This window comes from Mycosarcoma maydis, chromosome 20 (assembly GCF_000328475.2).
Source record: "Mycosarcoma maydis chromosome 20, whole genome shotgun sequence".
NCBI classification, from domain to species: domain Eukaryota; kingdom Fungi; phylum Basidiomycota; class Ustilaginomycetes; order Ustilaginales; genus Mycosarcoma; species Mycosarcoma maydis.
This window is the reverse complement of record NC_026497.1, coordinates 208374-340592: the sequence shown is the minus strand read 5'-3', so window position 1 is coordinate 340592 and position 132219 is coordinate 208374. Positions and strand designations below refer to the sequence as shown.

Sequence of the window (132219 nt, the reverse complement as noted above, 5' to 3'; positions counted from 1 at the left end):
GGGGTGAATTGACGGATGGTAGAGAGCACCTCTTCGAGTTGGCGGTGGTAAGTGGTGAGAAGGGTGGAGCGATCAATGACGCAAGTTGGCTTGTGAGTGGTAACGTTCAGGTATATTTAGATGAAAGTACCAAGAGGACCGAGGGTAAGGTGATCAGGGTGGATAGAGGGGCGGAGTATGTGAATGGATACACAAAGGGCAGGTTGAAAGGTGATCCCCTGACCAATGGTTCTTTGGCGTACGAGGTCGGGTTGAGGGGAACAAGGAGTTTCAGTGTGGCAGGAAGTATCAAGACGGGTTCAGGGTTGGAGTACGTGGCTGGATGGTCTCAGTCAGCAGAGTATGCGAACAAAGGGTTTGTAAATGTTACGGCTCAGACAAACGACCAAAAAAGCTACGGGTGGACAAGATCTCTGGTCCTTGACGCGAACAGAGTCGATAAGGTGATGGGTGGAGGGTTGTCATTGGACGATGTGCAGACGCTGGCCGATGCACAAGGTGTTGAAGCGGTGCAGTTGGATTTCAACTATCCGCTCTACGCAGCGTCGTACCTGAGGAAGACAAACTTTGATGTCCAAGTGACGCAGCAGTATGATCGCACCGTTCGAAGCGCTTCGTCTAACGCCAAGGGGAGCGATCTCAGTAAGATGCTGGGGGACGAAACGACGTTTGTTCATGCAAAGCCGGTTGCGGCGCTGCAGCATGCGACGCTGTCTAGTAGGAAGGAGCAGGCAGACTCGGTTCTGGTCGACGGCGCGATTGCGCACGGTACGGGAACATCGTATCAGTCTTTCATGTATCGGGACATGGCGGGTGGAACGATCGATAGGAGAACGAGGACGAACACGACTAGCGTGGTCGAGGATAGCTTGGCTGGCAGTATCAAGGGTAGAGCTCAGCCCAAGCAGTTGGCTGTCGTGTAATCAATCGCAAGCGTCGCCCTTGATAGGTCGAGTGAGTGGAATGGTATCATTTGTGATTGCACAAGACAAGTGAGCGAGTCACTTTTTGCCTTTCTTTTTGACATTTTTCTTGTCGTCCTCGGCTTTGCGTTTCGGCGGGGCGGAGCCAGGCTTGACGGTGAAGAAGCCGTCGAGCCTGCCCTGCTGCTTCTGGCTCAAAGATTTTTGCAACTTCTCACAGCCTTTTCTGACTCTGTCCTCTGAAAAGCCCTTGTCTTGACACAGAAACTTGACCATAGCTTCGACGTCTGGTGCCTCCCACTTGAGATCCAAATCAACGCCCTTTTGCACGTCTGGGCTTTCGAAGATCTTTCTCGCTTCTTGGAAGGGCCAGTGATCGGGGATTTGGACCGACTTTTTGCCATCTTCTTTGAGGTGATGGACGACGTTTTCGAGCGTCTTGTGTTCGCGGATGAGCTTGAGCGCTGTTTTGGGACCGATGCCTTTGATGGGATCGAGATAGTCGCAACCGAGCAGGATGCACAGATCGATGAATTGCGCCATGGTCATCTGAAGGCCTTCTAGCGCTTTGGCGAGGTCGACCTGGTGGACGGGCAATTTCTTCTGTTCCGAGGCAGTGAGGTGCTTGAGCAGGATGGGGGTGCCGAAGGTGAGTGTGTCCATGTCTTCGGAACCGGCCGCGTAGACTTTTCCAGCACGCGCGAGCTCGGCACACTGGGCCTCAGCCTCGGAAGGCGCAATGACGCAGGGTATGCCCATGAGCTTGAGCAGATGCCTCACTTCTTCGTTATGCTGCCTCGTCGGACGAACCTGTCGACGCGCCAGCTGGTCCATCTTCTCGGCATCCGCCACGTCCTTTTGCTCCTCTTCCTGCTCGCGCGCTTCTTCACGACGACCAAATCGTTTCTGTAGCAGCTCCTTCTTTAAGTCGGGCGGTGTACCGTCAAATACGTACATGGGCTTGATCCCGTAGTCGATCATTCGCAGCGTTCGGTAAAAAAAGCCCAGAAGATGCGACGTTGTTTCGCCCGATTCAGTCATGAGTTGCTGACCGTCATTCTGACGCACAGCGATTAGAAATTGGTAGAGCGACATAGACGCATCAATGGCTACTTTGCGACCAAAGTAGGTCTTGATCTCCATCTCCTTGATAGCACCAGGCGCTTCGTCAGATATGAGAGCAGTAAGGCCTTTAATACCCATGTTGATGAATGCTCGTCACCGATGTGGTTGTTCGTTCAAGGCTTGCTCGGAGCTTGTGAGTGAAAACGCTACGCTTTGGTTGCTTTGCCTACATAGACAGGTGCAGTCGGCCAATGTTTGCGAGCAAGGATGTTGAGGAAGCGAATGACAGGTCGACGCGGAATTCAAGACGAGGTCAGATTCGCCCACTTTGTCTGCTCAGGGTCTGTGATTCAAGTCTCCCAATACCTAACCACTCCACATTTTTGGTCCTTTTCCGCTCTTCTTCTCCCACGCCCATTGCTTCTTCGAGCTGCTTTACGCGTCTCTAGTTGCAACACACGCGCCGCGTTGCTTTTTGCAAAATCACGCATCACTGCTGAGTAACTCACGACTAACTCACAAGTCTACGTGTACGTGACTGAAAAGAACAAAAAAAAAAGCCAACTACGGAAATCGTGAGTGGTTGGTTGCATTCGTGATTATGTTCTCGTGCCCTCGAGCGGTGGTTGATTGATTGTTTGTTCAGCTCAGCCCAGCTTGGGCTCGGCTCGAAGCCGACGCTGGATCACCAACATCAGCGATAGTGTTCGGCTTCCTGGCCGATCATCTGTCGAGCAGCTCAGCTATAGCTCTCGCACAGTCTGGTTGTGATTTGTTGAAACGTGTTGGTCTGTCCGAGTGGAATTTGTTCGCAGCTGTGCCTGATTTTTAGCTTTTTCCGGAAGAGCCGCTCTCGTCGAACTCAGCTTTGCGCTTGCTTCCAACACATCACTTGCAGAACGTCACATCGGCAGTGACATGTACACGATACCTTACCACGCCACGCCACGCCACGCCACGCCACACTCAGCGCCATACCACCACACCTGATCGAGTCGCATCCAATGGACACGCACCAAGTAGCGCGAGCAGAGTCAGCACCCAGCTCGCAGCTGTGCTGAGCATGCTTTTCCTCCTCTCCGCTCCAAGGCGATCCGACACCACAAAACGGCTGGCTCTGCGTAGCCGCGATAGGCTGTGGCAACAATGTCGACCTCGGACGACGATGAGTTTGACTCTGTCTTCGACAATCAAAACTTTCTCGACCCGGATTTCGAAGAGAGCCTTGCACAAGCGGAAGCAACATATACCGCCTCTCAAGCTGTTCACCAGCCTGCCCCATCTTCAGCCGCCCGCGCCGCTCCACTTACCACACCCAGCTCTTCTTTCAGTCTTCGATCTCATCCATCTGATCCCGCACGACGCACAGGCTCCCTCGCCCACCCACCAGCCAAGAAGCAACGTCTCGATCCTGCTCCCTCTAATCTTAGCCGCGTAGCCGCTCTGCATGTCGATCCAGAGCCTGATCAGGTCATCGTGCGCGATCTTCGTGAAGAAGAGTTTGGCGACAAAGAGGACGAAACTTGGTGGGCTGGAAACAATGCGCTCGATCAAGTCGAGCAGGCAGCTATCCGCATGTCGCAGCAGTTATCCACATCGCAGCCGCGCACTTCTACTTCCAAACCAGCCCGAACTGCATTACGCTCAGCACAAGATCGAAGCTGGTCCCCGCTTGTCTCCACTCGACCACCAGACCCTGCGCTAGCCGCCGATCACTCCGCTGAAGATCACGAGCGCGTGACCAATGACGAGTTGGAGAAGCTCAGAGCCGAGGTAGAGCAGCTGCGAGCTGCTCATAAAGCCCACAAAGAGACGGTTGACAGGCTCAAGCAGGAGACGTACCGCAAATCAGGAGAGGTAGCCGTCGTTCGGCAAAATCTGACCAAGCTCAACTTGGAAAACTCCAAACTCAGGGAGCGCGAGGTTGTCCGCGAACAGGAGCATCGAACCACTCTCGAGCGTCTGCAGAAGGACCAGGAGCGTCGACTGCAGCGACTCGAGACAGAAACCGCCTTCCGCAGAGTCGAGCAAGACACAAGCCGACGAATCTGGCCCTCGAGCGTTGCACGTCTTCCACCCTTAGGCCTGCGTGATGTTGTTGACCGTAGACAAGAAAGTCAAGCCCGGGCTGGCCTCACCACCCCGACCAAAGCCGACCGATACGGTGTCCGAGTTGGCAGCAGTAGCTCTGGCCATCGCCATAGGTATGCTGAGATGGCTGCCGACCGCAAAGAGCCGGGAACACCCACAAGGTCGGATGTCAGGGCGGCCCCGCCCTTCCCACAGCCTCCCCCCGTTGCCAATTCCGCCACCAAAGCCAAGGCATTTCGTGGCTTGCAAAACTCGTTTGCCGACTTTGGACCAGTGCAAGAAAAGATTCGGCAGCAGAGACAGTCTCCAGCAAAGATCAGCAAGACAGACGCATTGCCGCCGGCTGACTGGGACATGGATGCTTCCGGAGCGATGGAATCAGCTCGATCGCCACCAGCGCACGATGACACCTTGATGAACCTGGACGACGATTTCCTTCCGGCTCCTCCCATACACAGGAATAATACCGAACAGCAAGATACCACCCTGGATCACCAGGATCAACAAAAGGAGCGCAAATACCTCGTGGCGGTGTCTGAAATTCTGTCCCGTCGCAACACTATTGTCTCGCTCTTGCTCAGCCACTCTTCCGTTCGGGCAGCATCTCCGGCTTGTTATCCATCGAATCGCTTCAATCCGTCCTCCTCTCGTCCATCCGAGCCGACATCGCACCAGGCCGAGGAATCCCCTTTCAGCTCGAGCACGCTCAGACGTATTATCTCGGCCCAACTCGTTTCCGACTGTCCGCAGCTTTTGCTCTGTCGCTATAGAAAGGCTGTTGAGACGCTTCTTACCAGCCTCAGTCGAGCTAGGATCTTAGAAGCGGAAGAACGCGAGATTGCTTTCCATGTCTTGTCGGCCGACAACAGCGATGGCGGTATCGAAGATCTCGTCATTTCCTCAGCGGCGACGCATCTCTCCATTGCAATCGCCTCTTCACTCATGGCTATGGCTGGTGTACTGCTGCGTCTGTGTCAGACGGACCTCCTGACGGATGTGTTACGATTGGTTTCGTGCCTCATATCGACGCTGCCGAGATTCTATTCGGATCTTGAATGCCTCCAAACCGATCCTAACGCCAAAAGCGATGAACTCGCCTTCCTCGGCCTTGGTGAAGTGGACGCGGAGGCGCTGTGGTCAAAGTATACAACTCCAACTCATGTGCGCGAGATTTTGGCTCAGTGCATCGACGAATGCCAACATCCTGATGCACGCAAAAGTGACGGCTCAAACTTGAGCAAGGATCAGCCCGCAGTCGATTATGAAGACGATCAACGGACCCAAGGTAGTGCGGCCGCATCGAAACAATCATATGATGATCTGGGGCTTGGCAATTGGACCTTGTCGTCAGAAGCACGCGAGGATCTGTTTCATGCTGTGGTTCAAGTCCTCGAAGCCATGTCGCAAAGTCCTGAAGCGAGTCTTACATCGAGCCATCATCCTCTACGTCTTCTATCGCGGCCAGGCGTGTTTCACAAGCTCTTGCATCCTGATCGATCGAGCTCCATTATCTTCAGCGTGACTCGGATGCTGAGCTCGGCTGTTTCTAATGCCCCGTTGATTCACAAGTGTCTAGCATCGAAATCCGACAGTCAGGGGCATGGTCGAGCCAGCAGTCGGTCGACCACGGCGCCAAGGGTCAATGCACGCTTTCCCGTGCTGGAACTCCTCGTCAAGCATCTGGTCGACCGACGCTTCGACATGGCAGAGAGCGAATGGCATATGTTGCATTGCGCCATCTTGACCTTTCTCACGCAGGCTGCGCTTCGTTCCGCAGACACGCTCATCGTGCTCGCCGACAGTGCAGCCCTCCTGGCAGCGCTGATCCGATGTCTCTCGCTCGATTCGGACTTTGTGTGGCTTGAGAGTCGCCCGACGTTCATGCTGCCACCATGCATGTCGAAGATGCGAAGAGCACCATTCAAACTTCCTTCTACAGCGGCTGGTAAAAGCGAAGCAATGCCGGGTCTATCAGGAGCAGACTTCCTAGTTCAGGCAGTAGAACGCATCGTCATGGACACGAGGCTTTTGAACCTGCTTTATAATTCCCCGCTACCCATCTCTGCAGACCACACTCACCGATTCGATACTTCCAGTGCAGTGATGCAGGAGCGAACGGGATCCATCTCGCTTGCGGCCAAGCTTGACCAACCTGAGACGTACAGCATGCTCAACGGTATTCGGCAGAGCTTCATCGTGGCCCTTTCGCGGATCGCTTTCTGCTCCGAGCCGGACTGGATCGCTTCGGAGCGCAAGCTTCTTGCTTCGCTGTTGCGCGATCTGCGCAAACGCGCTGACCAAGTCCGTCGAGCCAACGCTGAAGACGCTCCGTCAAAGCGCGCTTGGACTTTGGTAGATGAAGAAATGGTGGTGGAAGAGGTGCAACAAAACATTCGTGGGTTGGACAGGATATCGATGCTACTGGAAGCTATAGCCGATGTAGCTGGGGATTTGGCAGACATTGTGTTGAGCCCAGAGGAGATCGATGGTGTTTACGAGCTGTTGGTTTCGGAAGAGGATGAAGATGATGAGGACACGATGAATGTGGATCGGGAAGATTCGGATAGGCGAGGAGGGGATGTTTTGATGGATTCGGTCAAGGGCGCAACCGAGGTAGAGGCAGGAAGCGAAACTGAGTCAGAGCCAGAGCTGGTTATGGAACAGGCGGGGATGCAATCCAAAAGGGCCATGTCAAGGACAAGCTCGAGAGCGAGCAAGTCGGTGTCGCCTACAAAGCACAGGAATGGCGACAGCGATAGAGGGGAGAGGGACAGCTTTGATGTTATCGAGATCGACGATTCTGATTGACGCTTGCGCGTTTTGTAAGATCAAGAAGATAGGCTCGAGGTCTACTCAGTCGAAATGTCACCGAACAAAGCAAGCACTCAACGTTGGGATGGGTTTTGGCACGTGAGCGTCGAAGCGCTGTTACTAGGATTGAGAGTCAAGACTTGATTGAGCTGAATGGAAAGAGGATGATTTTCGGTAAGATTCGTCAACTGGCTTTAGAGCCATTGATCCTTGCTCCAACCCGAATCCTGTAGGAAAGCCGCCATGACCTTGCTTCCCGTTTGGAGCAGGGGATGACCCGCCACGACTTGGAGGAATCTCTCGAGACCCTCCCGCCTCGCCTCGATGACCTCATCGGTAAACCTGTTGGTGAACACCTTTCCGGGTAAGGGCGGGATGTTGACTCTGGTACTTTCGCGTTCGAGGATGTCTCTGAAATACTCAAAGTCGCTGTACCTCCTCCTAACGGACGAGTACCTCAACTTGAAGGCTGGGATGTTGGTACGCGTGACAATCTCATAGTCGGTGTACATCTTGCGACCAACACCGTGAGTGAGGGGACTACGAACTTCGACCTCGAGGAAGTTTTCTGGGACGCCGTACATGTCTTCCACGGTTTCGCGGCGTGGGGTGGAGAGCGAATCGACGCGAGCAAAGGGCGAGTAGGCAGGAACGGTGTAGTTGGATGCAGGCAGAGGATAACCTGGCGCGAGTTGGCGCGGAGCAGTGGCGGAGTAGTCAGAGGAGGTATGCGAGGTGAAGCCGGCCGGCTCGCTGGGGAGCAACGTGGACGGCGTGTGAGATTGAAATCTCGATGCACCTTGTGCACCTTGTGAGGTGGGTTGGTATTGCGAGGTGCTGACGCCAGATGGGAAGGCTCCGGCGCGAGCCGCTTGCGCTTGAGCTGCCGAGCTCGGCAAAGCATGAGACTGCGGTTGCTGCGATTGCGTGGAGGGTTGAGAATGTGTCGAGCTGATCGCTGAGCCGTATGTGCTCGAGGAAGAGTGTGCGTTGTGAGGCGATTGCGGATTCACCGTCGCTGCAGCCCCTCCGAGCCGATTTTGACCTGCACCAGAGCCTACACCAAAGCTCGTTTCCATCAAGCCGTCCTGGTACGCATCAGCTTCCTGCGCCAGACTGGCACCAGCCGCGGGTGCGCCACCAAAGTATCCAGCCTGTTGTCTCTGCTGTTGCTGCTGCTGTTGTTGTTGTTGTTGGGTGGAGAAGGAAGCGAAACCGCCAGGAGGCGATGGCGCAAATCCGGAAGATGTGGTCGGAGGAGCCGCAGAAGATGAGCTGCCAGGGGCGGCCCATGGATCCTCTTCTGCGTTATCGTTGCCTCCCCACGCCGAGGTGGAGTTGTAGCCCGGCGAAAGTGGACCTGCGCTGTAGAACGCCATCCTAGTGAGTGCAGGAGCGCTGGGTGCAATTCAGCGATGCGATGGGTCGTAATGAGAGCAGTAGGCTGATCGCGCAAGAGGACGGTGAGAAGAAACAAGGTTGACTCAGCTGACAAGACACATCTTCGTTAGTCGCTTGGCGATTGTCAATCACGAATCACAAAATGATATCAGCGCAAGGAGCTGGGCCGAGGTGCACAGTCTTGAGTCGTTCACAGTTGCGTCGCTGCTCCTGTGTTGCACTCGTGATTTTCGGATAAGTCACGAGTATATTTTCTATGGCAATCACGAATTGAGATGCATTCATTGATTCATGATTCGTGATTGCGCCAGGCAGCAAGTCACGTGGGTCCCGATCCAGTCAAAGAATTGGAGTAAAAAAAATATCCAGCCTGTGACTGTTGCCGTTGTTGAACACGGATCGTGGCTCACCAAAACACCCAAACGAGTACAAATCGGGGCTAGCAGAGAATTGTCGGATCTCGCGTCTTGTCAGCGCATCACGTCTGAAGTTCGACATGTTACTCGGGCCTCTCTCGACTCGCTTCTCATCCACTTGACCATCGCCTTCCGCTTAATTTCTCGCAGAGCATCACCGTCGGAAGCGGATCCGACGAGGTATAGAGTCATCATGGGAACCATCGGCATCCCAGTCAAGCTCATTCACGAGGCTGTTGGCCATGTCATCACTGTCGAGCTCAAGGGCGGAGCTGCATATCGAGGCACCCTCTATGATGGTAAGTGATGGTCCTCCTGGCTTTGGCGTCGCCCACTGTTTCATGATTTGCTGATGCCCTTTTGTTTGCTGTGTCTGCGCTGACCACTCTGCTTTCTACAGCCGAGGACAACTTCAACATTGCCATGAAGGATATTACAGTGACAGCACCGGATGGCAAGCAATCACATCTCGAAAACGTCTACATCCGAGGCAACATGCTGCGCTTCATCATTGTACCGGACATGCTCCAACAGGCGCCTATGTTCAAACGCATCGGTCCAAATGCGATGAAAGGCCGTGGTATCGGCAGTGCACGCGGTCGCGCAACAGTGCTTAGAGGTGAGTTTTGCGTCCACCTCGGCTTTCCCTGTCTTTGTAAACCAACCGACGTGCTCACTGTTCCCGCTTTCTCTTTTTCACAACTTCAGCACAAGCACGACGCGGACGAGGCGGATCATCGAATACAAGCAGCGGTGGCGCTTCTGGCTCTCGACCACCCATTCGCAGATAAACGCAGTCTAGGCTCTTCCACCATAACAGACAACCTTGCATCCCTTTTTAGGCAGACGCACTGCCGTGTACTTTTAGCAACAACCAAGAATCTTTGTACATGCAGATTCCACGATACTGCCGATTTAGAGCCGGATCGTGTGCCGTGACCGCAGACGAAGCACGTACGAGCACCGAGCTGTGTGATTCGGATGCGATCCGAAAAGCGCTTCCCACGCCGCAGCTGAGTCAGCTCCTGTGTTGGATTGATGATATTCAAGCCAGACTGTGGCATCCGAAAGAGATGCAGCTATTTAGCATACACCTGCCGAGCTCGGTTGAAGACGAACGCAGACATGCAACGTTCCGATGCTTGCTGGCAAACAAGCTCAAGCTGGACGAGACAAGCTTGTACTGGTGCATCGCGGCATCGCCCTTATATCCGAGCTGGGCTCTCGTCTGGCGCGCGTGTGTCAGTACTTCCGTGAGCTTGCTTTGGTTCCGACATCAAGCAGCAATCACGAAGGCTAGAAGGAGTCGAGACTGTCGACTCGCGACTAGAGGCAAGGAAGAGTCTGTCAACGCGATCACTATGAGAACAATCGTGAATGTTGACAGTCGTGAGTTCAGCTAACTTAATAGTTGCCCAGCTAACATTCATGTACGCACAATCGTGAATTTGTAGTCCTGGAACATCCGCTTTGAATTGAAAGTTAGGTTTGCGTTAGCGTCTGGCAGAGAGACAAATACAAAAATGGTAAATCTGCTGTATGAATAACTTTAGGCAGTTTGCGGCGTAGGCTTTTTGGTCGGTCACCTCTTGACAAAGGCTACGGAAAGACGTTGGAGCGCGCGGAAAGGAGAATTTGACTCGTGACTGGTTCCTTGCCTGCTTCCTTCCAACGCAGTCGTGAGTCGTGAGTCGTGAGTCTGCTCTTGTCACGTCTGTCGCTTTTTTTTCTGCACTTTGTACACACGAGTTAACTTACTCGCAGCTCTTCCAGCCAAGCATCAAGCAAGGCTGGACTTTCGCTGCTTTTTTGGGCGTTGGCTTGCTTGCTAGCTGCAACTCCACCTCACCATCCTCCTCGTCACCATCACCACTTCACCATCTTCCTCCTCTCTCCCCCACATTTCCTCCTATCCCTCCTCCTTCAACTTACACGCAACACCGGCATCGGCATTCAGTCCTCTTATTGAATTTGACATCCATCCGCGACGTGCTCTTCCAACTCGACACAGCCATCTGAACAGACGAGGGCATCAGCGTCACCGAATCGTTCGCTGAAAACAGTCGTTCACCTCTCTTCGCTCGGTCAAGGTATCCTTTCATCTATATCTTCAATCAGCGCGCCTTGGTTCTTCGACAACAATCGCATCTGCATCAGAGCGCCGCTTCATCGTCACCTACGATCCTCCGTTACAACGGCAACCAATCTAAGGTAAGTTGCTGATGGTTCACATTGTCCACTTTCTTCTCACCTTTATCCCAAGCGCCTCGCAACCTTTCGAACCGACAAAGGCAATGACACAGATGTTGGAGCTGCAAGAGTTGGCCTGCCCTCACCAACTAAAGGAAAGCTGCCGCATTTTGTCACTCTTTGTGAGGAGCACACCTCCAACACATTGCAGCTTATTTGTCGATACGAGAAACTCATCCCACACCCTCCATCGCATCGACATCTACTCCAAAACCCTCATTCCATCCCTTTTCTTCTCTGCATCCCTACGCTCACATTGCTCTCTTTCGCTCTCGCAGACGCTGAAACAGACCATCTCCCATTTCCCCTGGCTGCGCCTGCTCTTGCATCTCGCAATCACCTGTGTCGCTGCTCATCTCTACAGTCGTACGCAATCATACTCTCCGCCCCACACCACCATCATCTCCTTTCCCTCCTGGATTCCGACTGAATTCGCTCAAAGCCGCCGCCCACTTCCTTCCTCAAATCCTTTCGTTTAGTGCCTCACGCAGGCTGGACTGTGATTACTGATTAACTCAAGTCCCCTTTCTTTGGCTCTACCGCCTTTGCCTCCCTCGGTCAAACCATGTCAGAAGTCGCAAAGCGTCAACGAGACACATCCAGTACTCCCGAACCCGAAGCGAAACGTCCTTACGTAGACGCCGAAAAGAACGCCGACCACCGCACCTCTTTCTCTTCCGCCACAACTGCCGACAAATCTCCCAGCACCACAAGAACCATGGCTTCCGACACCCTACCGAAGCCGGTCTCTGAGGAGAAGGATGCCGTCGATCTGGGCTCTGTGACCGCAGACGCCACCTCTAGCAACGACATCAAGGTCGACAACGGCTCTGTTTCCAATGGCCATGACGGCGATCAGGTGGCTGGCAGTGCAGGAAGCGTAGGCGACTCTTCCGAAACCCAGGCTACCCAGATCTCGATGCGAACCTTGATCGTCACCAGCGACGCCAGCATCATCATCGGAAAGTCCGGCAAGCACATCAACGAGATCCGTGACAAGAGCAATGCCCGCCTAAACATTGTAAGTGTGCCGTCGAGTAAGCTTTTGCGCCAAGACGCGATGGAGACTGACCCACCGTGCCGTTCTGTACCATGCAGAGCGAAATCATCCCTGGCAACCCTGAACGTATTTTGACCGTCTCTGGTCCCCTGGATGCTGTCAGCAAGGTGAGTACACATGGCTGCCGAGGCGTGCATACAGGCACGACGAATACATGCTGATCACACGTATTGCCAATGTCACTGTGGTTGATGCTACTATATAGGCTTTCGGTCTGATCGTGCGCAGAATCAACGACGAGCCTTTTGACCTTGCGTCGGTGCCCGGTTCCAAGTCGGTCACGATTCGCTTCATCGTGCCCAACTCGCGCATGGGCTCCGTGATTGGCAAGCAAGGCTCCAAGATCAAGGAGATTCAGGAGGCTTCGGGTGCTCGACTCACTGCTGGCGAGGCTATGCTTCCCGGCTCGACGGAGCGTGTACTCTCAATTTCTGGTGTCGCCGATGCGGTGCACATTGCGGTGTACTACGTCGGGAGCATTTTGCTCGAGCACCCGGACCGCAACGCCAACAATCTCCCGTACCGACCTACTGCCGGTGGACCATCGACGCGAGCCGGCGCGGCTGGAGCCAACCCGTACGCGGCGCCTCAGCAGCCGTTCGGGTATGGAGCACCAGCGGCTGGGTTTGGAGGTGCTCCCGCGGGTGCTGGTGGAGCACCGCAGCTTCCACCCGGCTCGCAGACGCAGCAGATCTTCATCCCGAACGATTTGGTGGGTTGCATTATCGGCAAGGGCGGATCCAAGATTAACGAGATCAGGAGCATGAGTGCGAGCCACATTAAGATCATGGAGCCTGGTGCGGGCATCGCAGCAGGTGGTAGTGGAAACGAGAGGCTCGTTACCATCACTGGTCCGCCACCCAACATTCAGATGGCCGTCTCGCTGCTGTATCAGAGACTCGAGCAGGAAAAGATGCGTCTGGCACAGGGGGGTGCGCCCTGAGAAGCTTGCGAGACGACTTGCAATGTGACTTGGCAAAATACGTTACCGCGAACTACGCTTAGCAGCGCGATGCAGCTTTGTAAAATAAGAACAGGCTTTCAAAGAAAAAAAAAAACCCCCCAGACACACACAATCAGCGTGACGTGGTTGGTCATGGAAAATCGTGAATCACGAATGGCGAATGTTGCAAGTGCACAGACACGACCGCGCACGTGGTCGTGGTGTTGGGCGTGGGTGCAAAAGTTGGAGGAATGAGATTGACGAGTGACGAATGCTAGGAGGGGGGAGGGGCGCGGCGCATGAGGGTTTTGATTCTGGTGAGTTCGTCGGTGAGGTACTGGAGTTTATCTGTAATGTGATGAGATTCACGTTGTTCGAATGCATCGAGTTGCGAGCGGAGCGGTTGCAGTTGTGCGTCTAAGTAAGCGCACATTTGGGAGTTGAGGTCTGTGATCTGGGCTACGAGGTTGCAGGGGGCGAGTGATTCGGCTGGATCAGCAGTGGACGTGGTGACGAGTAGACGTTGTTTGAAAGTGCGTAGGTCGTCGACCTCGTTCTTCAGGCGTTGCATCGCCAAACTGTGTTCCTCCCTCAACGCCCTAACTTGGTCCACCATGCTCGTTCTCACCGTCTTCCATTCGGTGCCCAACGCATCATACTGCTGCTCTGCCCTACTCCTCCTCATCCTCTCCTTGCCCAGTTCCTCCTCCACCTCCCTGATGCGTGTACCCCACTCGCGCGACGCACGACCGAGCTCCTTGGCCTCGGCTTCTGCCTTCCTAGCGCGCTCGAGCGCCTCCGAGATCTGCCTGTCTTTTCGTGCCAGGATCGTGACCGAGCTATCGTTCTCCAGACGAGCGCGCGACAGCGTCGACCGCATCTCGTCCGCCGCTGCCTGGTACGACGCACACTGCGTCTTGACCGTGGTTAGCGCCTGTCGCGTCGCGTCGAGTAGCAGCTTTGTCTCTGCAAGTTCAGCTGTGAGCGCGCTGATCACCTTACCGGAGGAGCGCGCAGAGTTCGGCGACATGGACCCCAGCTCAGCCGACGCGAGCGGACGAGACGGCCCGGGTTTGCCCGGCGTGATGCGTGCAGCCGGTGCAAGCATGCCCGTCGCGGCATTCGTCGGGCTGTCACTCGGCGAAGCGGCGGCTGCTGCAAGCTGCTCCGATGTGCTTGGCATCGGTAGCAATGCTGACGCTGCAGAGTCCGCAGCAGGGCTGGCACGTGCCGGCACAGCAGCTTGATCCGTGTCGCTACTCGGCTTGAGTTCAGACTGCATCTGTGCAGCAGGCGTCACAGCCTCGCTCGAGACCACGACAGGCAAACGTGAGGGCGTCTTAGGTTCCACTGCCGCGCTAGTATGAGCGCCAACCAACCTTTCCACCTCTTCCAAACCAGCCCTCTGCTGCTGCTGTTGGACCTGCTCCTCGGCTTGTTTTGTAAGCTCTCCGATTCTCGCATCTCGCCTCTCCAATTCGCTCCTGAGCTGCTCCATCTGCGTCTTGAGCGCCTCGACCTCAGCAACTTTGCTCAGCCCATCACCAGACAAGCCCGTGGGAATATTCGACATGCTCACGTCAAAGCTCTTGTCTACGCTCGTGTCGCTATCGACACGGGCATCGCCGTCCGTCGCCGCAGCGGCCCGTGATGCTAGATCCGCGTCGTCTTCCTCGTGCAGATCGTGCAAGATCTCAAGCCCGAGCAGTGTTTCGTCAATGCTTGCGGTCCACAGTGATGCCCATCGAATGGGAAGCAGCAGCGAGATGGACCGTGTGCGTGCCAGGTTGTGCAGCGCAGAAGCATCGGATGGCGTCAGTTGGCGTGCTGCGGCTGGTTCGAACAAGATGAGCTTGAGAGAGGTGCTGCTGGGAGATAGGAGAGACTCTACATACGGCCTCAACGCTTCGTTTCCGGATGTAGACCGCGCCGATCCAACGTATACTGCATCTGGTTTTGTGGAGGAGATCAAGTGCGACAGACCAGCTACGTCGAGCCGTGTTGAGTGAAGCGTCTCGGTTGGATCTGTCGATCCCGGTGTCGTAGTCAGCAGAAGCGAAGGCGACGCTCTGCCGACCAGTCCGCCAGCCCTCGAAGGAGCTGCCTGAGTGGCTAGTGTGGTGAATGCTAGGTGAACTATGCGCGATGAGTTGGTTGCACTTGACTGCTCTTTCATTGGCGTTGGCGGATCGACCATTGACCAGCTTCCCGATGTCGACAGAGCAGTTGCAGAACTTGGAGGGTGGAAAGCATGTGCGCCAGATACACTACCACCAGCTGCTCTCAAACGAGACATGAAGCCTCTTTTGCCGATGCTTGCGGTGTTGCCACCTTGATTCTGTAACGACATTCTCCTGTCCTTGTCCCTTGCGTTCTCCTCGGCTGCAGCAGCAGATGAAGCCAGCCCATTCTCGTACTTGCTCGCCTGCGAGCGCACATTTGAGCTCGCCGAGACTATCCTTGACGAGGCAATGTTGGTGGATTCTCTGAGTTTTTCCGAGCTTGTAGGTGTAGGAGACGATGATCCGGTTGGTAGCTGATTCGGGTCTGACGGTGTGGTATAGAGTGTGCGTAGAAAGGGGAGCGCACGTTCATCTGCATCGAGGACGAGCCAGGTTGGGATCGAAGAGGCGGCGATGGTGGGAGTTGGCGGGGTTGAAGAAGACGACGAGATAAGCTTTCGTGACTTGGCCACGGAAGAGTCACGTAAGGTGAGCGAGGATGGACCCGAGTCTTGAGATGAAGAGCCTGATCGCGATCGCAGCGGAACAGCCGAGCTGGTAAGGATGGTCATGAGGGTGATGGTGATTGTGATTGTGATGGGGTTGGTGGGAGAAGGCGCATCGGTTGAGGATTCGCGTTGTTGCTGTCACGTCGCTTGTCGGATGCTCCGAGGCGTGAGATGGTTGGACGTGAGAATCAAGAGTCGTAGTGTCAGCCTCACTGCTCGCTCTTTCCGAACCAGAGCAAGTCAGAAAAGACGCGATCGTGGCTCGGCTGAGACACGCAAGGCCAATGCTGTGGGCTCCAGAGGATCCAGTCGGAGATGCAGCTGTGTAGATCAAAATGCTTTCGAGTCACGAGACGAAGGGCAGAAATGGTCAGAGGTAGTCGCTCGTCAACAAGCGCTCAGCCACGGAACGGGAAAGAAAGCTTCACGGTTGTGCCAGTACTTTGGAAAGCTTCATCACAAAGCTTGTCTCTGTGCTCATGTCTGCTGGCTGTGAGTCAGTCACGAGTGCTGAGTTAGGTTGCTGCGTGTCGGTGCGTGCGCCTGCGTGTGTTGCATCTCTAGAGAAAAGCAAGGCATGACAACAACACGCTCTGCACAGCTCCGTCCATGCTCTCGTCCGCGCTTTCTTGACTTTCTATTGGGAACGATTCGTGATTCGTGATTTGTGATTCACATTCACGATTTGTTTTTCTGATCAAAGCGTGAAGGCAACACCAACACCAACACGCAAGATTCACGATTCACGATGCACGATTCACGATTCGTGATTTTTGCACATGCGTGATTTCTTTTGAGAACATTACGTGAACGGTGTAACACTCTTTTTGCATAAAACCCCCACCTCGTGCCTCGTGCATATGGGCTTCACCTTTCTTGCCGGCAAACGTCGTCGAGTTTTCATGATTCTCGATTCCTGGTCTTGGTTGCAAACTCGGTCTGATTGGCTGACAACACAATCGCAAGAGAAGCAGCTTGGATGAACGCATGCATGTATTTCTCATAAGCGCACAATCGTGAATGTGTCGATGGGCCACAACGTGCGAATTTACAAGAGCGTCGAGACCAGGCTCTTGCTAAACAGCCTAACATTACCGTTCGACTCGACCAGCTTTTCCAGGAAGAGCTCGTCGTTCACCGCGCTCCAGTATCTCCTTTCGTCCCTGAGCTGCGCAAAGATCGCGGCCGCCTCCTCCTTGGTAAGCGGCTTGGAGGTGTCTACCACATCGGCGTGCTTGACCACTTTGCGAGCGTGTTCGAGGTGATGTGCGTTGAGTTTGGTGTAAGCGTTGATGGCCTGCGTCAACAACTTTGACGTGCCATCGGACGACGATTTCTCGGAAAGCGCGTTTTGCAGTTCGGGTGGGGAAGGAAATTCGGTGTGCGTCGTGGACAGTGCTGCAATGAAGACTCCTCGGCTGATGGCGGATGAGGGCGAGATGAGCAGAGATAGCAATGCGCGCGGTATACCAAGCTCGAACGATTCCAGGTTGATAAAGTCAGGGTCCTTGTAGAGCGACGTACGGAAGAGCGCTTGCGCATCGTCAACTGCTACCAAGACTGGACGTTCGCTCTGACTGGACAGCGTCTTGAAAACGGCTTCGAGCAATGTCTGCTTGGCCGCTGCAGAAGACGAGTCATCCATCCCCCGCTTCAGAAGCGTCTCGAGTGGGGTTCCTGCGTCGATCTTGCTTCCGTCAACTTCGACTGCCTCTGCAGATTTAATCTGCTTCGCAGCTGCACCATTGACCTTGAGAATAGCTTCCAACAGCTGTGTGGTAGCTTCCGGTTGCAGGTATGCCTGGTGCTGAGCGTTGTAAGTGTAGAGAGTGGACGAGTTGATCAAGTTGATGGCCCTGGGTACCGAGACGACCACCCAACCATCGTCCAGAGCGTAGGCGATCGACTGTGCTAGCAACATTGATTTTCCGCTCCCTCCTCTTCCATCCAACACGATGCTTTCACCCTTCATTGCCTTGGACGCCGCATCGAGCTTGTCCAGCAATTCCAGCGTCTGCTTGCGCACCAACGAGCGCGGCTTCGGTTGGTTTGCAAGCTCCCTTTCGAGCCCCTGTGGCAGTCCGAATGCTTTGAAAGCCGAGAGTGTCTGGTCGTTGAATGCATACGTTTGCGCAGCCGATGTAGCAGTAAGGCTTTCGGCGTGAAGCAGCGGCAGGTGCGACATATCCGGAGCATCGACATGGAACTCGGATGTCTTGGAAAGACCAGCAGACGAGTCGGCACCACCTTTACGACGACCACCGGTAGATCTTGGACCCGAATGGGTGGCCTTTTTCTTGACAACGGCCTTCTTCTTGACCTGTGCTGGCTTCTTGGCTGCTGCACATGCGACAGCCGAGGTCACGAACGTGCGAGGAGCATTACTCGGGCCAACCAGAGCAGTGGCCTGCTGGGAAAGCAGCCCGAATGCGCTACCGAGCCGCGGGATGAACGCCATGCTGTATGCTTGCGTGCGGATGCCGAGAGGTTGGTGTTGTACGGAACGATTGCGAGGACCATGGCGAGAAACACGACGCTCAGGCTCGACAAGGTCAGGATTGGAAGAAAGTTGCAAAGCGGAAAATCGGTTTGCAGCGAGCTACATCGGAACCGATTCTTTTTTAAAAATTTCCCGATTTGGTGCCAAAAAGGTCGCGTGCATCGGGAGTGAATCGATCTGGTTCAGTTGGAGCAAAGATGCACGCGGATGGGCCACTTGGATCGATGAAATCCCATTCGAGTCGAGTTGGAGGTGCACAGATAGGCTGTGATCGTCACCGTGGTTTGTCACTTGGCACACGATCCTCTTTCCTCCTTCTTCCCACCCCCCCTGTACCCTAGCTCTGGGAGTCGACTGCTAGTCCTTCCAGTATTACAAGCACCGTCCCATCATGGCTACCCAAGTGCACCAGCTCTCGCTGGGCCCGCTCACTGCGCACTCTTTCAATGCTGACCGCACCAAGGTCGCCGTGTCGCCCAATTCAAACGTCGTTCACATCTACGCGCAATCTTCCACCGGATGGACGCTCGAGCATACGCTTGCTGAGCATGACAAGCTGGTTACCGGAATCGACTGGGCACCTTCGTCGAACCGCATCGTGACGTGCTCGCAAGACCGCAACGCGTACGTGTGGCAGCTTCAGCCCGACTCGCAGACCGGTGCGCAGGTGTGGAAGCCTACGCTGGTGCTGTTGCGTCTGAATCGTGCTGCTACGTATGTGCGATGGAGCCCCAAGGAGGACAAGTTCGCGGTAGCTTCCGGGGCACGCATCATCAGTGTCTGCTCGTTTGAGGAGGACAACGACTGGTGGGTTGCTAAGCACATCAAGCGTCCGCTCAGGTCGACGGTGCTCTCGCTCGACTGGCACGAGAACAACGTGCTTCTCGCTGCGGGTTGTGCCGATATGAAGGCGAGGGTGTTTAGTGCTTACATCAAGGGTGTGGATGCTAAACCGCCCGCGAGCGTCTGGGGTGAGAGGCTGCCGTTTGGCACAGTTTGCGGCGAGTTTTCGACGCCTAGCGGTGGATGGGTGCATGGTGTCAGCTTCAGCCCTAGCGGTGATGTGCTTGGCTTTGTCGGTCACGATTCGAGCTTGACCGTGGTCTACCCGAGTGGACCTGAACAGCCGCCCGCTGCGGTGCACGTGATTCGCTCGCCAACACTTCCGTACGTGACACTCACGTTTATCAACGAGAACCAGCTGATTGCGGCGGGACACGATTGCCAGCCCGTGCTGTTCCAGGGCGATGCTGAAACTGGTTGGTCGATTGTCAAGTCGCTCGATGCCGCGGGCGCTGCTGCGTCCAAGGGCGCTCCGCCCCCTCCGCCTCCCAAAGCTGCTGGTCTCGCCGGTCCGGGTAGGCTGAACAACGAGGCGTTCAACCGGTTCAAGTCGGCCGACAGTCGCGGTGGTGCTTCCTCGCCTGCAGTGGCTGCCGGTGCTGGTGCAAGCATCGCAGGCGCGCTCGGCGCCGTAGCCGGTGCCAGCGTTGGCGCCGACGGCGAACTCCACACCACCCACCAGAACACCATCACCAGCGTCCGACCCTTCTCTGGTGCCAAAAACGCCATCGACCATATCTCATCCTCCGGCGTAGACGGTAGACTGTGCATCTTTGCTGTCGCTCACGGAACCCCGGTCGCCGGTATCCAGAAAGGCTTGTCTAGTTTGCAGCTGTAATGCTCATCGTCCCGCTCGCAACGTGCTTCCGCTCTCCTGCATTTGTAGTTCCAGAGCGCGTCTGAAGATTCCAATTCAACCCTTGAACGCTCGCCGCGAGACTTGTCGCGCCAGCACACGTGCTTGCCGTCTCGAGAATCGAGGCATTAGCCTACCCAGCATCGCACAGCACACACCGCTTGACGAGAGAAAACACTAGATAAAGAGCGACTAGAATACAGCAGAAAGTGGCAAGTAACGACAGTCATGAGTAAGATATAAAAAGAGGAGGATACGGATCATGCTAGGGAAAGGGGGAAAATGCTAGGGTTGTAGACGACAAAGGATGCAGAATGAATGCAAACACGAATGAGAATCAGAAATGCAAAGACGAACGGAGAATTGGGAGAAGCGAATTTAAAGTGAAGCTTGGTTGGGCTCTTGCAGTTTCGCAGCGCGTTCCTTCCAGGCTCTGTGGACCCATGGGTGATCTCTGATCTGAGAGATGGTGGCACGACGTTCAGGGTCGACGTCGAGACACATGAGAAGAAGGTTTAGTGCGTCGGCGGACCAAGCACCCTTGGGCTTGCTGATTTGACCTTTGATCGCAGCGGCTGGGTCGGCGAAGGGACACTGACCACTCAGTAGGATCGAGAGCAGAACGCCAAGCGACCAGATCTCGGCATGCGGCGCACGGTACGGTCGACCTTGCAAGATCTCAGGACTGGCAAAAGTCATGGTTCCGAAGAACCGATTAAAGTACGGCTGCGGCTTGCGAACGTCAGTGATCACTGCCGAGCCAAAGTCGATGAGCTTGACGTTAAAGTCGGCATCGACGACGCAGTTTTCGTCCTTGATGTCGCGATGACAGATGCCGATCCGATCCAGATGCCAGACGGTCTCGACGACCTGTGCAAAGACCCATTGAGCCTGCTCCTCGGTCAACTTGGAGTGCTGTTCGATGCACTCGAACAGATCGCGGCTCGATCGGCGCATCATGGGCGCCGGACGAAGCGCGTTTATGGGCGCGACAGGCTCGGAAGCTGGTGGTTGCCAGGGCGTACCGTGCAGCTCCATGACCAGGTAGAAAAATTGGTGGTCGTCAAATAGATCGATAAACTTGACCACACCAGGATGGTCCACCACCTTGAGCACAAACGCCTCCATGGGAATCACGCCGAGCTTGGGGTCGCGCACCCAGCCGTGGGCAGGCACTTTCTTTTTGAAGATAAACTTGACCGCCACGGGCAAGCCATCGGTGTTGCGCCTGGCGGCGACAACAAATCCGAACCCACCGCTGCCAAGCTCGTCTCCGATTGTGTACAAAGAAGCAAAGCGAGGATGCAATTCGTGGTCGGCCAAGTGGCGTGCCGAGACCGTCTGTGCGGGCGGCGGGAGCGGAGCGCTAAACGACTTTTCCATGGCAGGCGCTTTGAGTGCGTCGCACGGCGATAGCAGCGAAGCATCGGGTTTTGGCGAGGCGACGCCCAGTTGAGAATCGGACGCCTCGGGCAGCATCGGCTCGGGGCTCAGACGCTGGTCGATTTCGACCTCGGTGTCGTCGTCAGCAAACGAAATCTTCATGGCAGGCGCCGAAAGCGGCTGCGGGCTGGTCGGGTTGGCATGGAGACTTTGCGAATCGGTGGGGAAAGCCTTGTCGAGGTTGAATGGCTTTGGAATCGCCTTTGGGCGTGTGTTTGACTTGAAGCGATTGGCGCTGAAGGAACGCGAGAGATCGGCCCCACCACCGAGAAGACTCTCTTTGGCTCGTAGCTTTTTGCTGCTAGACGACGAAACGCTGCTGCTGGGACTGCTCGATCTGCGTTGTGTGATGATCGAAGCTTCTTCTGGCAAGCTCTTGGCCAAGATGAGCGGCGAGTAGGGAGGAGTGAGGAGTGTCGACGGCGAGCCAGGATTGTGAGCAGGCGACAGCTCTTGTGCTCGACGTGGAAGGGGAGAACCAGTGGACGAGGTGTTTTCGTTGCTCTTGGACTTTCCGCGCATGCTGACGCTGGCAAACTCACGCGACAGTGGCGACATGCCAAGCGAGCCATGTCGCTGAAGGGGAGCGCGGACAGGCTTGGCCTGGCGGGGTGTGGAGAGGATGGGGAAAGGCAAGGATGTACGACAAGATTGAGGCGAGGTGGATGGGTCGCGCTGCTCGCCTCGGGCGATGCGCTTGCTTTGTTCGGCCTCCATCATCGAGGCTACAAGGGGTGTAGGAGGTAAGAAGGGACTGACTGGTGCACCCGTGGCGGCGCCATCGCGAGCGCCAAAGAAGAGGCTTCCGCCGGGTGTTTGAGGAAAGTTGGGACGTGCGAACGCCGAGGGGGCCAGGGCGGGAAGAGTCAGTTTGGGCTTGTTGGGACGATTGAGCGGGGACGAAGGCGAGGCAATGGACAAGGCATGTACGCCCGTCGGAGCGAGACTCTTCGGAGAGACTTGCTGCGAGGATGGCGGCGCGCCGGCGTGGGCTGATGACGGATATGAGGCATCTTCGACAATGGCCATATCGGAAGGGTTGGAGGCTGGGCGAGCTTTTCGTGCGGCGAGCGCTTCGGCGAGCAAGTTCTTGTTAAGATGGGATGCGAGGTGTGCGGGCTGCTTGTGGAGGCCAAGACTGTTGAAGGATCCGTTGGGATCGTAGAGGTGGTTTGCAGCGAGGCTAGGCTTGAGCGGGGTGCGGAGGTCAAAGCTCGAGACCGAGCCGAGCGACTGGCTGAGCTCTGGCTCAAAATCTCCGGAGCTGCTTGATGAGGAGATGGAGTGATTAGAGAGGGACGAGACCATGTTGGTCATGACACGGTTTGGTTTGAGTGGAGCGGCAATGCGGATCTCATCTGCATCACACTCCATATCCTCGGCAGGATTCCATGCATCTTTGGCAGCATCCATGTGGTGTTGAAGCGCATGTGGTTGCGGAGTCAAGCTGGACGCCATCATCTGCACATGCCAAGAACAGCAGAAAGGAGTGAAAAAGAGCAGAGGTAAGGACATGGCACAAGGATCATCATGAACGCGGGTCGAGGATCGTTGAGCGGGACATACCATGATTGACGGGGCGGTGACGGAGGATAGATGGTGGTCACGCGGCAGTCGAGTGCATGTGCAAGCAAGATGTCAAGAGGGCTGAAACAGAGAGAATGTGAAGGCGGACGCGGGCAGCGAAGGATGGGTTGGCTAGCAGTGCGAGCTATGCAAGCGGTGCGACGTTAGCGGTGGCTCCAACCTTGGCGATGCTAGTGGGCAGATGTTACGACTGGTCGCGGTGGTGGAGGTCAGAGGGGCTATGTGAGAAGAACGGGATGAATAAATGCGAGCGCAACGCGAGGTGACGCAGGCGGTTTGTATTGATGGGGCTACGAGGTGTCGCAGGATGAGAAGAAGCCGAGTTGTGCTGTATGGAATTGAAGCGATGGCTCTGACGAGAAGAGCAGGTGGGTGCTATGGAGAGCAAAGAGGTTGGTAGTTGGTGGTCGCGATGGTGGTGGTGGAAGAAGGAAAGAAAGATGGTGATGCCAGCAGCGAGGTTCCAAGATGAGGAAGGAGGAGCCAATGTCAGGACTGTCACTGTCGAAGACTTGTCAGGAGGATCGAGCGAGCTTTAGCATGTACAGACTTGGATTCGCGGACTGGCAGCGAACTTGCATGTCAGGCGAGGCAGGCACCAACAGACGACAAGAGAATAGCTGGGTGTGCTTGGGTATGAAGGTATGCACACTGGTGCCTCTTAGCACGAGCTGACTGTATTGCGACTAAGTTGATGACAGATCAGTGCACTGATGGAGCGGAGTGAGTGACTGGCCAAAGAATCAAGCAAGAATCACGAATGCAAGAGATCGAGAATGCCAGGTCCGAAGCGCGGGGGTCTAGCCATGCTACTACCTAACGGAGGCGGACGGCGATTTGTGTGCAGAGAGCTACAAGATTCACGAATCACCGAAAGTGACCAATGCTAGCTCGACAAGACCAAGGTTGTCACTGCGTTGTTGATCAACGAGACACGATCGACTAGGCACAAGCGGACAGCAGTAGCAGCACCAGCAAGAGGCAGAGAGAGAGAGAGAGAGAGAGAGGGGAGAGGAGAGGAGAGAGGCAAAGCGCATCGCGAGGCGAGGGCGCATAAGTTGTCACTGTCGAACGAATCGAGGAATCGAGGCAAAACAGGGGTTTCAATGCGATTATTCAGTGGGAATCGTGAGCCGTGAATTTTAAAGAGCATGCGAAACAGCATCAAGTTATCAATAAAGCTGCTGCGCTGCTCAGCGGGAAAATCGTGAATGCCCAGAAATTCACAAATAATAATAACATACGTGATTGTCAGAAATCGTAAATGCAAACCGGGGGCTGTGGAATGGAATGTCTGGGTGCGTGCGGATCAGAGACAGAGGAAAGTGCAATTAAGATATTATTTAAAATTGATCATATTAAAAAATAACATTCTTTAAGACATTTATTCATCGTACCGTAACAGGGGAGCCAGACGCAAGCGAGAAAAGCAGGATCCGGGGTCTGAGACTGAAATGTAACGCGAAGATCGGAGGCACAACAGCTTTTCAGCCGCTGACGCTGTCCGAATTCGCTGACGCAACCCCTCTCCACTCACACCCAAGAGTGCGTCCGAAAGCCACTCGTGACTGTCGCGTGTGTATTCCGTCTACAGTTCATCTTCACAGTCCGCTGTCCCAGATCGGTTCAATAGGCTTGCTCGTAGCCGCCTCGTCGTTTAAAGCTGCAAAGGTAAGGGAAATAAACTTGTGCGTTCGCTCATAAGTTAATGGTGAATTTCAACTAATTTTTACTTGAACCATCGCGAGCGAATCGTGAAATTGCCGCACTTCTACTCACACTCACTCGAAAACGCGAGCCAGGTGCAATTATCATCGACACGCTCACAAACACACACCAACACTCGCTTGTGCTTCCCAATACAAGATTGGCATGCTTCGATCAACGCCGTGGCATGATCGTCATCACTCTCCCCTGTCGATCCTCGCGACAGGCATCTATCTCTTCAACACCTTGCGAAGCGTAGAACAAGAGTGCTCATTAAGACCGAAATGCCAGAGAGGGGCATTCTCACCTCGATCGGCCTCGTTTGATCGTCCAGTTTGGGATGGGCGACGAGCTGTGCTGCAGCGGCCATCCGTGTCATGTCGCCTGCCACAGTTCGTTTTCTGCAACCCTCCTCCTCCTAGAAACCTGCTGCTGCACCTGCTTGAGCTACTTTGTCTCTGCACAAGACGTGTGCCCTTGCTTCGCTTGCAAGTTTACCCCGCGATTGGCTCGACATTCGCCTGGCTGAACTGGATGCCCACTTCACTCTCACCATCCAAAGCACAAATGGCATATTATCCAAGAGCGAATCGCTGCTGTCTCGTTTTGTCCGCTCCCCCAATCGGTTTCGGTTGTCGGTGCATTTGCTTGCAAGGCGTAGTGACATGACCATCGCCTCGTCGTCCATCAACTGCTCTCGTGCTTTTTGTCAAGCTCAACCTTTATCTTCTACCATCGATACGCTGTACCAGCAGACACCCTCTTGCTCCAAGCATTGAGCATGCAGCGGTTCGTACCAACACATGCGTTAGCCTCGGTCTCGGATATTGGCGAAATTGCATCGGCTGTAACACGAAAAATCATAAGCCGTACTCCTGAGAAATTTGCACGTCCACGCTGTGCAGAAAACAGCTGTGCAGAAGACAGTTTGCAGCAGACGACAGCCGAGACGTACTACCTCGCTTGCTTCAGCTTGGTGTCAAAACCTGTCACGGAGTCGTGAGTTTCGGTACCAACCCGACCGACTTAACTTACAGTAGCTGTCACCGTTTTTCCAGCGCTGTACGATCGCATCTCGCTAGCTTTGCAGTCTCGAAACATGCGAGTGCAGCTGCATCATCACTGCCTCGCAAGTCTAGGCCGCTCGTCGCTATCAACCCTGAATTCCATCTGCAAGTGGCAGAGCTTCCACTTCTGCGCGTGCTAAAATCACACTTTCGTTTTCGTGATTTACAACCAGGCTGCTTGTTGGCCCACGATCTTAAGCATCGGCATTGTTTTAACTGCTCCCGCCAACGTCGGTGGTTCGATTCACAATTTAAGCGCCAAACGCACCATCCGGGCTATTCGTGTATCTTTCGTGATCGTAATCGGCAAGAGCTACTGCTTGACATCGATCACCCATTGGAGTTCGCCAAGTGTTTGTCGTCTGCATCTGCAGCCTCACACTTGTTCTCGCCAAGTAAAGGCCCTGCCATCGCCTCGTTGGAGCAATGTTGCACTTTGTCAGCTGTCTCGCATCCGAGATTCCTCGCATTCAAGACTTCTGGCCCTGGTTTCGATCCTCCAGCTCCATCAACCATTTTGCACCCCCTTTCGATCTTCGACGTCGGAAAATGAACTGAGCGCGCGTGTGTGGCGGAATGCGGATCGTTCGCGATCGAGCTGTGCAATAATATAAGGCTTGCTCTGCGGGCCTTTAAGTCGGTGCCTTTCCTAGCTTGGAAATTCACGGTCTTCTTTATTCTTCTTCTTTTTCTTTTTCTTCGAACCATCGGCAGGTCGTCGGAGTTGATACAGACCGCGATCTTGACCAGATTTGATGCGACAAGCGCTTTCCCTGTGGTAGCTTGCTCGACAGCATACCACCTAGCCAGTCACGTCCCAAGAATCACCTGCGAGAACCGAGTCGGAGGCTCAAACCAAGCTTGATGCCCTTACACCCGGTAGACAAGAGACTCGGAAAGGCGACAGGCTCGTGTTGAAACAAGTCAGTCTCGGCGACGTCGTCGTCATCCGGCAGTCACCAATTCAGACCGCAACCTCTCCTCCTTTCCCCCTTCGCGCTGTTGTCAGCAGAGTCTGGCTGTCTGGCACGGCCGCAAATCCGTAGAGCATTCTCGTTGTCGTGCAGTCTCACCCGACCGAGCTATATCGGGCCACCCGCCAAAGCTTTTTTCAGTCTCCAGCATCACGAATGTGCCAATGATTCAACAGTGTCACGTGTCCATGTTTTGCTCATCGCTTTAGCTCGCGTGGATGTCGGCGCCAGCAGCATGCAACGTCCATTCCAGTGGCAGATCGATCGATTCCTAGGTCGTGCCTGATCAGCGGTGTAATATGGAATGCATTTCAGCGAAAATCGGGCCCAGCCGGAAACCTCCATTTACGCGAGACGCAGTCCCATCCAAAAACGCGTCGTTTGACGTGACGTGACATGATGCCAAAGTGCCCAATTCTACTCTCGACCATGGTGCATCGTTTCCCTTTCCCTTTCCCTTTCCCTTTCCCTTTCCCTTTCCCTTTCCCTTTCCCTTTCCCTTTCCCGCTCCCCGATCCCGTTCCCAGGGTCTGTTTCACTATCCACAGATTTTGCTCTGAATATTGATATATATTTTCTGTGCTGTATATATTCGCTGATTAAGTTATATGTTCCTGAGGAGTCTGATACTCAGCTGGATCACGTAAACGTGCCAACATCGTCAAGTCCATTCCCGAAGAAAGGAGTGGACAACATTGCAGGGCTGCACCTCTCTACAGTAACGCTCAAAGACCGAAACGCGCCTCGGGTTTGTTCAAGCACAGGATGCCTCACCAGAACAAGGGGAAAAAGCGACATGATTTCCTCGGCGAGAAGTGCTGGGGTTTTGATTGTTACTTGAATGATCAACAGACGCGAAACTTCGTAGCGGGAGAAAGGGCACTCTAAAAATCCCATCAGCGCGCCCTGGTTTATTTCCCACAACTAAGGTTTGGTTTGCCGCTGGACAATCTTGAATCGCCATTCCAAATTCGATCATTCATGCTTCGTTCCGCCCATTCCCCTCTAGAGGCCCATCAACCTTGAACAGCACTGCAAGAATGATTACGAGAATGCTGGACAATGGCAGTTGATCACTTGACCAGAGGCAAGTGACTTTCCGGTCAAACTCGTCGCGCTAAGACGGAAACTCCGAGACCCTAGATCATTAATTACGATTCAGGATCAAGAATGTGACCACCCATAGTCGCATGGCAGGACAGCGATATGGTAAACGGCCGCAGCGAAAAGCCTCAAACCCAAAAGAGCAGTCCTGGACTACGGCGGAGCGTCCAAGCTAAAAGGCAGAGCAGCGCACAAGGCGACGCGGAAATATCATTCTGTGCTTAGCTAAGTCGGATTCACTCCATGTTCCCACACGGTGCCAATTTCTTTCTGCTGTCACCCCGATGACCCTGATTTCGCTCAGGATGCAATCGCACACGACTCTTACTCACAGTCAAGCTCAAGGCGTGCGAGCCGACTAGAAACAAAGAGGTCTCTATCAACACAGCCAAAAAAAGGGGTCTCGATAGGAGTTGTGGCGAGTCATAGTATACTCCGATGCAGGAGCTCCCCGTTTCTGGCGCGTTGGTTGTACATCTCACACATAATGACGGGAGGGTATTGTGTTGATGCATATCCAGCCTTCCGCCCATCACAAAAATCAATTTGGCGCCGGCGCCATCGACTGGGAGGGACAGATGAAGGCATCAGGTTCAACTCAGATTTGGATGCCTCAAGATGCACGTATCAGAATCACGAGATAGGCGCAAGTCAAGGGTCTTATTTGCAGTACGGAATTGCGACCAGGAGCCTATTTGGCCATACTTACGACTGTAAGTTAGCGCCTGGCAGATTGCAATATTAATAAATGCACCAGGCATGCATAGAATGCGCTTAGGCGAGGATTCACCTTGAATTAAGCATGGCTTATGGTACAGTTCCCCCGCAATTTTCACACGGCTCATTCCTGTCTCAGCTTGGCCCAGCTGCCGATCATTGGGCGACGAGCGCTGAGCCGAGGTGTTCACACCAAGCTTCACCTTTTTGGAAGCGAGAGCGAGTGGATAATTCTGAAATGCGTAACGAGGTCAGGTCCGAGTCAACAGGTTAAGCGTCAACTTGGAGCAGTCGCAGCAGCTGACGAGTGCCCCAAGTCAGGATACCAGCTGGCTCCTCACTGTCCGCTGTAATCAACCAGAAGTTGCGCGCCAAACACGAGAAAACATCGTGGTGCTGTGGGCCAACCGCGATATTCACGATTACAGGCGGAAACTGAAAGTTCGAATCTAGCCACATTCGCTGGGGACATCGAGTTTGGCGGAAACGCCCGACGTAGCTGCTGGCATCCGTTGCTCTCAGCACTCGCCGTTCCCCCCCGCCGCGCAACGCCCAGCCACACTCGCGTATGAAGGACGCCTCATAAGTTACTTAGACGCCGTTCGGCATATGGCTTGAATTGGAGTTTCACCATCACGTAGTTATTGACAATCACGTATTGCATTTTCAATTAAAGTATGGAATCCCCAGCAACTATCGTACTGTATGTGGTAATAATTGAAGTCAAGTTAGTGCTGAAAGAGAGCGGGTTCCATTTTCTAATTGTGTAAACATCGTGCATGGATTTGTCGGTTGAGTTTCAACTTCGCCGAGCTGGTGTGACCCCGACGACGGTCCTACCCAAGCTTCCGTCAGTGCCCGTGAGATACACATCTACAGCAGTATACGGTGCGACCACAGCGACGCTAGTAGTGGACACCATAGATAAGCTTAATTGACCAAGAATGCAGGTACAATACGACTCGACAATCACGATCCAGAGACGCAAAAAGGAAGATTTGGACACTGCTAGTGTCACCACCTCACTTGTTCCTTCATCACTGTACTTTTCCTATCGGAAGCACTGGCGCTGTGGAGCCGCGTTCGAACCAAGCGACACCGAGCAGACCTCGAGATACGACGCTGATAGCGCATCAACGCAGGTTAAAGGGGTGGCTAGCGTCTCGAGCTCACGAGGCGGCTTTGCTGCTGGCAGTCAGAGGGTCCGCGTCCTTTCACTCCTACCTGCATACTTTGTGCTGTATGCCATCCAGGCATGGTGGTTGTCGCGGTAGTCGTTCGCTTGACCTGGATTCCTCAGGTCAAAGTTTGTACTGCTGCCTTGACTCAAGTAATATCACTTGCGGGTTTAACTCGGTATTTACTGCTACGACCATATTCTCGCTTAGCACCAAGCTGTCTCCTCCTTGCGTACCTCCTTGTCCTGTCACCACAACCGCGTGATCATGTAAGTCTCATTCATGCCTCGCCCAAATACCTAGCTACGTTGAGGCTTCCAATTCTCGGGACAAGGATTCCGTCGAAGAAGCTTTGTTCGGCAACCCTCGCGACTGTACTCACGTGTGCTTTGGCGAGGCACGAGGATGCGGTCGAGCCCATTGAGAATGGTTGAGCGTCCAGAACCCGGATCTTGATCCTCGCATATCATACCACATGAGCCGCGGCCCTGTACCATTTGTGGTGATACCTCCTTTGGCCCACATCGAAGCTAGTCACAATCTCTCACGCCAATTATGCTACCAGTAATTCGGCTCAACTAGGAGCAGTTTCTGCTAGCAGAGGGTCGTTCTGAGCGTTGTCGGTCCAGGCCGCCTCGTTTGGCTGTCACTAGTTATAGTAGACTCGGGCAGAAGATACGGTCGTACATGGGAAAGTCAGCAAGGGATAAGCTCGTCCCATCATCAGGCTCGAGCAGTTGAACGCTATTATGGCTGTCCGACATATGCAAGGAGATGCTGAGCTAGGCAGCCCGGTGCAGTGCGGTGACCAGAGAAGCGTTGCGAGGGTAGATTTTTTTTACATTTTTTTTTCCACAAAGCGACTCGGAAGCTGACGGTGCCTTTGCTTGTCCACCTTTCGAAGCTTGTAAGCACCCAACCCAGTCAGACCGGCGAGACTCTTGACTGATATCATCAAATTGACCATATCGCTACTTGAGTGGACCCAACTTCGAAAGCGAACATGGCTTCTTGGTGATGGTTGGCGGCTGTCAATGTTTTGGGGAACACGCCCAGAATGAGTGGACGTCAAAGCTTCTGAGCTCGCCAATTGACATGTTCGCTTTACCCATGCCTCATTGAAGAGATGGATCGTTCATCGTCAACGTCGATATGTAAACATGAATACGTGATTCCGCCAGGATGAGCCTTGTCACAAGTCAGTCAACAATTAGTGATTGTGAATCGCGAATCGTGAATCGTGAAAGTGCGGCTCGCCTACTCAGACAAGATATTCAATTTATGCACGCTCAGCTGAAACTGGTAAGTTAAGCCGAACAAACGAACGCCAAACAAAGGCACGGACGGGCTCGGGCTGCAGCCTGCGCCCGTTGCTTACACCATCACGCTTCTGGTCATACGGCGTTTAGTCGGGTGGTTGCATTTCATTCCACTCAAGCGCAACAAATACATGCAGGGAGCAGTCGCTCGGGACGACCTCGATAAAGAACAGCTGGCTGACTCATTTGGGTTGTTGTGGGCGTCATCACCCCGGCAACTCGTGGCGATTTCAGTAGAGCGCGGTGGTGTTGAACAGCCAAGCCTCGCAACGCTCCTTTAATCACGATTGCACGACGGTGTTACGAGAAATCGTGAATCGTGAATCACGAATCACGAATTGTGAATTTAGACTTTGTTAGACCTCGAGTATTCACAAACCAACATTTGCACCCACCACCCGATTCAGATTATCGAACGGCCCGCGTTTGCCAAAACCGCTTTAACAATGTTACATCGGCGTCACCCTCTTGAATGTGGCAAATTGACTTGTCGCACGAATTTAGATTTTGCACGCTAATACGGATCCGAAATTGACGAGTTGATTGGTAATGAGACGGTCGAGAAATAGCGCTCTGCCTGCTGTTGGGTTAGCAGCTGCAGCCACAAACCACATGCGCACCAGAAGCCTCTCAAAATTCCAGTCATGACCTCGTCATCGCCACCACCATCTCGTTGCCAGTTGATTGTACACCAATCAAGCATCAAGTTTGTTGCGAAGATGGCTTCTCTTCGCTCACTATCTCGAGTCGGTACGTATGCGAAAGTGGACTGCTGCACGATAGAGCACGTTTCTGCACGCTATCCGAGCGCCATGGTGATATTGACTGCTTCTGCTCCTTGTTCTTCTCTTCAACGCTGCCTCGGATCCTAACTCTTTGTCTCGACATCCTGAACGGATCACTCATTTTCAACACCTTGATATTCCGGTTTGGACAACAAACGTTCAATCTGTCCTCTTTGACAACTTTATTTGGAACTATGTTACATTGGAGAACAACAGGCCTCTCCTCCAAGCCAACCATGGCTCTGACTCGCTCGTTCCAGACATCGACCATCAAATCGGTGCCCAAGATCGCCGCAGCTATGGCTGGGCCGTCGAAGCAGCAGCAGAAACCTTGCACTTATCGTAGCATCTCGTCGTCGGCGCCCGCCAAGGATGCCGGGCCCGACGGACCCTTGCCGCTCATGTCGGTGGCCAACCGCGGCTCGAACCAGCTCTCGCTCGAGACGCCCAAGAACGGCGTCGAGTACGTGCTTTCTTCGATGGACAAGATGGCCAACTGGGCACGTCAATCGAGTTTCTGGCCCATGACGTTTGGTCTCGCGTGCTGCGCCGTAGAGATGATGCACGTTGCCACCGCACGATACGATCAGGATCGCTTGGGTGTGGTTTTCCGTGCGTCGCCGCGTCAGTCGGACTGCATGATCGTCGCAGGTACCCTGACCAACAAGATGGCACCGGCGTTGAGAAAGGTGTACGACCAGATGCCCGAACCGCGATGGGTCATCTCGATGGGCTCGTGCGCTAACGGAGGTGGATACTACCACTACTCGTACTCGGTCGTCCGGGGTTGTGACAGGATCGTTCCCGTTGACTTGTACGTGCCTGGATGCCCTCCTACAGCCGAGGCGCTGCTCTATGGCTTCTTGCAGTTGCACAGAAAGATCAGGAGGAACAGGAAGACCACGCTTTGGTACCGAAAGTAACAGCACAAACAGTATTCCTTCCTCCTTGGACGCGTTTCGGTTGTTTGATCCCCTGCTCTAGGGGAGCCGGTGCGGTGGATTTATCTCTTTTGCAATACAGCTTTCATGGTTTCCTCAATGGTCCAAGTTGGATCTCTGCCAGACGAACGGATGATAGGGCTCCGTGTGTTGCTGTTCAACAGAGCAATAGCACGGGTGGGTCGCTCTCGTCTTGACTACCAAGCGAGAACAGCAGTCCGTGGTCTGGAGGGTGTGATGACTTTGAAAAAATCAAGTAAATATTCGTGATTGCAATGAGGGCGCTTCAACCGAACCACTTGTAGATGTACCAGAAGCAAACCAAAGTGAAGAGGGCGCCTAGTGCAAAGATGATGTTGTCTTGAGTACTTCTCCTTTCGATGTAACCAATGACGCTTCTGCTGAGGCCCAAGGTATTTGCGGCGTCTCTGAGTCTTCGTTGAGTGGCTTTTAGGATGCCCCTTTGTTCGACGAGGTTTCCGAAGACTTCTCGGCCCTGGGCGATGAAGACGTCTAGCTGCGCTTCGGTTTGCTGGATGAACGAGTGTTCTCTTAACGCATGTGATTCTCGTGCTGAAAACGATGTGTCGGTGCCAAACATGGCGGCGGCGGACGGATTCATTTTGTACGCTGCTAACGGGTCGGAGGGAGCGGAAGAGACGGGATTTCGCGCATGCAAGCTGAACGGTGATTCGGCGATGGCTGAAACGCGTCGATTGGCGTTCTGAGCAAACGTGCCAATACTGGTGGGCGATCGAAGCGTTGATGACGATGCTCCGTTAGACACGTTGGAGCCGTTGCAGAGCGAACCTTTGGTTTTCAGCCGCGCAAGTTGCGATGAAAGCTCGGCATAGTCGGTACGAAATTTCGCCACTCGATTCAGCGCCTTGTCCTGCTTGGATTGGATGAGTTCCTTTTTGGCCAGATTTTCGTACTCGTCAATCGTCCGTTCCAGTGAAGAGAGCGAGACAGTGACCGGTCCGAACGCGGTCGACGAGCCAACATCGCCTTCCGAATCGATGCGCGAAATGTCAGACTGGATCGACGAAAACTGCCGCAATGCTTGATTGTAGAGCGAGTTCATTGTCAGGCACGAAAGAAAAAAAAACCAACAGCAGCGTGCAGCGGCGTAGAGCAGCGATGAGGAAGAAGGTGAGCAGGCGTTTGTTACTCGAGAGATGTGTGCAGACGTCTTCTCAAGGTCGGGTTGGACCAAGGCAAAAACCGGACCGTACGAGCGTATTGGGGTGATTGGTAGGTGCGAGTCGAATTCGCGTTGGTGGTGATAGCAGCGTACGAAGCTTTGATGCGGGAGCGGCGATTCGATGCGCAGTGGGCCTATGGAATTCGTGATTGGCAACTCGGACGTGGAATGGTGATGAGAAGCCAAAAGCTACGACCTGTGTGCACGCATGTGTATTCGTGAATGATTCACGATTGATTGGTGTTGTTCTTAACGTTGTTCGTGATTGCTTGCAGCTGAAACGTGGATCGCCCTCGCAAGTGGTGATTCGTAATTCCACGTCTGTGTTGCACATTCACGATTCGTGATTCTTTTTGGTTTCTGTGAGATCAACGTTTGAACAACAACGTTAGTGGGCAGTGTGGAGCTTGGTGCGCCTCCACTGAGCAGACCAGAGAGAGTCGTGAGTGAGTGAGAGACACGAGACATGCGGTGCCTTGTGCGAAGCCTGAAAAATTCGTGATTCGTGATTTTTTTCGCCGCAAAATTTCGATATTATTGAACTTTATTTGTCGCTGTGATATCGAGCCAGCAGGCCCAAATTTTAGGTTGATTCGTGATTGTAGCTTTTTTTTCTTCGATTTTTTTTTTGTTTGGTTTTATTTTGAGAAATCTTTGCAGAACCATCAAGCACGAAGGTTGACTTGGCGGCTGCAATTACGAATCACGATTTTCTTCTTGCCGCTCCAGTATTGGTGATTGGTGATTGGCGATTCTGTGATTCCGGTTGAAAGACAAGGTTGAGTACATTCGTTCCTATACTCTCTTCCAGCCACCATCTCTGATCGCTTTGCCTCTTCACTTGGACAGCAAGATGGCTTCCACATCTACCAACGGCGCTGCAGCCGAAGCCTCCACCTCGACCGCCGACATGACGTCGCGCGATTACTACGCTGACTCGTACGCCCACTTTGGTATCCACGAAGAGATGCTCAAGGATGAGGTCCGAACGCGCTCGTATCGCAACTCGATCATCAACAACCCGCATCTGTTTAAGGACAAGATCGTCCTCGATGTCGGTTGCGGTACGGGTATCCTCTGCATGTTTGCTGCCAAAGCCGGAGCTAAAAAGGTGATCGGCGTCGACATGTCCAACATCATCGACCAGGCCAGGATCATCACCGAGGTGAACGGGTTCAAGGACACCATCACGCTCGTCAAGGGAAAGCTCGAGGAGGTGGATCTGGGGCTCGGACCCAACGGAAAGGTGGACATCATCATCAGCGAATGGATGGGCTACTTTTTGTTGTACGAGAGCATGCTCGACACGGTTTTGTTGGCAAGGGACAAGTACCTGGCACCAGGAGGAATGATGTTTCCCGACAAGGCGACCATGTACCTCTCGGCGATCGAAGATCAGGAGTACAAAGACGAAAAGATCGGTTTTTGGGACGATGTCTACGGCTTCAACTACTCGTGCATCAAGGACATTGCACTGCGCGAACCTTTGGTCGACACGGTCGACATCAAGAGTGTTGTTTGCGATCCTTTCGCCATCAAGCAGCTCGATCTACTCACCATCACCAAGGAAGAGCTGAGCTTCGAGAGCGATTTCACACTCAACGCTACACGCGACGACTACGTACACGCCTTCCTCGGCTGGTTTGATATCAGCTTTGATGCTTGCCACAAGCCCGTCCAGTTCTCAACCGGCCCTCACTCGCGTTACACTCACTGGAAGCAGACCGTCTTCTACACCAAGGACGTGCTGGCAGTCAACCAGGGTGATGCCATCACCGGCAGATTGGTCTGCCGCCCCAACGAGAGGAACAACCGCGATCTGGACATCACCATCGACTACCAGGTTCAGGGCGCTACCGCTTCTTCTGGTCGCATGGAGTACAAGATGTCCTAAATTTTTATTCGTGATTGATACACTTCCACCAAGCCAACGGACAAAGATCACTGAAATAGATTTCTTTCGCCCTCTCTGCCCTGTCAACTGAGGCAACAGAAGCCTTTTTTTTCAGCCTTGTATAGATTGTTCTCTCACTTGCGGCTCTCTGTTGTGTGCAACTGTGTCTCATTGGTTTCCAAGCAGTCACCCGCGTTGCCACATAAACGCATACAGTCACAGAGTGAGCAAGAAAGTAGACTGACGACTTGGGCATCCTGGTTTTGAATTTTGGAGAGACCCTCAGCGACCATTCAGAAAGAGACCACCTTGACGTCCTTCTTTAGCTTCTTGGCCTCTCTCTTGTCCGCTTTGGCCTCGCTATCCACTTGGGCCCTCTTCCTGGCAAAGCTATGGAACTCGTCCTCGTCTCCGCCATTCGTTGCATTCTTTGTGCTGCCGACGATGACCTGGTTGACCAATGATTTCGCCTCCTTGTCCGCCTTGTGACTCTTTCCTTCGTTTCGTATGGCCAACGGGCAGTCTTTGGCGAGGTGCTCTACACTTGAACAGAGCTTACACGATCCACCTTCCGGGTAGACACCGCGTCCAGCATTGTTCGGGCATTTGGACGAAAGATGGCCTTTTGAGTGGCAGATGAAGCAGGTGGCGTACGGGAGCGCGTCGTTCTTGAGCGCCGGTTTGCGACATTTCGAGAGAGTATGTTCGGTGGATCCGCAGCGGAAGCAGATGCCCACAGCGTCACGTCCAATCATGGGCGAATCACTAGGTGCAGTATCGGCCTTGAGAGAGATCGATTGTGCATCCAGGGCATTAGGGCAGTCTTTGGCAGAATGACCCATGCCGCGACAGGCGAAACACTTTAGTTTCGATTGTCGCTGCTCGGCGCGCTCCTCGCGTCTTGCATCTCGTCGATCCATCCTTTTCTCTTCATCTGTCTTGCCCCAGTGAGAGCCATTGCTGCTGCTCTTGTAGTTGTCGTTCTGAGAATATCCTCCAGCACCGTTGGAATGTCCACCAGCACGCGCTCCCCATCCACCATCACCACCGTGCGAAGAAGCAGTCGCCGACCAATCTTGGCCTTTGTGTCGTGATTGCCACATGGTATCCGTTTGCGGTGCTCCCAGACGAATCAATTGGCCTTTGGGTCCGTATTCGAATGAGCCGAACATCTCTTCCACTTGACGCTCCACATCGCGCGTCATGCGTTGGAATCGTTTCTTGCTTTCCTCGTTCTTGGCTTTCTTCGCCTTGAGTTTGAGCAGCTTGGCGCGCTTGAGTAGCTTTTCTACCGTTGGTGGCTCGGTATCTGCAGTAACTGTTGCTGCTGTCGCGGTTTGCGCAGCTGGTGCAGGATCGACGGAGGCGGATGCAGACGTCGATGCGACCGGTTCTGTGGGCTGTGCTTCCTGCTTGACATCGGCGGGGTCGGCAGCTTCGTCGCCAGCGTCGTTATCACTCTTGTCCTTCTTGCCCTTCTTGTCCTTCTTGTCCTTCTTGTCCTTCTTGTCCTTCTTGTCCTTCTTGTCCTTCATTTGCTTGTTCTTTTGGTCGGCGGAAGGCGTTTCGAGTGTAGACTCCAGCACAGATGGCTGCACCTCGAGCTCAACAGGAGGAACATCGGGCTCGCTGTCCGAGTCCACGGTCTTTTTGGCAAGCGATCGCCTCCCGTCTAACTTGGTGTATCTCGTCATGGTGCTGCGGTGCTGCTGCGGTGCTGCTGATTGGATGAAGATCGTTAGACAAAGATGGCAAGAGTAAGAAGTGAGCTTCAACAACCAGCAGAGGCAAAGTGACACCGGACAAAGTTTCTCTGTGTCTGAAAAGTCTCCACAAATTTTTTGCTGGAGTGAAAACGACATCGAAATGAATTTCGTTCAGGGTCCTTCGTGCTTTTTGCTTGTTGCTTTTTGCTTTTTGCTTTTGCTTGTCGCTTCTTTTACTTCATGCTGACTCGAAGTTTTGGCGACGTAACATGCTGTAATTTTTTGCGTGCGGCTGTCGGAGTTCGGGCCACGTCGACCACATCAGCGCCTGCTGAGCTCTCCACCTGGCCGTACATGGCTCACTCACGTTGTGACCTGTTCGCGATCTTTTCGCTCTTCTCCGCTCACCGTCAACGTCAGCACAAGGAGCAATCATGTCAGCGATGGATGAGATACGCAAGATCCCGCCAGTGACGCGGTACATGCTGGGTGCAACGGCTGCCATCACGTTGCCCTGCTTGCTCGTGATTACGTCGCCTTACCGCTTTGCACTCTTCTGGCCGCTCGTCATACGCAAGTTCCACATTCATCGCATCTTTACCTCGTTCTTCTACGGAGGTGGTGGGCTGAAACTTCTGTTTGATGTCTTCTTGCTCTATCGCAATAGCTCGGATCTCGAACTGAACCATTTTGGTCGTCGTACTGCCGACTACACTTGGTCTTTGCTCGTCATGGGTGTCGTCATCCTTGCAACCAACTACCCGTTGGGATCGCCCATCTACTTCGGACCTCTGCTGAATGCACTCATCTACGTCTGGGCTAGAGCCAATCCGACGAGCAGCGTGAGTTTCTTCGGTATGGTCAACTGTCCAAGTCGATGGTTGCCGTATGTATATTTGGGATTGGATCTCCTGCAAGGCGGGCCTGGCTCGGCGATCACAAATGCCACAGGGCTGTTGGCGGGGTACGCATATTGGATGTTGGATCAGGTGCTTCCTGCTCAGCGTGGTGGCGGAGGCAGAGGTGGCGGAAGGGGTGGAAGCTACATCCCAACGCCTGCCTTCCTGGAGACAATATTACCGGATTCGCTCGATCCCAGTCTGCAAGGTCAGAACATGGGCATTAGAAACGCTAGGCGTGTTGCTGGGGGAATAGTATGGAATGCTGCGCGCGATCGTGGTCATAGACTTTCCGAACGCTCTTCAAGCGCGACGCCTAGGCCGACGAGCATCGCCTCGGCTCTCGGTGCAGGTGCGCGTTCGACGCTCAACTCGCTCAACCCGTTCCGCGGCAGTGCAGGTACAGCATCTCGCACCAACACAGGTCCAAGCAGGCAAGACCTGCTGGCAGCGGCAGAGCGTCGTCTACGCGCCTCGCAGGCGTCGTCCATTGTCGGCCGCAACGCGTCGGAACGCGCATCTAAACCGGCAGGCTCAAACACTCCCGGCACCACAAGCGTCAACCCTCGGCCCGCCGCCGAACGCACAAGCAACTTGAGGAAAACCGCTGCAGCATCAAGCCAGAGCAACACATTTTCGTTTGGTCAGCTCAAAGCGAAGAGTAACGATGTACACGCGGAGGACGAACAAGATCACAGTTCCAGCGGCGGTGCTGTTGCCGAGCAGCGATGGGGAACGGCTAAGGGCAAGGGCAAGGAAAAGGCGAAAGATGAAAGTCAAGATGAGGAACCGTCGAGAGATGCTGGGTACAGCTGGGGATCTGGCGGTCAACGGCTCGGCGAATGAGGCTGGCTAGGGAAAAGAAATTGTATTCATGATTGGTACGGAACGGTTGCCGTTGGTCCGATCTAACTTATCCGCTTCTCTAGAAATCTGTCTGCGACCCAACCGCCTGGATGAGCAGACTGTAAAACTCGACCGCTTTGAGCAAGCCGTAGATTGTAGCGCGTTCGTCGACGGTGTGGATGTTCTCGTGACCGCCTTTGATCGGGAAGGGTTTGTCGGAACCTGGACTGAATCTGAAAATGTGTTTGGTCAAGGCCCAATAGGATTTGGTATCAGTGTTGCCGCCCATCACGTCGGGAGCGACGAGCAAATCTTTCCACACGCGACGCATCACGCTCTGGAGCAGCTGCCAGGGAGGCGCCTGCGCGTCGATTGGTGTAAACGGCGCCGGTTCGAGTGCCGAGTCGAATGCGTCCGAGAGAACGATCTTGCCTGTGTGCTGAGCGCTATGCGAAGCAGAGATAAAGTTCCACGCTTCACCATCGGCTTGAATGGAAAGCTTGAGCTTTCGCGCCACGGGCAGCAAAGTACGGTAGATGTGGCGGCGGACTTGCGCAGTGGATGAGGTGACGTCAATACGATGGTTGATCACCGCGGTCGCCTGTTCAGGCAGAGCGTTGATCTTTACACCGCCCGAAATCAGGTCCACAGCTTGCGTGGTCTGGAAACCGAATCGTTGCCATCGATCCATCAGCGACAGTACTTTGGCGGCTTGGCTGTCGAGCTTCTTGTCCATCCACGTCCGCCCCCACCGCACAGATTCGAGCTTACGCTGCATCTTTTCAAGCTTCTTGAGTGCTTTCGACAGCTTGCGATCAGCTCGAGGTGCATCTCGTGTGCATTGAAGGTACTGCAATGCAGGATTCACTTGTTTTCCTGTGATCTGCAGTGTGGCAGTATAAGGATTCGCCTCGATCGCGCTGATGAGCTGCGCGAGCATGCCGATCGATGTGTGATCGCTAGGAGCCGAAGAGTGACCGCCTGGAGTGTAGACGCTCACTCTAGCGTCCAGATAGCCTTTCTCAGCCACGGCAGGGGCGGCAACCGGAATGCCCAGATCCAAATCGATCTCACCGCCCTCGTCGACGATCATAGCAACCCCATCGTCGCCGTATCGCTCGTGCAGGAAATTCGCCAATTCCACACCGCCTTGCGTACCAGCACTTTCTTCGTCGAACCCAAAAGAGCATACAATCGTTCGTTGAGGCCTGAAGCGCGACTTGAGCAAACTTTCGATCGTCGCAAGAATCGAAACGATGGTGGCTTTGCAATCTCCTGCTCCTCGGCCCCAGACGAGTCCGTGTTCGTTATCGATAAAGCCAGAAAAGGGCGCATGCGTCCAGGAAGGGATCGTCTCGGGTTCTACAGGTACCACGTCCTGATGCGCCATCAGCAACAACGGTGCCAAAGTCTCGTTCGATCCGGGAAATGTATACACGAGGCCCCACTCGTTGACCTTCTCGAGCTTGATGGGCGAGTCGGCAGCATAGATCGACGGGAACGCGGTGCGGAGATAATCGTGGAACGGCGCAAACACTGCTCTCCATCGTTCAGGATCCTCTTTCACAGTCGGCCAGTCGTCTCCAACAGTAGTGTCGACCTGAACTGCACCCGACAGTAGTTTGGCCAGTTCATCACTCGAAGGCAACTTGATGTCGTTGGTGGTGTTGGCATGGTCTAGCGTTGCACCAAAGCTTGGAAGCTCGAACGGCGCAGCCTGTGGGCAAGCTGTGTTACCCAGATGAGCAGACAGATCGCGATGCCGAGTGTGCGACGCAAGCTTCAACAGGTCCGTGTCGGTGTAGAACAATGTCACCAACGAGAGAGCGAGAGCGAGAGCCAAAGCGCAGGTCCTAATCAGCCTGGCCACCCGAGGCTGTTTGCGCGCATGCTCGGGGTGGTGGCTGGTGGGCAGGTCAGCTTTGCTCTCTTCGATTCGACCCATGGCAGTGAAGGACAGCTTGAAAAAGACCCGAAAGTGTGTCCAGATAGAGGTGAGGGGGGAACAGGAAAGGTAAGATAGGGGGCGTCGAATTGGCTCAGTCGTGAGTATCACTGAGGCGTGCACGGTCGCAAAGCGGCACGATTTAACTTGACCATCGACACCGATACGCCACTGCGATTTGCACCGTCAGGGTCCAACGTCGGGGTTTTCAGACGTCGTGCGTTCACGTGCGTGGATGGTGTGCACAGGCACAGCACAAGTTTGCGCCTGCGCTGGACTTTGCCAAGCTCTGTCTTTGCTTCCCATCACCACGGGAGGTCGTCTTGACGTTGAAGTCTCGATATTTCAGCCTGCGTCTGTTGCCTGGTTTCATCCTACAGGGAAAGGCTCGTTCCGCGATGAAGGCGGACAGCCAGACGCCAGCCCTGCCTGCAGAGCTGCTTTCCAGGATCATCACCTGGCTGGTGCCAACAGTAGATCGATACGCATCCACCTTGCCCCACCCGGATGGAGTCGATCTGGAGGACACACCTGTACTCCCTGCTTCGCCGAATGTCGACCTTCTTTCGGCTGCGTTGTCATGCAAACTGCTGCACAATCTCTCTAGCCAAGTTCTGTACCGCACGCCGCTACTTGGCAGTTTGAAATCGCTCAATCTCCTAGCCGGTACTATTGCCGCCCAAGTCAAGAATCGGAACGACGACTCGTTACGCTGTGCGACAAAGATTCGCTGCATTCACTTGCCACCAGGCGATGGTTTGCTTCAGCCAGGCGATACACTGGCAGATCAGAACTGCTACACAGACAGCCTGCGCATACTATTTGATCATGCGACCCGACTCGACTTTGTGTCGCTTGAACATCGTCAAAGTGGAGAAGCCCTGATCGAGTTCCTTCGAGCTTCGACTGTCTGTCGCCCACGTAGGATCACACTGTCAAATCTGTCGTTCTCAGCGCCGCCGTTCTCCACCATGCAGTCGCTTGCACCACTGTCCGAGGTCACGCACCTGCATCTAATCAAGCTCGTCCCGCCCCCGGCTCTACTTTCGTTTCTGGTTGGCGAACAGATCGTCTCGTACGAGCAAGCAGATGTATCCAGTGGCATCAAAGCACGTCTTTCACCGCGCAAGACACTGGAATGCCTTCGACTGTCGCTGCTGCCACCAGATGCATTGGTCAATTTTGAGGCGTACGTTGCTTGGAGAAAGGCATGGAAGCTGTATGAACAACTCTCGGCTCACCAACAAGCACATGAGCCAGCACCGCGCGCACCTCATGGCCCTGCCAGAAGATTTGCTGTGCAAGAAGCACTCTACGACCTTGCAGTCCACTCGTCCTGTCTACCCCGGCTCAGGCTACTGTTGCTGGAGCTGAGTCCGCTGGGCGCTCTGCCATCGCCAAGGGAAAAAGAACAAGAAAGCTTCCGTTCCGTTGCTTCAACGCGGTCTCACGACATTAGGCGTTCGCCGATTGGTGGTGTGGCACCACCTTTACGCAGTCGGGCTGATCCAGGTGCCAACGCTTGCAAAGCGCAAGCTGGTGACTCAAGAGCAACACGCTTCGACGCGAGTCATTTCCAAGATGCAATGCGAACACTTCCGAGAGCAGCGACACTGCGACAAAGTGCATCTGGGGAAGCGCTTCTTGAACAACTTGCCGATGGCTTACGGCTGGAGAACCAAGGTGGTCTCGACAACGACGATGCAGCATCTACCATAAGCGCGGAAGAGTTGCGCATCGGCGAACGCGACCAGTACTGGCGTCACGTTGAAAGCGGTAAGATGGCACTCGTCAAACTTTGGTCGTCTTGCCAACGCGATTCCAAGCTCGACGTCCCAAATGACTCGCCTCTAGAAGTACGCATTGTAGCAGCACGCTCCAACGGACACGATCGTCACGAGGAGTTTCAAGACTTTTACTGCCAAGCACAGCATGAGCCTTTCCAGACGTCGCTTGCGTCAACGAATCGTTCGCATCATCACATCTCTTCACCTGCTGGTTCGACGCGCGACACACACAGAGAAGCAGCGCGCCAGGTAGGTTGCTGGGCAGATCCTGACGTGTTTTCGCTTGTCGAAACTGCGCCATATCTCTCCTTCAAAGCAACCGGCGCATCTGACCATGGCTGGTATTGGACAGGCGATCTGCCTCGCGAAACCCGCCAAGCGTCTTGGCTTGTTATTCCTTCACGGATCAGCAAATCGTCAGCAAGTGTGACAGAGAGATAGAGATGCTGGCCTCATAGGTCTCCGAATCAAGGCTAATTTACACAGTGTGTGGAAAATCAAACAAGCTGATACAGCCGGATCAAATCGAGCAGCCTTTGGACTGACCTCGGGCTGCCAAATGCTGAGTGCTGCCTCTCACAGCACGAGACGATCGCATGCGCGCTACAGTCAAAAGCGTATACCCGTGAAGATCTGCCACGTCCAAACAATACGTATCCGGTTCCGAGATCGCAAGATCACCCCATTACCTCTATGGCGGACGAGTCACAATTGGTCACATCCAATAGCGAGACGTTTGGCGGGAAGCGAGACAATCACGAATGCAGATGAGCGAGCAAGTACACCTGAGCGACCTTTCAAGAGTGCACCTAGTCTCAGCAACTCCTCGGTTTCAAGCCTCGGAGACGTCTCTGCGCTCAATAGAGATGACAATGGCGATGTCAATCGCAGTGCTAAGCGTCGCCTTCGAATTGCCAGCCGTGCCGGGCTTCAAGGTCTCTGGGAGCTTCTCAAGCTATTTCAGGGAGCACCTGTTGCAGACAGTTAGGGTCATGGTGCTGGTTGGGCGCGCTTCCTCGGGACAACCATCCCTATTCGATCGTCTCGAAGACGAATGGTGAAGCTTGACGCAATGTTGTTGCGCCTCTGATCACACTTGATCCTGAAGTGCAAGACGACAGGGGAGCCAAGTCTCCAGGTGTCGCAAACGCTCAGGATGCTGAACGGAATGCGATCCTCAAACTGATTCATTGCTCTGTGCCGTGGTGTGGAATGAGCGAGGTTGGGACGCCAATGGTGGGTGCAGATGCGCAAGGGGGTTGGGCTTGCGCTTGCGCTTGAGCTGTATGGCCTCGAAGGTCGAACTGTGACAAGGCGACTGGAGTTCTCAACCAGGCGGTGAAAACGCTCGCGTCCTGTGCAGGCGCGTTTAGCTTGTCAGATTCACCTGGTTCTCGTGTCGCGATCGTGTTTTGCACCTCATTTGTCGGCATCGTAGCCTTGATTGCCGTGGCATGCCTGGCGCCAGCCAAGAACTGCTGCACACGCTTTTGCGCGTCCTCTGTCCCACCCAACAACTCGGCCTTTCTCGTCGTGTATGCCTTGGATCCTTCACCAAAGGCCCCTTGCTTTGCATCACGATATAGCAGCGATTTCCGCTCTGGTGGCGGTGCAATGCCAGTGATGGAATCGTAGGCAGCAACGAAAGACTGAAAAAAGTTGAGTCGACACAGCCAAGACCTAGCTGGTGGCTTCAATGGTTCGCTCAGCTGTCCATCGATTTGGGACTTCGTCCTTCGCGTGGGCGCGCCCATCTTGGTGCCGCTTGCGAGGTTCTCCACTCTGCCCTTTTTAGACTGTAAAGCTGAATCGCGGATGTAGAGGATCGAGTTAGGGCAGCTGACTGGTTCGCATGACTTGAGCTGCGACATGTTTGGCACTTTGCCATCAGCAATATGGCTATCTGAAACCGGGGAGGAGGACAAGGTCGACCAGGCGAATTCGAGACGAGACTCTCTGCTGTCGACGAATGCGACCGTTGACCAACCTACGATGATTGGATGAGGGTCGTCGATGGGCCGTGCCCTCTGCAAAGCGCGACGGCAGTCTTGTGCCAGCACGTGTTTCAGCGCTTGCCTTGCCTGTTCTTGGAATTCTATCTCTTGGTCCGGCGGAGTCCAAGGAAACGCGGGAAAGATGTGTCGAGTGGGGTGGTCACACATCGTGAGCGAGTGAATATAAATTGGTTCCATAAGCGAGGAGAGTAGGCTCCCCTGCATACCTATACCGGGTGCGTTGCAGAGTGCGATCTTGTCGGAGCACGACATGCTGATCGAGGGTGGCGAGTCAGGTCGTCCTGGTTTTGTGCGAAGCGAGGCGGCTGGGAGCAAATGGTGCGTTGAAGAGGCGCGGCCTCGTACAATGCTACTGGATGTGCAGCTTGAGCTTGAAGACGTTTGAGTATCTGATGCGAGCAGCTCGGTCGGCGTGGGTGCATTTGGTGTAGCTGCGAGTACATCCTGTGCAGCCCTTTGAAAGTCGAGCAACTTGCTGCTAGCATCGCCGCATGGCAACGTAGACACATAAAGATGCAATCTCACCCCTTGACTTAGCCTCCACCTCTTCCCAGCCTTAGCTTCAGCCTCCTGAAAGAGCTTGAGTTCACCAGAATCGACTTCCTGCTCCAGTCGATGTAGAAGCCACGATCGAGCGCCTCTGCGAGCGAGTACTTCGGCATGCTGATCGTGCAGTACGTCTCCGTGAGCGGGTAGCAAGGTGAATGGTAAACATTTGAGTCCCGTAGCTAGGCTTATAAGCGTGTATTGACGCGATTCCGTGGCAGGGTAGGAGAGGATAAAGGCAGCTAGTACGGTCCATTCAATTCGGTTGTTGGATTTGATGCCCGGTTTGCCGCCTCGAGGTGGCAGCTGGTGGTAAGCTGAAAGGGCTAGATGAGCTATGAGTTCGTGATCGACCTGCAGAGAACTTTGATGCGTAGCCATGCCGCCACCGTCGACGCAAACGACAATGTTGGTTGTCAGAGGGTGTCGCTGAGCAAGCTTTGTATGTTCTGGAGGAAATCAGGGTGCACTTCCAAGACATACAAGGAGCGAAGAAGCACGAAGAGGAACACGGAACATGGAACATGGAACATGGAAGAAAGTACAAGTGTTAGATCGACTGAGACGAGGCAGAAATCACGAATGAGGGAATATCACGTAAGTCACGAGTCACGTATCCGTCACGCATGATCGTGTTGAGCCACTAAAGACTCGTGACTGCGCGATGACGCCCATATTGCAGCGTTGGACAGGCTGTTGATATGCTTGGTCGATCCATCTCAGATTCACATGCGACATTCCACACAACCCTGCTAAACCACGAAGCTGTCTGGCATCCTCTGAGTCACTTTTGCAGATTCTTGATTGTCTTGGCGTTTTGGTTTTGGCAGGCGTGAAAGTCCAAGTCACAGAGTTAAGTTAGTTAGGGTCAGCAATCCGCGCCCCCTCTTGATGGGAATTCCTGTGCCCACCGTTCGACGAGCTAGCATCTTGCTGTCCCACCACATCCGGGGAGGCCCTCCACTTAGACCTGTGCTCTATCTACATCGGTTTCTGGCTCAACGATAGCCGGTTTGCTGGATAAAGATCCACGTTGGAAACCACCAAACACTATAGTGTGGAACGCAAGATGTCAGCTGCAGAGCAACAACATAAACGACACCATAGAACGATAGATGAGATGGTTCACGGCCAGGATCAACCGAATGACGCCGAGTCGGTTTCCTCGTCTCGTTCATCCTCCTCATCCGACGAGCCCGCCGCGCAGACAACGACGGACGACACATGCTATGCTCACAATGAATCCACCAAGGCGAACTCGAACCGTTGCACGCCGTATCGAATCGTGCTCAACTGTCGATCTTCCGATCCGATCGCAGACTTGCATACTCTGGATCCGGATGAACTGCCCTCACACTGGGTGCCTACAGTAGTATCCCAGGTCACACGCGCTACATCTACCGCCGTTGGACAGCTCAGCTCGCCGCGTCAAAGCGCGTCTTCTCGCCACGACCACCAATCAGGAGAGGAGCAGCAATCACTCAACAAGCAGCAGAGTCACATGTTGGATCACCTCACATTCCGCAATCCTTGGGAACAGAGCTTTCGCAAAACTGGTATCAAAGGGATCCTGAACGGTGGGCTCAAGTGGGGTCTACCTGATAGTTACGAGGAAGGTTCCGGGAGGGGAAGTAAGAGGTCGAGTGGATTCAAGTCCAACAAGAAGATTCAGAGGCAGCGGCTAACGGCTAGAAAGGAGGATCAGGACTTAGGCGAGGAGTGGGATCACGTCGAGGTGGTCAAGCCAGAGTGGGGATGGCCATCGAGGCACTTGGAGAATCAAGTGGATCAGCTGCGAGAGCAAGAGAAGGCGGAACATCCTGCAGCGCAACAACAGACTAAGCACAAGATGGAAAAGAGAGCTGGAACGGAAGCGGACTACGCAGCGCAGGAAAAACCTTGGAGGGATTGGCAAGATCCAACGAATCCGGATCGCACAGCAGCCAGAGTCACTTGGCTAGGTCATGCAACCACACTTGTTCAGCTTCCACCACTCTCAACATCCGCCGCCGACGGCGAGAGGCAAGACGTCTCTTCTCGATCCATCAACATCCTCTTCGACCCGATCTTCTCGGAACGCTGTTCTCCCTCGCAATCCGCCGGCCCACAACGCTTCACTCCGGCACCCTGCTCGGTGAAAGACCTCCCACCGATTGATTTCGTCGTCATCTCTCACTCGCACTACGACCACCTGGACTACCACACTTTTCAACAACTTCTCCACACGCGTGGAGACGCCGTCCATGCGTTCGTGCCGCTAGGAGTCAAGGAAAAGTTGACGGGAAGTGGTGGGTTTGGTTGGAAATCGGAGCAGGTGAGCGAATTGGATTGGTGGGATTCGGCCACCTTGTCTCTCGGAGGATCACAAGAGGGGCAAGTCAAGATCTGGTGTACGCCAGCACAGCACGGAAGTGGGAGAGGCTCAGGTGACAAGGATGCAAGTCTGTGGGCGAGTTGGGTTGTTGAATGGATTTCCCAACACCAAAGGTTCTGCGCCTTTTTCGCTGGTGATACTGGGCTCAAGTATCATCATGATAATCCGCACAAGCGATCCAAATACCCAGCCTGCCCGGCGTTCGCCGAGATCGCTCGCAAATTCCAGCCTTTCGACCTTCTCCTCTTGCCCATCTCAGTAGGCTCGAGTCTAAGCTACTTCCGATCATGGGATCCCTTCCCGAGAGCGTTCTCACCTTTTCCAAGGGTGAGCAGCACCTTGACGTCGAGCATCCACATGGACCCGCATGATGCGGTCGAATGCCACGCCATTTTCCAGAAAGAGGGAAACCCAAGAGCCATGGTTAGCCTAGCAGTACACTATGGGACGTTTGTCAGAAACGACGAGCAGACACGTGGCGATGTGAGGGAGTTGAGAAAGGCGTGTAGGATGCATGGGTTGAAGTTCCAGAGGGTCAGGGACGAGACGTGTCTGCTAACAGGTGCACAGCGGGAGCAGAATGAGGACGAGCAAGACGTGTTTCTGGTCGCGGATCAAGGAAAGACTGTTTGGCTGCCTATTCGGGCTTGCTCATGAACCTTATCGTTCCCTTGTTGGCTTAAATTATACTGCTGAACCCAAGCGTCACACTTTTCTTCTCGATTTGGGCAAACACTCACGTTCGGACGGACAATGTGTTGAGGATGTATGATGAACGCGCGTGGCGCAGCGCGCCTGGCGAAGAATGTGAATTTGATTTTATCACTTGAGAAGCCAAGAGCATCTAACCAAAGCACAGGAATCGTGAATCACGAATTCGTCGTGAGCATCGTCTTCAGATGTTCTTGTTTTTATGAGCGTTCTGACCGATCCTGTGAATCTGGAAGATTCTACCCAAGATCCAATCCTTTACTCTCACAGGTAGATAATACGAGATCCAGACAACCGAACTCTTCTTGCCCGTAAAGAGGTATGCGCCCGGTCGAGTTGCTGCTACCCATTGTCTGACGTTCTTTGCAAACGTTTCGCTTGGCGTTGGTTCGCCCTGCTGGCTGAACTCGGCCCTAAACTTGACGAGATCTTCGACGTGTTTGTATAGCGATTCCGCCGGAAGGTAGCCGAGGTCTCCGTCGTCGCCAGAGGGTTTGGACGAGTTGGAACGGTTCTTCAATGTGTTTTCCGCAATAGACGATTTGATGGCTCCAGGGGCGACGACGACAACGTTGACGCCAAACGGAGAGAGTTCGAGCCGAAGTGTGTCAGAGATAGCGTGTACGGCGGATTTCGAGGCGGAGTAGGGGCCGCCAAAGGGCATGCAGGCAATGGCGGCCACAGATCCAATGTTTACAATGGTGCCGGATCGACGACGAATCATGTAAGGAGCGGCGACTTGTGTCACTGCGACCAATCCGAAGAGCTGTTGGGTTGGGCCGGTACAAGAAAAGGCAAAAGTGGCATGGTCAGCGTTTATCTATCGCCTCTCTCAGCTAAGCCAAGCCAAACGTGAGGGTGGCGGCGATGCTTACATTAGCTTCAAAGGTCTTTCGGATATCGTCAATTGGCGTTTCGATCAGTGGACCGACGGCGAGGTTTACACCGGCATTGTTAATCAGCACATCGATCCGATTGTGAGTAGAGCTAGTGATCGCCTTGAAGGCGTCGTTGATGGAAGTGGTGTTGGTGACGTCTAGTTGAACACGTTCGATGCCTGCCGGCAGATCGCGAAGGGCTTCGACGTTGCGTGCGGTTGCAAACACGCGGTACTCCTTCTGAGCGTCAAACTCGATGGCCATTGAGCGGCCAAGTCCGGACGAGCAACCGGTAATGACGACGACTTTGCGCGGATCGTTAGCGGTGACGAGGTTAGCCATTGTTGTGTGTGTATGGATCGTGAGTGAAGACGAGCGGGTCCAACGTTGATTGAGGAAAAAAGGAAAGGATGTAGGAGGCGATAGTGATGGTGAGGTAAAGAGGAAGCAACCAGTGGGGGTTGCAGTTGTAAATGGAATTAGAAATGCGCCGACTGCCTTAATCACTCACCACCATGTGCAGTCCGAGATTCGGTGGAGCCCAGCTTTGTCGGTATGCGCTACACTCACGACTGATAAGTACCACTCTGTGACCATCAGTTCCGCGTTTCATCAAAGCCCGAAGGGGCTGGACGTTATTTCACAACATCATTCACAACGGTAATAAAGCTCTATCTACCATAGGGGAGAGAAAAAGCAAGCGACGAGCGGTGTAAATCCGGGGCATTCGTGATTCGTGATTGTTGATCAGCATCATCGATGACGCCTTTCCGTGTTCTTCTGAATTGCAGTCGTGAGTTACGAGTGTGCGTCGCACCGTGTGCCTTTGAGCACTACCAGCGTTTGTTTTGCCATTCGTGAATGATTCTAACCGAACTTACCTTTGGTTGAGTCGTTCCATGAGCGCCGCAAGAAATCACGCGAACCACGAACGCCAAGTTTATCAATCAAAATGGAATCACGAATTTTCGTGTATGCGCCTGAAAACGCCAAATCGTGATAAACTCGTTGGATGAAAAGCGAAAGCAGAAATTAGGGTCACAAAAAAATCTACGATTCACGATTCACGATTCACGATTCACGATTCACGATTCACGATCCGTGATTCGCGTTGTAGTCGTATGTTAACGCACGGACGATGGTGCCTCCACACGACAGCAACGCATGATGGCTGCAGCAGCCTCTTGTTTGTTCTGACAGCCAAGTATACTAGACACTCAATCAGAACACCCAAACGTGAAAGCCTTAACCTTTGCGCCATCATCGTATTCTGGGATTGGATGCCATCGTCATCGTCGTTGCAGCAGAATGCCAGAGACAAAGAGCTCCATCCCTTCCGACTCGAGTAGCACCTCCAGCTCCAGTTCAACAGCTGGTGACAACCGCTTCTTCCCTTCCTCACATGGTCCGACGCTCAGCGGAGTAGCCTCGCTCCTCGCATCACCCACTACACGCAATGTCATTGTGCTCGCCGGCGCCGGTATCTCTACATCAGCTTCCCCACCCATCCCCGATTTCCGCTCTCCCGGTACCGGTCTGTACGCCAACCTCGCGGCTTACAACCTACCTTACGCTGAGGCCATCTTCGACATTGGCTACTTTCAACGTCATCCACAACCGTTTTTCACATTGGCGAAACATTTGTATCCGGGCAACTTCAAGCCTGCACTTGCGCACTACTTTTTGACTCTACTGCAGCGCAAGCAAAAGTTGAAGCGAGTTTTCACGCAGAATGTCGACACTCTGGAGAGGATCGCCGGTGTCGAAGCGGACAAGGTTGTTGAAGCACATGGAAGTTTTGCCACCTCGACATGCATTGTTTGTAAGCACAGCGTAGATGACGATTGGATCAGGAACAAGGTCGAGAGTGGACAAGTGGCTAGGTGTCCTAGGCCAAAGTGTCCCGGTAGGAAAACAGGTAGCAAGGGCGAGCAGCGCGGAGGACTGGTCAAACCGGATATCGTCTTCTTCGGCGAGTCTTTACCACCAAGGTTTTTCAGGTGCATTCCGGATCTGAAAACAGCCGACCTACTCATTGTCATGGGGACGAGCTTGCAGGTGCAACCGTTTGCTTCGTTGATCGATGCTGTTCCAGCCACTTGCCCCAGGTTGCTGATCAACTTGGAGCGCGTAGGAGAGCTCGCTTCGTCCAACGGCTATCTGGGTGGCGGCATGGGCGCTGGCATGTACAACGAATCAGGCTTCGACTTTGATGGCCTCACCCATGGCGGCAAGCACAAAACCCGCGATGTGTTCTACGAGGGGAAAGCGGACGATGGCGTAGCAGAGCTCGTCAAGCTCATCGGGAAAGAGTGGCAGACAGAATTGGAAAAACTCAAAGAAGAGGGATACAAACAACTCGACCGAGATAAGAAGTCCACGCAAATGGCTACAGAGTCGAAAAATGGATCAGGACACACGGACAGCAGCAGGAAACAGGAAGACTCCAAGACAAAGGTAGAAGGACTTGCGAATTCTTCGACGATCAAGGGCGACAGCACCAAGCTGGATGAGTTGACACGCGATTTGGAAACCAAGGTCAAGCTCGATGATCAGTCGAAAGAGGTCGCGAGAGATAGTCAAGGTGTGGTTTCGAACAAACCGTCATCATGAGGAGACGCCGACATGCAGCAAAATGCCCTTTGGTCGTGGTGGTTGTGCTGTTGATACACGGGCAAGCTTTGCGGCGTAAAGCAGGGTATATGTGCCAGACTGTGGCTGATTATCTAATATTGTGGCGGCTGGAGGTAAGGCTCGGGCTGCAAAGCGGCTGCATCAGAAGATGGCCGCTGCATCTGCGCATCCGTGATCGTGTCTATGCGAGGCGCTGCCACGTGGTCCTGCATCGCGTTTGGTGATTGCCTCGGCAACAAAGCTTGATACTGATGCTGATGCTGATGCTGAGGAGCATAAACAGCGGAGGCGCCTCTCGCTCCCCTACCTTTTCCTCCTGCTCCACCTCTTGCTCTCCCTGCACCACCCACTCTCAACGGCAATCTATCCGGCAGCACTCCGTCAGCTCTTGTTTCGCTCTCCAACCGATCAAACAGAATCTCCTTGACCTCGTCCGCACTTGGGTCGCTCGACATCTTTGCCGCCGGGTAGGATAGAGCATAGTGAAAGCCTTCCTCAACAGTCGCCTTCTGATACGTCCGCAAGAAATGTGGCAAGATTCTCAACGCTTCTTGTGCCGTCTTGATGGTTTCATGGTCCACCCTGACTTGCAGGCGCTCTTGCGCAACGACGGTCGAGATGGTCAAGGTCAATGAGATTGTGATGATCTTTCTTGGCAATGTGCTGCTTGCTTCGGGCGCTTCGTCTGACGATGGTGGAGCGCAAAGTTCCTGTGCGAGCTCGAGCCACGTTCTTCTCTGTTTAGCGTCGATGTTGGTCCTGTCGATCACCACATTGTGTCCAGCGAGAAGCGCTGTGCGCGCAGCATAGACCACGGCGTGTCGATCTCCTAATTCATCTTGGTTGCACCGACGCCAGTCCGGATAGTGTTGGCATAGAGCGCGTGCGAAAGTGGACTTGCCACTTCCTATCAGTCCAGATAGCACTACGAGGTACTGCTCTTGGACGTTATCGCTGTTCAAGTCTATTGATCGCTGCCAAGTGGTTGTTGTTGTTGTTGTTGTTGTCGTTGCTGCTGCTGCTGTTGGGTTTGCGGATAAGGAGGAAAGCAGATCAGAAGAGCCTGTCTCTGTCTCGTATGCGCCGACCACAGCGGTTGGCTGCATGATGGCCGAGTACCGCACCGATGATTATGCGAATGCTTGGTGTACAGAGGTAAAGGATGCGCAGGTATTGATTCGAAAGTTACTTTTTTGACAGTCACGAGTTACTTTCTTCTCCAAGTTTTCAGCTTCCGCGGTTTTTAGCGTGCGCCACGGGGCGCCGCCAAGCTCGATTGTTAGATCGGAATTTTCACGTGACTCACGACGGGAAGAAATGAGCTTTCTTGCCTGGAATCGTGAATCGTGAATATTTCTTCTTGAATTGCTGCCACCCTTTGCACTCTTTCAGCATCGCCTCCGATCAAGTCTGCCATCGACGACCATCATCGTCACCTCGTCATCCGGAGACCAAGTCCTCAACTGAATCACGACATCACGTTTATACAACTCGAAACAGCGCATCACGAGCTACCTTAGATTTCACCATGTCGTTGGTCACAAATCTCGGATCGTCGTTACGGACAGCGACTAGCAGCATCAGCATTGCGTCTGGTCCTTCTTGCTCGTCGACAGCTGCTAGAGCCTTTTCCATCTCCGTACGGGTCAACGCCAAGCCCAGGAAGCAGCGCAATGCAGATGACCCCATGTCACTGCGCAGGATGCCCAAGTTCAACTATGACGATGTGCCCTCGCTCGGTCACCAGATCTTGCAGCGCAAACGCGAGTTGCTCAAGGTGATGCGAACGGTCGAGTTTGAAATCCCGAAACTTGCCAAGTTCCGTCAAGCCTACACTCCGCCAAAGCCGGAACAGTGCTTGCAATTCCGATTCCAGCACTACCAGGGAGAAAACCACCCAGCTTCGCGAAAAGTGGTGCTTACCGTCAACGTCGATGAACTCGTCAAGGTGGGTGCGGTGAAAGACACACCGTCAAAGCACAAGCTGCTACTACTAGCGGGTAGCAGATTTCATCCGAAATCCAACGCCGCAGCGAAGCAGGGCGAGGGGGTGATCAAGATCTCATGCGAACTGTTCCCCAACGAAAGGCAGAACATGAAGTGGTGCTCGGATACGCTTGATGCGCTCGTGAAGGAGGCGAATGTGAGGACAAAGGAGGTGGATGATTTGCCTCTGGATCTGAGGCCTTTCTTGGTCAGACAGGATAAGAAGCGACACTACCTGAGGGCGGATCGACCTTCGTTGAAGGACTTCCCTAAGGAGTGGTTGTGACCCCATTGTTCCTTGTGCTTTGCATACAAACAAGTGATGATCTGATCCGGAATCTGTGTCCAAGGCGGACTGCATATGGTAGAAGGCGGCAAACTAGCGTCCGAACCTGTCTCTGAGCCATTATTCATATTACCAAGCAAAGAACGCGATTCGCGATTGATGGCATAGGTTGGTGGAGATCGACAGAAATCCTTTCCGATCCAAAAATCACGAAGAATCGTGAATCGCGCGTGATTGACAGCCCGATTGATTTTGGATTATAACGTGTTAGAGCGATGTGTAACACACTGATGTTTGCAATCACGAATCGTGAATCGTGAATACACGTGACACGCAATATCGACCTAGCCTTGGTGGAAAGCACGCGTTCTGATTGGTCCAAGATAAAAACATGGTTCAAAGCTCGGCATCTTCCTCTTCAATGTTCCCATGTAGCTGAGACCTTCAGGCGCTCGATCCTCTTCGCTTTCAACAAGCTTACGCATCTTTAGGCCCACCTTCGACTCCCCAGACTAAAAAATTGCGACGCGTCTCGTGTCTTGGTTGATCGCTGTCATAGCTGGATTATGTCGGTGAGTGCATTCATCACATTCAAGATTGCAAAGCGGTTGCGAGCGGCGGGCTGAACTACTATATCTATATGCTTGCAGGTTTAGATGCGAATCGCGACTGCGTCACAGAGGGAGAGAGCAAGAGCGGAGAGCGAATTTGAGTGGATTTGCTTATCTGGCTCAAGCTACGACCCGCCGGACGAGTTGTAGAGAGCGCAATCCAGCTTGGCGCGCATCACGCATTCGTGCATCGTCCTTATCTCTGTTTGACTGAAACGTCGATAGTTGAGCGAGGATCTGACTTCCACGCGTCATGTGCGTGGCTGCAAGCGAGACTCTTTTTTGGTTCTTTATTTTGGGTTTTCAAGTTTCTTTTTGGCTGCTTATCGCGCTGCCTGATGGATTTCAGGAACAGCGAATCCTTTCTCGGCTCAAGAGCGGTACGGTACACCAATAGCAGAACATGCAGATTAACCCCCGCCAATCTTACTGATAAGGTGGTCGCTCGTCAGGTCTCGCCTCCCATTGCCAAGAGGCTTGTACCTCTCTCGCCCTGTATTGAATGCATGATGGACAATGATACCAACATACTGTACCTACCGCTTCGTTACATACAGGTGGATCAGAGTCTTCGGATGCACGATGCCAAGATCCACCAAGCGCGGACAACGAATCGCAAAATCTTGCTTGTCTGGGTTGTCTGGGTGACAAGAGAGTGATAATGTGACTCGATTCGAACAGCCTAGTGGCGTTCAATCGAGGGCTCGCCGACCCTCGCCATTGGATGCCAGGTGTCAAGCGGTCTCGTTTCCAACCGTGAAGTGGGTACGATGCCGGTTGGAAAGCGATGATGGTAATCTAATAATACTCAATGCTGTGAACGTCGTGCCGCCGAAATTGGTCTGAAGTTCATAAGACCCCACAGCCGCTCAACGTGGTCACGTAAGAGCACTCACAAAGAGGAAAGAGGATTTAGAGTAGCGAGCGAAGGCAAGGCAAGACAAGGCACGACAAGGCAAGACAAGACGAGAAGATTCAGGAACAGAACGAAACAGAGTCAAAGATAACGAATTGCATGGCCACAGATTTTTGGCTTGCCGAGGCTATCACGCTCCCTCAAAAACTCCGTTCGTCAAACAGAGAAACACTTTGCCGATCCTTCGCCCCTTTCTTGCGCTGCTGTGAGGCCATACATCGATCAGGCTCCGAGGTGGGACCCACGCAGAACCAGCCAACCTTCTTGGCAACCCTCGCGTAGCACCTCGTTAAAACCCCCCACCGTGTCTTGGCTTGGTGAGCCACCGCTCTGCAACCTCATCATATTGCGTGTTTGAACCGTCTTGGCAAAGATTGGGCGGACGAAAGAAAGCCCTGAGCACCAAGGTTGAGGAGGGTGTCAACAAGCTACTACAAGTGGAATTGGAACAGTCATAGAATCTCAAAGTGGGGCAAAGCAACGGAACAAGCGGGATGCCGTTTCCACCCAATCCGTTTTGCTCCTATCACCAATCCACAGCGAACCCATGCAGGGCCCTTCGTCGCGCCGGTGTTGTGACAGTTTGAAAGACCAAATAAAGATGTTCAATCCGCCGTGCGCGTGCGCCGTACACTCTCATCTGTTGAATCTGTCGGACCTTTCCTCTGGTACGGCGCTCTCCCCTCACTCGAGCGGCGATAATCGTGCCTTTGTCGGTATTGGTCTTTCTTCGCACTTTGAATCCACGATTGTTGTGGCTGCTGCATGGGTGTCATTAGTTCCTGAACCGGACTCGTTGTCTTGTACCATCTTGATCAAGCTTGATTTCTCAGTCTCTCGTTCTCTGTCCACGGCCGTAGCGGTGTCTTGGCGATGGTTGAACAATCACGCTCACCGCCCTCCCCCACTTCATTGTCTTGAAGTAGAGCGACTATATAACCCAAGCCAATCTCGTTCATGCTCCTTGCTTCCTATTTGTTCTGTACCACTGTCTGTCTTCTCCACCATCGCCGCCAACATCCCGAGTTGCATCAAGCAGCCTCGACTAGGCTTGTAGCCGCTCAGCTCCCCTGTTTCTGAGCAAGCTTGTACAACAGCTTCGCCATTCCCACTTTTCCCTTTCCAGAGCGGCATCGCTGATCTCTCCCAAAAATGGTTAACGCCAGCTACACGCCCAGCGGCGATCTGATCACCTACTACGATGACCAAGGCACGCCCACCGAACTCATCTATAACCTCGGCAACATGTCGTGGATCATTGTTTCGACCGCCTTGGTCTTTATCATGATTCCCGGTCTTGGTTTCTTCTACGCCGGTCTGCTCAGAAAGAAGTCGGCGCTCTCGATGATCTGGATGTCCATGGTGATTTTGTCGGTCGCATCCTTCGAGTGGTTCTTCTGGGGCTTTTCTCTCGCTTTCTCCACCAGCTCTAGCAACAAGTTCATTGGTGTAAGTGCGGCCATCTTTGTCTGGTATTGCAAGAGGATGTTGGAGGATCCATCACTAACGTGTTTGTGGTGCCAAATGTCTTGCTCTTTTTTAAATAGAACCTTGACAACTTTGGTCTGATCAACGTCGACATTGGGCCTTCTACAGGAGGGACCGGGCTTCCACAGCTGCTCTTCTGCATCTACCAGATGATGTTCGCCGCCATCACCCCTGTGATTGCCTGCGGTGCGTTTGCCGACCGTGCTCGATTGGGTCCCGTTCTCATTTTCGCCTTCTGCTGGTGCACTATTGTCTACAATCCCATCGCCTATTGGACATGGAACGTCGGCAAGGGTTGGGCCAACGTCATGGGTGGTCTCGACTTCGCCGGTGGTACACCTGTTCACATCTCTTCGGGTACCGCTGCGCTCGCCATCTCGATCTTCCTCGGCAAGCGTAAGGGGTACGGCACGGAGCAGTTGGCCTACCGACCCCACAACGTTGCCTACGTCATCTTGGGAACCGTGCTGCTGTGGTTTGGCTGGTTCGGCTTCAACGGTGGTTCGGCTCTTGGTGCCAACCTTCGTGCTGTTCAGGCCATGATGGTCACTCAGGTGGCTACCTCGGTCGGTGGTCTCACCTGGATGTTCTGGGACTGGAGGCTGGAGCGCAAGTGGTCGGCTGTCGGTTTCTGCTCTGGTGCCATCTCGGGTCTGGTCGCTATCACGCCAGCTTCTGGTTACGTCGGAACGCCCGCAGCTGTTGCCTTTGGCGTGCTCGGTGGTACGGCTTGCAACTTTGCCACTGGTCTCAAGAACCTTTTCGGTTACGATGATGCTCTCGACATCTTTGCTGCTCACGGTATTGGTGGTATTGTGGGCAACTTGCTTACTGGTATCTTTGCCGACAACCGCGTTGCGTCGTTTGACGGTACCGCTCCGATCCCTGGTGGTTGGATCAACAAGAACTGGATTCAGCTTGGTTATCAGCTTGCCGACTCGGCTGCCGGTTTCGGTTGGTCGTTTGTGGTTACGCTCATCCTGCTGTTCGCCATCGACCGCATCCCTGGCTGCCACTTCCGATCTAGCGAGGAGGACGAGTCTCTGGGTATCGATCTCACTCAGATCGGAGAAGAGGTCATGGTGATGCCTCTGCTTCACGACTTTGTTCGCCCAGAGGACGGCGCAGAGATTCATCACGCTACTGCATCCACCGATCTCAAGTTCTCGCCTGCTCACAGCGAGAAGGACCTCGAGGCTGCTCGTCCACAGCCTACTGCTGTCTAAGCTTGACTCCTGCCCCCCTCCCCGCTATTCTTGGCCCCTATCTTTGGGCTTTCTTTGAGTGACCCTCCAGGTCGGTTGTACTTTTTCTTATTCGTTCCTCCCTATTGGCCTTCCGTCCCTGTTTGAGTTTCGACGATACCATATCATTCTCTCTGTAAACCGGAACTGCGTCTGTGGTTGGCAGTGTGCATTTAGGCGAAATCGTGGCGCGCGCGATATGGGTCGTGCTTACTTAGTGAGCCGGCTATGTTGAAAGAGGACAGAAGCGTTTATCAAGTAGGTCTTTCATGCTGCAGCGTCTTGCTTCACATAAGATCACTCAGCCGTATGTACAGCTGCAAAACAAACTTTTACGACCGAGGGCATCAAGATGACTGTGATTGATATACTAATACAAAAGATCTCCTCTTGAAGGTGGACAAATTTTCGATGAGTAACAGAGCGACTGAGTCTGGTGACTATTGAGGTGCGGTCAAGTGCCGATCAACAGAACTTCCACTTGTGGTTGCAGTTGGTACACGTCACAAATGTAGTCATCGGTTCGTCGGCGGATCGCGTCTGCATCTGGTAGTACCTTGTCTTCCTCTGCTTGCACCTGCCGCACTGGAATGCGTCGGTCTCGGCCTCCTGCGCGGCAGCACCTTTAGCCTTGAAGAGATTTTGCATCTGCAACTCTTCGATTTCTCGTTTTCTCTTGTCGCTCGCCAACTCTTCGTTGGTCATGGTTACCAGCTTGTCTGCTGCAATATCTCCTTCTACGACGCGAACGCGAAGGTCTGGGTTGTTCTTGTCCTTAATGTTGAGCGAAAGGCTACGCACTTTGTTGCGGTAATCGGCGGTGACCGAGCCTTTGCCCTGATTCGAGAGGATCGCAGCTTCCACAGCCACAGCCGCGTCAAAGATCTGAGAGTCGTTCCAGACGTGTGATTCCTTACCGATTTCCAGCGACTGGTAGAGGAGTTTGAGACACGCATTGCGCACCTTGTCGTTCAGGATCTCAAAGTCGATCTTGGTGGAGGACGTGGATTTGGCTGCTGCTGATGGTGTCGAAGCTGGAGATGCCGATGCTGTGCCGTTGCCGTTGATTGTGCCATCTGGTTTCGATGTTGTCGGTGCAGGCGAAGCGGTGGAAGAGGGAGCTTTGCTGCTATTCGCAGACGACTGTGCCCTTTGCTTGTCTACGATGGCCTTCCAATCCTTAACCAAAGACTTTGCCTGGTCCGCCACCTTTTTGTCCGAGTGCGAACGCATTTTTCCGACCGCCACACCGATCTTGCTTTGACGAATAACATCCTCTGTTGGTGCCGATAGCCCAGACTTGAGCTTGGAAAAAATGGAGAGGATGGCCTCCGAATCTGACGAGGTGGCGAGCTTGGATAACTGCTTTTGCAGATCCTTGAGCTCGTCGAGCGACATATCTTTCGAGGACATGCTGGCCAGCCAAGATGGTACTAGACGTAGTATGAAGCCTTGATAGAAAGTGCTAGCTGCTTTTGTGAAAGGTGGAAAGCTCGCGGATGGGTGGCGTGCGTTTCTTGAGAGACGTGTCCGAACAAGCTGCAATAGTCGCGTGATGCCTCTCGCTTGCTCGTTTGTTGTACTGCGGCGACACCAGCGTAGATTGAACCGTATAGTTCTTTCAGTGGATGTATATGTACTTGAGGCGTCTATGAAGGCGTTGTCGACGGAAGAGGGGTTGTCAGCACCTGTAGCGGATGGACGTCTATGGGATAGTTGCTGGAAACGACAGAGCCATGATGCGATACGTGTCGGGCGCCATACAAAGTCTCATTCAAAAGCTATACCACCCATCCATAGTGGGAATTTTGCGAATTGAATGCGACTCGTGATCAGTACTGGAAGACGGCTCTTTTTGCTCAAAAGTGCTTGAAAGTTCGCCAACGGCGCCGCTTGGCTATTCAGCGATTGAATTCCGAGAGCCGAGTTCAATCACGTCCAAGACTTTTCTACAACGCGGTCATCTGGTCATTTGATCTTCGATATCTCCAACATCCTTTGCACAGCTGACTTCGAAGGGATCACATCGACCTCAAAAGCTGCTACGTAGCAATTATGGCATCTGCCTCAACATCAGCAAGCCTAGCAGCTGGCCCGGGTCCGTCACATGCAAGCGCCCAAGAGCACAGCTTGCCTCCACTCTCAGACTTGCTTGCGCGATCCTCAAAGCGGGCAAGGCTTCTGTTCCACATTGATGACGATTACGACTTTGACAACTTCGGCGACACCTCGGCTTTTGAGCCTGCCAGAGCTCACTTGAGTTGCAAGATCAACTCAGAATATGTGGACGCCAAAGTGCTGCCATCGGCGATTCTGGCTCAACAACAAGCTGCTGCTGGTCCGATGCGACCTGGAGCGGCGGCCGCAACAGTAGCAAGCCGGTCTAGCAAGCGAAGAGGAGACGAATCGCACCTATCGAGGCTCATAGATCAGATAGATGGAGGCGCCGCGTCATCTTCAACATCAGTAGGGCCGGCGGCGCCTTTTCCGTCCAGTCAAGCTCTCACTGTTCGAAGCAACAGTAATTTGGCTTCGGCTGCGCAAGCATCATCCTCAGCAGGCTCATCCGCACTTGCGCTTCACCGAGGAGGGTCGTCTGGCTTGCTATCGCAGGCCCTCATTCAGAAGAAGGAAATGGCAAATCGCAAAGCTAAACCAGCGTTTCATCCCAATTGGAAGCTCGCGCGCGTTATCTCGGGTCATTTGGGATGGGTGCGCTGCGTTGCTGTGGAACCGGACAACAAATGGTTCGCAACAGGTGCAGGTGATCGCATGATCAAAATCTGGGACCTGGCATCGGGCGAGCTGAAGCTCTCGCTGACGGGACACATCTCGCCTGTTCGTGGTCTCGCTATATCCGCGAGACATCCATACCTGTTTTCGGCGGGCGAAGACAGAATCATCAAATGCTGGGACTTGGAGACCAACCGTGTGATTCGACAATTCCGTGGGCATCTCTCTGGCATCTACTCGCTAGCGCTGCACCCGACGCTGGATGTTGTAGTAACCGGAGGAAGAGACGCAACGGTGCGTGTATGGGACATGCGCACACGCGAGGCTATCTTTACAATGACAGGTCACCGTGGCACGGTCGCCTCGGTTGTTTGTCAAGACTCGGAGCCGCAGATCATCTCGGGCTCGATGGATGCTACTGTCAAACTGTGGGATTTGGCGGCCGGCAAATCGATCACCACGCTCACCCACCACAAGAAGAGTGTCCGTACCCTCGCCATCCATCCGACACAGTATACGTTTGCATCCGGAAGTGCAGGGGGTCACAATGTCAAGACGTGGAGATGTCCCGAGGGCACGTTGGTCAACAACATGGCGCATGATACCATCGTTAATACGCTCAGCGTCAATGCTGATGGCGTACTGTTCAGTGGCGGTGACGATGGAAGTCTCAAGTTTTTCGATTATGCGACCGGCACACCGTTCCAAGTGGCCGAGGACGTGCCACAACCAGGCTCTTTGGATGCTGAGGCTGGTGTATTCTGCTCGGCGTTTGATCAGACCGGAACACGCCTTATTACCGGTGGTGCGGACAAGACGATCAAGATTTACAAAGAGGTCTGAAGAAGACCTGTATTGTGCACAACTGAGCCATACCAATCCTACAAAGCATACCCATCGTAGCTCTTGTCCTAAAGTATGCGTGTATCGCATCAGCAAAGTTGTAGTGTGAGAGCAACCGTGAACAAGCTACCTTGTTGTTGAAAGTGAGGCGATTCATTCGTGATTGAGATCCAAAACGGCTTTTCGTACGAAAGAAGTTGGTGCGCAAAAGAGACATCCGAGGCTCAGCCAAACCCAAGCCGAAAAATCGTGAATTGGCCAACAGGCACACTTCATCTCGGTGCTCAGTGCTCGACGCTCTTCCGAATTTTCGATATTCGTCTCGCCCAGATCGCACCTCAAGCACACAAGCCAAAGCACTTGAAACAGCAAAGCGAGGCAATCGTGAATCACGAATCTCGATATTGGAAGAATCGCAGCTTGGGCGCTTGCGTCGCAAGAAGATTCGATATCCAGATCGAACAGAGTGTCGCATTAGCTGCCGTCCAAACTTGGTCGTCAGAGAAGCTTCATCGGCCGACGATTAGCGCTGCGCTTACCCGGCTCGAGATTTTCAACGAGGTATGGTGCAGCAAAGTAGAGATGCCAGCTCGCATCCCGATGAACCACCAGCCAAACGGCGCACGCTCCAGATCAAGCTAGGTCGTCCACGTCCATCATCTGACTTTTCACACCCCGAACAGCCGTCTCCATCGCTCAATCGCAGTCGGCCTGGCCATTCGCACGCCATTCGCATATCTCTCAAGCGCAAATCGACCGTCTCAGAATCGCAAGCTGCCCCATCTCGATTGGCTGCTTACCCCGCAGAAGATCAGGATGAGGACGACGACAGGGACGAGGATGAGAATGAGGATGACGATCAGGATGTTGGTACATTAAACGCTTCCGAGCAAGACGACGATGACAGGGAACCAGACAATGCCGAAGATGACCAGCAGGATGACGATGGAGAAGAAGAGCAAGACGAAGAGGAAGAGGATCAACAAGACGACCTTGATGAGAATCAAGATGGCGAAGGTGACAACGTCGATAGCGTAGCGCGCGGCAATGCTGCATCCAATCCACGTACTCGCGGATTGAATGGCGCTTTCAGGAGCATTTCTGCTGGTACCGCCAACCCTTCTCGCCGACCTATCAAACGCCTCCGATCAAAGGGTCTCTACGAAGCGCTGCCCAAGCTGATCGAGAATCTGCAGCGCCGCGATAGCTACAAGTTCTTCTGCGAGCCTGTCAATCCGGACGAGGTCCCTGGTTACTCGGACGTTATCAAATCGCCCATGGACTTTGGTACCATGCAACGCAAAGTCCAAGACCGACTGTACAGCCACATGGACCAGGTCAAGGCTGACTTTCAGCTCGTCATTTCCAACGCAATGACATTCAATCCTGAAGGCACACTCTACTACAACGAAGCAAAACGCATCGCTGCATGGGGTAATCGGGCGATTGAGCGAGAAGGCATGGCTGTCAATGACAATGGACGTGCAGGTCTCAAGGGCGAAGAGATGAGGCGGCAAAGAAGACTGGAAAGAGAAGCAGCTACTGTTACTTCTGTCGGCGTTTTGGAAGGTCCGTCGTCTGTGGACGATGGCCACAGTCGTAGGCCCCTTCGCGGCTCGACAGCCAATCAGCAGCCGGCGCTGGACGATGCGAGTCAGCAGCGAGTAGGCGACCAAAACGCATCCGAAGAGCTGACAACACGTTCAGCTGCAAGGGGATCACGCTTTGCCTTCAGCGCGGGTGTAGAGGCGTTGATGGAAGCTGCGCGAGTCACTTCACAGGCAAGGCAACGTGCAGCCATCGCACTGGGCTTGACAGGGGGTACTTTGACACGCGAAGACTCGGTACAGCCAGGCGCAGGTGTAAAGGCCGAGGGCAATGCTGATATGGACATCGACGATGACGAGGACGAGAATGTGTCGGACGAGGAAGGCGGCATACGCGCCAATGTCACCAGAGAGCGTTCGGTAACCGTGGATTGTGCAGCAGGCGTCAATGGCCGACAATGTGGCTCATCGCAGCCATGCGGCACACCCTCGACACCTCTGGGACAACGGCAGGCCAGCCCGGGCGCGTTGAGGCGTCGGCTGGCAGCAGTGACAGGTACACCTGCTCAGGCTTTGGCTAGTCCTATGGGAGCGTTGTCAGCTGTAGCAGGTGGAACGAGTAGGGCTTCTAAGCATTCCAAGCACAGGAAACGTCTTAGTGCACCAGGAACCCCCAAGCGTTTGCTTGCACGAACGGGACTGACGGGCTCGGGCACACCTCTTGCCAGTGTAGCTTCTTCTTCTGGTGCGGCAACGGATAGCGCCGGACTCACACTCGACCCAGCTGCGACTGCTGCCGCCGCAGCCCAGCTCATTGCCGATTTGTCACAAACCCAGATTCAGACAACCGCAGCCAGCTACTCATTCGAGGACAACGGCTCGATTAATCCAGAAGATATCGACGATCTGCAGGCTTTCTTGACGCTCCATCGTAGTGGCAAGCACATACTGATGCCGACAATAGAGTCGCTTCATCCAATACCTTTTATTCCTGGCGACTATATCACTAATAGCGGCGCAGAAGGCAAAGCTAAAGACCAGGACAAAGAACAGGAGCGCTCAAAGGAGAAGGAAAAGGCAAAGGATAAGGGTGCAACAGACGATGGCGATGACGAGGACGAGGACGGCAAAGGTGACACCAGGGAAAAGGGCGACAAAGATCCGCTCTCGACACTTCCACCCTCGCGTCCTGGTGCGCCTGATCCACTCTACTCTGCCATTGCACCTGAGCCTGAGCCGCTACAGAGCAACCTCAGCCACGATGTGGAGCCACTGCCACGACACTTTCGAAACTTGCCCTTCCACGCACCGAGCTTACCGACCAGGTCGCTGCAGGATCAGGCATCGTACGGCGTGCTTCACTCGTGGGACAATCCAGCCTACGCTGAAGCTCTCAAGAATGACAAGAGACCCAAAAAGCAAAAGGACAAGGAGCGCGAGAAGGAACGCGAGACGCTCGAAGACTGGAGTTACTTCCGACCCACTCTGACGCGTCTTCTCGAGATCACCGATCTCGGACCTTTTACTGCGTTAGTGCCGACAACCGAACAAGACCAAAGGTCGGAACCGGCGAAGATGATGGCGAAGGGCAAGACGGCAAGAGCTACCAAGGGCGCGCAAGCAGTGACCTCGCCCACACCGGCGTTCTCTACGACTCTACTGGGGGAGCAAGGCATTCAGGCTATCAAAACGGAGCTTGGACAAAGCGAGGAAGGTCTCAGGCAAGCACAGGGGATCCTCATGCGATACATTGGGGCCGCTAAAGCTGGTATTGCAACGACACGAAACGGTAGCTGGACTCAGGCGGAGCAACAAGCAGCCAGCAGATATGTGTCAGATACAGTGTATGCTGGAGTTACCGGAAATGCCTACGTCCGCAGCGTGGGCGAATTTGTAGGTGGTGCGATACACCACGCCATGTTGCTGGATGAGGCCGACGATGCAGAAGAGCAGCAAATTGCAGAAGCAGAGAAGAAGCTTTTGCTGGCAGCAGCGATGCGCAAGGTGACAGAGACCGAAGCCACACCCGAGCCGAGCGCTGCTTCGCGGCGTGGACCGTTCATGTGGCGTGATACGACCGAGGAAGCAGCTGGCACAGCTACACCGTCGGTAGGTGGTGAGCCAGACACCTCTTGTGTTGCTCACACCACTGCTCTTGGCACTTGGATGGCAGAATTGGAAGATTCAGTGGTCAAGCCGGTCATATCCGAGGTGCTTGAGGACCTGGAAAAGGGGGAAACAAAGCTGGCTCCGTTGCGCAAACCTCTAGCACATGTGGTGGAGGAGGAAGTCATCCGACCCATCACTGGTCACACGCTCGATGTTTTGCATCTGGTGGCCGTGCTACTCGAGGCGCACGGCTTCGAAGAGCTTAATGTAGATGAAATCGAGGCGCGTCTGCTGCGCAACAAGATGAGGCGACATGGAATTAATGGTGGCGAGGTGCAGTCGCATGCAGCTCCTCGAGCACAAGCGGTGGCTGAGCCGGCCTCGGCTACCAATACGTTCCTTGCGCCATCGCAGCCACCCATTCCTTTCCAGGCAGAGCTTGACTGGCTCCAGGGTCAACCAGACCTCTCGAAGCTCTTGGACGAAGCACGTTTGGATGTTGACAGTCTAGGGTCTATTGTCAACTATATCGTTCAGAGCGCGTAGTGGGCGCAACTTGCTCCGATCATTCACATTGCGCGACATGAAGCACAATCCACCCACATTCCCGATTGTACCTCACAGGGTCTGCTCGACTCTCGCAAGTCTCTGTGTTTTTGTGGTAAGAACAAAAGATAGGGTCTGTGTGAGAGAGATCTAGCGCATGGGGGCTGCGAGAAAATGTTAGACTGCTGTACTGAAAGCCGGTATCCTCCAGCTCTGCATCCAAGCCAAGGTGAGCGTACATCTCGGCCTCGCCATAGTAGCCAGCATTGTCAGTATCAAAGGAGAGGTGCAAGAGCAGCGCCAGCATGTGCGCCCACAGCTCGGCACGCTTCTAGACTGTGCCTTTGCTAAGGCTGTACGGCTCGCTTGCATCTGGACCGTGAGCGTGGAAGTTGGTCTGCGTCTTGCGGCTGGAGGTGAGCAGACCGCTCATCCACGCAGCGGCACACCTCTTGCTGGCAACGTAGATCCAGTGCGCCCCGTAGCGGTGAGCGCCTCTCCATTTGTTGGGCTCACCATGTAGGAGGCCAATAGCAGTGGCCGTCTTGCCAGCCCGAGTACGTCTGCCCGTCCAGGGCATGTTGCCAAGGACCAAGGTTACTGTTGTACCCTGACGGCTGAATCTGCGGAGCAAGGAGACCGGCACGGTGGAGGAGCTCCTGATCCATCTTGATGAGAGCGCTGACCTTGGCCTTGGCGGCATCGTCCAGCTTGTCTGCAGACTCAGCCGTACTGAGTGCTGCAGGCGGAGGCGGAGACACCAATGTGGGATGGCTAGCATGCACCTAGCGAGCGTAGGTCTGGCTACTCTACCAATACAGCTGGACAGCGTCATTGCCGACAGCGTCATTGCCGACAGCGTCATTGCAGTGGTATGTGCTTGCACCGCCAGCAGAAGTGTGCTGCTTAATGTGGCCCTTCACGGCAGACTTGCTCTTGATGCTGTACGTGCAGACCGTGCAGTGGCGGCCATCGTAGCTGACCGCCAGCTCTGGGATGCACGGCACTGGCAAGAGTTCCTTCTTGAGTTCCACAGCCGAGAATTCTCCAGCTTCTGCTCTTGAAGGAGCAGCTTGAGTGTAGCTAGCTGAGCATCGATCAGCGTGTAGGAGTGGGACTGCTTGACATGAGCCACCCTCTCCTTGACTGACGGCATCAGAGCGAGTCCATAACCGCAGTTGGGACGTGTGCAGACTAGGATGCGTGGGTGAGCAACCAAGCCAAGGTGGAACTTCTGCAGCTGCATGATCTGTGCAGTGCTGATTGGAGCGGAATCAGCAGTCTGAATCGGAAAAAGCAATAGATTCTCAGTTATTGCAATGATACGTGGTGACGCGTGTTGCAAATCACGAATGCTTACCTCTCACCAGGAGAGCTGGGAACAGAAGTCGCTGCACACTAGGCGTTGTTGTTTTGGATGTTGGTGCCGTCGTTGCCAGCACCAAAAGAGCAGTCGAGGATTTGTGACTTGGGGAAGAGAGATGCGGAGCTGGGAGCAGAAGAGTTCAGTGAGTGAGTGATGGATCTCAGTCCGTCCATCAGCAAGAAGCCAGCGTGTTTGTGTTCAGCATCACCCTCAGCAGGCTCAAACAGGATTGGCAGAGACGCACGGCTGAGCATACGAGACAGACAAAGGCAACCATCTCTGTCTTTCAGCTGGGACCATCGCGGCGGCAGCAAGCAGACAGCGATTGTACCAGTCAACTCATTTAGTGCAGACAATGTCAGACCGTTACTCGAACAGGCCGTAAGCTTTGCCTAACCCCACTCCTGCTGGCCGCAACACCATCCACGGTTGGAGATCTTCAGAAGTTCTCACCACACGCACCCCTCGATTGGCAGGCTGCAAGATCCGACAGACTCTTGGATTCCACAGTGGACAGCTTGAGACTCACGGTCACAAAGCTTATGGTCTGTGGTCACAAAGCACTGTACAAGGCGTCGATCCAACAAAGCGGTACTGCGGACCGTGAGAGGAGCCACAAGACTCCCACCGACGGCCACCGCCTTGGGCTAGGGTTGACTAATGACTTTGACTTTATTCACCATGGGCCTATCCAGTAACACAAAGAAAAGGGGGTGTTGCATCGTCAACCCTAGCTGGGTTACCCCTTGTACCTTTCACTTTCGCTTATACGCTATCAAGTACAGTAGTGCATGCGAGCTTACAGATCGTCGACGCTATACAAGGGCTACAATTAGAGTATAACGGGACGCCATGGTGCAAACTTTTCTCACGCCCTTTTTAATATGCCTGCCAATCCTCGCTGCTTGGTGTCACGATCCTGTGCCTGATGACCGCGGTCTGGGCGGATGACGCAATAAGTTGGAAAATCCGTGACAGGACGCGGTATCGGCCGGGAGTGTTGAACGCCCCACTCAGCGGTGATGCGGCCTAGCTCGGTTCCGATTAGTGTGCAGCGCACCTCGTGAGCGTTCTTAACGACGGTGCTCTGCTATATGATATCTAGTGATGATTGGGGGACCGTCTGCAGTGTAGGTGCTGCAGTGTCGGTGTAGGTTTTGGATCTTGAACACGCTGATCCACAGGCCTAAGGGCACGAGCGTGTATGGCAGCAATATATTGGATTGCTGCACTGGTCGAACAAACGTAACGTAACTAGTTTCGCGATGGCGAGTAAACAGTAAGATAAAAGAATAATAGAGTGGATGACCCGGTGGATGAGGACCAGCTCGTCCAGAAGAAGGGAAATCATGTCTTATAAAGGGTGTGCTCCGCACCCACGGCCTGCGTGTGGCGATAAGAGAGAGTGGCGATAAGAGAGTAGGATGAGGTCCAGCCCATCAGTAGATAGCGTAATGTACCTAGCTATAATGGATGACAACCAGCTTATCCACGAATAGTCATTTCTGGCCCGTGGACAATCCTGTTATTCCTGGCAGACTCGTGGTATCTTGCGGCGCCTGTAACACTTGGGTGATCATTTTCTACAGTCCTCTGGCTGAATGCAGAAGCTTCAAATGTCTGGATTTCTTTTTGAATTCGCTGGACTTTTTCTGGCCAGCCCTCCGTCGTGACTGGGACCCTAATGGCTTCGATAATAGAATCCTGTCTGTCCTGCTTCCATTCTCGAAGCTTGGCAAATAGCCGAGCATTGACCGTTCTTGTTCCTAACTCTGACCCGAGAACATAGAAAGAAAAAAAAAAGAAATTGCAAAAACAGAGAAAAGGGCTACCAGTAACATGGCCCGTGCATTTGGTCGGAGCCTCAGTGTTTCCACTGGGCGGGAAATGTGTCTTCGTAGTTGAAACCAAGCACCATAACGTTAGTAAATTCATGACAGTAACATGAGGGTGTTGCTCTCGAGCGGGATGTGGCGGTTTGTGGCAACGTGCAGATGGGTAGCGTGGAGCGCACACGCTTTCAAATTTATCACCATCCTCCGCAACCCACTTGGTGACCATTCAGCAGACCGGCAGCAAGCATGGGCAGCCTCTCCACCTTCTTGAAACCAGCGTCGCGCTATGAAGCAGAGTTTGTCAGGTCCAGCTTGAATCGCTTGGCAGACTCGACTAGACCTCAGTAAGTCTCGTTCATCGCAACAGGTAATGCGTTCGTGCTTCGCACTGACTTTTCGCGCGAGCGTTCTCTTCACAGCTTCATAGGTAGGTCAAGCGGATGTTCTAGAAGCATGACGAGAAACGTTACTCATGACCTGGCTCATGTGTGTAGGTATCCATCCCCGCGATCTCACTAGTGAGGAGCTAGAGACCATCTCTTTCAACTTCAACCAGTAAGCTCGGCCAGCTTTTCTCGTACCGTCTCGTGACCTTTCATGCAGCTCACGCTTTCTGTTGCTTCAGTTTTGTATGGGGCTATAAAGTGGACGGTACGCGAACCTTGATCTCGATCGTCCAGACTTGTCAGCATGAGGTGTGGTACGCTGTAAGTAGTTAGTCTATATCTCCGTGGCCTTTGACCGGCAATTACTGATAGTGGCTCGATTGATGTCTCTGGGCTTCTTCTACAGACGGACCGTCGGAACGAGACCTACATACTTTCGCGAAGGCACCTCAAAGATTCACCGTTAGAGAAATTTGACGTGGTCCTTTGCGCCGTTCTTGACGCCGAGCTTGTATTGAATGATCTCATCGAGCCTGCTGCCGAGCCTTCTGTACCATCGGAAGCGACAGATAGCACACCGCAGCGCTCTTTCGATCTGTTCTGCTTCGATCTTCTGCGTTGGGCCGGACGGGACTATGCCCATAAGCCGTTTTGGATACGGCACAGGGTACGATCTGTTAACCTTTTCGATGATCGACAAACCGATAAGCTGACTGTACCCTTCTTTATTTTGCACTTAGCTCCTCGGCGAGCAATTTCCCAAACACGATGTGGTGAGCCCTCGAGAACGTGGTGAAGACTACAGGATACATGTCTGGTGAGTTGTTCACCTTTGCCAACGACCTGGTATAGTTGCGCAACAAAGCGACTAACGAACGCTTCCTTCGAGGTATCAGCGTTCGAAATTGCGCAGATCTCCGCCAGTGTTCAGTTTGGACAAAGGTAGCTGCCCGCGAAACAAGCGAACTTGCAATGGCATTGCAACCAGAGCTCGTTCCTCAATGCGACGGCATCGTTCTTTACCACAGAAACTGCTCCTATTTCGAGAAAGGCACAATCGCATGGTGAGTCGCCCTCTATCCGATACACCAGAGCCGTTCACGGACAATTACTGAGACGAAGCGTCATGGGACAGTTACCGATGGAAACCCCCACATGTTCTCACCATCGATCTGCTGATTCGCAAACACGACTCGGAGCAGCAACGTCATTCTCTTTTTGCCTGGGAAGGCAAGGGTATCTACAAGCCCGTCACGATGAAACAGCGAGTGCAAGGGGTACCAGAATGGTAGGGTCTCCATCTGTCAGCCCTCTTGGCGAAGCTTTCCCTTACTGACCACCATCTTACTCTCTTCAAGGGAAGGATCCGAGCGCATAGCCGAATTTGTTGTCAACAAGGACATGGTCACATTTGTTCGCTGGAGAGATGACAAGTATTGCGCCAATCACTCGCAACAAGTGCTTCGAACCATACGCCAGCAACAGCAACCGTTAACCTGGTCTTTGGTAAGTCCCGTACGCCTCTGCCACTTGTGTATCCATTTGATTTCTTCTGACACCAATGGGAATGCGCTCCACTTAGCTCGTGGAAGCGACAAGATAGTACTGAGAATCACCTAGATACGCAAGATAGTCGAGGACGTCAACGGTCGTAGACTCACGAATGGGGAAAGATCAACTTGATTTGCATAGGAACTTTTTCGCGGAAGAACTGCGCTCCTCGACTCTTCATTGTGTTGCTCACCTTGACAGCGAGCGATTTGTTCTAGGCACCGCAAATGCACAGCACTCAATGAGTTGTCCTTGCTCCGTCACTTTCTGATAACCTCTGTCCGCTCAGTATCATCCTCTAAAGGCCGGGGGTTTCCTTGGCAGGCTAGGAAACAGACTCCTCCGTCAAGCTCTTTCCAATCATTTATGACTAGTTCCGAAGGTCGTTGCAGAAAAGCACAGACGTGTCGAAAGGAAAAACTTTTACCAAGTTGCCTATGTGACGGTTCGTTTGCGAATGACGAAACAAGTGTAGTACTCTGCATCAACCAAAACAGAAGCAGATGATTAGGAAATGCCGTTGTGGCGAGAAGGTACGAAAGGATTCGGTTCTTACCTGCTAGCCGCATAGCCCATGCAGGCACCTCGGCGTCTCCGACAATTTTCGAGAACAGTTCACTTTTGTCAGAGCTGCTGGCACAGCTCCTAATGTACTCTGCGAATGAAAGGGCTTGAACTTCAAAGCCAAGAGTCTTTGCACAACTATTGAGAAGGCAAGTGTCAGCAATCGCCTGTCAGTCGAAGCGCCAAGAATGACACTCACTCGAAAACCTCGGCTGGAGAGATGGCGGCTTCTTGCAAGTTTTCATAGGCATCCTTCAGCGTGAAGGAATACCACTTCTCCTGTCGATTTGGTGCCGGGATGGGACAGAAACGGTATAGTTGCTTATGATCGTCGAGATGGTGCATGTCTCGCCTTCCACCCAAAAAGACAAATCATCTTGTCAGCAGCAGGCGAAGAGATGTAAAAAGCGCCGAGGTAAAAAATGCCTACAGTATTCTGGTACCATTCGGGAAAGCACCTAGGAAGATGCCGTCGGTTTCCAGACAGTCATTGATCCTTCCGAGGAAAGTCTTGAGCTTGGACCTTGTGCTGCACGCATTCTGCATGCCCATGAAGCTCCAAATAATGTCGGCGGTGGGGAGGGATGCTGTCTGGAAGGGGAGAAGAGAGAGTTGTCAGGAAGAAGGCACTGCGAGATATGCCAAGTTTCCCTTACCTACCTCGATGGATTGGCAAATGAGTCGGACTCTGTCATGATGTCGGAACGGTCCCTGAGAAAGCATGTTCTCGCTCATGTCTGCCCAATCAAGGTGGTCAGCAAATTTAGTCGATTGGGGAGGACATGGAAGGGACGAAACGCAACACACCAATGCCAGTATAATTTACTCCAGGGAAGCGTCGTTCGAATCGAATGAAATCTGCTCCCCTTCCGCAGCCAAGATCGACGACACGAGGAGTGCTAGTTCTGCACATATTCGTATTGTCAAGAATGAGACACTCTTTTACGTAGTTCGTCAAGCTTGTGAACGCATGACTCTTTCGCAAGTGCCTCTTTTTATGAGCACAAGCTTGCTTATGTTGATCTTATAGCTTGGAGGCATCAAAGGTCAGTTTGATTGATCTCAACTACCATCGACTAGAAACGGACTCACATGTACGCTCAATAGACAGCATCCTGAGTGGCTGATTGTGGCTCCTTGCCTGGCAGAGGTGTGGGGTCTGGAAAAGGGGAGGCACCGTCACAGCCCTTTTAAGTACATTCTACTGCTACTATCACTAACAGTACTAGCTGCTTCAGTACCGGGCTAAATACAGTGAACGTGAGGATTATTCCCTTTTTGGGTACATTGAGATAGAGACAATCACGAATGATCCCCGAGAGAGGAGTTAAATGTAGTTATGCGACAAAACTTTTGCCTAGGATTGCCACAAGGTGCATGTGTAGCTTCTACGAGCTGAAGATGGTGTTCGCTTAAGCTACCTTGATCCAGAAGCTGGGTGACAGTCGCAGTGCTTCGTCACCCGAGACCGCATGAAATCCGCTACGAGTCTTGTTTCCCACGGTTGCTCGGCGGATGTTAAACGAAACAGAAAGGTGGCCAATCGTGAATCAAACATGAAAGATTGTAGAAAAAGGCGACCGTATTCACGATTCGTGATTCGTGATTCACGATTTATGGTGCTTGTCTGGCGGAGATTTGCGTTAAGATAGCACGACTTCCAACATCCTGTTGGAATATTTCGACTCACGACTCTTTCATCGAAAATAAGCGAGATAACTGGCTTGCAGTCGAATGCATACTAGACGGCGCGCTCTAATTTACGATTAGGGTGCCGTCTTCCGTTCGCCGAGGTAATGGAAACGCTCAATTGGATCAGTTGTACCCGGTCAAAGTACATCCGCCTGTACTTCACAACCCTGATACAAACTGGCAGGCTTGAGGCCATTCATGGACAATTGTGCTAGATGTCTATCAAGAGTTCGTCTATCAAATTCGTACACATACAACTTGAGAAATGACGCTGATTCAGAGCATCACGTATATTATAGCGGCCATTCTTACAGCTTGTTGAATTTCCACTATCCATTCCAAGAACTAAGACCTCGATCCTCCAAGATGATTCGACTTACGGCCCTTCTGGACCTCGAGTACGTCGCACATCTTCTCTTCTGGTTGAACTTCCACCCAGACGAATGCATCTACTTATCCGCAAAGGGACGTGGCTTCGGCGAGCCAGACGGCGTGGCAATTCTTCAGATCATCTTCCTCAATCAAATGTTCATTCTTGACCCATACAAGCATGGCCTACGGCTATTCCAGATCGCGTCGACGGAAGATCCGATGTACACCCTTCAGCACGTACTTGAAGACCCGCGACGTTTGAAGATTGGATTCGATGTTCGCAGCCTGAGCAACTACTTATACTCAAGCTTCGGGGTGAAGATGACGGGAATCCTGGATCTTCAAGTGCTCTCGATTCTGCAACAAAGTGACATTGAAAGCCCCTTCTTGCCGAGTCTGAGAACAGCCGTTCTCTCAACAAAGTCTGGTCCGGTCCCTAAGGCAATCCGACAGGCGGTTTGCGAACGCACAAAGAGGTCTAAAGCTTTCGTTGATCAGAAAGGTGGAGATTCGACCCCTCTCTACCTACGGCCTCTGCCCAGGAAGGTGATGCTTTACTGCGCTAACGATGCCATCTTGCTGCCATATCTCATGAAGTCCTACCTTTCTCTTGCGCTGCCGGCACAAGAAGAGGCATTAAAGCTCAGCAATTCCAGACTCCTGACGTCGAGGCAAAAGGATTTTGTCCTGAACGCACCGGAAAGGCGTCTTAAAGATGACGGCAAGTCTCAGACCACGCTTACTGCAAGTGGCCCATAGTCGGGGTCATTGCAAAAACTCTATACATCTGTTGCCAATACACATGCGCCTCATGTAACTTCTCGCGACTGGAACTCATATTGCTTGGTGTCAATGTCACACGAGTCTGCTATTCAATTTTTAGGCAAGTACTACGTCTACTACGTCTACTACGTCTACACTACGTCCATGGCACTGAACAGAGCTTGCACCCGAGTGCAGACGTACTGTTCGCATGGTCTACGTTCAGGTTCAGACTTCGAAACTAAGTGGCTTGTGCACATGGCGGCGAGCGCTTGCTCCGAATCCAAAGAGAGTACACCCGAACCTCCGTCATTCGCTGTTTTCGCCCCATTGTTCACTCGTTGCCTAAACGGCACTTGCGGGGACTGTCGCTTTCGACCTCCGACGGAATTTTCTTTGCAACCGAGATGCGAAGAAGGGCAGACGTGATCAGCTCAACCTCAGCACCACGTCTCACTTCCTCGTCTAATGTGCAAGCCGTTGCGCAATTGAATGATGCGGGGACTTGTTTTACTGCAAATGATCAACACTCGCTGCGAGCGACCCTAAACTTAACTAGAAAAAAGTTAAATCTAAATACGCGTAATGAATGAATTTCTTTTTCTAAAGTTTGCCTTTGATTTCTTCTGTCTCGGTGTGTGTGCTTACTGATACAGTATGGAAATAAGAAATAATATGCACAAGTAATTTTGGGTAATTTTTCAAGGAACCAAGGAACCAAGGAAGTCGAACGATTCACTGACCTTCGGTAAGCTTGCCGCGGTTGAAACATTAAATATTTGGGCCGTGCGCGGTGAAGATGCCGCTACATTATGGGCTAGTGAATTTAGGATGGGTTCTCTCAGACCCCATCTAATGCAGCTGCGTACGATGCTTCCGTCAGCGGTTCGAGCCCAAGCCACGGGGCTAGCTGCACAGATACATCTGTCTGATCACATATCGCACCGACGGAAGCTGTGACCGCACGACTACTTTTCTGTAAGGTCAAAAGACCCTCGGGTCATGGGACCCTGTTTTCAGAAAAGGTTTCAGTCTTCCCGGTGCGCCTTCTGAGTGAGAGCGCAATATATAAGTTAAGGTACACCGTACACTCTGTTCATAGTTGCAGGTCGACTGGTGGGGGGGAACGGACATACTTTGAACTCAGCTCCTGGCGAATGTAGAGGCACGAGCCGCGCGAGGTGGTTATAGAGAAAAACAGCAAGGTACGCATCGCGCTTATGGAAAGCAGTCACAGTCTCAGCTGCGGACACGGCGAATCGGGGGACCAATCTCGCCCGATTTCCTCCTTCTTTTCTTTCTTTCTTTTTTTTCTTTTTTGTTTTTTGGTCAAACACGATCAAGAAGCTTGCGCAAAGACTTCTCGTGACTCTTGTCAGTCACGAGTGATTCACGATTTAATCGTGAATGGAGAAGTGGGCGACGCATCGCGCGCGCAATCATGTGCAGGAGCAACATGAGCATCTGTGCTTTCAGCCTCTCTCTTTACCACCAAATCCATCCACCTGCTCAACATGGTACCCGCCAAAGCTTGGGACAACCGCGTTCCCCAGTCATCTTCCGCCTCGCAGCCCTCGTCATCCTCGATGGCGGCCGACCATCCATCCTTGCCGATACGCAGTCAGGATCAATTGGCACCAGACACGAATTACCCCGACATCGCATTCGAGGTAAGTGCAGCCTTCTCGGGATGGCGTCACTGCGGGTCACTGCGGGAACAGAACACCTTACGTATTCTTCTTCTTCTTCTTCTTCTTCTTCTTCTTCTTCTTCTTCTTCTTCGTCTTCTTCTTCGTCTTCGTCTTTTCTTTTATTTTCTTTTATTTTCTTGTTTTCTTCTTTCTTTTGGCCTTCATCAGTTTAGCAACAGAAAATGGCGAAGCACAGCCGCGTATCTGCAAACGGAACTTTTGTCGAGCATGAGACTCGTGATTAGTGCAGATCAGCTCTCTGCTAGTCCTAGAGTGGCGCAGAAATGCTGCGTCAGACTTGTCCAACTCGAGGAACAGGAGACTGGATATGATCCGATATTTCGTGTTTGGTCGAACCAACCAAGCAATCCTGATAGGCTGGAACTTATCTGGGACTATCATACCGAAGGCGGCTTCCCGACCGCGCGTGCCCTTGTATGTTTTTGCCTATACTGTTGATCTAGCAGCACACTCGCTGACGTTGTCTGACTTTCTTGTCACACTAATTACATGCAGCGTCGAAGAGTGCAATGGTCTTCGATGCAGTGAGGTCGGACTAGCGATGGTTTCCATACCTCTCGTGTCGACGCAAGTTGCATCACTGGTTGATCCTGCTGGGCGAATTTTGGACTCGTCAAGCTGCGCTACGTGGCATCAGCAATCAATGCGGCTGGGATCTGACGATTTCTGTGTACGAAAGCCATTCCGAAGATCCTCCATTCGGGACCAAAATGTTCTCAAAGTCGAAGCTCCCCTACGTGGCTCTGCAGATCAGAAACTATCAAGACGCTCCGAAAAAGCCCGAAATTCTCGGGCCGTCCCTCAGAAGCTCGAATCCAAATCAAAGAGCTCCTTCTCGATATTCCAACTTTACGATGTGAGCGCAACTTTTGGTCGAGATCGCACAAGAATAATCCGAAACAAACGATCCATCACTTCCAAATCAGTGGTCACGTGGAGTCGAGTATCCCGGCAATCGGACAGGTAGACGAAAATAGTCGCAACAAGGTCCCGGTGCTTCTCGGTTTCCCCACGACGGGGCGTCAAGATTTTGAGGTGGACAAGAGTAATCTCGCTCGTCTAGCCAAGATGTCCCTACCTGACTACCTGAGAAGAGCAACCACACCGAAGAAGGAGAGGATCACACCAACTCACTGTCTTCCAGACACCGACGAATTGAATCAGGAGAAGGGGTCCGCCTTAGATTTCCGAGAAAGGCGTGCGGTTGATCGAGATCTCGATGGCACGTCATGACATGATTGCGGTAGGGTTTAGACACTTTGTGAGCGCGACCCCTTGCGATGGAATCAGCTTCGGCACTGTACGTATTGTTGCATGACGAGAAGTTCATGGCTGTTGCACCAGTCCGGGTAAATTCGACCTCTCTTCATGCTTGGAGGGGCAACTGAGCTACCTGCTTTCTGCGGGTCTTTCCACTTATCGAAGTCGATCTGTCAATCACTTCCCATCCTATCTGTCACGTCAGACGCTGTCGGATTGCTGACCAACTATTTACAAAGCACCTTGCTGCCGGGATAGTTGCGCCACCGTCACCTCAATCAACTTCGTCTTGGCCTGCCATGTCGGCGCCGCACGTCCAGTCCGATCTTCATCCAGTCGTCCTTACTCCACCATTTGTACAGGCGCTTGTAGTCCGGTCTTCATCCAGTCGTCTGCAACCCGGTTTCCATTCAGTCGCCTGGAAGTTGATCTTCATCCAGTCGCGTGAAATCAGTGCACGTCAGTTTCAGTCAGCAAAGGAACGACTATGTAGTTTGAACACGAGAGCAGGGCGTACGAAACCGCCAGGATTATGAATCACTCTTCTCTTAGCTCTTCCGATGTCTAGCTATATTTTCTGGTGTCAGTCTCTTGCACACCTTACTACACTTTGAACGCATATCAATTTGTGTATAGAGATTTGGATGAAACGAAGCAATGCTTGGGTCGAGGAACCTTGATCTGACGATCTAATCTAGATGACCTTGCGCCGAGTGCTGAGGCGGTGGGTCAATTAACTGTATATCAGCGGCGAGCGCTTCCAAGTGCTGGACAAAGATGGCGACCGTTGTTTTCATTGCGATAATTGTGCTTGACGGAGGCCTCGGTGCTGCAATGGCAAACTTGACACGACGGAAAAGACTGCCGAATAGCGCGCCGATTGATACACCAACCTCAGTGCCGATACAAGTTGCGGTTTGTTAAAACTCTTTCTGCGAGCCCGCACCTCTCGTTCGAGGCTTTGAATTCGGTCTTGCCCACCATGTAGTAGCATCTCACGTCCCTGCATTCAAGTTCCAGCCGTTCACAGCCAGTCAAATGCCATGTTCACGATCCAGCGTGTACAAGCATTGATTCACACCATAAGCTCAAAGCCAGCGTAGGAAGTACAGGTGCCTAGAAAGACAAAGGATTAAATTACTCTGATTGATTCGGCAGTACGTTGCAACCCGTGTAGGCCTTTGATTGCAATGCTATTCAAAAATATGACTGGCCGCACAGCTGCTGATCAGGATGCTGACGACATTCTTCTTTGCCGCAGACAGGCTTCGAGGTTGACGCGAACCACCCAGCCAAAGTTTCGCCATAGACCCAATGCCGGAATTCTCTTCCCCAGACGCGCATTCAAATCGCATTTCCGCGTACATCGCTGCAGCGACGGCCCACCCTAGGAACGGGCGCAGGTTCGTCTCTGTTCGAGCTTCTATGGCAGTCAGCATTGCCGGTAAAGGAGCGAGGCAAGCGCGCGACGATGGTAAGTCGGCGCAGCTGGTATGTTCTCTCTCGCACGAAGTCGTGAGCTATGCTCGGACTGATGCAGGGAGTGGATTGCGGATCGGAATGAAGTTCTTCTCCAGGCAAGTTGATTTTTTATTGTGATTCGAGTTGGACTGCCTTTTCAATAAATCGTGTGGGATCAACCAGTGATGCAACTTGCGTCGACACGAGAGGTATGGAAACCATCGCTAGTCCGACCTCACTGCATCGAAGACCATTGCACTCTTCGACGCTGCATGTAATTAGTGTGACAAGAAAGTCAGACAACGTCAGCGAGTGTGCTGCTAGATCAACAGTATAGGCAAAAACATACAAGGGCACGCGCGGTCGGGAAGCCGCCTTCGGTATGATAGTCCCAGATAAGTTCCAGCCTATCAGGATTGCTTGGTTGGTTCGACCAAACACGAAATATCGGATCATATCCAGTCTCCTGTTCCTCGAGTTGGACAAGTCTGACGCAGCATTTCTGCGCCACTCTAGGACTAGCAGAGAGCTGATCTGCACTAATCACGAGTCTCATGCTCGACAAAAGTTCCGTTTGCAGATACGCGGCTGTGCTTCGCCATTTTCTGTTGCTAAACTGATGAAGGCCAAAAGAAAGAAGAAAACAAGAAAATAAAAGAAAATAAAAGAAAAGACGAAGACGAAGAAGAAGACGAAGAAGAAGAAGAAGAAGAAGAAGAAGAAGAAGAAGAAGAAGAAGAAGAAGAAGAATACGTAAGGTGTTCTGTTCCCGCAGTGACCCGCAGTGACGCCATCCCGAGAAGGCTGCACTTACCTCGAATGCGATGTCGGGGTAATTCGTGTCTGGTGCCAATTGATCCTGACTGCGTATCGGCAAGGATGGATGGTCGGCCGCCATCGAGGATGACGAGGGCTGCGAGGCGGAAGATGACTGGGGAACGCGGTTGTCCCAAGCTTTGGCGGGTACCATGTTGAGCAGGTGGATGGATTTGGTGGTAAAGAGAGAGGCTGAAAGCACAGATGCTCATGTTGCTCCTGCACATGATTGCGCGCGCGATGCGTCGCCCACTTCTCCATTCACGATTAAATCGTGAATCACTCGTGACTGACAAGAGTCACGAGAAGTCTTTGCGCAAGCTTCTTGATCGTGTTTGACCAAAAAACAAAAAAGAAAAAAAAGAAAGAAAGAAAAGAAGGAGGAAATCGGGCGAGATTGGTCCCCCGATTCGCCGTGTCCGCAGCTGAGACTGTGACTGCTTTCCATAAGCGCGATGCGTACCTTGCTGTTTTTCTCTATAACCACCTCGCGCGGCTCGTGCCTCTACATTCGCCAGGAGCTGAGTTCAAAGTATGTCCGTTCCCCCCCACCAGTCGACCTGCAACTATGAACAGAGTGTACGGTGTACCTTAACTTATATATTGCGCTCTCACTCAGAAGGCGCACCGGGAAGACTGAAACCTTTTCTGAAAACAGGGTCCCATGACCCGAGGGTCTTTTGACCTTACAGAAAAGTAGTCGTGCGGTCACAGCTTCCGTCGGTGCGATATGTGATCAGACAGATGTATCTGTGCAGCTAGCCCCGTGAGGCGTGAACCGTGATCCGTGGATCGTAATCGTAAATGCACGATGCGCAGCTAGGTAAGAAAGGCCACCAATCATGAAGCAAGAATCGTGAATAGGATGGCTGATAATTTAGCGTGAGTGACAAGTGTGGCAAAGTGATTCTTGATTGGCAGCAAACACGAATCACGAATGGTGAATACAGTAGGTAGCCCAGCTGTCTGGAGCAAAAAAGGCAAAATCGGGTGATTTTCGCAACCAACACGTACACGTGTTTGTAGGCTTGATTGTATCACAAATCGTGAATAACTTGTGAACAAATTTTGGGGAGTGACTCAAGTAATGCATACATGAATGATCGTTTGATTGACCCGCGACCTGCGACCCGACCCGAGAAGGATCGACAAGGCAGGAAACTGGCACAGAAAACACGCTTGACAAACAACCTCGACGTCGCCCAATCGTGAATTGTGAATAAGCGTTGGTTGATCGTACGATTTACAATCTCAGACTCTGCTGACTCTGAAGCTCCGGACCAGGACAACTGCATGATCTGTTTCTTGCTGTCTGTCCGTCCCGTTCCATTATGCAACGCCCAGTTCCCATCGAGAACAACGCTTTGCCTTACTGATCACGAACCTGTGTGGGTCGTTTCACGTGACCTGCTGCCTTGTACGAGCTGAATAACGTTAGTTGTGTGTGTATAGTAAGTATTTGTGTATAACTTTAAAAAATATTTTTGAGAAGAAGCGGGAATTTGCGTAACGTGAGCGCACGCGTGTGTGAGTGAGTGTGAGTGAGTGTGAGTGAGTGTGAGTGAGTGTGAGTGAGTGTGAGTGAGTGTGAGTGAGTGTGAGTGAGTGTGTGTGTGTGTGTGTGTGTGTGTGTGTGTGGCGTGACTTCTTCCACTCACGCACGACTCGAGAGTAGATGTGCAAGGACCCTCAATACGCAAACTTTGTGTGTGTGCGTGATTGGTTTGCTAATGTTTTAGTGAGACGCTTGCTTCAGGTCCATATTACCACCATCACCTCGAACATCTTGGCACACACAAATCGCACCTTGTGCGTCCTCTTGATCTGTACAGTTGGAGATAGACTCTTGCTCGCACATACTGGTAATACGACTCGAGGCACGATGGAGTTCGTCTCGCAGCAGTTCAACTCGACCGTGGGGTCGATTTTGAACCCGACCACGACGCACTTGGCAGCCGATTTGTACAAGAACACTGACTTTGCTTCGCTCAACGTGTTGGAGAGGGCATGGGCCAACTGGTACCTCTACTGGGGCAACCCGGTGCTCGCGACGGGTATCATGTCGTTTGTGCTGCACGAGCTCGTGTACTTTGGACGAGCCATTCCTTGGATCATCATCGACTCGATGCCTAGCATGCGCAAGTACAAGCTGCAGGACGAAAAGATCCCCACGCCTGAGCAGCAGTGGAAGTGCACCAAGTACGTGCTGCTCTCGCACTTTACGGTCGAGTTGCCACAGATCTGGTCGTTTCACCCGATTTGCGAGTACTTTGGTCTCGCCACGCACGACGTTCCTTTCCCTCACTGGACCAAGATCGCCTGGCAGATTGGCGTGTTTTTCCTGTTTGAAGACGCGTTTCACTACTGGGCTCATCGCGCTCTCCACTGGGGTCCTCTGTACAAGCACATCCACAAGAAGCACCACGAATACTCGGCGCCGTTCGGACTTGCGGCTGAATACGCACATCCTCTGGAAGTGCTGATTCTGGGCATGGGTACGATTGGAGGACCGTTTGCGCTTTGCGCGTTCACCAAGGACCTTCACATTTTGACCGTCTACATCTGGATTGTGCTGCGTCTGTTCCAAGCTATTGACGCTCACTCTGGTTACGACTTTCCGATTTCTTTGCACAACTGGGTCCCGTTCTGGGCGGGTGCGGACCACCACGACTACCACCACCAGGCGTTTGTAGGCTGCTACTCGACGTCGTTCCGATGGTGGGACCACATGCTGGGTACCGACCTGTCGTACAAGCGTGCGCGTGCTCGTCAGGCCGAGAAGAAGCGAGAGGCCTTGCAAGCTGCGAAGGCGAAAGCGCAGTAAATGCACTCAACATGATCACCACCACCTCTTGCACTACGTCTAGGGCGCGGCTGTTGAGCCAGTTGAACGTCTGACGCACACGTAGCATCGCGACACGCCCAAGCACCACTCACGACTCGACTGTAAATAGCTGAGCATCCGTTATCGATCATAGAACAATAGCCAGAAAAGACCAGCGTCTCGTGCAGAATGGGAAGCCATGCGCTCTATGCTACTCGCTGTCTATGAGAGAGACAAGGGAGAAAGCCTGTTCTGGACCAGCGTGAATCACGAATCGCAAATGATGAATGAGCTCAGTCGGACATTACTTTGGCTCTTTGGTTGGATTCTATTCACGGTTCGGAAGAAGCTGGAAGGAGACAGCCACCGCTACACATGTACGGCGTTGTCAGACAAGCGAACCACAAACCGCGAACCACGGATGGATGCTACTCTGTGACGGTGGTCGTAATATGTGATTGCGTCAAAGTCGAGGCTTGATCTGCCGACCCTTTCAACCAAGCACCAAGTGTGCGAACAACCACAGGCACGACGAAGAACGCTGAAAAGTGAGAGTCCCAAGTCTGGTTGCGTTGTGCGTTGTGCTGTGTGCTGATTTCTTTTTTCTTTTTCATGATTCATGATTGTGGTTTTCTGGGCCTTCGGTGTGCGGTTTCCTGCTTTCCTTTTAGGCGTTGCGGAATCATGAAATTGTGGATTGTGAACTGCGAATCGTGTAATCACGAATCTGAATCGTGAATGCGTGCGGCGTGGGTCACAGTCTTAAGGCATGAGTGAGAGAGCAGAGAGGTGCTTGCAAGACCAACACTCGTGACTCACGACTCTGTGACCAACGATTCACGATTCACGATTCACGATTTGGTGCTTTGTCACTCGATATGTATTCCCACTGCACACCACCGCCCAGCTGCAGCCCAACCGAAAAAAAGCGTGATGCGTGTTGCGTGATGCGTGGGTGCGTGCGTGTGTATGCGTGTGCGTGTGCGGTGGACGGTGCGTAGTTGCAACGGCTGTTCATATCGCGCCCCCCTTCCGCCGCCCCTTGCCTACAATCTGAATCGTGATTCATGATTCATGATTCGTGATTCGTGATTCGAACAGACCAACTAGAAACGTCTCAAGTCTGCGGTTGCATCTGACTGATATCCATCTACGCTTACGTCGCCAATCCAACACACATGCCCACGCTTCTCGTGTCCTTGCGAATCAGCCTTTTCCTCTAAAGTGAGCCTCGGTTTCCGGCGCAGTCCGACTCACAGCTCGTACGGTTGGCCAAACTCACCGGCTTTCATCATCCTTTACTGCCGCCCGCGCTTGCCTCTTGGCCTTGATCATTCCCACATTCGTGATTGTCAGTGATACCCACTCGTTCGTTCATACATCCCTCCAACATACCACACACTGCTGCTCGAGTCAATTCAACCCAAGTTTCTCCCTTGCAATTTGCCGATAGAGTTGGTCCAACTCGTCCCTCACCCTCACAGCAGCATCACCGTATCTCTTCACCATGCCTGGCCTCTTCTCCAGAAGATCAAAAGCCAAAGAGCCCCTCCCACTTGCCACATCCAAGGCCTACTTTGGCGCAGTCAGCTCAGCCGACATTGACCGTCTCGGTCTTTCATCACCCACTCCCAGCAAGGCTGACGCCCATTTGCTACCTACCGTGCCCACAAAGGATGACATCCCTCCGCCACCGCCCAAGCACGCCAGCTACGTCTCTGCCCCCTCACCTTTACAGCCAATCACCAACAATGCACACCCAACCCCGCACCTCTCTCCCTCATCTCTGTCGCCTACATCAACCAACGTGAATGATTTTGGTCCAATGCTAACCCAAAACCCAAGCCGACCTTCGACCTTTGCTGTCTCATCTCAATCCACCACCGCCTCCTACCTTCAACCGCCTTCGACCGCTTCCACACTTGCTGCCAACCGTCGGCTCGCGTCTACAGGCTCGCTGTACACAGTCTCTTCCGCATCGCAATTCGACCGTCCCAAATCCTCCTCTTCCTCCGCCTACGAGTCTTCATCTTGCCTCGCTTCCGCTGTCCCAACCAAATCTACTTATCTTTACGGCTACACCACCGAGGCTTGCCAAGATCATCTGTCTGCCGTGCGCGTCCTGGCTCTCCTCGAGGCATGCGCCCAACAAATCCGAAGTCGCGGTCTCGACAACCCTCTCATCTTTTCCTCCATGGCGCTAGATCTCTCCCCTTCCAATGTCGCCTCTCTGATCAGAAATTACTCGACCTCGGCTGCTACACAAGCTAGCCTACCACCAGCTTTCCTAGACGAGCTTCGATATGCCAATCCACACGATCTCGCAGCCACCATCAAGTGGGCCTTTGCCCGCATGGGTCGCGTCCTGGCTGTCCCCGTGCCTCTGCCAGGTTCCAAGAAGGGCGAGATGCGCGAAGAGATGGTCTATGTTCATCAACGCGGCTTTCTCGATCTCGAGACTTACAACGCTTGGCGCGAACAGGAGCGTAGACATCAGTATCCTGCCACTGCCTTTCGCGACTTTCTCTCTCATCTGGCACCCGAAAACGTCAAACTGCTCTCGTCATTGTTCTCGCTCCTCTCGTCGACCGCCAGCTACTCGTTCAAAAATGGCATGATGCCTGCCAAGCTTTGCAAGCATTTTGGGCCGTTGCTCTTTGGTCTGCCCGAGGACGAGACATTTGCTCGCACCTACGATGCCTATGTCCGAGCAAGCAATGCTACCGAGCACCTTCTTCTGGCCTACATTCGATTCCAAGCAACCACTACTTCTTTACCTCCCAGGCTTGCCCAGCACATCAATGGTTATCCCTCGATGCTTCCCGCAGAGATGACGCTTCCTTCCGCCTCATCCAAGCTGGTTCCTGTAACTCAGATCGAGCGCAATGTACGTCTGTACAGCGTCGACCTCGTTCAGTCCGCATGCGAAATTGATCTCACCCAGCCTTGTCCCGAGTGGCAAGACTGTCGAGACACCAACGAAGCCCTTGGCAAGGACCCACAGCTGTCTGACAAATTCAGAAAGCTCGTCAACCTTCGCGGCGGCGCTGTCCAGGGCCGCAAGCGAGGCTCAGCAAACACGCGTGATGCATCCACCGAGGACGACGATGCCCTAGCTGCGCACTCATCACTCGTCAGCAAACAGTGGGGCGACTTCATGTCAGAGGGCTTCTCCGCACCCGACTCGTCCAAGCTCGCTTTTGATCTCAACGAGTCGGCTCGACGAAATCGTACCACCCGACGCGAAACCAGACACTGGAACGAGTTCTCCCAGGCTGGCTTCCAAGACCAAGAGAACGACAACCTGGCTGACGTGCTCAGCTTTGACCATGTGCTCAAACAGGACGTGCACAACTGGCCATCAGACCGAGATCAGCTTGGCGCCAAGCTCAAGGCAAGGCAAAACAAACTGCCCGCCTTCGACTACGATACCACCCCGCGGCTGCTAACGAGCCCAACGCTGGCAGGTACGCCCAAGGGCAAGTCGGACAACCATCCTATTAGCCGCATGGACGAGACTTTTGCTGATGTCTGGGCCGACTACCTCTTGGGAAGTGGCTGGAGCAATCGAGACGAGCTTACGCATCGCAATGCCAACTTTGTGGTCGTGCAGTACAAGTCTCGACCCAACGCCAGTACGGTCGGCTCTCAGAGCGCCGGTTCGAGCCTCTCTGCTCCGACACGTTTTCAGGTATCTGCCAGGAAGGACGAGAGCGTGCCCAAAGATGAGCGAGTCGATGCCGCCTGGTTCGTCATCCAGGAAGTGGTGCCGGCTCAGTACCGCGCCGACTTGGAAGCTACCGGTCGTGGAACATTCAAGGGTCTTGCCATGATCCGCAAATTTACCATGTTTCGCTCCCGCAAGGACAAAGACAAATCAAACGGCAACGAGAGCACGTGCGAAGACGCTCCTACTACTGCTGACGATGTGTTCCAACCAGGTCCCGGCGGATCGACGAAACGCATCTTTCTCAGTGACCAGCTCAAGCGGAACATGTCCAAGAACGCCTCGCAAAGCACACTGCGAAGCAATAGGACAAGTGTCGATCACGAACGACCTAGCAGCGCCCTCGCTGTCCACGATTCGAACCAGCCCGAAGAAGCGTTCGATGCGACAGCTTCCAGTAACACACAATCGCGCGCGGGCGCAGGCAAGCTCATGTCGACATTGCGAAGCAAGAGCATTCGTGTTGTCAAATCTGCACGCAGGGGCGCCTCGAGTCCCGCCCTAAAGCATGCTGCCGCGATTGACGAGTTTGGCACTAGCTCCACGCGTGTTGGCAGCCGCTCGTCGCGCGCACAGCATGGTGATGTGGACGTCGACCGCTCTTTCACCAGTGCAGATTTCGAGACGAGGAGCGTTGCCACTGATGGCGAGGACAATGCGAGCCTTGCTTCGTCGTCTGGTGCACCCAAGCGGAAGCCCAGCGTGTTCAAGGCAAAAGAGGGAGCAAAGAGGCAGACGGGCGGTCGGGATGATGCGTGGATCGATATTATGGTCAAAGCCAACAACCAGCGGATGCATGGACAGGATGCGCCGTTTGGCGTGTCAAGAAAGACTTGGCCGGGGCAAGCGTCGACTGATATGGACGAGGCGGGTCAGCTGTCGGTGAGCGAGGCGCAAATTGGCGGGTCAGCGCGGTCGGATGAGTCGTTGGATGAAGCTGTAGGCGATGGTCCGCGTTCGTCGACTCCTCCTCTGCACATTGCAAAGCGAGCATCCACGGCGAATTTGGGCGAGCTCATGGATGCAACGCACTCGAGATCTTGCGACTTTGCTGAGCCAAGCGCTGATTCGTCGAGTGGTACGCCAAGAGCCGATGCGTCCGACATGGCGATGCGCGACGCCTCACTTGGCGAGATCTCTCACACGCAGCGCTCGTCGTGCTCGCCGCCACGAGCAGCTTCACTGAAACCTGGGCCGCCGATCGACGCAGTGGCAGCGGCACGAGCCGCGCTGAAATCGCGCAAACAGGTCCCTGCACGTCCAGCGCCACAGATCGATACCAAGAAGCTGGTCGAATCCTTGCGGGCTGGATTGTCGCCGATCGAGGCTGTGCGTGCGAGCAAGGGAGCACGAGGTTCGGCGTTTCCGCAAGTGGCGGATGGATCCGCGAGTGGCAGTGAGGATGCGCTCAAGTCCAAGGCGTACAGGAATGTGTTTGCCAAGGATCCGGTTGCGGGGAGGGTGGCAGATGTTGCCAGTAAGTTTGGCGGTAGCGCTGCAGCTGGTGGGTCTGCCGCGTTGGCCGAATCGGCTGCTCGTAGTGGCATCCCCGAGATAAAGAGGAAGCCACACGGTGAGATAGGTGATAAGCCGCTTGCGCCTGCGCCTGCTTCTGCTGTTGCTGTTGCTTCTGCGAGTGATGTTGCTGACGAGACGGATGCAGGCTTGTCGATTCGACCGGGCTTGCAACAACGCGATTCGATCGACTCGACGTGCGATCCAGACGAGATCTACCCGGAAGATGCGGCGAGTAACTTTGATCCGAAAGACCACGCGAGTCGCGACAGCCCGCTCCTGTGCACGCGCGCGCTCGACACTGACCACGTAGAACACCTAGCGCACCATCCCCACCAGTATTCGTGGCGCTCAAATCAGGCTCTCCCACAACCAGACCCCTCCCTCCCCTCGCGCTTCACCCAACCATACCAACCCGGCATGCCCCTAGACAACGTCCTCGAAGAATCAGAAAGCGTCCTCAGCTCCTCCACGAACCTCTAACCAGCGCTCTCATACCCCCAACCGCCACCCATTTGGTTCACCTCACCGGTCCAGCGTGAACATGGAGCAAATACACATGCCCCATCACGCTCCACGCTCCACGCTCCATGCTGCACATTCACGAATCGTCAATTGTGAATCACGCATGTAGCCACACGTCTGTGAAATCATGAGGTCCAAGCAATCCTGAATAAAACAAAAGCGCAGAGACGAGCAAGTTATTAGCAAGAGCAGAGGTGTAAGATTGAGCTGGAGCAAAACAGGTTAGCCGAGATGATCAGGGTGGATAAAGTCAAACGACCCTGACCAACGGTCGGTTTGAACAAAGCGTTCGTCGTGGTCCACGACACCCTGCGGCTGGAGCAAGTCGTGTTCCTGACGGAAGAGCGCCGCCTTGGAGAGAGGACGAGGAGAGGAAGCGCGCGGTGTACGTGCTTCGTCCGAAGTGTCGCTGCCGCCGCCGACTCCCAACAAGCCATTGTTGGGTTGATCATCGTGGACCAAGTTGAAGTAATCGTCTTGGTCCAAGCAGCGAGGAGCGCATGCCGACGGCGTCGCCATGGCTAGCGATCGCGACCACTCGGCAAAGCGTTGGTTGAGCGCATCCATTTCAATGTCGAAAGCGGCTTCGACAGGTGTGGCGGCGACCTTGTCGTCGTCATCGTCATTGTTTTTGTCATGGCCTTGCTCCAAACCGGCACAGCCCACACCGTCGATATGCCCTTGTTGCTGATCAGTAGCAGGCAAGTTGACCGACATCATGGCGAGTGGAGAGCGACCCGTCTTGGGCGAGGACGAAGCGGATCGTGAAGACGAGTTTTGAAAAGAGTGTTGGTGAATGCTAGGCAGATACTTGTTCTTCATCTTGGGCGAACAGCTCGAGTGAGTCTTACTGGTTCGCTTGGCAGGTTGTGACGGGATGGGCAACGCCACAGAGCAAGGTGACGTTGCAGCGCTGACAACACGGGCTTGAGCATCCGCGGTGGGCGTCATCACATTCGAGAGCTTTGACTGAGAAGACCGACGACGTTGAGAGGGGAACCGCGGCGTTGCGGGACTTCGGTGAATGTGTCGGTGGTTGACACCGCCAGGAGACGGCCATCCATATTGCCACCAAGCAGTATTGCCGGTATAACGGCCGACAGGTGACAGACCAAGCGCCATGATGCGCTGTTGCTCGTCGTGCTCCTCCTGTGTGGCAACAGGAAGCGAGTAGCTGCGAATCATACCAGCCGACTTGGTTTCGACTGGCTGTGCGGCGAGGTCCGACGTTGCAGGAATGTCGAGTCGAAGCGCAGCCTTGGTACCAAGCGCGGAAGCGACGCTGTCCAAGACGGTGGCGCTGCGCATGAGCTTGATATTGTTGAAATGGAGACCATAGCCTTCCGAAAGGCCTCTTCGTGCGAGACGTCTGGCAGCAAGCGCGCTAGCGCTAGCCGGAGCACCGTGCTGAGCCAACGCGTGGGACGGCGCCACATTCTCGGCCTGCTCGGCATCGACCAAGTCGGCAAGACGAGGCGCAAGCTTAGGGGTAGACGCAGGCGGAAGAGGAAGCAATGGCGAGTAAGGCAACTGGGAGCCCGTAGCAGTGTGGGCACCGCTAGCAGTTTTAGATCCGCGCAAACGCGAGCCCGAATGAGGAGCCGATGATGGGTCATAGAGAGGTGCTTGCTCCGAAATGGAGCGAGAACCCAGACTTGGTCTCGACATGATGCAGCGCAAAGTGAGTGAGAGAGAGAGAGAAGGGCCGAGCTTGATAGGGTATGATGATCGGAGCAAAGGTTGGGGTTGGTCCGTCTTGTAGATGAATGCGAGTACACTGGCAGATGCCGACCGGATGAGCAGAAGACTATGTGGACAAGGAGAGGACACTACGAGGAACGGACAATGCGATGCGATATGCGGAACGACTACGGATGGATTATGCAGTGGCACTCGGGAAGCGTGATGCGGAGAAGGGAACAAAGATCGAGGCCGATGAAGGAAAGCAGCGAATGGTAGCAAGCTTACAAAGTGCAAGACGGAGAAGCTTTGCTAGGACGAGCTGAATCAGGCTTTGCTAGACAATGCTTTGCGATGCGGTTGAATAGGATCCTAAGCTTCCAGCTGTGACGAAAGAGATGCACCGGTGGGAGCGAAAAGAAAAATATGCGGTGGGAGAAGGCGAAGAACGCGTGATCCAAATGGTACGATAACGTCAAAGGCAAACCACTTGCAAGATGCACAAAGTGTGGATGAGATGATGAGCGTATCGGAAGGCGACCGCGTTGCGAGTGGTGAAAAGGCACCTACTTCGTCGAACGGAAGGTCTGCAGGTGAAGCGTCGCGATATGGGACAGGGAGACGACGGAAGGGATGATCAAGAGCCAGGCGTGGCCAATATGTAGTCTCGGCGGATGTCAAGCAGGAAATTGGCTGAAGCTGGTGTGCCAAATCAACACTACAGTTGTGAGTGGAATGGGGCGCCAACCAAGTCACAAGCGTCAAGTGTAGCCAAAGATCAGCAGCAGGAAGAGACCAGAACGATCCCAACGCTGCAGGGTTTGTCGAAACAATCACGAATCATGAATAGCAGCCATCGCAGCCAGCAGAGAACAGTGCTCAAGTTTTAATAATATAATACATTCGTGATTCACAATTTCCGATTCACAATTTCGGCGTGACCGACAAGCGCGCGCTGTATTCTGTAATTCATTTAACTTACCAGTATCCCCCGTTCGAGGCGTGTGAGACTCACGACTGGCCAAAAGCCCACCAAGTCGACAGCAGACCCTGAACGCACGCACGATTCGCAACCTTGGAGAGCGTCGGTGCTAGTTACTCGAGACTCACGACTGTAATAGTCGGTATCTCGTTGTTCTGTTAGCCTCTCCTGTCACCTAATTCACGACTGTGAATCACGAACACGACAACATGTGCGCTGCAATCCTCTCTAAAACGCACTGTTTCCATTTATTGAATAGATATATATTTAAATTAAACAAGACCCACCCACCACCAACCCACCACTCACCGCTCACGACTCACGACTCACGCACTTGTCGAGGTGCAACTCGTAAACGTGCAAGCATGGGTCTGGATCGCCGCGCCAACTAATCACGTATGTTATCACGAGTCGCAAAGATAGAGAGATCCAGCCAGGGAATGAATCTATCCCAAATCGTCTTGCTGTCGAGTCCTCACAACTTGATTCGAGCATTGTCTTGTTTTCCCCTTCTCTCTCTCTCTCTAGCTTGCGATCCGATCCGATTGGCGTTCTACACAGAACACTGCCACAAAGAGAGAAAAGGCTGACGACTACTGGCTAAGCGGTGTATGAGCTTTGCCTTTGTCTCCAGCCAAGCATGTCGGGACGAGTCAAATTCATACTAGGCCATGCCCTGGTTTCTCGAGGGTCGAATTGCAAACAAGAGTGCATGTCTCAGGAAGAATCGGGTTGGACCACGGGGTTGATCACCTTCTCGCGTGAGGTCAGAGGCTCTCGATTGCGAGCAGAATCTGAGACCGGCTTGGACATAAGCGAGAATGGCTGTGGGATAAGTTTCCATATCTGTCTCTTACCACTGACTGGTATGAGAGTGTGAGAGTGGATTTAGGCTCCGCTCGGGTTTTGTCACGCTTGGGCGCTGCCAAATGGTCAACGATCTTGCAGCCAAATCGATGTGACAGAACTTGAAACTGTTGTCCACCCCGCAAATCGGCGTAGCGAGTGCACAATCCTGCCTGTCAACCGTGCAGCAACCCCCCCTGATCATCCTTTCTCCCGCTTCTGTCGGCATATTGAGTGGCTCCCTCAGAAACGCCTTTTCCTTTTGTTGATTTTACTGCGCGCTCACAGTGCAGCAGAGAGATCGACCAAGTGGTCGCGCCCAGGTGCAGAAAGTGGGTCATGCGCTTTGCCAAGATGGCTTGACTTGGGCGCGCGATGGCCCTTTTCCACACGTCTCATGTGGTTGTCCGGGATCCGACAGAGTCAAACTGCGGCGAAAGCGCTCGTCTTGCCTTATCGGGAGCAAGCTGGCATTGGTTCAATCTACTAACCAGGACGCACACGAATCTACAATTACGAGCACTCGAATGTTCGCAGCGCTGGAGCTCTAATAAAGAAACAAATTCGTCGCTCCCGATCTCCCTGTGGCTCTGGATGAGGACGGCACCACCTTCGAATAATTGCGAATCAAGACGCAATCTTGTCTAAACGCAATCGTCGATCCGAGACGCAGAGACGGTTACAGTGCGATTGGCGTTTCGGCGTCCAAGCGCGGCGTCCAAGCGCTTTGGCGGGAGCCGATTCAACGAACGGACTCGCACGTTACTTTTCGGCTGCTAGCCAAATCGAGGTTTGCCTTTGTGAAAATGCAAATAGATTGAGCTCATCACCAACAGCGCAATACCGAATGTGCTACAGCAAAGCTACATTGCGGGACGAGTCGTGCTCACTCTCGCTGGGTCTCAGCTCGTGGCGAGTTCAGTGATTTTGCCCCGCTCTGTCAATCAGGCACGCCAGCCATAGCTCAGCCAAAGCTGTACAGGTGTGTATCATGTCGTCAATTCTGCGGCACAATGCATGAGCTGAAACTTGATACACTCGGGGCTCTTCAAGCTCGGTATCTCTCCCATTGGTTGCCCTGAGATAGAATCAACTTTCGACGATACAAGCGTGCGATGACTGTCCTTGCGAACCCTTTGGACAGGTGTTTAAAGATGCAAGGGGGTTTTCGGTAGCCACTCGCTAAAAGTCAAATGGACCGTGTCTATGACCGTGTCGCCTTGCTCGGCTACATGCAAGTACAGATGAGCTGTAACGCACGACGCATGTGACCACAGATGCGTGCTGCCTGCACGCCCATGGCTGCTTGCTGCTGCTTCGTGGCTGAAGGCTGCCTATGCGCGACTGTCTCTGTAATTGGACCTAACATTTCAAAACTTCCTTCGTGCTTCACGCTTCCACGTTCGCGCTCCTAACTTACCTGTGTTGGTTTCCTGCAGTCCTTAGCCCCTGAAACCCCCTGACGCACCTCGGACGGCCCTTAAAGCCGTAGTAGGGTTAGTTAGTTAGTTAGTGTTGGTCCTTCTCTAGTCGTTATCTCCATAAACACCTCGTGCCATTGAGGGTAGACATTGGTAGCTTTACTGGCGTATAACGAGTGTCGTCAATTCACGGTTTCGAGTACGTGTACAGAAAAAGTACGGTGAATCACCAAGTGAATTCTTTCATTACGATGTTGAGCAAATGTATGTGGTGGTACTTGCTTGTCTATCACAATGTGCTTCTTCAATCACGCAAGGTCTCGGGCTCACAAAGTTGAACCCAGTTCGTGCCGAGCTTGGGCAAGAGAATCATGAATCCCAGAACGGGTGCTATGGTCAATCGGCGGTCCTACGCTTTTCATTTTGAACCGCATGCGAATCGATAGTCATTGCCAACGGCACCATCAAGACGCCGCCATCTAGTGTTTTTAGAAGCTCGGACCCAAGTTCACACGTGGACGACGAAATCGTGAATCGAATTGTGCAGTGCAGAGCAGAGCATCAGCATGACGCCGACTTGCTTCACATCGCCCGGAGGTTGCTTTGCGTGCTGTGGTCTGAAAACGTAACCCGAATCAAACGAGCTGGTTGGTGCAGTCCCGAGACACAAGGACATGCCGCTATTCTGACTACATCTCAAAGAGCGTGGTTGCGTGGCCTGAGATCCGCCGGTCTTAGCGATTTCGGGATGTCTGACGTCTCAGAGAGCTGGAATCTGCAAGGAAGGACAGTACCGTGAGTGAGCATAAGCGAGACACGGTCGCACGCCCCAACCAGCAACGCGAATGTGCTCCCTTACAAGTCGATTCACGTCGATCCCGCAATCTCAATCGGCGGTGAGACCACTTTGTACGACGCTCTCATACGTGGTTGGCACTTTGGCATCTGAGCGAACCAACAAGGCGATCACGAGACGGCGCGTCTAGTATGAACGTGTCAGATCATTCATGAATTGCTGCCAGCTTTTTGCCAGATCAAGCGCGACTCGGCTCGGAACAATCACAATCTGGACCCCCGCCTGTCACCGCTTTTGTCGATATCTCTCGGCGACTGGAAAGACCGCTAGTCTAGTCATCTAGTCTCCGATGTCTGTCTTTATACGGTATCTGCTGCGCTGCGCACTTGCATTGCTTAGCCTAGTCCAATCACCAACCGGGCCCAAACCCGTTTGTTCGACCAAGACGCGAGAGCCAACAGTAGCGTGATGCTAAGTTACCAGTGCTTTCACTATAAGAAGGTGAAATGTCAATCGAGATTGCACTGCTCTACATTCATGATCCGGGATCGGATCAGAGAATCAGCAGATCATAGCAGGATAGCAATGCGGCGTGGCTTCTGGTTGGCGCTTTTCGTAAACAGGCGATGTCGGAACACAGACAGAGCAGAGCGGCTCGTCGCTGTTACTCACGATTGAGATTTGTTCGACATGTCTATTTCACCAACCACGAACAAGCGAGGCATTTGTTACTTACGCACGACCGACGATTCACGATTCACGATTACAACATACAGTTAAAAAATATTCCGGGGTTCATGTTTCCTTGTCTGCACGTCTCGATCGTAACGCACTCTCGCCAAGAAGCACAATCACGAATCGCATCCTTTGCTTCCGTCGCTACACTGGTGATTGCTTCGCAACCGGGATGCGCTGTCAGGAGTTGAAGCCGTTTTGCAAATTCGGGCCGTCTGACCGAAAGACGCGGATGAAATGCACGTAGCGATCGTCCGGGTTCGTTTAGAGCAAGGTAAGGGTTTGCTTTTTGCTTTCTTGCCCATTCACATTGTACGATTTGATCCTAATGATTGTGATTGTGATTGTGATTGTGATTGTGATTATGATTCGTGATTGTTTGCGCAGAAACTCTTTCGAGAAGCGAACCGGTTTGACAGCTTCCAGGACCCTGTCACGGTCGGAGGTCTTTCTCGTCCGCCATTCATGATTCGAGAGTCAGATTCATGATTCGCCTTGCACGGTGCAACGCGACACACCTTTACTTATTCCAATTTACGCGACGCGAATCCCACGTCGCGTGAGAGCCACTGTTCGCTCCAAGTCTGGTTCGATTCGTGACTCACGCTCTCATGTCTTGCTCGTTTGTACTCTCTTTCTCTCGCTTTAGAAAAACAAAACACAGTGTCGATTCGCTATTGTTCCCTACGATGACTACCATGACATCAAGTCAAGGCGCCACCGCAGAGCATCAATAAATGGCTCGTGACGTCCGCAGCCACCGCCAGGTAACACGCGAGCGACGGGGCGAGCCTGGGCCAGGTGGGTCACCACCAGACCAAGGTCTCGTCCAACACCGCCGGCTGTATTACCAAACATGTCGAGAAGCTCAAGCGCATGCCAACAAGGGAGTCCCTGGACATGGCACTCTGTGATGATGCGACTATCCCGATTGAGCGTGTTCACTTGGATGCCTTCCAGGACGCACGACTTCGGGGATACGTCTGATCAAAGCGGCGGGGCGGAACAAGATTGCGTCGAGCTTGAGCGCTCGTGTTCGAGACGATCTGGAAGCGTATGTTGTCCATAGCAAAACAGCGCTCAATTAGCAGCGACGTCCATCGTTGTCGCATCGCCCGTAGCAAAGCCAAGGCATAGTATCGACGAGTATCAACATCCCCTGAGCAGTGCATGGACCATCTATGATTTGCTCAAGTCGGCTAGCGACCAACGTTGGCTGCTACAATGCGGACCTCTATCGGGTTGCGACGAACTGTATCACCAGGGTTAAACATGTATAGCAGCGTCGGTCTGAGCATGTGAATTCGGCTCCAAACAACCTGCTTCTTGTCGGCGCCGAGTGCAAGCTCGTCTCGATGCTGGAAGCATAGATGAGCTTAGCAATATGGAGACATTTCTCTCAACACGTCTCGATCGATCAGCTGTTCGAAAATACCGAGTAGTGTCCATCTGTATAGCTTGCAAAACAGCACGTGTTCCAGCTGAAAAAAACGAGCATCCTCGTCAAGTTGTGTTTGTCCAACTGCGGCTTTGTGATGAAAGAGGTCTGTCCAAGCTTGAACGCCTTCGATTCTGATGTAAACCATCAAATCAAAGCGAAGTGTTGTACCTCGATCTCGCTCAGTAAGTGTCCACGCAACGGTGCAGGCTGCAACTTGGTGTTTGTCTGATAAATTTCCGGCTGACGCAGCCCGGGTGCAGTCTGAACATCCAGCAACTGCATTCCTTGGCTTCCAGCACCACATGTCACTTCTCTCTGTCGCATACCACAATCCAAGCCAACAAAAGGGCAAGAAGAGAGAGAGCCCAACTTAGATTCTACATCGACTTTTGCACAGCCAAAACGAGAGACAATGAGTGTGGATGGCATAGTGCACATGGGCTAGAGAAGCACGTCTCGCCTCGACGACGGAGCCATCTCGTCAATGGCCGCTTGCAGATGCTGCTTGGTCGCCATTACGTAGACCAACAGACCTGGCATCGCTTCTGGTCTCAGCGCTAGCTTCTGTATCATCGGTGGCTGCGGTGCTGTGCCTTCCGTGGAGCTGTGCGCTCGAACCTGTGCGGTACGCGAAGCACCAGCAGGAGACGCAAGCTGCAGCTGAAGCTGGTCTTGACGATGCAGTGTATCGACTGACGTGCTTACACGACGTGGATCTAGCGATGCGATCCGGGACACCTCGCAGGTTCCGGTGACAAGACTTGGACGAGCGTGCTGTAATGACGAGCCGTGTTGAACAACAGAATGTGAACGCTCGTGCTGCGTCGATTTTACTTGTGTGACGTGTTGTTGCAGAGTGTTGCTGCGCTTGGGACTTGGTTCACTGACTAGCGCTACGTCTTTGGATTGTCGCTTGGCGCCGTTTCCGCCGAGCACTGACTGGAAAGAGATACGTCTCACCGCCTTTGAACTTGCCGTGGCCGGCCGTCTAGGCTCAAAGCCTTGGGTTGAACGATCAGCTGATCCGGCCTCCCACGTCATGTCGAGCGAAGACTTGGCTGGTGACATTTCTGGCTTTCGCTTGTCTTTTTGGGATGCTGAGGGCTGCGAATACCAGCCAACATCAGCAGACAACGGCAAAGGCGGCGTGGCCTCTGGCGGCACCTGCATGTCTGCAGCTTTGGCTGACACGCTCTCCAGCGATGTCTTAGAACGCAAGAAAGATCGACGCTTCAAAGTGATCGATTTGCGCTTCGGTCTCGATGTCGTGGGAGTCAATGGGCCGCCGTCGATCGAGTACCTTGGTTGGTCCTTTGCGTCATCTCTCGCGGGTTCAATTTCGGTCAACCCACTTCCTTTTGACATGGCCGCACCACTGTCTTCAACAGGTGTTCCCTTAAATACCTTGAGAAGCTCCCGGAGACCTTGAAGCCCGGCACGGCTGGCACTTCGAAGGCGACGCTTAGCACTGCGATTGACATCGCCAACATCATCTCTATTGAGCTCAGAGACATCTCCGAGGCTAGGATTCGAGGAGCTGCTGAGACCAGGTGCGGTCTTGACAGGTCGCTCAGATGTACTTGCTCGATCATCTGCACTGTTTCGCTTTCCGCCAAACGTCTCGCCATTGGGCGTAGCCAATTTTGACTCGTCCGCCATAGAGGCAATGGAATGACCTTGCGAGCTCGGAACCGGATACGTATTGTTTTGACGTGGCAGATCTTCACGGGTATACGCTTCAGCCTGGTAGCGCGCATGCGATCGGCTCCCGCTGTGAGAGGCAGCAGTCAGCATTTGTCCTCCCAGGATGACAGACAAGATGTCGATCTCTCTATGCACATCGACGCTCCGCCCGCTATCCATGGTGGATGTCGTCCTCTGGCTCATGCCGCTGGTACTTCTGGTACCAGAAGTCAACATTTGCCGATTTGCTAGATGGTCGAGAGGCGATGTGGGACCAACATTAGCAGAGGCATCGGAGAAGGTGATGCATCGGCCGTCGACATGCTCGGAAAGTGGCGTGTGAGTCAACGTGTCGACGCGTGCGGTTGCGTCAGACTCGCTGCGTCCTTCCCCGAGGCCTATGAGTACATCGGCGCATTCGAGCCAGTTCTGTACGCTTTCTCCTGCGTTGGATGTTATGCGTGGAGTATTCATCTTGTAATCCATGTAGCTCGCCTTCAGTACCTTTAATTCCTCAATGCCTTTGGCAAAATCGCGGACCAGATTCATGTTATTGCGAATGCCCGTCTGAGCTTTGCTGATTCGGCTGGGAATCTTCAGATCGCCCAGGCTGTTGCGTCGAGCAGCGGTCCTTCGGGATGATATGGACGCTGCTGATGGAGCCATCGCTTGACTTGATGAAGCCAAGCTCGGCGCGCTTGTGTCCATGCTCAATTCCTTCGCCAGAAATACTCCTGGATCTGTGGTGCTTGGCGGTGCTTGCTGGTAGGTGGCGTCAAGTACACCTGGTGGCACGGACACCACTTGCATCTGCTTTGTCATCTGGGAAGGTGACAATGAGGTGTCTGGAGCCAAATCCTTCCGAGTAGTGCGCAAAAGAGGTACTGCAGGCGTGCCATCGAGAGTGTTTTCGAGAGCTAGAGGCGAGCCTGGCATGCTGGAAGCGCGACCGTGATGAATTTCGTGCCGTTTCGAAGACTCCTGCTGTCCAGACAAGTCAACAGAAGCTAGCCAGGCTGTGTCCTTAGTGTCGATAGCAGAACCAACATCAGCATAGCAGTTGGACGTGGAAGATCTCTGACGCACGAACCGAGGAGAGCTTCCGTTACTGGTGCCATACGAGGTCTCCGAGTCAGGTGCGTCGGCTCCACTTGAAGTTGATATCTGCTTTCGCATTCTGTAGCCGTAGAGTGACTCAACACTCGTATGGCTATGCGCAGTTGATGCCGAAACTGATCTGCTCGCCGAACTATGCCCGCCTGGGCCTCGCATCGTCTTTTCACCATTATATGGATATAGTGCCGCTGAACCATCGGTTGAAGCGGCGTCAGAGTGCGCCGGCGCGTACGTATCTTTGGAGGCATTCCATTGTCGTGCAGAGATCGCTACACTGGGTTTGGTGGCGTTTCCGGGTGCAAAGCTGAGGCCAGCGCGCAGTGTATTGGAGCTGGAAAGATCACGTCGGAGACCCGATGTGGGACTAGGTCGAATGCCACTGTAGTCCAGAGGCAGCGATGGCCGAGCGGCAGGCGGATTGCACCCTTCACAGGGCTGCTGGTTCGTAGGCTTCGACGCATCGCTTTGCTGCCTGGCACGTCTTACGAACGTCGGAGATGTAATTGAACTGCTGGATCGATCGAAAAGGGCCTGCTCGAGTAGATCAAGCTGAGAGCCGTCACTCCCTCTCCGGCCGCTCTGATTCTTGGGACGTGTGGGTGTCACCTCGATCGAACGCCTGAAAGTATTCCGAACAGATGTTGATGACATCACCTGATTGACTGCGTGAGCCGATACTTTGTCTCTTGGAGGGCTAGAGACAGGCAGCATCGGGTGGAAAGGGTCAGATCCGCGTCGCAGAGTCGATGCCTGGTCTACTGTTGTGCGGGGAATGGCGACACCACTGTTCTTCTCGCTACGACCAAGCAGCCGGCGGAAGCTGGTGCTGCGGAGCATGTTATAGCTCCTTTCCAGACTGGTTGGCGTGGATCCGTGTCGGGAGGTGCTCGATGAGGTGGACGCGTGACTGAGAAGAGAAGCTTGACTCTTATTGGCATCGTTGACATACGGCCGCTGAGGGCTTTCTTCTGCCTGTTGCATTTCGTTGATGCTGGTGCTGGACACGTTGGCGACATTGAGACGAGAGCGCGAGAAACTGAATCTTTGCAGAGCGCCAACTTTGGACTTGGACTGAGATCTCGTGTGAGACTTTGCCTGCGTAGAGTCGACATTGTCTTTGTTCTGAGTCTCAACACAAACAGGCGACGCTTTGCCCACTGCAGCGTCTTTGGCAACACTCTTGCGGCGTACGTCGAAACCAAGAGCTGAGCCTAGGGATCGGCGAGCAGGACGAGTCAATGCAGACGCTAGAGCCTCTTTAGAGGGAATCTCGGTCTCGGTTTCATCCCCGCTGTCATCAGTGCGACAATTGACGACCCGAGTCTTGCTGCGCATGCCGCGATCTCGGGAGAGAGCGCTGTATTGCTTAGATTCCGGATAGCGCGGAGCAGAGTGGTCGGCACTGTCCTGCAAAAGTCTGGCTTGATGGGACTCGCCATCAGATTGTGCAGCAAGACGAGCTGAGATGCCGGCGGCGTAGGTCATTGATGAAACAGTTGGAAGGTTGTTCTTTTGACTCGTCAGGACATGTCCTTTGGCTGAATCCGCTTGCCGGCTAAAGGTCTGTGGCAATTCTGGGGACAAGGCTGATTTTGCATAAGTCGTGTTTCCAAGTGACAAGCGGTCGTTCGCGTCCGATCGCTGCATGAAGTCGTATAGTGAGGAGGATGTCGAGGCTGATGGCGTGAAGATGGACTCCGCATTCCAAGAAAAAGCATCGTCCCAGTTCTCAACGTCGTCTTCGCTTGCTGCCATCTGGTCTGCGTGTGACTGTAGTAGCCTCTCGGCCGAATCACGCTCCGAGTTAGGATGATCACTTGCGACTTGGCTTTGACCGGTGTAGCTATTGTGAGGCTCAGAGTCGATCGGCTCTTGATCGATTTGGAAAAGAAAGTCGTCATCCCAGTTTTCGCTGACGGCAGAAGTTACTCGAATACCCCTGAGATCGGCAGCATTGATGCTTTGCAGGCACGACTGCGGGTTGGACGAGTCTTTGGTAATGTTACTCGCCACGACGGCAGTCGGCGCAGTAAGGATAGAGTCGGACATTCTGATACGGGAGGATTGCAAGACGTGCTCTGCTGACGGAAGTAAAGGTAGCCTTAAAGGCTCTGCATGGTCGGTTTCAGAGATTCCGAGCTCGGCATCCCAGTCAGCATCGCCAGAGTCGCCCAAGGTGGTATCGACAAAGGTTGATTCTGGCGATTGCTTTTTGCACGCAGGTAAGGGATCATGGTCGGATGGCGTTGGGAGGAATGACGCGCTTCTGGGCCGTGCTTGCTGTTCGTTGGCGTCCTGATGTACGGCTGACATGAGCTGCAAAGGCTGGTTTTCGACGGTTTCATCATCATCGTTGGACATGTAACCGTTCGAGATACGACTGCGGGTGAAGCTTCCTGCGCTGCCTGATCGAGCACGAAGGGTTGTAGCAGGTGGAGCTAGAGAGCTGACACTATTCGCCCTCGAACGTAAAACAGGGGAAGCGTTGGAGCCCGAGCGAGATCGAGCTGCGAGGTTGTGTTGCTCTGCGTCGAGCAGAAAGCAATGTGATGGTGAAGCAGGATGTGCATGAACGAGGCTGGTGGTTGCGGAGAATGGACGAGACGTTGAAAGAGGAGGTGAAGCCAAGAGCGGAGGAATGGAGCTGGGAGCTGAATATTTCTCGAGTGTATTCGGTGGCGGGTCAGTATGTTGTAGCAACCAACGTTGCTGTTGGCGTTCATAGAAGCGGGCGCTACTCGAAGGCGGCGGACGGTAGGGGCGATCCACCTGTCTTGCGCGAGGTGGTGCGCTGGAGTTCGAGATGGGCGGCAATGGCGCGAAGGGTGGCGGTCGTGAGGAATAGGATTGTGGGTTAGGAGCAGATATGCGTCTGTGTTGTCCTGTTGGTGATGCGGACGGTAAAGGAGAGGTTCGAACTGGAAGAGGCTCAAGAACGAATTCGCTTCCTTCCGCAACAACCACTCTGGCGGCCAAGATGGATTGGTCGGATCGTACCTGGTGGCGGTGTGCTATTCGAGAAGGGCTCGAGCGTTGCGAAGCCTGAGGCGAGCGGCTTTGGCCCACCGAGCTAGATGGCGAAGATCGCATCGTGACTCGAAACACGTTTTGCTACGCCGTATGTGAGGCGTGGTGAGAAGGAGCCGACTTCATCGAGCCTGCCTGCCGAGGCAACGAGACATGAGCTTGAAAAGACAGCGGCAATCGCAGAAATACCTCAATGGTAGCGTGCAAAGCGGAGTACGAGTAGGCGTGGGCGTGGTTGGACAGTTCTGGGCTGGATTTGTGTGACTGACATGAGCTCTGTTGAGCCGACTTGTCTTGGATGTCGAGATGCGCTGACAGGGGACAGGGGACCCCGATGCGACGCAGTGGATGTAGGAGGCTGAGAACGGCCCGAGGCGTACAGGGGATACAGGCGCGCGTGCAAGCGAGTAATTGTCTTGCAAAAGAAGTGGAAGACTGCTGTCGGTGGCAGTTGCGGTGGCGGCCGTGTCCTAATAGTGCGTCTTTATTGGACAGAAGGGACGATGGTGAGGCGCTAAAGAGCCAGCCTGCTATCAAGTCGTGAGTGTCAGTGTGTGTTTGATGACCGTGACAAATGCGAAGTGACTTACGCCCTGCGTGCGGAGTTGGAGGCGGCGGCTGAAGAACAACACTCACGATTCGTGATTCACAATTCACAATTCACAATTCACAATTCACAATTCACAATTCACGACTCACGACTCGACGCTTGTCACAGGCACGACGCATTCGTGATTCATTCACGATTCATTCACGATTTGGCTCGTGGATTAACGGTTCACAGTTCACAGTTCACGGTTCACGATTGATTTTGAGCTTTGTCACGTTGTGGAAAAATACTCGTGACTGCATCAATCTTGCATGCTCAGAGCGCCTGTGCACAGCCGTCGGATAAGCACAAGAGGCTATCGACACTCGAGTCTCAAATCCACCCACCCTTTCACAGCATCTTGGTGCTTGTAGCCGCCGCTGTTGATGATATGAATCATGCATGAAAGAGCTTTCTCTGGTCCTGCGCAGGAATCACAAATCTGAACCAGAAGCGGGACCGTTTTGTGGTCAAATATAAATCACGAATCAAAACTGGATGGAGCCTTGCTTGACACGCGCTCAGACGCGAAACACAGCACATCGATGATTTGATAACCATTTGAATCATACACACACGAAACTCACCCACGACCCTCGCGAAAGTCACGCTCTGTGACTCATACCCACGCCTCGTCTGGTCGTGCGCGTGAGCCAAAGCGAGAGGCCCCTTCTTTAATCCATTCACGATGATTGCGAGCAGGAGATAGAGAGACCTCTGAATACCGCCAGAGTGAGCCAGGCACACACACGACGAACAAGCACAAACAGGCAGATCGCGTGTAGTCAACTTAATGACGAATGGAATGTGCTCGATCAGTACGATGCTATCATACGTGGTTCTGAAGGCGCATTAGCCGTCTTCTCATGCTATGCGCCTATCCTACTTCAGCTCTGACGGCGTCTCCGTTGCTATCTCGTTTTCAACAATTCTATCAGCGATCTTCTTGATGCTTTCCGCAGCCGAACCTTGCGGCGGCGAAACGTCTGTGCCCTTCTTTTCACCACCTAGAACCGTCGTACTTGAACGCTGCAAAGCTTTTGCCTCCTCCATCAGCTTTCCGCCTACACCCACTTCGTGGTATCGAAACAGCTCGGCCTTCTGGCCTACACCGGGCAAAGCATGGATGCGCAGAAAATGCAACCAGCGATCGACCACTTGGTCGTTGGCATCGTAAAGCTTGATCGCTCTCGAGTGCGTCTTCCTCCAAAAATTTTCCTGCGACTTTTTGTGCACAAATGGCGATCGAGGCACCGTCCAGAGTGATGTACGGATGGGAAGCGAAGCGACGCCGCTCGCAGCAATACCGATCGCAAATGCTGCTCGTCGCGCAAAGTCGGCAAAAAGCTCCAGGTTGTCTCGACCGTCTTCGTAGGAGCGCAGGTGTAGGGTTGCAACATGAATGCCATGCGTACGTCCAAGTGCTTCGGTGGGAAGCAAGCAGTTGGGCAGCACAAATTGCTCTTCATCCGGTGCAGCAGAAACGGCGTCGCTTTCGGCAGCCGTTACTGTCGCTGTCAAAGAGCCATTTTCAATCGACGCCGATGGTTGAGATGGCTTGCGGAGTTGATCCAAGGTGACAGAGGAAGAGGTTGACGCATTCGAGCGGCTAGGCACAGACGCAAAGGTCCTGGCAACAGGTACTGCCGTCGGTTTCGAGGTGCACGATGCTACAGCTGCAGTGTTGAAAAGCTGACGGGCGATACCCGTTGATCTGTACGCCATTCCGAGCGTTTACAGTTCGACAATATGCTCGATCGTGGCGGGTTGTGGAGCTGATGCTGTAGATGGTTTGTGGAAGATGACGGTCTGCAATGTCCAGACTTACAAGAAGAAAGTCGAAATTGGCTTTTTAAAGGTCGCATCACGTGAGTTCTACCACTTCCTAAAATTCCCGTGCGACTGAATCACGAAAGCAAGGCAAGGGCGCGACCAACTCGCCTCTTAAACGCTCACAAGCTCAGTGGCAGCACGACCGCGATATCGAAAAGCGTCAGAATAACGAATGTCCATATTCAGGTAAGAAGTAGCATGACATACTAAAATAATGGGTATAGAGCCGGTACGGCTTGGGGTTGCATCACGCATCAGTGACCTGAGAACAGCCTAGCATCAGATCAAGCTGAGCTCCAATGTCCACACTCTTCGGGCCCAAACTCGTACCTTTCTGCCCTTTCCTGACTTGAGCAACTCGACCTCCTTCGCCGTCAAGCTTGCGTCGTTCAGGTCTTCTGGCTCAAAAGGGTGTGCCGATTCTGGACTCGACGCAGGCAGGACAATGTCAATACCATCCCACCAGCACTTCCTGGCGGGCTTGCGCCAAAAGAGGAGCAGTTTCTGCGCGGTTGCAAACTGCTGGTGGTCAACGCGGATGTTGTGCATCATGCTCGTCTGACCACTGGGATCGTGGTACTCGGCTGCATTCAAGGAGTCCAGATGAATGCCTTCTGCCTCGAGCTCGCCTGCATGTGTGATGCCTGTCTTGAGCAATACGAGCGCAATCGAGGTTATACAGCAGCGATTCGGTTCGAGCGCTCGAAAACCCCACGTGTCCTCGCGATCGAAGCCGCTCATGCACAGCATATCAATGAGGTGCTGTTCGGCCAAGTTGTTCTCCTTGTTGACATTTCGTTGCAAAGCAGTAAAGATCTGCTTGCGGTCGAGCAAAGCATCTCCGCATGCATACTTGAGTCGGAAAAGCGCCGAAGTTGGGTGACCTGTGGACGGATCGGTGCCCTCAAACGTCTCTGGGTCGACAACACCTAACGCCGCGCCGCCAGGGGCAGCGGCAGCAGTCTTTGGTGGGATGGCAAAGTACTCGAGCTCCTCGCGCAAGACAATGATGGGTTGTTTGTTCATCAATGGGATCTGCGACATGCCGGCCTGGTTAACATCGACACCCTCTCCCGACGCCTGAGCATAATGGTAGAGACCAGAGTTGTTGCCGTAGGATGAACTGGGCCTATACTTGCCAGAAAGCTCGCTTGTGCCGTAGAACTCGTCTTGCGCAGTTTTGAAGAAGCTGAGGACATACGAGAGACACTGCGGATCAAAGTCGACCAAGTACAGCTCCTCTTCGTCCTCTTCGCCATCCTGATCCATCAGCGACGGGACGCGAGGCTGACGGGTGAGGATGAGACCGTTGGGGAAGAGGCACAGCAGCACCGACTCGGGCAAGTTCATCATGGTTTCGCGCTCAATAGTAAAGCGTGTACCACGCAATTCGAGCGTGAGATGGGTGCCAGGGTCCTGCCCCGAAAAGTCATTGACGTCATCCATCATAGCGAGTGCAGATTAGAGGAGATCGTCTGAATGTTCTGTCGAGTGTCGGAATGAACGATGGGTGCTGAGAGATGGCGCGTTTGATAAGCGATGACAAGATAGGTTGTTGTTGAAGGTAACGGTCAGGCGCAAAGAGCGCGTGTGTACGAGGAATGTCTCCTTCGCCGCCTGATACGTTAAAGCTAGCCCGATACAGTGAAGGATGCACAGGTTAGGAATCAAGATGGGGATCCGGGGGGAGATGATGAAGACTGGATTCGTGATTACGGACGACTTGGCTTGTCGCGGGCTCGGACGATGGGTATACAAGGTCGCTTGCTCGATCTTGTGTCTGCGTGTCACTTTTTTTGGAGGTGGGGAAATCGCCAAAACAGCGCCTTAGTCGCAGTCACGAGTCGTGATTCACGATTTGTGGTTTGGCGAGGCCGCTCGCTGCCGTTGTTGTTGCTTGGTTGCAGAATTCACGATTCACGAATCACGAATTTGTCAACAAACACGTGCTGTTAGGTCTAAGAACGTGGGTTTACTCCAGATTGTCAGATCGACGCAACTCACTTTCTCCAAAAAGCCGTCCTCCACGTAAGAGTCGTGAGTTGCGGTCTGCGTGACTGGTCGCCTCGTGACTGTGGGCATGGCTCGACTGGTTCCTTCTTGACGCGTTTCTTCCAGCTGCAATCACGAATCTGCTCTCGCCCTTCCATCGTTACGATCAACCTTCATCATCGTTGGCGATCCTATCCCGTAAGACTCCACTCGAGCTGCAAACATGCCACTCTCAACACAGATTGCAAGAGTCTCCGATGGTCTGCCATTGGCGCAGAGCGTCGATGACGGCAAGACCGAAACTGACCTCTCAGAGCACAAGCAGCAAGCCAAGCTCATCTTTCGCCGCATCACACCGTCTTCGGAACAGCGATGCAGCATCGAGAGCGGCAAGTATACCCTGCACTACCTCATATCGCCGCCTCCTGCTATGCCATCGTCCGTCGTATACCTCACCATCGCCGAAAAGTCGTATCCGCGCAAACTGGCCTTCTCGTACCTTGACGAGCTGTCCAAAGAGTTTGAGCGCAGCTACGGAAATCAGGTCGAACAGAGAACGCTCCGTCCATACGCTTTTGTGAGCTTTGACACATTCATGCAGCGAACCAAACGACTTTACGAAGACTCTCGCACAGCTCAGTCGGCAGCGTCATCGAATTTGGACCGACTCAACGAAGATCTGCAGGATGTTACGCGCATCATGACAAAGAACATGGAAGATCTGCTTTGGCGAGGTGACAGCCTGGATCAGATGTCGACCATGTCGTCGTCGCTACGAGATGAGTCGCTCAAGTACCGCAAGGCTGCACGACAGATCAATCTAGATGCTCTTTTCCGTAAATGGGCGCCCGTCGGAGCGGTAGGTTTCCTGTTCCTATTTATCATCTGGATCAAATTCTTTTGATTGCTTAATAGTGCAATCAGGTAACTCCATGTCATACAAGCCTCCGTATCCTCTGTGACGGCTTGGCTGTGATACGAGCTGTTGTGTCATCGCAGTCCACGCGTCATCATTTGTACTATACCTTCTCACCGCTAAGCATTTCGCCCGACGTGCTGAGTCCACCTCAGGCTTTGTATAGTTGCTCTGCTATAGCGGCGCTGTTTGAGACCTTGAGTTCATTCGTGACGGCCAGCTCCTTTTCTGTTCACAGCCGCCAGGTGCAATGGGCTATGTGTTGTAAGACCACATCATCCTACAGACCGTCGCGATTGCATCCTTTCGGCAGCACGAGCTTTTTTTGCACGGACCTTCGATCCAAGAGTGGCACAATGAGAATCGCAGCCTCGCAGCCTACTGCTCAGGACAGAGGCTAATCACGAATGAAAGCCCCTGCTCAATTTGTGACAGTTGCACGATCGACGATGAGGCCCAACTCCCAAAAATCAAAAAAAAAAAATCAAAAATCAAAAATCAAAAATCGTAACTGTGGATTGGCTTTGCATGCGTTGCACAGCACGCTTGCATGTAGTGTTGCGCTGGCTCGGCGGTTTGATACTGTATGTCTTGATTGGACCCCTAATCACGAATTGAGAAAACATCACGAGACCTATCAGAAGGTCAGACTGAGAGGGGAGAGAGAGAAAGAGAGCGCGCGCGTCCGAGAGTGCATTGGGCAAGAGTCCTGAGTGTTGGTTGGACTCACGACTCGGCTTGAGGTCGGTTGACGTGTCTTTTCCACAGCACACATACTGTATACCTAGGTTTCTCTTTTTTTCCAACAGTTTGAGCTCGCTTTACTGCTCAGCGCGAAAGAAACCCTTTCGTTTACCTCGTCAAGCCAGGCAAAGGCGCGCTAAACCCCAACCAACACCTCTTGGGTGCCGTTCCACTATCCGTTGAGAACTTGATTCGGTTCCTCGCTGCTCAGCTTTCGACTTTGACGTTCCATCCGACAACTTTGCAGTCTCTCCGAGTCTCGTCTCTGAACGCTACTGTTGTGCTCGAAGGCTCCGAGAGCAAGTGACAAGGGCAGCTGATTCAGCTGCTCAACGTAGCGTCTCAACATGTCGGTCTCACCTTTCCTGCCTGGAAACAGCATCTGGTCTAACAATGCCTCTCAGAACGGGATCGGCGCATCCGGTGCGGATCAACAGAGCGGCCTTGGTGCAGGCACGCCGCTAAACACCGCATTGGAACGCGGCGAATCCTCGCGTGTCGGAACTCATCCGTTGCCCAACAAGCCTGGCGCACCTGCTCGCTCCAACTCTGCCATCTCTGCCAGGAGCAGTGCAAATATAGCCGTGGATGATTCCGTTAGATCTGTTGACTCTGCTATGACTAATGCGGTACCTCGGGCTGGGGTTATAGGCGGCACTCGGACCAGCGCTGTCTCCAGCAGTCATGGCCAGAAGCAAGCGGAGGTCAGCCGATCCAACAGTTTCGCCGCTTCGACGCAAAGCTTCCGTTCAGCCAACTCGCGTTCGCCTTTGCCAGGATCTATGCATGCGCAGGTTGGCCTCTCAGTACCTGTCCGATCGCCGTCTCTCCATGAAAACGGGGCCGGTTCGCACGATCGAAACAATACCAGTGGCGAATCAGAGTTTGGCACTCCGAGACTCTTCCTCGATGCGCAGCACACTTTCGACCAGGACGATCAGGTGGCAGCTCTGTCCTTTGGCCGGTCTCCCTCTACGCTCAGCCACGATGTATCAAGCTCCAATTTTGGCAGACCTCGGCCAAGCTCTTGGGTGCATCCTTCTAGCCGCGACGTTTCCGCCTCTGCCTCGGCAAGACCAGTCAGCAGCCAAGGCAACCATGTTTCCGTTTCCCCTTTGGCTTCGCACAGTATCGACACTGATGCTGCCTTTGGAGGTCTCGACCTCGCGTCAAAACGCCCATCCTCGGCTCAATTCAACCACGGGCCCGTGGACCCGTCTCTCAAGTCGGCATTTGACAACCAGCTGGGGCACACAAGTTATCATATCTCTCCTAGCTTGAATTCAGGCTCGTTGGGACGGAGCGGCCGTTCGGACATAGCATTAGCAGCAGCAACAGCAGCAGCTGGTCGTATGACTCCAACATTGGCGGTTCCATCCTATATGAATCTGTCCGGTGGCTTACTCTCGCCTACAGCAGCGACGATCGGAAACGGTGGTCCTTCCATCGCCCATTCGCCCGTCGGAAGCCCGCTTAGCGGCTCGGGCTTTCCGAACCAGCCGCCTCTTCGCTCCGTTTCTGCAGGCTACATCTTGGACAAGCCTACAGGCCCTTTTGAAGAGGCCACAGTCGAGTCAGCCGTAATCAAAGACATGCTCGAACGTCTGACGCGAGTAGAGAGTGGCATGAAGGACTTCTCACGCCAGATCTCGGGCATTTCTCGAAATGTTTCGCTCCTGCTCGAGCGTACCAAAGCACTCCCTCCATCAAGTCTCTCCAACAGCGGAGCAAACCTCACGCAGGGCGCAGCGGCAGCGGGAGGCTACACAACCGAGGAAATGCGCTCGCTCAACGCCCAAGTTAGTGCTCTGGCCAACAGCGTCTCTCACCTGCTGACACTACAGAGTAACGGTCTAGGCAGCGCTGTACCCCCTTCGACACCTTCGCTTACAGGTTTGGGCCTTGGATCGACGGGCGGAATGCTAGGAACGCCCCAATTGGGAGGTCCAGGCGCTCTCGAGCGCGCTGCTTCGCCTCGTGTTGGCAGCAATCCCAACGGATCATTCAATACAGGCCCCAATGGGTCGTTTGCGTCCTTGAACACGCTCAGTCCACGTCCCTCAGGTAACAATCGAGGCTGGAGCGGACCCAACGTTCGGGGACAAGACCACGGCGCGGATCGACGTTGGAACTCATCCGGCCAGAGCGGTAACGCCCGCGGCCAAGGTCCTAGTCAAGCCGGCAGTACAACTGGAGCAGGTCCAAACCTCGACGAGGCCGCACCTGGCACAACCAACGCAGCTCAGGCTGGCACTGGTATGATCCAACCCAACGCGGTTGTGTCCAAGTGGGAGCATCTCAATCTGCATCCTGACTTGCTGCGCTCCATTCTCAAGTATGGCCTCGGACCGCCAAACAAGATCCAGCAACGCGCCTTGCCCTTCCTTCTGCGGGGAAGCGATATCATCGCCCAAGCTCCGCCCACACAGGAAAGGATCGCATCGTATGTCATTCCTTCGTTGCAACTGGTTCTCAACGTCCTCAACGAAACTGGCGGCCCCGGACAGACTGCGTCCAACCGTGGTCCGATTGCACTGATCGTGTCGACCACCGTTGATCAGGCAACCCAGGCGCAGCGCATGGCTTTGGGTCTTGGCGCCCCTCTTGGCATCCGTGTGCACATGGTCGCGGCCAGCTGCACTGACGTTCACCACGAGGCCCAATCGCTCGTTCAGGCATGGCCACACGTTGTAGTTGGCACCCCGCAGAAAATGAGCGAGCTGTTCACTTACATGACCAACAACGCTTCCTCTCTGCATGTCCACGGCAAAGGGCCAGGAAGCGCTACAATCAAGCCAAACGAGGCACGAATCGTGGTTTTGGACGAGGTAGATCAGCTCATTGCTCGAAACCTAGCTGATCACGTTAGCACAATGCTTCGAGTACTGCCTTTGCCAACTGTGAGTGCAAATACGGCCAGAGATGCTGGAGGCCTCAGCCCAGGGTTGCCTCAAGGTAGCGGCAACACAATCTTTGCGCCGTTCGAAAAGCCGAACGAGAACCTGGGAAGCTCTACAAGCGCAGCAGCCACAATCGATCGACAGGTCGCACTCTTTTCGAACACCGTGCCCCAGGATGTGCTAAACTTTGCACAGTCGATTCATCTTCGCGAATCGGTGCGCGTGCTTGTTCGTCGTGATGGTGCAGGCACGGCTGGTGGCGGCACTACTATGCAGTCGGGTCCAGGCGGCTCATTCACCAAGGGAGGACCTCATGGCCTAGGCTCAGCCATGCAGACCATGAGCTCTCAGCGCGACGTTTCGCAGCCCACCAATGCTCTTGGTGCGCATCCAGTCAACTCGAGCATCAGCACAGCCAAGGATCCCATGATGTCCGCGTTGAAGGGTCTGCGACAGTACTATCTCTATGTAGCTGTGACCTCGAACGGCGGCATGGGTACAGCAAGCCCGATCCCGGGTCTTTCTCACAATCCTGCCGGGGAGATGAAGCTCGACCTGATCTCGGATCTGCTCGAAGACATTGACTTTGGCCAGACAGTCATCTACTGCGCCAACATTGCAACGCAAGAAGCGCTCATCTACAAGCTCTCATCCAAAGGCATTGAAGCGCTGGGTCTGAACCGCGACATGAACTCGTACACGCGTCAACAGACGCTGGCAAGATTCCGGTCGCCCACTTCACAGTTTGGGACCAACTACAATGTCGCCAGCAGCGCTACATTTGCCACGCCGGGAGGGTACGGCGGCAACAACACAAACAGTCGTCCATGCAAGGCGCTTGTGGTGTGCGAGCTAGCCGTCAACCCCAAAGAAGTGCATCAGATTCCGCTCGTTGTGTTCTACGACATGCCTCGCTCTGTCGAGGAGTACAAGGACAAGATCAGTTGCGCTGCCGCTGGGGGTATGGCAAGGCCTAGCGTGTGTGTGAATGTCGTCACCGCCTCAGGTGGGCCTAGAGGCGATGTCGAGATGCTTAGGACACTCGAGTGCCATCTTGGGTGTAAGATGGCGGAGCTGCCTATGGATCCGAAGCAGATCCTCAACTTTTGATCTCCATTCTCCATTCTCCATTCTCCATTCTCCATTCTCCATCTTCTGTCTCTTTCTCATACCTCCCGCCTTGTACCGTGACGCTGTTATCCAGTCTCCTCGAATCGTCTTCAGATACCCTCTCACAAAATCGAATTTTCCATGGCCCCAGTTCTGGCCAATGGCTCATCGCGTCCCGTTCATGCTGTCGTTCTAGCCCGTCATTCACAATTGTTTTCCTTAGCATCCATCATTTTCGGATTTTCGTCACAGTAGCACTAGACGCATAGCCGTGTTTCTCTTGACATATCACATCAACGGTCGTGCATTGCAGATGTTGCTCACTCTTTCCGCGGCGTCTGTCTGATTTCGTGCTAAAACTGAGCTTTGGTGTATAAGTGGAGAGGGGAGAGGGGAGAGTCACGAGCGGCGGTAATCGGGCGGGTTCGGGATTCGGAGATTTCATTGCGCAATTTCTTTCACACGCCGAGACGGAGTGTGAGTATTGTGTCAGGGTGACTTGACGCACAAGCACGAATCGTGAATTGTGGAGAACTCGAACTTGGCTGCACTGGCGACAACCACGAGCCACGAGCCACGGGACAACAGCACAGTCTCTACTGCAAGTAGGCACTTTACTACGACTCACAGATACGGTACTTGCGAAGCCGAGTTTTGCTCGAGCGTGCAGAAGGATGGCGGACGAGTCGAAGGGCAAAGGCAAAGCGCCAGCTCGGTCATCTGGACGCGATGAAGAACAAGATGCTCGAAGCGATCAAGCTACGCGTTCCAACAGCACGGCTCAGAGCTTAGCAGCAGCACTGCGCACCACAATGGCATCGTCACAGCTCAGCTCGGTGATGCAAACCATCGGCGCCAGTGGCAAGCACGATCCTCAGCGTTTCGGCTCGTCGTCGGCAGAACGCAGTGGTGAGTTGAGAGATTGGTTGGTCCAAGATCTGCGCTCATCACCCACCGCAGCTGATTCGACAGTGGAAAGCTCGCGCACCGGTACGTTTCGTTCCTCGGCAAGTGGAGTTGGGGAAGCATCAGCTGAAGCGGAGAAGATGTTTGAGCACTTCCAACGTGGCTTGATGCTGAACGAGGGCAGCAGCGAGACTGCGGCAAAGGAGGAATTGGCGCAGGATACGATCGGACAAGGAGTCGACAAGTTGGAGCACAGCTGGGATGCAGCTCAGCAAGCACCGATTCGGTGGCAGGCGACTGGCTTGGATCCGACAACCGCGAGACGCGTTGACACATACACCGACTTGGATGCACCTCTGCATGCGTCGGTGCGAAAGGACCAGTCAGTAGCACCTGCCCAAGCGTCGAATGCGAGTTTTGTGGTCGCAGCCCCGCTTGTGCAATCCGACGACATCATTGCACTGCTCGACGCCGAAGAGTCGCATGCACAAGCATCAGCACCCACACCCACGACGCGTTTATCAGAAACAGTGCTCTCGCAATTCTCACCGCACTACCGCGCACCTTCGCCTTCGCACCCGAGCTTTACGCGCGAACAAGCAGCCTTGCACCTTGCACTCGCCGAAGCGCAAGCCTCGACGCAATCGCAACGCGACCTCGTCATCCCACGCCCCGACAACCGAGCTGCACAACAAGGCGTCTACGCTCGCACTCCCCAAGACGCACTTTCGAGTATCTTTGCCTCAACAGGACGCCAAGAGTCGTCCCATGTCACAGAGAGCGAAAGCGTGGATGATAGGGGAAGAGCAGTCATTCGTAAGATCACCCGTTGGTTTGGAGCCTCCACCTACATCGACGACGTATACGGCGTCTCTCCGGTCCTCAAAGAAACGATAGAAGAGGCGTTGAAACCGGATAACAGCCAAGAGAATAGAGACAAGGCAGTGAGGAGACTCGAGAGTCTCTGGCGACATCTGAGCGCTTCGGAACCGCAGACCGATACACGCGCCAATTGGGTCGATGGCTGGTTGCTGAAAAACACATAGAACACACATTAGCCCAGAAGCGGCTCGGATCAGCAAGCAACGCTGCACGATGCTTATACGTCTGTCAGTGTGAATCGGACCTATACTTCAAACATTGTTCGGAAAGCAGGCGGAGGCAAGACGTGCAGCCTTCTTATCATAGTACATTTTGCGCATCACCTGTCTGACCATTTGCAGAGCATACAGTTCCAGATTCGCCTCTGAAGTCGCCAACAATGTCCTGACCTGCGAAGGCGTCCAAACGAGGTTGTACGAGTTGCTGAACGATGAAGTGCTCGGATCATACCCTGGATTTGTAGGATTGGGCAGCAAAGGGCAGTAGATCAGCCAGAACGTCGATCCGTCCTCATCCCGTACGCCTTGTAGAACTCGTGCGTACTGGTCGAGAAATTTCAATTCGATCGATCGATCCACCTTGTTCTCCTGGTCTGTGCAAACAGGTTGGATCGGGTCAAAGAGATGCGTTTGGTCCGATAGCGTGATTTGGCAGTCGTCGGCGAAATTGTGAATGCGTTGCATTGCTGAGCCTGCTTGTACGTCGGAAGAGGCATCAAAGGCGATGATGATGTCGGCGGAGCGTTCTTTGCGTGCCAGAATGTGGTTTGGAAGGTTGTTGGACATGCCCGCATCCATGAGTCGGATGCGTCCTTGTGATTCCCATGGAGTGCTGCGTTTGGTGTCGTCTTCCACCTTGTCTGTACTCTGCGCCTGTGTGACGGCTGGAAGCGATAAAGGATTGCTACCCAGCTCTAACTCGGTACCATCCTCCAACGTGCCCAGGTTTGCGTCGTAAGACGGAAGCGAGACGCTAAGTTCGTCAAATGCCTCAGCATTCCTTGTCTTTGCATTGTTCAAAAAAGTGGTCGTGTCTTCAACTAGCACGTTGGCCACTACATACTCGCCATCGTGCGAAAGGCTAAGGTGGAGCTTGGGTATCGACGAGATATCTGGATGCTTTGATCGCCACTCTTCCGAAAAAGACAGCGAGGGCTTCCTGGTGCGAAAGCCTTTTTGCTCAAGCGGACCAACGTTGACGCTTCCATCTGAAGCACCAGGCTTATGCACGCAAAGCTCTTTCCAAGAGACGACCCATTTCGGGTACAATGCCTTGTAAGCAGCTTCTTTTGCACTCCATCGATTTGCGATGAACTGCTCGAGGTGCGTGTACGTGGCAGAGGTCTCGGACTGAGATTGTGCGAGATCGTGATACTCCTCCCACTCCGATTCGCAAAGGATACGTTTGGCTAGCTTATTCAATGCTGCCAGCTCGCCTATCCGATGACCTTTGGAGCACTCGTTCGCACCAGCCGAGACGTCATTTGATAAGCACTTGCGACGCTGTGCGAGCTGCCGTAGGCGCGGTACATGCAAAATATCGATGCCGATGCCTAGGATGCTGGTGGTCGCTACGCTGTTACCACTGATTCTGGACACAGGAGAGACATTGAGGCCGTAAAATGGATTGGGCTCGTCACCTGCACGAAGTGGATTTCCCCATCTGCGCTCCCATCGCTTCATCCGGACAAAGTTGTTGAAAAAGTGCAGGGTGCGTGACATGGCGGTGCCCTTTGGCAGGGACGCCAGCAGAGCTGTGATGTAGCCAGTCAGTGGGCCTGCAGGAGCGCTTGTGCACTGACCCAACAGAAGAGAAAGAGATCCTTCTGGTCTACGGTCCAGCGAGCGGCCAGAAACGAACGGACGACCCCACGCCCACGTTGGGATATAGCCTTGTACATCGGCACTTCCAACTTCGAGCGGAGTCGCCTCGAACCACTGAAAGTACCCTTTAGCAGCAGGGAGGGCAAACACATCTGTTCTGTTATCAACGGCAGACGATAATTGAGCATTCGACGGTGGATCTGAAACGTACGAGGCGCGGTCGGGCGCTAGCGCAGTCGACGCTGCCGACTGATGCTGTGTGAGGGCGCGTTTTGGGGGCTGACCCTTGCTGAGCGATGAGTCGGAATGCGGTCGGACACCTGGTGCATCGTGAGGTGCTACACGGACAGCCGTGAAGATGGGCAGAGGCTCGTGTCCAGAGCTGATCCCCGATCGAGACCAGACTTTGGAGAACTGAAAGCTGGCTCTGCTCAGTCTCGCTCTCGGTTCTCTTGACAAGAATTGGTACGAGGTGGTCAGTGTGGCATAGAGATCCATGATGCCAAGTCCCACTATACCAGCTTGCGCTTTGCGTACAAGGGGACCCAGTAGGAAGTAGACACCACGGCTGCTTCTTGCCACTGTATCTAGCGCATGGACGCTCATGGGATGCGCAAGCTCGGTTGCAACAGCTAGATAGTGCCTGACGAGACGGTCTGCATCTTGATATGCGATGCTGTAATAGGCGGCCAGCGTCCAACAGCTTCCGCTCACTCCTCCAGCCCAGGAAATGCAGTCCCACAGCTTGGAACGTTTGGCTGCGGCGATCAAGCCTGCAAAGCCGTACATGGCTCGGTAGCCGCCACCCGAACCGCCGAGTGCAACCAGTGGCACATCGCGGGGGTCCACTTTCTCTGCTGCTGGAAGGTTGAGGAAGCGTTTCAGATGGTCTTGACCTTGCGATGACAAGCGTTGCTGTCTTTTGCGCAAAAAATTGACCTCCTCAGGATGCAGCGCTGAGGACCTACGGACATTTGCATCCCAGTGAAGCTCGGGATAGGCCTTAGTATCCTTGGCATCAGCAGCGAGCAGGCGTTTGACATGGGCGAGATCCCTTGCTCTACCCGACCATCGTCTCAGAAGCTTTTTGATCACGGACCCTTGTTCGCCTTGGCCAAGTACATCGCTCGAGATAATGACCTCGTTTGGTGATTGAGGGTGGTCAGCTTGCGAAGACGTCGAGGCGTGGTGGCTCAGCAGAGGAGTGGCTTCTTCGACAGGTACAATACGTGGACCCAAACGTGTCCGTATGAGGCTGTACTTGCTGAGTTGGAGGGTCTGTCCGAGTTGTGGAATGCGAGAAGATACGGGAGCTGCTTGAAAAAGAGTGACGAGCGCACAGAGGCAGTATACCTTGACGTAGAGATAAGTCGGTCTCTGGCGTAAGGACGTCAAGATGGGCATCGCCGCATTTGTATGTGCATGCCTTTACCTTTGCCAGCTGTTGGCGGACCTGATGATGGTGAGGAGGACGAGCGACTGCTTGTACAAGTCGTAAGAAGGACAAAAGGGCGTAACGAAGCAAGCCTGGCTCAACGTGGCCCACGTTCATGCAGCCTTGGCAGGATGTCGGCGGCTTCTCACCTCCACGCTCCGCTCTGGATTAATAATCGTGAATATCAAATCACGAACCGGTGGTAATCACGAATAACAATTATAGTCACAGTCAGTTATCCCAACCTAAGCAAGAGGCTCCATAATTTCACTTCTTCGTAACTTTGACTTAACTTACCTTTGTTTTGTAATATTCACGGTTGTTTTTTTTGGTTCTTCTTTTCGGAAGACGGCGAGTAATCGTGAATGGTCCGCAGCAAAAGGGTCTGAGGTGCACTGACTCTGTGGCATTCAGCCCTTCTTCTGCTGCTTCGTATTATCACACGCTTGCAACGATCCCACGCACAGACTTGAACTGCTGGAGCTGGCCTAAGGATGCCAACATTCGAGTCGAAGCCGCTACGAAAGTCAAATTCGTGGCTGGCGAGGTTGGCGCCTCAAGTACGACGCAGGCCACTGCTCTTCTTTGGACTCCCCTTCCTGGCGACCATCGTTGGAGCTAGTTTCGGACTGGCCAACCTTACACAGACACGATACGACTACAATGCGACCAAGGTGCAAACCATATCCAAAGAAGAGGAGCTGCGCATGAAGAAGGATCGGAAAAGGATCGATATTCGTGAAGAATACTTCAAGCTGCAATCAAAGCAGGATGAGTTGGACGACTGGGAGCCAAAGAGGATCGAGCGTCCCGACGGTGTTGCAGAATGGGGTGTGGCGCCAACAATGTACAAGTCGATTCAGACCGAGAATCTCTCGGATCGAGACGCTGCAAGTGAGAAGAGCAACGGGTTTAGCGCCGATAACGTACGTACCTCCAGTAAGCAACCCCAAGTGGTGCTTGGCCCAGACGGCAAACCATGCCGTGCTTGCAACTCGAAGCTAGCTTTTGCTGCTGCTATGAAAGGTGCCAAGGCGTCTCCGCAAAGCAGCGAAAGTCGAGATTCGATCCGCGCCAAAGCAGCAGTCTCAGCAGCAGCAATAGCCGCCACCTCATCATCGACAAATGCATGTCCACCTGACGGCGGGGAACTTGGTCGATCTGCTTGGACCCTTTTGCACTCTGCTGCAGCCTACTTTCCTGAGGATCCATCTGCTCAGCAGAAAAACTCGATGCTTGCTCTCTTCCGTGCCCTACCTCACATTTACCCGTGCCACTCCTGTGCTGAAGCGCTGGGAGAAGAGTACCAACGGGAGGACAAAGAGGGCGGATGGGAGGATAGCAACTTGAAACTTGCCAGCGCCGTACGCTCTGGACCATCACTGCGAAAGTGGCTCTGTGGCATTCATAACGAGGTCAACCAGCGTCTCGGAAAGCCAACATTCGCCTGCACTGAAGCCAAGCTGTCCGAGAGATGGCTTCAGGGGCCTGCTGACGGCAGCTGCGACTGAGTCAGAGCAATGCACTGCCAATCAACACACCTGGCCCTTGCAAGCACGACATGTCACACCGCTCCTACCTATCCACATCGCATCATGTACCACTATCCGTCCGAAGTTGCATTTGTACAGCCGCAAACACGAATGACCTGCAATGTGCGAGATGCGTCTAGTGCGAGTGTTGATCGGTGATGGAGTTGGATCCGAGTCCCCGATTTGAATGCTTCTCGCCTTCAATTTCACGCGCTCTTCTTCCGAAACACTCAACTCACTCACACGATTTTTGATTTGATTGGCTGTTGAACGGTGACGCGCAGCCGCATAAGCATTCAAACACGAGATGTGTGAATCTACGACCGGCACTTCATTCTTTCAGTGATCCGGTCAATGTCTCGTACCTCACCGGTTCTGGAGAGCAACGACTGCGACCTGTGATGGAATCTTGTTCGTTCCATCCATCGAGCCAGATACAGTCGGAGCCCCGCAAGTGTCCGTTGAGCAGTGACTAGTCTTGTTATATCCAACTTGCAGGGCGGACAAGATCGGAAATAGACCGCCTGGGACGGGGAATGAGAAGAAGAAGAAGCAGAAGCAGAAGCAGATGCGGATGGTGAAGCACGAAGCGTGAAGCGTGAATCAGCAGCGCCAGCCACGCACGAAACATGAAAATCGTGAAATGAGAGGCGTCATGAGGCGGTGAAATTAGCGAGAACGCTCTCGGTTCAAGGCGGTGAGAGCTTTTAAAATTGACCGATTTGCAAGTCGTGAGTTGCGTGTAGTCACAGAGAGTGCAAAGCGTGAAGCTCAAGAAGATCTGTCGGATCGCCTTTCAGAATAGCGAAATTCAAGAGCGACGGGAAGCGGGGTAGCCCAAAAAAAAAAAAAAAAAAAAAAAAAAAAAAAAAAAAAAGCCCGATCGCGGTTGGTTGAAGCGGAAATTGACAAGACAAACACACAACCTCTGCCTCAGCCTGACCGCCTTGGCTCTTTGCCGGCAAAGGTCGTTGGCGTCGCTTCCCGGTCCACACTTGGAACCAGAGTCGTGAGTCGTGAGTTGTTCCACGTCTCTGCCGTCTCTCGTCTCTTTCCTTCTTGACCATCAACCCGAGTCTCAATCTCTCAACCTCAAATTTGCGCGGCAGAACACCCCTTGGCTGACACTCGCCATCATTCTGCTTGCAAGTCTTTCCGTTTCGCGCCGGCTTCCTTTCTCTCCTTCTCGTTATCTCTAATCTATTGTTTTCACGATGGCCGACGATCAGACTTCGGCCGCCATCAAGGACGAGGAGTTCGAGCAGAAGAAGCAGGCTACCTCGTCGATCAAGTCTTTCCTTTCGGGCGGATTCGGTGGTGTTTGCTCGGTGCTTGTCGGACACCCCTTCGATCTTACCAAGACCCGTCTGCAAACTGCAGCTGACGGCACATATACTGGCGGTTTGGACGTAGTCAAGAAGACCATCAAGGCAGATGGTATCAAGGGGTGAGTGACACATGCCTCGGCTCGCGGGCGGGCCTTCGCTCGACGCTTGACAGAAGATTGGGCAGAAAAGGAGAACGAAACTGGGACTGACGCGAGTTTGACTTTGCCCTTACTTGACGCTCCTACAGAATGTATCGTGGTATGGGACCACCCTTGATCGGTGTGACGCCCATCTTTGCGCTTTCCTTCTGGTCGTACGATATGGGTAAGAAACTGGTGTACGCCATGACTCCCAGCCGTACCGATCCCAAGCTCTCGATCCCTGAGCTTGCCTTTGCCGGTTTCTTCAGTGCGATTCCTACCACTCTGGTCGCGGGACCAGCAGAACGTGTCAAGGTGCTATTGCAATTGCAAGGTCAGAGCGGCAGCACCGGTCCCACGTACAACGGCCCTGTGGATGTAGTGCGACAGCTGTACAAGGAAGGCGGTCTCAAGTCGATCTTCCGCGGCACTGGTGCCACCCTCGCCCGTGACGGTCCAGGCTCGGCTGCTTACTTTTGCGCCTACGAGGCCTCGAAGCGTATGTTGACGCCCGCAGGACAGGATCCTCAACAGCTCAACTTCCTCAATGTGCTCACGGCAGGTGGTCTGGCAGGTATGGCCATGTGGGCACTTGCAATTCCTCCCGATGTCATCAAGTCGCGCTACCAGGGCGCTCCGCACGGCACGTACAGCGGTTTCCTCGACTGTGCACGAAAGACGGTTGCCAAGGACGGCGTCAAGGCGCTCTTCAAGGGCTTTGGTCCTGCCATGGCTCGTGCCTTCCCTGCCAACGCAGCTACTTTCCTCGGTGTCGAGGTTTCGCTGCAAGCCATGAACAAGGTTTTCTAACTTGCATCTGTCGCGGATTCGGTAGCCGTGTGATGCTGAAAACGTCGCGCATCGTTCCACTTTCTGGCTCGTCCGAGTCCGTCAACAAATGGATTCGTGCGTTGGTGTCCATACCTTTGGCCATTTCTAGAGGAAATGCACTTGATCATAGACGGGTTTTTTTTTCCCGGATGAACAGACTATGTGATGTATGTGCGTGTGACAGTGAGTACTGCCAAGGCCACCGTTTCAGAAGGCAAACCGAATCGTGCGCCGTGAAGAGATGGGCTGTTGAGAATGACAAAAGGCGTGTATCACTTTGTCTGAGGTGTACGAGGAAGCGTGTGATTCACCGATTCCGATTGCGTCGAAATCTCTCACGTCTTATTCGTCGACTGGTGGTGCGTGCCAAGATTCGTGATTGCAGGCGCCTACGCCGAAACCGGAATTTTCTACCGTCACGAGTTTATAGCACCAGACTGTGAAACACGAAAGATGATTTTCGAGCGGTAGTCACTCACGACTCACGCATCTGGATAATCACGAATCAACTTGACTTTCCCACGTTCAAGCGATTATCACATACAGTACCTCGAGACCAGACATGGGAGACTTGTAACTGTGAGACTGGGAGACTGGGAGACTGGGAGACCCTGCGTGTGGCGCTTGGACTGTGACTTGGCGCGCAAATCGGATGGCGGGGTTGCTTGTACCGCGTTTGTATTACGTTCTCGAATTCCACCTCATCTCCAAACCCCCATCACCTTTGCTAGAATCGGCTTACGTCTTTCGCCAAACAGCCAGCAACCATGGTGGAGGCTCAAGCAGAGGCAGGTCCAAGCTCGGCGCCCAACCTCAGCCTCTTGCCAGCCAACGTGCTCACGATTTTCCTGGCACGCTTTCACGTTCGACATGGCAACCAGATCGATTACCAGTACCCTTCTCCCTCGAAGAGTGACAGTAGCACTCAAGCCAAGCTCATAGATATCGATGATGATGACACACTACCCAAGCCCGATCAGGATCACGTGCTCGACCTCACAGGTGTCGAATGGAAAGTGCTCCCTAGCGGCGGCCATCTCATCGAAAAGGACGTCATCTATTTTCAAACCTCTCATAAAGGCAGTACCGGCGTCGCTTGTTTCCGTAATGTCAAGCTCGATGACACTAGCGCAGATTCTTGCGCTCAACGTGGAGCCCGCATGGTCAGCGTAGGGCTCATCCTTCAATGCGAAGGACGCCTCGACCAATACTCGTCTTCTTTAGCTCAGCAACTCGCCATCGTACCGCATCTGTCCAACCTGGAAACGCTTGCCGATGAATTAGTACACAATCCCGAAGACCTCTCGCCGCTCAGGACATATTATGAGATGCACAAGGCTCGGAGCGACACCATCAGCGCACCAGACATCAGGACGATGGACGAAAAGCGCATGAAGCAGTTGCGCATGAGACGTCGTCGAGATCCACGCAACCTGCCACACGACCCCATCTCGCACATGCCTGCGCTCTGCGGTTCGCTCGGAGCGCTTCTGCCACACTTGCTCAAGAAACTCATGCTTCCACGTCATCGCTTGCTCATCTTTTCGCCATCTCCGCCCATCGTCTACGCCGCACAACTAGGATACAACCTCGCAGATCTCGTGGCTCTGGGGATCGCTAGGTCCGGCAAAAGGCACGAAAATCTACAAGCGTTTGCTCGTCGTTGGATTGTTCAGGTCAAAGGTCAGATTGGAGTACATGACATTTCAGCGTTGGAAGACGAGGCAAAACGACGCAACGAAAATACAGAAACAATGTTGCAGCCGAGCTGGATCGCTTGGTCGACGGATAAGATCCTCCTGGAGAAGCCGCATCTATTCGACAGCGTCCTCGACTTGACACCGCTCATCACGTCTGATTCGAAAGGTTTGTTGGACGAAGCCTGCTTGGAAAACGCCACGACTATGGCTCGTTTGTCCACTGTTGTTCGTCCGTCAGCTGCTGCTGCTGCTGCTGCCGCTGGCCGCGGTGCTGCAAAGGCTCAGCTTAATTCGCAGAGCTGGACAACTCGAGAATTTGCCACATTCAATGAGCTTGATGCTCAGGCGCAACGTCACGCCGAACGAGCCGAACGCTTAGGCGCGGGCGCCTGCGTCAGCCGTCGTAAATCGAAGAACAAGCTGGGCCGCTCCACATCTCGTCGATCCGAGGACCAGCATTTGGAGCGCAATGGCGACATCGAGTATACACACGAGCAGACAGATGCGGTTTCGCAGTGGCGAGGCGGATGTGCGCGATCCCCGCGTCGCAGCGGTGCAGGAACGTTGAGCGCAGTGCTGGCGTTTCTGAGATACTGGCTCGCAGGGTGGTGGTTCCTCCCCAGTCACTGGCGATACGGACTTCCGGCTGCCTACGTGTTGCCATTGGGCATCCGAGGGGACGGAGGTGTGCGAGCGAGCATTCTAGTCATGCCCGAGGATGAGAGCGATGAAGACCAGGACGACTTGGATCAAGCCGAGGATCGAGAGATCGCAGCCGAGGACGAAGAGGAGGAAGAACGACGCAGTGCTTTGTCTGCTGAGCCCGATGTGCCCCTTGCTACCATCGACGCCGGTCGTTCTGGCGATGTTCAGCCACGAGCCATGCCCGTGCAGGACCAGCACACGAGCACCAATAGCTCCTCTGATACCGAAGGTCTTGATCTCTCTCACACCCATCGCCATCATCACCTTCACCACCTCGTACCACCTGACCCACTCCTCGCTGCGGTTGGCGCAAGCCCTGTGCGCGGTTCTGGTAATCACGAATCCGACCGACTCTCGATGTCGCACGCTTCGCTCCATCGACGTCGAAGCACGGATCGCAGCCTCTACGCCCGCTCTTCTACAGGCGGTGATCTCCTTCTGGACCCTTCCGCATGGCACTTTGATCAGGAACAACACACACGCCTGCGCTCCATCATCTCCGACTCGTTATGGATGGTATGGTCGCACTGGACCACAGCGCTCATCTCTGGCCTCCTCGACGTTTTGGAAGACAGATTGGCTCAGATCGAACAGGAGGATGTGCAAGGACAAGAAGACAGCGATGGCGACGAGAGTGAGATTTCGCAGTTGTTGGTGGCCAAAGTGCAGGCCGGGTTGCAGATCGAACTGGATGCCAAGGATATGGCTTCACTGGGCTTGAGTGCAGGGAACAAGCTCGATGTGGAGTTGGTCGAGACGTTGGGTTCGCAGTACTTGAGGCTGTTGACGTCGACGCTCTGCGATGATGCAAATGGAGCACAGGCGAGGGTCAAGGTGTACAAAGGCTGGCCGATGTTCCGTTGGTTGTTGTGATGTTAGCCTCGTTGAGTGTCATGGGTGGAATGCGATGGTGATGGAAGAGGTTGCAATGCAGAGCTTTGTGTTGGCTGTGTTGTCGTTGCATGGAAGGAAGGCTTTGTGTCGATAGCGGCATCCGTAGTGGTCACGGTGTCTTGATCTGGCTTGTTCTCGTCTTGGTCATCGTCGTCGTCTTCTTCTTCATCATCCTCTTCGCCGCCGTCCTTAGCGCTTGGATGTACCATTTCTCGGATCACCTCTCGGATCCTGCCTGTCACCTCCTTTCCCACCCATCCGTTGTGCGCATCCAGCATCGCTTTCGTCGCCAGTGCACCTGTTTGCTTATCTGCAGCAACGATGTGTTTTACCAACAAATCGTACACCGTCGCCTCGCCCAACGCATCGCGGTGCGCGTGATCGACAGGGTCGGACTCAAGTCGTTTGAGGAGCGAATCTTGTTGACCTCTGGAGTCTGACATTCGCAGATTGCTATGATCACGCACAATATGTTCGGTGAGGAGCGTGGAGAGGTAAGTGAGGAAGCGAGGTTTGGTGTCGAGATCCGGGGTTGTAGCTGAGGCTGATGGAGTGTTATTGGGCATGGGAGGCGGGACTGTCGTGGAATTCGCAACAAGATTTGATGGTTTCAACTCGAGAGCTTCAGCAGAGACAGAGACGGACGATGCCAAAGCAGTAGCAGAAGCGAGTGGTGGTGGAATCGAGCTCTTCTGCGCACCACCATCGACAGCCTGGGCACTCGTACTCGAAGGCACACCATTGCCACTAACCGTCGTGGCGACGAAAGCATCGTACATTCGACGCCGCAATTGATCCACATATCCACTCCGTTTAAGCTCCTGCAACACTTGCTCTGGTGTCAGCCCTGTGACAACAGCATCACTCGGCGCAGATTTGGATCCGCTCGCATGCGCGCTGGTGCTCGATGGCTTGTCTGAAGCAGTTGTCACAGCACTCGTTGGAGACGCATCGAAATTCTGGGTTTGACTACCCTCCAACGTTGACTGTACAGCTGCGACTGATGGTGTAGGAGCGGTAGGAGAGGTCAGATTGGCGGCACTCATGTTGACAACCTCGACACTGGAAGAGCATGGACGAATTGGTGCAAGAGAGCTTGGTTGGACTTTATAAGTTGAAAGCACCCTGAACCTGCACTCGCCGTCTTCCGAGGATAATTCCTCCGCCGCGGTACACACAACCAAACTGTCCACGGCACTCGTGATTGCTTGCATTGTGAGCAGCGAGCTTCGACTGCTCCCTCAAGACTGATGGCCTCATACACGGTTCCAGCTGAACTGGAGCACATGAACAAGCTCACGCCGCCAAATCCACTCAGCAAATACACGCGAACAGACGCAAGGCCTGTGATCGTACCTTGTAATAGTAGCACGGTGGAATGGTGAAATTGCAAACATCTATAAAGCATACCAGGCAAACAGAATAAGGACAGGTCAGCAAGGCATTCTTGCTTGGATCTCTTCTTAAGCGCTAGCAAGGTCCCACAACTGCCAGGCAAGACAAGACTCTGGTCACGCCAACCCAAAAACTCAGTATCCGATGTAGATATCAACAAATGCCTGGCCCTTTTTTATCCACATGCGAGCGCATGCGTCTTGCAACCGCCGCTCAAATTTGTACACGAGAGCTAAACGAGAAGAAGAGAAGGGAAGCGCAGGGGTGTTTATGTCCGCCCATCGGGGTAGATATCATCCTTGTTCTTGGGAGGGGGGCGTATGCCAAAGAGTGTGCAGATACACGACTGATTGACGCGTTTCAGAATGCGACATGTCGAGGAAGCGTTGCTCGAGAACAATCATTGATAAAAACTTACCATGGAAGCAGTGCAACCCATCGACGGAGGCTGGTCGGAACAACTCGAGCAGGATGATGGTGTAAGTTGAGAAGAATGGATGTGAGACCGAGACGAGACGTGAGACGTGAGACGTGAGACACGAGACACGATACACGAGGAACAGCGCAAATTATTCTTGATTCTTGATTGCTCGAGATGCATTTTTTTTTCTTTTCTTCTTTCTTTCTTACTTTACTTTTTTTTCCCTCGCTCCTTCGCTGTTCGGTGCGCAAAGCAGGAAAAGGGTTACACGCGCGAGAGCAGAGACCCGAACCAAGTTCGGATAGCGGAAGTTGGAGACCCTTGCACGTTGAGCTGGACTCACAACTGACACTGACACTTTACTCATAAACACACAGCCTTCCATCAAGAAAGTCGATTCCAAACGCTCACACACAGCTGACTGAGGATGCTTGCGACAGCGACAAGATCTTCAGCCGTCAAGGCACTTTACGAGAACGTCCTCAAGGAAGCCGAGCGCTCGGTAGGTACTAGCAGCCTGGCTCGGGTTTGGGAGATTCGGCTGACTGAACTTTCTGGTCCCTTGGTACATTCCTGCAGGCAAAAACCGGTCCGCTCGTAGCTTACCTGCAGAACAGGTACGACAACTTGAAGGACGCACCATCAACCGAGTCGCAGCAGCAACCCAGCGGTCGCGATTACCACCCTTTCATTGCGCCGTCAAAGACGTCTGCTGAGATCCAAGAGCAGAACCTCGAAAACTTGCACGTCTTTCTTCAGAACAAAGCCTTGCATTCGGTAAGTTGTTCGCACAGCAGTCGCTGATCCTCGTAAAGACTCTGCTGACACCTTTTCTCCTTCTGTTGTGATCGTTGTCGGTCTTCACAGGAGCTGCTCCAACGATACAACCCCACCGTCGGCATGACGGAAGAGGAACGTGTACGACTTACAGCACGTCGCGTAGGCCTTGATGTCCCTATCACCCATGACGCCACATCCGAATCCTCCAACAACTACCGCGAAAGCGCACAGATCGCTCAAGATCAATACAAACAGGACAAAGATCATCGTGAAGACCAACTTTATTCAGGCAAAGGTGACGGCCATAACGTTGGCGGGCCGTTGCGACCACCGATTGCCAAAGATTGATGCAAAACATGTTACAATCCATACTCTTCGAACTTGGCCACTACTTTTCCGACTTCCATGTTGCCACCGCTCCAGATGATACCAATGCGAATCTCGGGTTGCGTCTCGCCTTTTTGACGTTTTTGATCAGCCAGGTGGTGTACCCAGTCTCGGAGACCCCAAAGGGATCGATTGGTCGAGTCTGTCAAAGCACCACCTGCCTGCTCTGCAGCTTGATTGAAGCCTTGCAGCACGGTAGCAAGGCCAACGGCAGCGCTTGGTTCGACAAACTGCTTCTGTCGGGTCCAGTGCAGCTGTAAGGCTTTCAGCACGTTTTCTTCACGAGCCGTGACGATGCCATCGACGTGATTTCGGATGTGTTCGAGTGTCAGAGGCGAGAGCGAGGTGAGGAGTCCATCGCAGATGGTTTTCGGAGGCTGCGGTGGCTGTTGTACTGAACCTGTTTGGTATGAGTGGAAAGCGTCGTCGACTAGGTCGGGCTCAGCGCCGATGACAACGATTCGGTCGTCGGCTCCCTTGATTGCGGTAGCGACACCAGAGAGCATTCCTCCGCCTCCAACGGGAGCGATGATGATATCGAGCGCAGCTTCCGACATGTCTCTCTTTCGCCATACTGACTCCGCCTTCGGGCCGGAGGGAGCGACGTTTCTTGTACCATGCAGTGGTCTTGCGTTTGACGGTATGCGATCAGCTGCATGCGAGCAAGTTGCCCACTCCTCCAGTTGTGCAGCCTGATCCAGCAATTCGAGCGCCATCGTTCCCTGCCCAGCAATCACTAATGGCTCATCATACGGATGTACAAAGCGCACGATATACCCCTGCTTCTCGTAATCCTGCATGACAGCCTCGGCCGTCGATTCACGTGCCTCGAGCGTTGGCTCGCAGAACGTGATTCTGGCGCCGTACCCAGCAACCGCCTCCTTCTTCGGCTTGGGCGCGTTGTTCGGCATCACAACCGCTGCGACACAGCCGGCCGACTTGGCAGCACACGCAAGCGCAGCAGCATGGTTTCCGCTGGAATGCGTTACAACAACCAGCTTGCCCGGGCTGAACTTGGTCGATTTGGATGCCGAGGCATCGTGTTGCGCTTTAGCTGCGCCGAGGTGGACAAGCACAGAGTTGGTAGCGCCTCGGTACTTGAATGCTCCTACGCGCTGAAGATGCTCGGCTTTAAAGGCGAGACGTATGCGAGGTCTGGGCGAAGGAGAAGCAGATGTGGCAGGGCCAAAGAGTGACTCGGTCGCGAGTTGGTCGATCGCCTGGTTGGTGAGTACGGGCGTATAGTGAGTGTACGGTGAGACACGGACGTGCGCCTCTTGAATGTCTTTGAACGAGACCATTCTTCTAGGATGTATCGGCAAGTGTCGTGGTGTGATAACGGAAGGCAACGGGGGCGATGCTTGCCTTGACGAGAGCCACAGAGCAGTTTAAATAGCCTCTTTCCTGTTGGATAGAGTTTGTCGTCCTATCTCGACCTTCACCCACGTTGTCCTCCGCCGGTACTCGCTCGGCGTTCTGATCGGGCTCAGCCAAAAAGCATTCTTCTTTCCGCACGGTACAGCACAGCTCAGCTCGTACAAAGAAAACAACAAATCGTGAATCACGAACCTCACGCCTCGTGCCTTGCTCCACATTTCGGTCCTGGCCTTGGGTTCATGCAATCTAACAATTGAAAGCGGCGATTCACGATTCACGATTCACGATTCACGATTCACGATTCACGATTCACGATTCACGATTCACGATTTTGGGCGCTCGGTTTTGTTCACACTGAGATGACAGCTTTGACACGGTTGCGCAGCAGCAGCCTAGAAATCTAGGAAATTAGAAATAACTTACTCGTGACTGAGAAAGTAAAAAACTTGAACAAAGAGGCTCGATTCGTGATTTCTTCGTGCACCTTCTCTGGACTAGGAGAAAGGCACACTCATGACTCTCGACTCGGCACCTCACGCCGCTTCCGTCTCTAGCCGGCAATCACGAATCACGAATCGTGAATTTTGTGTCTGCCAATGCGCAGCGGTGAATCCGCTCAGACGCTCCACAACGCGCACATCAGAGTCGTGAGTTCTTCCTGCTTTCACGTCTCTCGTTCCTTTCCATCGCACTCACGATCCACCCTTGCGCCAAAATCTTTGCCAGAGTCTCCTCAATTTGGAAGCATGGCGCCGATTCCCAATGCACAGCAAGCCTCGCAACAGGCAGCACGAGCCGCCGACCGCGCGCAGCTCACTGCCAACAACACGGCAAACAAACTCTCAAAATGGGTGGAAGAGAACCGCACGCTCGTGATCGCTCTGGCGACCGGTACGCTGGCTTTGGGCGGATACTACCTATACTCTCGATCCTCGTCCAAGGCAAAAGCAAAGGGCACCGTCAGCGACAGCGATGACGACGAAAAGGCAGGCTCGTCCACTGGTGCTACCGTGGGCTCTGCCAACAAGAAGAAGAAGAAGAAGGCCACCAAGAAAAAGCCGACTGGCGCTGGGGCTGCCAGTGGATCGTCGTCGACGGATGCTCCTTCGCAACGTACCGATGGTTTGCCATCCGATGCAGCAGGCCCATTGCTCGACGAGGCGACCGACGACCAGCTTGCTGAATTGCCTGAATCCGAGATCCTCAAATTGCCTCAGGCAAAGCGCGAGAGCCTGTCGCAGCATCTCAAGACACTCGGCAACAAGGCCTACTCGAATCGTCAATTTGAAAAGGCGATCGCTCACTACACCAAGGCTATCGCTGCTCACCCCATGGCCGTCTTCTACTCGAACCGTGCCGCGTGTTACGCCAACCTGAGCAAGCCTCAGCAGGTGATCGATGACTGCGACGAGGCGCTCAAGATGGACCGTGTCTACGTCAAGGCGCTAAACCGTCGTGCTGTGGCCAAGGAGCAGCTCGGTAACCCCAAGGAGGGCGAAGAGGGGATTGGTGAGCACAAGGCAGAGCTTCTGTTTGACTCGCTTGCCGACTTTACCGCCGTTGCCATCCTGGGCCAGTTTAAGGATCAAACAGCTACCGAGAGCGTCGAGCGCGTGCTGCGCAAACTCGCCACTGGAAAGGCTCAGGACATCCTCAAGAGCCGCGAGCCCAAATTGCCTTCGCCTACGTTTGTCACCGCATACCTCGAAGCGTTCCGTGCCAAGCCCAAGCCCAGCCTACCCGAAAAGCCGAGCCAAGGCGACGAGACGCTACTCAAGGCTTACGATGCTTTGGAGGCCAAGAGCTACCCGCACGCATTTACCTTGTTCAGCGAGGCCATCGAGCAGGGACTTAGCAACCAAGATCTCGAGGCCAACGCGTACAACATGCGCGGCACATTCAAGTTTGTGATTGGCAACGCCAAAGAAGCACTTGCAGATCTGGAACGCAGCACGTCGCTTCGACCCAAGTACGTGCAGTCGTGGGTGAAGAAGGCGTCAGTGCACATGGAGCTTTCGGACAAGGAGGCAGCATTCAAGGACTTTGACAAGGCCATCGAAGCCGACGCTGAAGACCCAGACATCTACTACCACCGCGGACAGGTTAACTTTATCCTGGGCGAGTTCGAAGCTGCCATCAAGGATTACGAGAAGTCGACGTCGCTGGATGACACTTTTATCTTTTCGCAGGTGCAATACGCTGTTGCGCACTACAAGAACAACAACATCGGCCACTCGACCGCGGCGTTCCGCAAACTGCTGCGCAACTTTGACACGTCTTCAGAAGCGTACAACTACTACGGTGAGCTGCTACTGGATCAGCAGAAGTTTGAGGAAGCGATGGACAAGTTTGACAAGGCGATCGAAATCGAGGCTTCGAAATCGGGCTCGACCAACGTTTTGCCTATGATCAACAAGGCTCTGGCGCTCTTCCAGTGGAAACAGGACATCGGAGCAGCCGAAGAATTGTGTCGCAAGGCGCTCGAAAAGGACGCGGATTGCGATGTCGCCGTGGCTACTCTGGCGCAGTTGAGTTTGCAGCAGGGCAAGATTCAGGATGCCATCCAGTACTTTGAGAGGTCCGCCAAGATCGCCAGGACCGAACCCGAGTTGATCAACGCCTTGACCTACGAAAACGCAAGCAGGGCACAGTTGAAGTTTATCCAGGAGTATCCGGAACAGGGTGCAGCTCTCGGTCAGATGGCCGGCATGCTCTGAGACATGGCAAGGGGCGATACGATCGTTTACCCACATGGATTGCTTGCTATAGTTACTTTGTATCTCACGCCCAAAAATCACTCGTATTTGCACCACCTCTTTTTGAGAATTGAAAGATTTCGCGCCAGTTGACCCTCGTCGTTGAGATGGAGCTGGGAGCAATCACGAATCTTGGTAGGGACCTGGGATCGTGTATGTCAACATCCTGGCGAAGAGTTCGCACCGAACGCGAACACTCAGCCGTCTCACGAGCGCAGGAACTTGGCAAATCTCAAAGTGGATGCCACTCTGCGAGCCAGCGCCACATCTGGGCGGCTACAAACGACA

The 132219-nt window shown here is 53.5% G+C and overlaps 51 protein-coding genes across 51 annotated transcripts in view; 29 read left to right on the top strand and 22 right to left on the bottom strand.

The window, feature by feature from the left end:
• The window catches only part of UMAG_15085 (uncharacterized protein), a gene marked incomplete at both ends in the record, with an annotated part of 2060 nt that extends 1137 nt beyond the window's left edge, over positions 1-923 (top strand). The window contains one exon of the mRNA XM_011394059.1: positions 24-923. Coding sequence (XP_011392361.1) covers positions 24-923 — 900 coding nt within the window. The remainder of the gene's footprint in view (positions 1-23) is intronic.
• Positions 924-1001: 78 nt separating this feature from the next.
• On the bottom strand, positions 1002-2126 carry UMAG_05912 (putative multifunctional nuclease RAD27; the record flags this gene model as incomplete). Its single annotated transcript, XM_011393950.1, has 1 exon — positions 1002-2126. The coding sequence occupies one exon, from the start codon at positions 2124-2126 to the stop codon at positions 1002-1004; it is 1125 nt and encodes a 374-aa protein (XP_011392252.1).
• A 1008-nt stretch (positions 2127-3134) lies between these two features.
• On the top strand, positions 3135-6887 carry UMAG_05911 (uncharacterized protein; the record flags this gene model as incomplete). Its single annotated transcript, XM_011393949.1, has 1 exon — positions 3135-6887. One exon carries the CDS (start codon positions 3135-3137, stop codon positions 6885-6887), a length of 3753 nt encoding a protein of 1250 aa, XP_011392251.1.
• A 197-nt stretch (positions 6888-7084) lies between these two features.
• On the bottom strand, positions 7085-8269 carry UMAG_05910 (uncharacterized protein; the record flags this gene model as incomplete). The annotated part of the gene is made up of 1 exon (XM_011393948.1): positions 7085-8269. One exon carries the CDS (start codon positions 8267-8269, stop codon positions 7085-7087), a length of 1185 nt encoding a protein of 394 aa, XP_011392250.1.
• A 631-nt stretch (positions 8270-8900) lies between these two features.
• On the top strand, positions 8901-9498 carry UMAG_11043 (mRNA splicing protein SMD3; the record flags this gene model as incomplete). The annotated part of the gene is made up of 3 exons (XM_011394026.1): positions 8901-9006; positions 9108-9326; positions 9416-9498. The coding sequence occupies 3 exons, from the start codon at positions 8901-8903 to the stop codon at positions 9496-9498; spliced, it is 408 nt and encodes a 135-aa protein (XP_011392328.1).
• A 2024-nt stretch (positions 9499-11522) lies between these two features.
• On the top strand, positions 11523-12960 carry UMAG_11042 (uncharacterized protein; the record flags this gene model as incomplete). Its single annotated transcript, XM_011394025.1, has 3 exons — positions 11523-11978; positions 12056-12124; positions 12223-12960. 3 exons carry the CDS (start codon positions 11523-11525, stop codon positions 12958-12960), a joined length of 1263 nt encoding a protein of 420 aa, XP_011392327.1.
• Positions 12961-13234: 274 nt separating this feature from the next.
• UMAG_05908 (uncharacterized protein) lies at positions 13235-15754 on the bottom strand (the record flags this gene model as incomplete). The annotated part of the gene is made up of 1 exon (XM_011393947.1): positions 13235-15754. One exon carries the CDS (start codon positions 15752-15754, stop codon positions 13235-13237), a length of 2520 nt encoding a protein of 839 aa, XP_011392249.1.
• Positions 15755-16739: 985 nt separating this feature from the next.
• UMAG_05907 (mitochondrial 37S ribosomal protein mS29) lies at positions 16740-18149 on the bottom strand (the record flags this gene model as incomplete). The annotated part of the gene is made up of 1 exon (XM_011393946.1): positions 16740-18149. One exon carries the CDS (start codon positions 18147-18149, stop codon positions 16740-16742), a length of 1410 nt encoding a protein of 469 aa, XP_011392248.1.
• A 433-nt stretch (positions 18150-18582) lies between these two features.
• On the top strand, positions 18583-19872 carry UMAG_05906 (putative arp2/3 protein complex, subunit sop2; the record flags this gene model as incomplete). Its single annotated transcript, XM_011393945.1, has 1 exon — positions 18583-19872. The coding sequence occupies one exon, from the start codon at positions 18583-18585 to the stop codon at positions 19870-19872; it is 1290 nt and encodes a 429-aa protein (XP_011392247.1).
• A 396-nt stretch (positions 19873-20268) lies between these two features.
• Positions 20269-22902, bottom strand: UMAG_11041 (uncharacterized protein; the record flags this gene model as incomplete). The annotated part of the gene is made up of 2 exons (XM_011394024.1): positions 20269-22794; positions 22900-22902. The coding sequence occupies 2 exons, from the start codon at positions 22900-22902 to the stop codon at positions 20269-20271; spliced, it is 2529 nt and encodes an 842-aa protein (XP_011392326.1).
• An 8803-nt stretch (positions 22903-31705) lies between these two features.
• UMAG_11038 (putative NADH-ubiquinone oxidoreductase) lies at positions 31706-32694 on the top strand (the record flags this gene model as incomplete). Its single annotated transcript, XM_011394023.1, has 2 exons — positions 31706-31736; positions 31988-32694. The coding sequence occupies 2 exons, from the start codon at positions 31706-31708 to the stop codon at positions 32692-32694; spliced, it is 738 nt and encodes a 245-aa protein (XP_011392325.1).
• Positions 32695-32998: 304 nt separating this feature from the next.
• UMAG_05901 (uncharacterized protein) lies at positions 32999-33796 on the bottom strand (the record flags this gene model as incomplete). Its single annotated transcript, XM_011393944.1, has 1 exon — positions 32999-33796. One exon carries the CDS (start codon positions 33794-33796, stop codon positions 32999-33001), a length of 798 nt encoding a protein of 265 aa, XP_011392246.1.
• Positions 33797-34769: 973 nt separating this feature from the next.
• On the top strand, positions 34770-35810 carry UMAG_05900 (putative protein-arginine omega-N methyltransferase HMT1; the record flags this gene model as incomplete). The annotated part of the gene is made up of 1 exon (XM_011393943.1): positions 34770-35810. The coding sequence occupies one exon, from the start codon at positions 34770-34772 to the stop codon at positions 35808-35810; it is 1041 nt and encodes a 346-aa protein (XP_011392245.1).
• A 293-nt stretch (positions 35811-36103) lies between these two features.
• UMAG_05899 (uncharacterized protein) lies at positions 36104-37504 on the bottom strand (the record flags this gene model as incomplete). The annotated part of the gene is made up of 1 exon (XM_011393942.1): positions 36104-37504. The coding sequence occupies one exon, from the start codon at positions 37502-37504 to the stop codon at positions 36104-36106; it is 1401 nt and encodes a 466-aa protein (XP_011392244.1).
• A 455-nt stretch (positions 37505-37959) lies between these two features.
• On the top strand, positions 37960-39261 carry UMAG_05898 (uncharacterized protein; the record flags this gene model as incomplete). Its single annotated transcript, XM_011393941.1, has 1 exon — positions 37960-39261. One exon carries the CDS (start codon positions 37960-37962, stop codon positions 39259-39261), a length of 1302 nt encoding a protein of 433 aa, XP_011392243.1.
• A 79-nt stretch (positions 39262-39340) lies between these two features.
• UMAG_05897 (putative gly-X carboxypeptidase YSCS precursor) lies at positions 39341-41206 on the bottom strand (the record flags this gene model as incomplete). Its single annotated transcript, XM_011393940.1, has 1 exon — positions 39341-41206. One exon carries the CDS (start codon positions 41204-41206, stop codon positions 39341-39343), a length of 1866 nt encoding a protein of 621 aa, XP_011392242.1.
• A 398-nt stretch (positions 41207-41604) lies between these two features.
• UMAG_05896 (uncharacterized protein) lies at positions 41605-43434 on the top strand (the record flags this gene model as incomplete). Its single annotated transcript, XM_011393939.1, has 1 exon — positions 41605-43434. The coding sequence occupies one exon, from the start codon at positions 41605-41607 to the stop codon at positions 43432-43434; it is 1830 nt and encodes a 609-aa protein (XP_011392241.1).
• Positions 43435-44180: 746 nt separating this feature from the next.
• Positions 44181-45935, bottom strand: UMAG_05895 (tRNA-specific adenosine deaminase; the record flags this gene model as incomplete). Its single annotated transcript, XM_011393938.1, has 1 exon — positions 44181-45935. The coding sequence occupies one exon, from the start codon at positions 45933-45935 to the stop codon at positions 44181-44183; it is 1755 nt and encodes a 584-aa protein (XP_011392240.1).
• Positions 45936-46623: 688 nt separating this feature from the next.
• On the top strand, positions 46624-48585 carry UMAG_05894 (uncharacterized protein; the record flags this gene model as incomplete). Its single annotated transcript, XM_011393937.1, has 1 exon — positions 46624-48585. The coding sequence occupies one exon, from the start codon at positions 46624-46626 to the stop codon at positions 48583-48585; it is 1962 nt and encodes a 653-aa protein (XP_011392239.1).
• A 238-nt stretch (positions 48586-48823) lies between these two features.
• On the bottom strand, positions 48824-49859 carry UMAG_05893 (uncharacterized protein; the record flags this gene model as incomplete). The annotated part of the gene is made up of 2 exons (XM_011393936.1): positions 48824-49405; positions 49515-49859. The coding sequence occupies 2 exons, from the start codon at positions 49857-49859 to the stop codon at positions 48824-48826; spliced, it is 927 nt and encodes a 308-aa protein (XP_011392238.1).
• A 966-nt stretch (positions 49860-50825) lies between these two features.
• Positions 50826-52130, top strand: UMAG_05892 (uncharacterized protein; the record flags this gene model as incomplete). Its single annotated transcript, XM_011393935.1, has 1 exon — positions 50826-52130. One exon carries the CDS (start codon positions 50826-50828, stop codon positions 52128-52130), a length of 1305 nt encoding a protein of 434 aa, XP_011392237.1.
• A 113-nt stretch (positions 52131-52243) lies between these two features.
• Positions 52244-53257, bottom strand: UMAG_05891 (uncharacterized protein; the record flags this gene model as incomplete). Its single annotated transcript, XM_011393934.1, has 1 exon — positions 52244-53257. The coding sequence occupies one exon, from the start codon at positions 53255-53257 to the stop codon at positions 52244-52246; it is 1014 nt and encodes a 337-aa protein (XP_011392236.1).
• A 422-nt stretch (positions 53258-53679) lies between these two features.
• On the top strand, positions 53680-54423 carry UMAG_05890 (mitochondrial 37S ribosomal protein mS35; the record flags this gene model as incomplete). Its single annotated transcript, XM_011393933.1, has 1 exon — positions 53680-54423. The coding sequence occupies one exon, from the start codon at positions 53680-53682 to the stop codon at positions 54421-54423; it is 744 nt and encodes a 247-aa protein (XP_011392235.1).
• A 2679-nt stretch (positions 54424-57102) lies between these two features.
• Positions 57103-58664, top strand: UMAG_05889 (high affinity ammonium transporter; the record flags this gene model as incomplete). The annotated part of the gene is made up of 2 exons (XM_011393932.1): positions 57103-57399; positions 57498-58664. 2 exons carry the CDS (start codon positions 57103-57105, stop codon positions 58662-58664), a joined length of 1464 nt encoding a protein of 487 aa, XP_011392234.1.
• A 483-nt stretch (positions 58665-59147) lies between these two features.
• On the bottom strand, positions 59148-60095 carry UMAG_05888 (transcription elongation factor DST1; the record flags this gene model as incomplete). Its single annotated transcript, XM_011393931.1, has 1 exon — positions 59148-60095. The coding sequence occupies one exon, from the start codon at positions 60093-60095 to the stop codon at positions 59148-59150; it is 948 nt and encodes a 315-aa protein (XP_011392233.1).
• A 642-nt stretch (positions 60096-60737) lies between these two features.
• UMAG_11036 (uncharacterized protein) lies at positions 60738-62258 on the top strand (the record flags this gene model as incomplete). The annotated part of the gene is made up of 1 exon (XM_011394022.1): positions 60738-62258. One exon carries the CDS (start codon positions 60738-60740, stop codon positions 62256-62258), a length of 1521 nt encoding a protein of 506 aa, XP_011392324.1.
• A 563-nt stretch (positions 62259-62821) lies between these two features.
• Positions 62822-66460, top strand: UMAG_11035 (uncharacterized protein; the record flags this gene model as incomplete). Its single annotated transcript, XM_011394021.1, has 1 exon — positions 62822-66460. One exon carries the CDS (start codon positions 62822-62824, stop codon positions 66458-66460), a length of 3639 nt encoding a protein of 1212 aa, XP_011392323.1.
• A 331-nt stretch (positions 66461-66791) lies between these two features.
• UMAG_12318 (uncharacterized protein) lies at positions 66792-67706 on the bottom strand (the record flags this gene model as incomplete). The annotated part of the gene is made up of 4 exons (XM_011394054.1): positions 66792-67023; positions 67070-67192; positions 67274-67402; positions 67495-67706. The coding sequence occupies 4 exons, from the start codon at positions 67704-67706 to the stop codon at positions 66792-66794; spliced, it is 696 nt and encodes a 231-aa protein (XP_011392356.1).
• A 2201-nt stretch (positions 67707-69907) lies between these two features.
• UMAG_11034 (uncharacterized protein) lies at positions 69908-71650 on the top strand (the record flags this gene model as incomplete). Its single annotated transcript, XM_011394020.1, has 10 exons — positions 69908-70005; positions 70081-70088; positions 70156-70216; positions 70287-70368; positions 70454-70714; positions 70788-70864; positions 70944-71111; positions 71183-71335; positions 71406-71553; positions 71630-71650. 10 exons carry the CDS (start codon positions 69908-69910, stop codon positions 71648-71650), a joined length of 1077 nt encoding a protein of 358 aa, XP_011392322.1.
• Positions 71651-72033: 383 nt separating this feature from the next.
• On the bottom strand, positions 72034-73276 carry UMAG_11033 (uncharacterized protein; the record flags this gene model as incomplete). The annotated part of the gene is made up of 7 exons (XM_011394019.1): positions 72034-72077; positions 72155-72300; positions 72362-72514; positions 72593-72753; positions 72823-72899; positions 72970-73185; positions 73255-73276. The coding sequence occupies 7 exons, from the start codon at positions 73274-73276 to the stop codon at positions 72034-72036; spliced, it is 819 nt and encodes a 272-aa protein (XP_011392321.1).
• Positions 73277-74220: 944 nt separating this feature from the next.
• Positions 74221-74985, top strand: UMAG_05883 (uncharacterized protein; the record flags this gene model as incomplete). The annotated part of the gene is made up of 1 exon (XM_011393930.1): positions 74221-74985. One exon carries the CDS (start codon positions 74221-74223, stop codon positions 74983-74985), a length of 765 nt encoding a protein of 254 aa, XP_011392232.1.
• A 1517-nt stretch (positions 74986-76502) lies between these two features.
• UMAG_11032 (uncharacterized protein) lies at positions 76503-77228 on the top strand (the record flags this gene model as incomplete). Its single annotated transcript, XM_011394018.1, has 3 exons — positions 76503-76658; positions 76848-77114; positions 77196-77228. The coding sequence occupies 3 exons, from the start codon at positions 76503-76505 to the stop codon at positions 77226-77228; spliced, it is 456 nt and encodes a 151-aa protein (XP_011392320.1).
• Positions 77229-79656: 2428 nt separating this feature from the next.
• Positions 79657-80391, bottom strand: UMAG_11031 (uncharacterized protein; the record flags this gene model as incomplete). The annotated part of the gene is made up of 3 exons (XM_011394017.1): positions 79657-79689; positions 79771-80037; positions 80236-80391. The coding sequence occupies 3 exons, from the start codon at positions 80389-80391 to the stop codon at positions 79657-79659; spliced, it is 456 nt and encodes a 151-aa protein (XP_011392319.1).
• A 1728-nt stretch (positions 80392-82119) lies between these two features.
• UMAG_05880 (putative methylsterol monooxygenase) lies at positions 82120-83061 on the top strand (the record flags this gene model as incomplete). The annotated part of the gene is made up of 1 exon (XM_011393929.1): positions 82120-83061. The coding sequence occupies one exon, from the start codon at positions 82120-82122 to the stop codon at positions 83059-83061; it is 942 nt and encodes a 313-aa protein (XP_011392231.1).
• A 1507-nt stretch (positions 83062-84568) lies between these two features.
• Positions 84569-88786, top strand: UMAG_05879 (uncharacterized protein; the record flags this gene model as incomplete). Its single annotated transcript, XM_011393928.1, has 1 exon — positions 84569-88786. One exon carries the CDS (start codon positions 84569-84571, stop codon positions 88784-88786), a length of 4218 nt encoding a protein of 1405 aa, XP_011392230.1.
• A 264-nt stretch (positions 88787-89050) lies between these two features.
• UMAG_05878 (uncharacterized protein) lies at positions 89051-90496 on the bottom strand (the record flags this gene model as incomplete). The annotated part of the gene is made up of 1 exon (XM_011393927.1): positions 89051-90496. One exon carries the CDS (start codon positions 90494-90496, stop codon positions 89051-89053), a length of 1446 nt encoding a protein of 481 aa, XP_011392229.1.
• A 5648-nt stretch (positions 90497-96144) lies between these two features.
• UMAG_11030 (uncharacterized protein) lies at positions 96145-96357 on the top strand (the record flags this gene model as incomplete). Its single annotated transcript, XM_011394016.1, has 1 exon — positions 96145-96357. The coding sequence occupies one exon, from the start codon at positions 96145-96147 to the stop codon at positions 96355-96357; it is 213 nt and encodes a 70-aa protein (XP_011392318.1).
• Positions 96358-97170: 813 nt separating this feature from the next.
• On the bottom strand, positions 97171-102618 carry UMAG_05876 (uncharacterized protein; the record flags this gene model as incomplete). The annotated part of the gene is made up of 1 exon (XM_011393926.1): positions 97171-102618. The coding sequence occupies one exon, from the start codon at positions 102616-102618 to the stop codon at positions 97171-97173; it is 5448 nt and encodes a 1815-aa protein (XP_011392228.1).
• Positions 102619-104026: 1408 nt separating this feature from the next.
• Positions 104027-104869, bottom strand: UMAG_11029 (mitochondrial 37S ribosomal protein uS10m; the record flags this gene model as incomplete). Its single annotated transcript, XM_011394015.1, has 1 exon — positions 104027-104869. The coding sequence occupies one exon, from the start codon at positions 104867-104869 to the stop codon at positions 104027-104029; it is 843 nt and encodes a 280-aa protein (XP_011392317.1).
• Positions 104870-105256: 387 nt separating this feature from the next.
• Positions 105257-106426, bottom strand: UMAG_11028 (uncharacterized protein; the record flags this gene model as incomplete). The annotated part of the gene is made up of 1 exon (XM_011394014.1): positions 105257-106426. One exon carries the CDS (start codon positions 106424-106426, stop codon positions 105257-105259), a length of 1170 nt encoding a protein of 389 aa, XP_011392316.1.
• A 766-nt stretch (positions 106427-107192) lies between these two features.
• On the top strand, positions 107193-107873 carry UMAG_11027 (putative synaptobrevin (V-SNARE); the record flags this gene model as incomplete). The annotated part of the gene is made up of 1 exon (XM_011394013.1): positions 107193-107873. One exon carries the CDS (start codon positions 107193-107195, stop codon positions 107871-107873), a length of 681 nt encoding a protein of 226 aa, XP_011392315.1.
• A 1103-nt stretch (positions 107874-108976) lies between these two features.
• UMAG_05873 (uncharacterized protein) lies at positions 108977-112639 on the top strand (the record flags this gene model as incomplete). The annotated part of the gene is made up of 1 exon (XM_011393925.1): positions 108977-112639. One exon carries the CDS (start codon positions 108977-108979, stop codon positions 112637-112639), a length of 3663 nt encoding a protein of 1220 aa, XP_011392227.1.
• A 674-nt stretch (positions 112640-113313) lies between these two features.
• UMAG_05872 (uncharacterized protein) lies at positions 113314-114591 on the top strand (the record flags this gene model as incomplete). Its single annotated transcript, XM_011393924.1, has 1 exon — positions 113314-114591. One exon carries the CDS (start codon positions 113314-113316, stop codon positions 114589-114591), a length of 1278 nt encoding a protein of 425 aa, XP_011392226.1.
• An 87-nt stretch (positions 114592-114678) lies between these two features.
• UMAG_11026 (uncharacterized protein) lies at positions 114679-117654 on the bottom strand (the record flags this gene model as incomplete). Its single annotated transcript, XM_011394012.1, has 1 exon — positions 114679-117654. The coding sequence occupies one exon, from the start codon at positions 117652-117654 to the stop codon at positions 114679-114681; it is 2976 nt and encodes a 991-aa protein (XP_011392314.1).
• A 525-nt stretch (positions 117655-118179) lies between these two features.
• Positions 118180-119196, top strand: UMAG_05870 (uncharacterized protein; the record flags this gene model as incomplete). The annotated part of the gene is made up of 1 exon (XM_011393923.1): positions 118180-119196. The coding sequence occupies one exon, from the start codon at positions 118180-118182 to the stop codon at positions 119194-119196; it is 1017 nt and encodes a 338-aa protein (XP_011392225.1).
• Positions 119197-120431: 1235 nt separating this feature from the next.
• On the top strand, positions 120432-121495 carry UMAG_05869 (putative carnitine/acyl carnitine carrier; the record flags this gene model as incomplete). The annotated part of the gene is made up of 2 exons (XM_011393922.1): positions 120432-120664; positions 120793-121495. The coding sequence occupies 2 exons, from the start codon at positions 120432-120434 to the stop codon at positions 121493-121495; spliced, it is 936 nt and encodes a 311-aa protein (XP_011392224.1).
• A 788-nt stretch (positions 121496-122283) lies between these two features.
• UMAG_11025 (uncharacterized protein) lies at positions 122284-124794 on the top strand (the record flags this gene model as incomplete). Its single annotated transcript, XM_011394011.1, has 1 exon — positions 122284-124794. The coding sequence occupies one exon, from the start codon at positions 122284-122286 to the stop codon at positions 124792-124794; it is 2511 nt and encodes an 836-aa protein (XP_011392313.1).
• Positions 124795-124796: 2 nt separating this feature from the next.
• On the bottom strand, positions 124797-125861 carry UMAG_11024 (uncharacterized protein; the record flags this gene model as incomplete). Its single annotated transcript, XM_011394010.1, has 1 exon — positions 124797-125861. The coding sequence occupies one exon, from the start codon at positions 125859-125861 to the stop codon at positions 124797-124799; it is 1065 nt and encodes a 354-aa protein (XP_011392312.1).
• A 1197-nt stretch (positions 125862-127058) lies between these two features.
• UMAG_11023 (uncharacterized protein) lies at positions 127059-127759 on the top strand (the record flags this gene model as incomplete). The annotated part of the gene is made up of 3 exons (XM_011394009.1): positions 127059-127133; positions 127211-127408; positions 127499-127759. 3 exons carry the CDS (start codon positions 127059-127061, stop codon positions 127757-127759), a joined length of 534 nt encoding a protein of 177 aa, XP_011392311.1.
• Positions 127760-127770: 11 nt separating this feature from the next.
• On the bottom strand, positions 127771-129099 carry UMAG_11022 (uncharacterized protein; the record flags this gene model as incomplete). Its single annotated transcript, XM_011394008.1, has 1 exon — positions 127771-129099. One exon carries the CDS (start codon positions 129097-129099, stop codon positions 127771-127773), a length of 1329 nt encoding a protein of 442 aa, XP_011392310.1.
• An 822-nt stretch (positions 129100-129921) lies between these two features.
• On the top strand, positions 129922-131892 carry UMAG_11021 (putative TOM complex protein import receptor; the record flags this gene model as incomplete). The annotated part of the gene is made up of 1 exon (XM_011394007.1): positions 129922-131892. One exon carries the CDS (start codon positions 129922-129924, stop codon positions 131890-131892), a length of 1971 nt encoding a protein of 656 aa, XP_011392309.1.
• Between the last annotated feature and the right edge of the window lie 327 nt (positions 131893-132219).